This window comes from Cygnus olor, chromosome 14 (assembly GCF_009769625.2).
Source record: "Cygnus olor isolate bCygOlo1 chromosome 14, bCygOlo1.pri.v2, whole genome shotgun sequence".
NCBI classification, from domain to species: domain Eukaryota; kingdom Metazoa; phylum Chordata; class Aves; order Anseriformes; family Anatidae; genus Cygnus; species Cygnus olor.
The window spans coordinates 825,138-947,033 of NC_049182.1; the positions used below are offsets into that span (position 1 = coordinate 825,138).

The 121,896-nt window shown below is 48.2% G+C and overlaps 1 protein-coding gene and 2 long non-coding RNA genes across 6 annotated transcripts; 2 read left to right on the top strand and 1 right to left on the bottom strand.

The window, feature by feature from the left end:
* Positions 1-16,170: 16,170 nt before the first annotated feature.
* Positions 16,171-28,086, top strand: LOC121078066. 2 transcript variants are annotated; one of them, XR_005824448.1, is made up of 4 exons: positions 16,171-16,400; positions 18,305-18,523; positions 25,505-25,598; positions 26,936-28,086. It is a non-coding gene; the product is annotated as an uncharacterized LOC121078066 (long non-coding RNA). The 2 variants fall into 2 exon arrangements; XR_005824449.1 differs by having other exon boundaries at positions 26,948-28,086.
* A 30,147-nt stretch (positions 28,087-58,233) lies between these two features.
* KCTD16 (potassium channel tetramerization domain containing 16) lies at positions 58,234-121,667 on the bottom strand. Its single transcript, XM_040573571.1, has 3 exons — positions 121,290-121,667; positions 119,862-121,022; positions 58,234-61,018 (listed from the first exon to the last, which is right to left on the bottom strand). Exons 2-3 carry the CDS (start codon positions 120,691-120,693, stop codon positions 60,567-60,569), a joined length of 1,284 nt encoding a protein of 427 aa, XP_040429505.1. The 5' UTR covers positions 120,694-121,022; positions 121,290-121,667; the 3' UTR covers positions 58,234-60,566.
* On the top strand, positions 102,412-112,549 carry LOC121077920. 3 transcript variants are annotated; one of them, XR_005824367.1, is made up of 4 exons: positions 102,412-102,517; positions 107,652-107,894; positions 108,491-108,902; positions 109,208-112,549. It is a non-coding gene; the product is annotated as an uncharacterized LOC121077920 (long non-coding RNA). The 3 variants fall into 3 exon arrangements; XR_005824366.1 differs by having other exon boundaries at positions 108,176-112,549; XR_005824365.1 differs by having other exon boundaries at positions 108,491-112,549.
* Positions 121,668-121,896: the final 229 nt, after the last annotated feature.

The window sequence follows — 121,896 nt, forward strand, 5'->3', positions numbered from 1 at the left end:
CATTAACTGTTTGCAGTGTATTTTCTTAATACTTCAAATGACACTCCACCTGTGTGCCAGTCCATCACCGAGGCAGACCAGAAGCAGACTATGTAGAAAATCTGCCTTAAGGGTTGTGTATGTAAACATGCTTTAGACATTTGCAGGGTTATTGTGGAATTCAAGGAACCAGGGGGAGAGACTGCAGAAATGAGATTAGTTTTAACCATGGTGGAAAAAAGACTTGAGACAGGCTTGTGGATCAACTCATCAGGACTGCAAAACCAGGCAAGTGTTCAGGCACAAAAACGGTTCCTCAGGGATGAAACTGAAATGAACTTGAAGGTAAGTAAAGGTTTAGAATAGTTATTTATATTCCTAAGCAATACGAGAGAGAAGCAAGGCTAACACCTGAGGAAGGAGGAGGGTGTCGGCCCACTAAGAAGTGGTAGGGCCATTTCCCTGTGGGACAGACGGACGGGCAAGCAGCTGTCACAGAGGGTTTGCTGAAGGGGTTCTGCAGAAAGCAGCTGTTTTACAAAACCGCATGGTACTGACTCTTATTTTTAGTGTCCAGTGTTAAGAGCCGTTATTCTTCAAAGGCATTTTGAAGAAGGACTCTCAGGAATGAGTGAGAATCTGGCAATGGAGTGGCCGTTCCTTGGCTTGCCGTGGGTGAGCAGAGGCCTGTGTCCGTGCTGGCTCCATGAGCTCCAGGGGCGGACAGTGGGTGGTGGCCCTGGCGGAGATTTGACTGGTGCAGTGGATGATGGGCACGCTGTGCTCAGGCTGCCTGTGTGTGGGACCCAGTTTTGCTGTGAGGGGCTTGCTGTGGTGGCTGCAGGGATGTTGGCAAGCGTGTGCCATGGCGTGGTGCAGGTTGTTTCAAAGTGTGTTGGACAGCAGTGCTCTGACCTCATCTGCAGGTAGCCGGTGATCATCACTATCCCAGCTGCACAGATTTCCCTGGTACAAATGTAGGTGAAGTTATCTCCGATACACAGCTACGTCTTTAATTCCTATCCAGAAAAGTGTTTCAGGCTCTTTTACTCCATCTGTTGTCATCTATTCCATAAATTTACTGGGATTTTGCTATCCATAGGAGACAGGTATTGCAGTCAGCTGCTCAGAGCAGTAACAGTCTGTATGTGGCCAAGCTTTTCTTGACCTCAGCTGTGTCCATGTGTCTCGATGTGATGGTGTTTCTGGAACTGATGTCTAATCCTAAGGTCTTCGCTACCTTTGTTTAAATGATAGACAAATTAAATGACACAAGATTACAGAAGCACATGAAGAACTTGTGCTGCTGATAGTTAATTGTTCTCCAGTTACTGCCATATTGTGGTCATCTTTATTTTTGTTGGAGTAGTCACATATTTCTCTTTCTAGCGAACCAGTAGAACTGCTTAATTATTCCATTGCTGTACAGATAGCAAAGGGATGAAGCTAGCCAGATACCTTGTAGCTTTGGAAATCTGTGCACTAATGAGATTTTCTGCATGGGCAATTTTGGAAAAGTTCCTTTTCTGTACTCAGTTTACAAGTTAGGCAAAGCCTTCTCTTGATGTTTCACCAGAGAATTGATTAAAAACTCAATTCAAAAGATTTCCAATGAAAGTTTGTAAATATATTGAAATGTAAGCATTTATCAAAGCCATGTCTTCCAGCCCATGATGTGCAGCATATAAATATTAAAAGTCAGAGCCATTTTTTTTCTGTGACAGAAGCTCACGGGGGAGTGCTGTGGGAAGCTGGGATCCCTGGCTGCCTGCTGCTGGAGATGCCAGGGCGATGCTGAAGCCAGCACTGACCTACATGTGGTAACAGCCTGCCCTCCCTTTCTGGTGACTGAATAAACCTTTAGAATCAAAAATTGTAAGACATCTTCAACAAATACATTGAAATAATGGGGGAAGGGTCTTTCTAGTGCTGCTTCATTTTTGGCTCCAATTTGCTTGGGGTCTGTGCATTAGCAGAATTAACTGGTAAATGGTGTGAGGGTTGGCCAGAAAAAGGGCAGGAGAGGAAGCATCTCTGCACGAGGCACGTGGGCTGCAGTCTGCCTGCTCAGGGGCATGCTCACATTAAGCACCTGTGTAGTGCTGCATCCTGGTGTGCCGCTTCACCAGGGCTGGGCCCTTCTGAGCAAATACAGTCCATGGCTCCTGTCAACAGATTTTAGACTCATCTGTTGAAGCAGCAAGAGACCTCTTGCAACTTTGTAGGACAGCAAGAATATCTTCAGGTTTTGCTCTTCTTTCATCTTCTTTGCCCATTATTGGCTTTATACTTTGTTTAAACGCTTCAGTTTTTTTCCTTAACCTAGCATCTAGATTGCTCTTGTGTGATCTTCTGTCTCATGCTCTACTGAATGTTTATTCTAGCTATCACCTCTTCTTAGTATTGTTTCCTTTTTACAGAAGGATTGGGTTCCACATTTTGTCTGAAGTTCTGTATGTCACATTTTCAGTAATTTCCTCCTTTTTTCAAGACCTTTACCTGAGATTTCCAGTAGCTCCTCATGGTGTTTCATTATTGCAGACTTGACACACTGTCTCCTTTGCCTAATTATTCTATGATGGGATTGAAACGTTCATAGGGGGATTAGGGTAGGAGGAATTTCTGTTGTTTTTTATGGTTTACCTGTTCTTTGGAGAAAATAGACTTCCATCTCTAGCACCATCAGATTTTATAAACACTGTGTTAATGAGTGAGAAAAGAAATTGCATTTGTGCCAACAGTTGGGAACAAAATGCTTAATTTTTCCGTTAGTCTATCAGGTTAGCTCATGTAAACAACATGATTAAATTTGTCTGCATGCATCATGCTATATAAATAATAATGATGATTAAAAAACCATGCAAAGCCCAAAGATAACAAGATTATGTTAGAGAAGGGCTAGGAGGGGGAAGGAAATAGTGAAACAGACTGAATTCATCAGTAAAAGTGACAGCCTGGACTGGTAGTGCCACTTTGGGACTGGAAAATGAATGCAGACCAAAAGCAAGTTTCTCCCCAGCATTGCTCTCTGCAGTGCTCTCTGTGAAGTATCATAGAAAAGAGTAAAAGTTTGAACAAAGGCTTGAATACTTAAGTGATGTCTAATCCATGTAGTTAGTGTGCTTCTAGGTCAAAATCAAAATATAGGTTAATGGCTTGCAGTTTGTCTGTATGGAAGTAATGGCTTGATATAGGCTGGAATAGTGAAGATGAAAGTAACGCATATGTGGACAAATGTCAGTATTTAACTGGTATTTCTTCCTTGTTTCCTTAAGTGACTCGTACTAGCATGGCCCGAGTTTCTGCTGGGAAGTGTGAACTTGCAAACATACAGAATCATCCAGTGCTCGGCATTGCTGCAGATTAGTTGATAGCTTATTGTCTTTGTCTGAAACGTACCTCTGCAGACCCTGAAGAGGTTAGCGGTGTGTTGGCACTTACAGCTAAAAAGCCATCATGGAATGTTAGATGTTTGTATCTGAAATGAAATTCTATTAGAAAGAAGTCCTTGTTCAAAATACTTCTGATACCAGTTCTAGCCTCATGTGCCTGGTTAGCACGTCATGGGTTTTTGGGAATACAAACAATAACGAATGGAAGATGGGTACTGACCTTCATCCTGCCCAAGGTTACCTGCTCTGAAGCATCATCTGAGTGAGATTTTCAGGCTTTTTCATAGTGCATAGTTGTACTCTTCAGGCAATACTTACCTAACAGGCAACATGTTGGCAAGTTACCCTCACCAGTGTCACGGAGGTGTCAGTAAAGTACATTCCCCCTTCATACAGCTCTGTACAATAAATGAGGATGAATATTTATGGGATAAGGAAGTCTGGAATGTCAGCTTGATTCATCAGATGAATTAACTTTCCCCTTATAGATTGGGTTTACTCTGTAATGTTTGAAGAAACTTCACTTGCAAAACACTCACAGAAGGCAAATGCTGAGGCTGCATTTACCACAATTTTTAGTTACTGACTCTGAGATTTACACGCAGAGGAAAAGCACACCATGGAATTGCTTGCACTGATTTTCAATTAGGGAAGACAAATCTTGCCTTGTGAGTGATTAGAAAAAAAATAAAATAAGCAACACAATGAATTTTGAGTATGTTTGATCAGGGCAGTAAAGTAGAAATGATTTGCTTGTACATTAGCTGATAAGAAATTGATTGGAATTTGTCACCTATTGTAAGTTAGGGCGTTGTTCCCTGAGCCTCTGTTCAGTGGAAGATGCAGCAGATCCAGGGCTGCTCATCCTGAAATTCAGGGAGTCCTCATTTGGGGAAGCAGTTTTAAAGAAGTGGAAGACTAAACAAGCAGGCCTAAATTTCAACATGTGACTAAGTGCTTTTCTGAGCTAGTACCTCAAATGCTAGCTTTTAGGCAAAATAAGTGGTAACTTAATTTCATGTCTTGAACCTTTAAATGAGATTGCAGAAGGTAGTGTGCAGTTATGAGACTCCTGCATGGACCAAAGATCTGGGCTGCTGTTGAAGACTTTCCATAAGATGCCCCATATAAAGCCTGAGCATCTCAGATAATATCAGTGATGACTTACTCACCCGGAGCGGCTCCTTGATTTCTGATGAACCATGCCCTGTGTGTCGTTTCTGCAGGGCCAGCCCAGGCCTCATCAGAAGTGCCCTGCCTGACCAGTGAAGTGCTTAATGCACAGGGTCACCGCGTTCGCTGCTGAGGGCCCATAGCCAGTGCCACTCCTGCTGGCAGCTGATTGCAGCGCTGTCACCTCGGCCCAAACCGCGTTCTGAGGATGCCTGAGACCTGTGGGATGAGCCCCATGCTTTCAACCCCTGGCTTGGCTGGCACTGCTCATTCACCAGCCTGGAGCTGGGAGAGCACCAGCAGCTCTGGGGGCCTGAATAGGGGGCTCCTGGCCACCATGCGGAGTGGTCCTTGGGTGCTGGTAGTGCTGCCGAGCATGTGCACAAATTGGCAATAAATTGGAAATTCACAGAATGAAATAATTCACAGACTACACTAAATTACAGAGAGGGGCAGTGCTTTGGCACACACAGGCGAGCAGCTGGTGGATGAGTTCAGCAGAACGGCCTCAATTTTGGATTTCAAGAGAGAGCTGCTGCCTGGCATGGAGCTTGGAGGTGGGCTTTTTCACCTCCGCTCCGTTTGCTGATGTCTCCAGCATGCAGAAATGATCGTGAGCTCCAAGCTCATCTGAAAGAAACAGCATTAAATAAAAAGGAAAAAGAGGAGTGTATGAAATTATGGAAATACACCATTGAAGCATTATGGAAATTGGTGGATATTTGCAATACTATCATTTACTTAATGTTGTGTTGTTCTGATAATAGCTGTATTTCCATTACAGAAAACCAAAAAAGAAGCATAACTTGATGCTGCTTTATCCTTATCTGCTCCCATGAGACCACCTAGATTGTCAGGAAGCTTAATATGCAAATCTAAATGTATATGATTTAAGGGCACAGAGGACCATGAGAAATCTACGAGAGCCATTTGAACTGCAGTGACACCATCTGTGATTGCTCAGTGCTTTTGCCTGTGGAATAGGAATAAGGCTGTCCCCAGGCTGCAGAACATTACCTAGTCTGCATCAAGGGGAGCTACAATTTTAAACATTTACCATACACCTGCCTTGCAATGGCACTCATGTTCGCTCCTAGAGTGTCTGCAAGGTGAGCAGGAAGGAAAGGATTTTCCTGGAGGTGTGCGGTGCTGGCAGAGACCCCAGCTCCTGACTCGCAATGCTTGTCTTCCCCACTTCATGCTACTTGGCATCCTCTATTGCATAATCACGTAAACTAAATCTAGCTCTCCAAAGGTTTGTCTGGCCATTCCCCCAGTTTTAAGCTAACCTTACTGAAAAGTGAAGGAGGGGAAGACCACAAGTGGGTTTGCTGAGTGTATTGCTGTCAGATGATTTCTGGTTTTGTGCACTTTGATTCATAGGTTGGTAGGTAGCTTGGCAAATCTCCAAAACAAGCTCATGTGTACCATAAAATTTTGAATTATCTTGTTTAGAAGAGGTTCATTAGGAAGATTAATGAGGTGTTACTTTTCTCTCACTCAATGTCCTGATACAGAGGGGGCACAAGGAATTTTCCCAGCTGTGCACAGCAGTAATTGGCCCTCTCTGGGGTCCCAGCATCACTGTGTTGTGATCAGTTAAACTGCTCAGTCTTTGGAAGTGTTATTTGTCAGCTTAATTAACCTTAAAGGAAGCACTTGCTTCAAAATAGGACAACAGTTTTGTTTTTCCCCAAGAAGGAAATGAAGATATTAGTTAAAGTTACCACTGGTAAAGGAGCTCTTAAGGTGAGTTTTAAATGAACCTCTGTGGAGCACAAAAGATCCTCTACACATCCTGCCCCTGAGGGTCCCTGCTCATTTGTATCCCTCTCTCCTGGGGCCTGCCAGCTTCATCAGGGTCAGATTAGTGCAATTATAAGGTTCTGCAGTGTGTCAAATACTGCCACGCAGCACGGGAAGTCCAATGTCTTCATCAAGAAGATGGGGCAGGCTATGAAATAGCCCTGCTGTCTAGCTCTCATTCAGCTGAGATATTTGTTTCTTTGGTTTATAGCAGAAGCATTTCAGAATGTCTTACTGCACTACTCTTTTAGGGTAAAAAGGTCAGAACAAATCTTAAAAAAAAAAAAAAAAAAGCCACAATCATAACTGTAGGTGAATCTGCCATTGAGTTTGCCACAGACTGATATGGCTACAAAAATCACTTCAAGCCAAGCTAAAACTAGCCAGTGAGGTTTTAGATAGCTTTCACAAATGTTAATTCTGTGGAAGAGCTAGAAGCTGATGAGCATCAGCAACCAGTTCTGTAGCCCTGTTCCCAACCCGAGGGCTTAGGTACGTGTTGGGCAGATGTGCAGAGGCAAGAGGAAGAATTTCTAACCCCAGAGGACACAGCAAGGTCCTCAAGGTGTGATGAGTAAAAAAAAAAAACTGCTTCAGGTTGGTGACTGGAATATTTTTTGTGGGACTGTGAACATAGAAAAGCAGCACTAGGTCTTAGTGAATTATCAGCGTTTTGGTGGCTCTTTAGTTCTGCTTCATGGTGCCCCCCCCCTCCTCTTTATTAAAAAAAAAAAAAAAAAAGGAAAAAAAAAGGGGGTGTTGGAGGGAGAAGGGGTAACTACATGCTGGCTCAGCAAGGATGCCTTCCAAACATGAATGGTCAGCAGGAGGAAGGCAGCTGCCTGCATGTTGGTGCCCTGCCCGGGAGGGAGGACTGCTTGCTCTGAGCTGGGGGGGGGGAAGGAAGGGCTGGGGATGGGAGCATGGTCCTGCAGCCAGGGCTGCCAGCTGGGGCTCCTGCAGCAGGGGCCAGGATTTGGGAACAGCGTAGAACAGAAAAAGCCCCAACAACCTGAGAGTGACGGGTCTGTGGTTCCACTAAAAGGTCTGCTGCCTGCTTACGGGTGGCTGCAGCTGAGCCTGGGTGTCTGGCAGCTGTGACGGGGTCTGGAGACCTCCTGCTCTACCTGTAGGTGGCTACGGAGGACAGATTAATTGCAATTTCAGGCTGTTCTTGTTATCGCTGTGCTATTAATTACGTTAATGATGCATTCATTTAGATTGAAAATATGATACTAGTAAAGTTTAATTAAAAAAATCAATAACTCATTAGCACATTATTGCTACACCTATATGTGTCACCAGATTAATCTCCTGTGCTGGAGAAGTGATCACACTTCAGTTCTGCATCGGTATGTCTTTGTGTTGAAAGTGATTTGCTGGTAGGATAATTGCAAAAGGGGAGTTATTTAGTCACCGCTTTTCTTTAGACAGCAGGCTACAGACCGAGAGTCAGATCAATTCTTCTCTTCGGTCTAGGCAGAGCTGATGGTAGCCCCGGGTAATATTTATCTTTTCTATTTTTGCTCGTAGAGAAAATACAGCATTGGTGTTTGCATGGCTAGTTGGAATTTTGTCTTCTCACAGCATGTGGGAAGGAATAAGACACTGAACTGTTAATTAGTGGCCACAGTCCTGGCGCACAGCCCGGAGCGTTACGGGTAAAGCTGCCTGCCTTGGTGCTGGGGCTCGGCGGCACGGCCAGCTGCCGGCCCCCGCTCACCCCACAGCCTCGCGCCCTGCCAGAGCCCGGCCTGGTGGTGCACTGGTGGTGTGGCTGGAGGCTTAACACCACTTGGGTTTACGTATGGGTGTGTATGTGCACGCATATATGCCTGAGCAGAGCAATGTTTTGTATTTCTTAGTGGGACAGATGGGAGAAGGAGCAGCAGTGAACCACTGGAAACTATCCAAATGTTTAAATGAAAAGTGAACTGAAGAAAGAACATTTCTGAAAATGTCTTTGCTCCTTAGTGGGTAAAATACTCTCATTACTGTTGTGTTCGCATGCATCAGCTAGTATAGTCTTTAATTAAATTATCCCTGACTGATGTAGTGTCATAGTTTCTCAGACAGCAGCTGAAGCTCGTGCTGCAGCACAGAAATCTCGACAAGTGATGGAGACCATGACTATGCCCAGCAGACTGGTAGATCAGTCGCTGCCTGACCAGCAGCACTGGGCGCAGGTGTTTCCACTGCCATAGCAGAAAACTGGTTTTCAAATGCTGCAAAGAGCATCTCTGACCTAGGCCCATGCTGTAGCTGCCTGTGCTGGGGGGCTGGATGGGCTGCCCAGGCTGGGAGCCTACAAGGAGAAGGCAGATGCCTTTTGGGGCTGTGAGTTCCTCCCCTTCAGAGACTGCAGTATGGGCTGCAATCTCTTGCCAAACGCTGTGATGAATTTATCTTTGAGTTTCCATTAGCTACAGTGCAGAGTAGCTGCATGCCTGGTCTCGTGCTGCTTTCTGGGCACTGAGGGCACTCGTGGGCTTGCTGGCCCTGACACCAGGGCTGGGGGTCCCTGCTGCAGCAGTGCCATGGGGCACCCGTCTGTGCGTGGTGGGGAGCGGAGCGGTCACCTTGGTGGGGACCACACGCCTGCGGGCACCTCTTCCATGCCTCCCCATGAAATGTCACTTGTGATGCACGAGCAGTCAGCAATTAATACTAACACCGGAACGGTTCTTGGTCCATGGAACCCAGGGGCTGAGGCAGAACCGGGACCCAGCTGGTGCTGGGGGGGTGGCATCACTGTGCATCTTCTGGAGAGTGCTGGGGCCTTCCCTGTCCATCACTGCTGGCTGCCACGAGGTCAGAAAACGTTTGTATGAAATTGTAGGTGATGTTATCTTAACCCATATGTCATGTTTCTTTTTTCCCTACTGGTATTTGAGGATGTTTGTGCATTAGTACATACTACTTCTGGGTGTGCCCTATTGCCAGGTTTCAAATCCCACACCAAGTTTCTGGAGCTATAACGGTGCTAACAATGTTAACAGTGACTCATTATTAATAATTCTGCTTAGCCAATGTGTATTGCTTTTCATTTTCCTTGTGCTGTACGTGCATTAACTAATAAATCTCCACAATATCCCAGTGAGAGTGGTAAGTGCTGTTATTTTTGTTTCATGGACAGCAAAATGAGATACAGAGAGGTTAATAGCAAGTCTAATTGGACAATAATTACCCACTTACCACACTGGAAATTAAGAAATAATCCTCCCATTGTCATTACATCAGCAGAACAAGGAGAGAGCAGTACTCCCATCCTTCTTATCCCACTGTTTAGCCAAACAGCTCACATGCAGAGGGAATGCAAGAGTAGACAAATTGTTCTTTTTTGTTTAATGTTTGTTTTCCATCATTGAGTAACTTCAGGGTAGAAGAAAATTATACAGTTTCCTCTGAAATATATTAGATCTAAGTAAAAGTCAAGCCCTATTTGTAAAATGTATGTTTTGGAAAAAGAAATGAAGGAAACATGATTTAATTAGTACTGTGGATTATTGTCACTCCATTTTTTTTTGAAGAGGGGAAAAAGTGTAGAAAAAAACTCTGACTTGGGGAAGGGAAGGGGAAAGCCCGGCTCCTTCTGTGACCGTGCGATAGGTGTGCTCGGTGCTGTGTCCTTGCAGGGGCTGTCCTCATCCTCCACCCCAGGTGGGTGTGCAGCAGGGGTGTCGTACTGATGGTGGCATCATGTTGTCACCCTAATTCCTCAGACGGGCAGCAGTAACAGCCACAGTTGGTGCAGGACACAAACATCACGGTGAGGATCACCCAGCCCACCCAAGGGAAGGGACTGCTGGGCTGGGCATTACCGCAGCATCTCACTGCAGTGCACCCTTAGCACCTGTGCAGAACTCTGCTGGGGGTGCCAGAGGGACCAGGAGATAAATGCAGTCCCAGACACCACCCTTCTGATGTCTTTATTTATCCCATAGATAAACTGAGGGGGGGGAAAAGACTTCTGCATTAATGAAATTGATTTTCCTATTTGTTAATGTCAGAACTTAGAGATTTCCTTTCATATCAAATTTCTTCAGACATCACTACCAAGGAATAGACCCACAGCTTCCTTAAAACCTTAAAAGACAGGAAAGAAGTCCCCGATGTCAGCGCTAGCATTCCTGGGGGGGGGGGGGGGGGGGAGGCGAAGAAAGAAGAAAAAAAAAAAGCAGATTGAGTGAAGGCCCAAACTCCAGGAGCAGCCTTGCTTTCCTTCAGAAGTGGTCATGTTGCTTAAACGTTCTGCCTTGTAGGAACTGGGGTGAAGGGCTGGCGGTTTGCCTTTCTGCCATGCATGGGAGCTCTGCAAGAGACTGACAGGGCTTTGGGGAAGTGGTTTTGGTCTTGCCTCTGTGCAGAGCCACTCTGCTTTAAAAGGTTGGGGTCTGACAGCAGGCAGACCGTCCGACCCCGTGCATCTCCCTCTGCATCTGTGAAGATCAGGAAAACGGTGTGATCTGTAACTGATCTTTATCTTCCTTCGTTTAAAGGAAAGACACTAAAGCTGTTGTTATAGCCTTCAAGCAAGCTTACAGCTGACACTTTGTGCATTTTAGTTGCATCAAGACACAAAATAACTGCTCAGAGTCCAAAGGCCCTGAGTTAGGGCTCAGCAAGTAATTGCCAGGTGATAAACTCTCGGTCCTGTGCACTGGTGGAATTATAAATTTCCAAGGGTTTGTTTGCACTGAGTATTTCCAGTAGAAGTAATCTTTAAGATTTTTGTAGCAGTGAACTTTATCAATAGGACAGTGATATAATACTTCAAGTTGTGTGTGAGCAGCTCAGGGTGTTATTTTGGTTTTGTTTCTTAACTCCGTGTTCAGGCAGCAGGTTTAGGTAGCCCAGCTTTCTGAGGCATGCCTGCCTTCTTGGAAAGGGTACCGCTGCCCTGCTCATCGCTTCTGTAAGCTCAGTGTCCCTGTCAGGGACAGAAACCTGGTAGCAGGCAGGCGCTGGCCCCTGGGCAGAGCAGCTGGGGTGGGTGAGGGGTCTGGCAGCCGGGTGGTGCGGCCATGGGGAGCGGGCAGGGGGCTCCTGCCCTGGTTGGAGGCTTTAAAGAGGAGCCAGCGCTGTCCCACAGCTGCCTTGTGGCTTCATTTCATGCATGCGGCTGCTGCACTGAGGTGGTTTGTGACGAGCCACAGTGCTTGACCCGTGGCTGGATAATCTCCTGCTCGTCACCAGGAGATGTCTGGAAGACGTCTTGAAAAATTGTAAAATTGCAGCTTTGGCTTGGTATCTAGTCCTGTGATTTTGGATTATGTACAATGCCGGTTTCCCTTGTAAATCAGACACCAGCAGTGCTTTCATAGGAAAGAACAAGTGCTTGTCACAGGAAGAGAGCCCTGGGAAGGGCCCAGCTCCGCCTGCCGCAGGGCTCCCGGTTTCAGGGCGCTGCTGTAATACACATGCTATGTGTAATAGGAAAAACACCCCCTGAGACAAGGATGATTGGAATGGTATTTGACATATTATATGTAACTGTGCTTTTCATCATTCTCACTCGTGCTGTATTTTAACTTCTATTTCCCCTTCTGCCCCCATTAGAGTGCCTGCCATCAGCCCCTTTAATGGAGGGTTTATGAACTGTAAAATCCACCATGTGTAGTTGTCGTTAGTCCATTGTGAAAAGTCATAAATCATGATTTTTTGCAAAAAGCCCCTCACTGACCTCTGATTTAATATCCTGGGTATTGGGGAGGTCAGGTGAGTTTTCCACAAAGCTGAGTGCTCTGCAAAGGTCAGCACCAGGTCGAGGGGTGCGGGTCCACCTTCTGCAGCGCCGCTCAGTTTAGAAATCCCTTTCAGTGCCTATATCCAAGTGGGCCTTGGCACATTTCCTCGCATTTGCACTGTACGTAAGGAAATTGCACAGTACTCTGCCCAGCTGCCAGGTGCGCCCCGCTTATCTCCGAATTGCCGCACCACTGTGGGTGCTCACACAGCAGCCTGCTGCGCGTGAACGGGGCCGCACGGTGCCCTGTACAAACCCAAGGGACTGTGCTTCTCCGAAGGAAGGTTTTCTTTTCTGTGATTTATTGTATTCTACACACTTTGAGCTGAAGGAGAAGCTACATCTCAGTAGTTTCAGTGGGTATGAAAATAATAAATGCTCAATGAAAATATACGATAGACTTGTTTTGGAAATGGATTAGCTGACGGCCAAAGACCTGATACAGCAGGCAGTGTTGCTAGGGTTGTACTTTATTGGGCACTTCCTCATTGTGGACAGTTAGAGCATTAATTCTAAATGCTGACTTGTTTCTTAAACCACCTGTCTGTTTCATAATTGCTTTCTGCTTTATATACAGAAATTTCACTGTGATTCCATATTAAATTGATTCACAGTCCGTTTACTGCACGCTTCCATATGTCAGTCTGTGTATATGCAATAGATATGAGTCTGCCAGTTAAATGCTAATGTTTAACCAATAACTAGAACGCTATACATAATGTGGTTAATTATCTGAGATCTGAACAATGAGATTGAACATAAATTGAACTTAATTGTTTTATTCATTCTGACCATTCACAAAGAAAAAGTTTGGACAAATCATAATAGTTTGGACAATTGTATGTACACAAATATAAAAGCATACCTATCCTATGGTTAATTTCTAGTGGTAATGCTATGTTAATTCATTTTTTCTTAACATTTAACCTTTCCTCTACGAAGTAAGTAAGGCTATTATACTAATGACAGTCACTATATTAATTTAGCATTTTGAATATTAGTTCCCTAGTGACCTGATTCAAAACAAATTTTTCTTCCAAATCAGCATTCCTGAAGGTGTTTTGATACACAGTGGAACTCAACTTTCAGTGTTACAAATGAAAACAAACTGTAAGATATACTGGAAGAAATACTATATTACATCCTGATTTCATGTGATGAACTGTAACGGTTGCATACAAGTAGAAGTAAATGTCTGCCTGTGCAATTTAGCTACAATTCTTATACAGCTTCTACAGAAAAGTAGGATTTGGGTTCTACAGTCACTAAAGCACCAGGATAATGTTATTTAAGTAGCTAGTCCTCCTTGTGTAGGTGTTTCAGGATCACTGCTACATAGTTTAATGCAGAATGAAATTTCTTATATGTAATGGCATTTTCCTGATTTTATCAAAAATCTATATTGTACAATGTAAAATCATCATCTTTATCCTGAGGTGAATTGTGTAGCACTAATGTAGTTTTTGATTAAATTATTTAATGATCAATAAATCTACAAAAATCTGTTATTTGCAATTATTCTATAAAATTGCTCAGTAGGTATACAAACTGCGAGCTCAGACAGGAGATCAGCCTATTGATGCATCATATTTTGATGGGAATGCTCCTCCAGATAAAAAAAAAAAAAAAAAAATTATGACAAAAATAGATTTTCTGTCATGGGTGGTTTCATCCTTTTTTTTTAATGCACTCCAAAGATTTCCATGAGGCATCATCTGCTCTTTAAATGCATATTATAGAACATCAATGAAGCTCCCTGAAAGTCAATATCTTTTGTCGATGAATAAAATATTAAAACTAATGATCTGACCTGTTTTGTATTTAGCTATTGATTCTGCCTCTCTCTCTGGCTTTGTTTTCCTGCACCCCCCCCAAAGTCAGGGATTTGGTTCTGTTCCCTTGCTCATGCTCTGGGGTTGTGTGCCCACCGCTGGGGGCCCGGGGCTGGTCTGGGTGGGGGCACCGGGGGCTCTGCCCTGGCAGGGCAGCTGCTGCACCCCGCCCCTTGCTGCAGTCGGAGGGCTTCAGGGAGGTGGTTGTTCCCATTCTGATGAGTGAATTAAATTACTCTTAAGTTGGCTTATGTGAATCGATCTGTGCAGCGTGGTGCTGGAAAGGCAGGGGCATCCACTTATTTTATTTACAGTGATGCTGCCTGCAGTGGGAAAAGGGTATTTTTATTGTATAGATTTTAATTAAGGCTGAAAATAGCCTCTCAATTTTATAGCTAAAATTGGATGGAAAATTCATTTCTGCATGAGTCTGAGCTGCCTGTTTCAGTAATTTGGCTGATTAGAAGTTGAATTGGAGATTGAGGACACCAGTTTACGCAAACAGTATTTTAAGTATTTTAATGGCACTAAATAAGTGCCATTGTGAGTAAATTGTGGTAAGTGGCTACAGGGGAGTGAAAGGAGAAGAAATGGTGTTGTACCTTCGGTCCTGCTTTCTGAAGGCTGAACCGTGCATTTCAACACTAAATGGCAGAACCTGGTGCGCTGTGTGAAATGTTCCTGAATTGCAATCAGCGCTGCTCGGCGTGCCCCCCTCCCTCTGGGAGCACGCTGCCACCCCCCCGTTGTGCTCGGTGCTGGAGGAGGTGGTCAGCAGCGAAGGGGACAAGGGAAGCCCACAGGTGGCACAGGACGCTTGGAAGAGCACCTCAATGGGCTTGGGAAGCGCAGCTCCTGCCCTCGGTCACTGCTGCCACCCCAGGGCATGAGACATCTCTGCCCTCCGCTCACGGAGGTGCGCTTTGTGCCCCAGGGTGTGTGCATGCACCTTCTGAGGGTGCTCTAGGAAGAGCAGACTTGTCAGCACGCAGCAGGGGCGCGCCTCCCTGATACATGCTGAAATACTTCCCTTGCTTGCCAATCCTTCCAAGAGTTCTGGTGGGGGTTCAAGCCTGTCTCTGATCTACTGACTGCTTTTTTGTCTCCTGCCAGCCCCTGGAAGGTGACTGGGGTAAATCTGGAGAACCCGAAGCATGGCTGACTTACCTGGGAGGGGTCTCGGGGTACTTACAGGGAAGAGGGTCGGGATGGAGGCAGAGCAGGGCAGTGTTTCAAGCTGTGCAGTTGTGTGAGTCCTGCAGAACAAAGTGATCTTGCAAGTTTCATTTCATCTGCTTGGGTGAAAAGAAAAACAGCATTTATTGCATAGTTTCTGTGTTCCAGTTGCAGAATTTAAAATTTTAGATCACTTACAATATGACAATGGAAGGAAGTGCTAACCAGTGACAATAGGCAGCATTTTGTCTTTTCTGCCAAGAATCTAACGTGCAGGAAGCAGGTGCCACAACAGCGGCGGTGCAGAGATGATGGAGTTGCAGCTGGCAAAGCACAAGGTTTCTCAGAAGAAGAAAAGAATTGCAAGCATCCCAAATGCCACTGGGGAAAGCTGGAAAAGCACCATTTTCTTTCAGATCAAGACAATTTTACTCACGTTTTTCAAATAACTCACATGTTAGGTTTTTGTTCATCCTTGTTTCTCTCAGAAAGGACAAGTTGCCATCCAGCACTATCTGCTCTGGCGCAGGGAGCATTATCTTGTTTTGCAGCCTGTACTGCATTTTCCTAGAGCAGATAAATTAAAGAGGGTTAGTGACTCTCTGTTATTTACATATGTAATGTTTTTGTTTCCACTACACATTCTTTGTCACAAGGCCTAACCAGCTAGGTAATTGCAGATGATGGCTCTTGGCTGTTGTCAGTGTCCAGAGCCATAACCGACTGCTGGGAAGTACAAGAAATAATGAAATGGTCAGTAATTCAACCCCAAACATTTCCTCATAGATAATACGCAGATAAGTCCCAAAGTATAAAGCATTTGGAAAAACCACACTAAAGTCAGCCAAAATTATGTTTATCTCACCAAAATATTACTAGAAATCCTTGCTTATTTATCCAAAAGTTGCATTCCTTTATAAATTGGGTTTGTTTGTATACTTCAAAAGAACTATAACACTTGTTTGTTTGGTTAATTTACGTTATTTGGGTCAAGCCTTTCAGTCAAGCATAACTGCTGTGGAACACAGGATGTGATTTTTGAGTGACTGTTGTCTTTCTGGCACAGGGGGTGCTTCAGGTGGCAGCGGCCCATCAGTGCTGTCTTCAGGAGCTCTCGGCCGTCCTGGACTTTCTCCAGGAGCATGTGAACAAGTTCAGCCAGACATGACTAGAAGCAGTCCAGAAATATCCTATGGACAGAAGGGATAAGGGCAAGGTTGCTGTTTGGGGGCTTTGGACTCATTCCCATCTGCTGTCAAGGCATCTCCAGCAGGAATAGCATGTAAAGTGAAGGAGGTAAGATCCACCTTGTAGAAAACGGATGTATAGAAGGAAAAAAAACTTTTAACTGTAGTCAGTTTTAATTGGTCACTTCAGTTAATCTCTTTTGTTTGATATGGACCTGATGACCACTATAGCCTGTTTATTTTATCAGGAGTTTAGCATTGGGAAAGCTCTCTTACAAATATGATTAAAGAAACGCGCAGAATCAAGACCATAAGCTCATGCTATGCTGCTTAGCCGATAGATAGGAAGAGAGAATGAATGTTAACTGCAAATTAATACACAACGGATTTTCGGTATATCATATCCTGATACATCGAGAAATTTTGCTTTCTTATAGACAGGAAAACCACTAGTTTATCACCTGGAAAAAATAATTGCGCTAGTCATGCTTATTTATACATTTACAGCTTGCTAGAAATCAGTTCTTTCTCCACCACTCACTCACAGAGCTCTTTGAAGATGTCCTGTTATCTCAGTATATCAACAGTACTGTAGTTACTGGGAGATGTATTCCTGCAGGGTCTCATAACCATGCAGGAACAGAACCAGAACGATGTAGGACCAAAGTGCTTCTTTCCAGACGCATCCAATGGCCATTACGCAACACAAATGAGGGGAAAAAAAAGTATTAAACACACAAACACTTGAATCAAGATCCTTCCTCTTCTTTTGCTAACAAGGTTCCTGGAGAAGGGTCCCTTTGCTTTCGGGCATGGTTCCCGTGAGGCTGCAGCCTGGCTTCCCGGCCAGAGGCGAGGCTGGCGCAGTGCCCTGCGGGCCTCCCACGCCTGCCTCCATCTGCCGCCAGCCAGCCTCTTGTGGGGTGACCACACCGAGCACAGGAAATATCGAACCTTTGCTACTGTGAAAAGCACCTAAGTCAGAAGGTATAAGTCAGAATTTAGCCCTTCTGCATCCTACAGTAATTAAGGAAACCTTAAAAAAAATGAATTTGTCATCAATCCTGGATGAAAGGAGGGATAACAGCTGAAAGTTTATTTTAATCACAATTTATTCTCCCAGCAAACTGCAGAAAGAGGAGTTTTTCCTGCACAAATAGAACTATTTTTTCTTTTATTAAGAAGCATCATGAACTGGTTTGAGTGAAAATTATTATAAAGACCTTAGTTATGTCCTTCAAAAAATTTCTCAATGAAGACTTTCAAAAAAAATCAAAACCTTGCTGACTAAAGAGCACAGAGCAGAACATTTTGTTGGGTGAAAAAATTGAGTGTCATCCAAGTACTTGGGGAAGAAAGATGATACTTTGACATCCCAATACAAGTATTGGGATGTTATATCTGTAAAAATATATCAATGGCCTAATAAAAAAAAAAACACCTGTAAGGGAGGAGTAGGTATTCCCAAAGCATCCACAATATAAACAATATAATAGAGCAGACTGTATCTGGCTGCCTGCAGACTAGCAGTAAAGAGGCAGCTGTATATAGAGTTGTATGAACTTAAGCAAATTTTAAAAAGAAGAGCAGGATGAAATAGGAAGGAAAAGGGCTGCTATGATTAACGCAACTTGAGCAGATAAGAACAGCTCCGGTATCACAACAGTGCTGGAGCAGAACACAAAATGGACGGTGGGGTAAGAAAGTTCAAACATCATCTCTAGCAGATGTTAGGAGCTGAGTGGGATGTGGGAATTACCCCTTTGGTAGAAAAATCAATAGGAAGAGCCAGAAAGAATGGAATTATTGGATTGCAGCATCAGAAGTACATAAATTTTCCAGTCCCAGGTAGCTCATCTGTATTTGATAGTTTTCTAATGAGTGTATCCCTTTGGCTTTGCCAGCACCGATGCTTTTATTTACTTAATCTCCAGGGTTGCTTTCCAGGTGATCTGAAAGAAAACAGCAATGATAATTAGTACATAGTTTATCTATAACATTTCTTATGTTCAGCTCTGAGTGGTTTTAAAGTGGTGCCATTTCGGCAGAAGGAGAACTGGGATGGACGCTGAGAGGGAAGGATGGGAGCCAGGACCCACGCAGCCCACATCCCGCGGAGCTGCTGCATGCCGTGATGTCTCGCCGCACCAGCCTCCGTCCTTGTTTCACCTCTCTCCTGTAGGAATGCCCTGAAAGCTGAAGGGAAAGGCTGGGCCCGTACCTATGAAAGAGGTAACGTTCTCTTATGTTCTCCCAGCAGTTATATGCTGTCTTCCATATTCTGTTCATTTTCCCTGTGAAGCTCACAAAGCATCATGCAGAGCTGCTCGCCTATGGCCCTCGGTGTCAGGGAGAGCTCCTGGAGCCTGGGTGCAGCACAGGAAAAACAGGATCATTAGAAGGCTGACCAGCAAAGGTGCGTGCAGGGCAGCACTCATGGATTTGCAGCCATGCTTCTCGTCAGGGACCAGGTTAACTGGAGGCAGCTGCTGGGAGGAGGCAAGAGGGATGGCCTCTTGCAATAGGGAGCAGCAGCACTGTTTGGTGTGGCTCTGAGACTACAAAACAGGGACTCTCTTCCCCTTTTGCCTCTGGTAAGTTGAATGCAGCTTTCCCCATTTCACACAAGGATATTAAGAAACAAATTAGCCTAGAAACTTCAATTAGTCGTAATCCCAATGAGGCCCCCGGGAAGAGATAACCAGGCAAACAAACTTCTTAACATTTCCCCAGCCAGGCCAGCTGGCAGGACGGCACTCTCCAGAAAATTAATCAAATCAGTTGCCCAGGGAAAATTGCTCAGCCCAGGACCACTTTCTCGTTGTTTACAGGAACTTCTGCCAGGTGGTAATGTTATTCATGCAGTGCAGGTGAGTGGGAAAATACAAATCATACAAATAACAATGGGTTTATACTGCCCTGCTAAAGATCTTATGTGCCTTTTAGACTAAGTGGAGCTTTAGTAGCTGTGCAGCTATTTCAGAAAATCAGTGCTGGCAGGACTTTGGCATTCTGTGGCACAATTGATCTGAATGCTTTGGAGGTTTTGGGGTATCACCTGGAAGTTTCTAACATGAGAAGATTTAAGATCATGCGCCAACCTAATGTGCTTTGGCATATTTTATTTATCAGTTCTCCTGTTCCAAACGAGGGTAGAACTAGACAAAATTACAAATTATCTGTATTTGCCTTGTATAGCAGATCATCATGCGTACAGAGCTTAGAACCACAATAAAACCACGGGCTGCAAAATACCGTCCCCTCCCTGGGAACCCTTCTCCAGGTACGCCTCTGCAGTGCACCAGAGCCTGTGAGATGGCGATACCTGTGACTACCTTTGGCTGTGAGAGTAGTGCTCGTCTTTCAAGATGTGACCCATATGAAAGTGTAGAGGAATGCTGACTGTAACATAGCTGATAAGGTTTACTCGTGTAATTTACTGTTTGGGATTTTGCTGGCAATTACCGGAGTGAGATAAAAGCGTTCCAGGAAAAAGAGGGATGGGAGAAAAAAAGAATCCAAACTGCAAATAAGCAGAGGGGTATCGTAGTTTTACAGATGCACATAATATTGATCAAAATGCCACTTGCACAGCCTGGCTGGTACCTCCAAATTATGCAGTCTCCCTGAGCTTACAGAATGCATGAAATACATGATGGAGTCACCAGTTTGTGGATGCAGGAGGCTTAAGAACTGGAGTACAGAACATATATGCCTGATGCCTATATAGTATATACATACCTGAAGCAGGTTATGAGATCAAGAAAGGAAAAGGTATCCATTTCATCACAGAAACTATTATTAATTTTTATGACTTAGTAGGTGGAATCTCAAAATGTTCAAAATAAGTCCCGATGCTTTCTGGAGCTGGCACCAGAGCAGCCTTTGGCCCTGGGCAATCGTTATTGCTTTGTGGTCTCGTGTTCAGACCTACCATTACTTCTGTCTGAACAAAGGGCTCCGAATTTCTTGGCCTTCTCTAATGCTAACCTAATGCTCCTTTTATATGTTTTATATAACGATTATAATCCTTGAGCAGGGGCTGGTGCAGACAACTTCCAGACATCCCTTCCAACCTTAGCTGTTCCGTGCCTGTGAACCCTGGCTTCAAAGCGGAGCCGCTTTCGTCTTCTGCAAGCCATGGGGACGTTACTATGCTGTGTGTGTGGCACACATCAGCCCCCGTCCTCCTGCAGCTCTTTGTGGTGGGGATGAACCACGCATTCAGAAAGCACTTAGGTTCAATTTTAATCTATTCTCTGTAATCATTAACAATGATTTCTAATCGGAATGACATGTACTGATGGATGGTAATAGTTGCCCAGAACTGAAATGGATACTTACTGAAATCTTCAGTTCAATTCTTATTAAAACATCAGCGACTGCCAATTTTTAATACACACTTTCAATCGTGAAAATTGTTGCTATATGAATTATAATCAAGCCCTAATATGCCCAACTTAGGACAAAATATATTGGAAAATATATTTAAAGCTATTGCTTGGACTACAGCCTAATACATCTTACCTATAATAATTGCTTTCTCTGAATAGATTTGGTCACACAAGAAACATTACTGAATTTTAGCAGAGAAAAATGGAAACAAAGAACAGTCTTTTTTCACTCTATTTTTATTTCAGTGTGCATCAGATCCTGGTTTTATAACTTATTAATGATAAATTGATCTCAGGAGATATTAACTCTGTATTTACAGAGTGTTTAGACATGCTGGGGGCTGTTTTAAATGTACCAGCTGCTCGGCATTGATTTAAGCACACAGATGTTCCTATTAGCATAACATTCAAATTCGATGCCCTTCTTATCTGCATCCTCCAAGTGCACAAAAGCAACAGCAGCCGTAGCAGAGGGGATGTCTGCAGGAAGAAGCCCCTTCCCCCTCTGCAGCCTGCTCCCGGCTGGGTCTGCAGCAAGGCCTAGTGCCATGGTCCCACCGTGGCCCTCTGGTCCCCTCCTGCACCCGGCTGCCCTGGGGCACCTATGGACTCCTAGCAGGTGCCCGTGGAACCCAGGCGGGTGTCAGCGAGGGCAGGGCTGGGGGCTGGCACCCCAACTGCCCCGGGTTACACAGGAAGGACGGGCACTGGCTCGGGCCCAGCTCGGTGCAGGTGTGCTTCCTGCTGTTTGCACTGCTCTTGGGCTGTGCTGTCCTTTGAGGTGCTGCTTGCAGCTCTGTTCTGGCTTTTGCTTTGTGTTTTAGAGGCACGAGCTGTAATGGGAACTAATGTTAGTTGTCTTTGAACCAAAGGAACTGCGTATAATGACAGCAAGTCGGTGTCTGGCTCAGTGAATTGCACGTTACAGACACGTGCCTGAATCGTTGCCCAGGACTGGAGCTCCACGCTGCTCCTGAAAAGGTCAGGTCCAAGCCTGGCGCGACTCTACCCCGGCATGCCTACTGCTGCGGGAGGCAGAGCCATTTCCTCAGCAGCAAGGCAGCAGACGTTTCGCAGCGTTTCTGAATAAGCTCTGAATTCTCCCAGGTTTCACAGTAATCTTCATAGTAAAAAAAAGTTTATTTAACTTTTCTTTCCTTATTAGCTATTTTAAAATATGCTTTCTGTGGTTAATCACAATGAAAATTACAGCAATTATGACATACTTATAAAGTAAATGTTATCACAGGGCTATAAAGTCTTCATGCAGAGGGCTGCTCGCTCCAGGTAGCAGAGGTGGGAGAAGAACCCCAAGCATCTTTTTTTTTTGTTGTTTCAATTCCTACATAGTTTTCCGGAGAAAGAAATATCTTCTGATTATTTTCAGTCCAGCCATGAACAGGAATTTTATTAAATTCCACCAGAAAACCTCCCTTTGTTTCAGCTCAGCCCCCCAAACCCACCACACTACCACGCTCTAAATAAAGAGCTGGACTTTGAATATTTTAGGCCAATATCTATATTTTTTGGAGGGGAGGGGGGTTAATTTCACCTTCCACTTCTCTTTATCTGTTAAACAGCTTTGGTCTCCAGCCATTTTCTCACTGGGATGTTTTACATATACGATTCTCCACATGTATATTTTTGTTCATTTTTCCTGGCAGCAGCTTTGAGCAATACCTCGTAGCAGTTGATGCCTGCATTTTAATGCCTTATGGGCTTAGGCAGTATGCTTTCAATAACAAGAAGCTTTACTCAAGAGATCAGGACCATACGAGGAACACAGAAAGGAGAATTGTTTGCTGGCTTCTTGCAGCCCCATAAGAACCATCCAGCTACCCAGTAGAAATATGAAGTAATGCCAGCAACAGAACTGGAAATGGCTTCAAAGTCCAACTCATATCTTGTCAAAGATGAGGAAAATATTGCAAAGAAAATATCAAGGGCTCAAGAAGGATTTTCCTAGGCATTTTGTTACAGAAGCCTTTACCACCCCCTGCAGAGGCAGTCAAGACTAATGGGAACATTAGTACAGCAGAAGACTGCATATCAAAAGAGTCCCTGGAGCAAATAACACCCAGTAACTAGAGCATCACTGGCACTGTACTCCAAACCACCACCCCCTGTCACAGAAATGAGTAAAAGGGTCATAAACAGCAGAGACAAAATTTTTGCCTTGTGACTGCAAATAAGCACCCAGCAGAGCTGTTAAAAGTTGCTTGCTGAAGAGAAAAATATGATTCTTCCAGCTTTATGGGCCATGTTCAGATAGCTCTTACTCCTATACCATAAATCCAATTTTCACATAGATTAAACAGAAAGCCATCACGGGCTCTGCTGAATAATGCACTGGGTTGTCTTGCCTCTGCTGCATGGCGTGCAGCGAATCAACCCTCATCCACTCCCACGGCCGGCTCGGCCATGCCGTGGCATGCCATGGCACTCGTGGCTGCAGCAGTTGGCAGCAGCACTGCAAGGCTGGCCTCGGATGCATGCTTCACAGCAATGCCACCTGCTCTGAGGGGGAGAAATATCACAAACACCCCTATGTATATTGGCAGGGCAGACTTGATTCTTGCATAAAGACTTACTTGAATCATTTCTGGAAAAAAAAAAAAGCTTATAATAGATTTTAAGCTAAAAATATGGAGCCAGAAGTAGCTTGAGGAATGCCTGATTCCCCTGGAAGAGCCCTGAGAGATGTAGCTCTCCAAGGGACGTGGAGACGGGAGTATGTGAATGCCTCCCGTAGCATTTCTTAGCAATGTAGCCAGTGTATCTTTGTGCACTGATGGCAGTAGCTCACTTGGGTTCAGCTGTGGTCACAAAGCTGGGGATCCTCCCAGGGTCTAGCTGCTGTGCTCCTGGGGAAGGGCTGCTTTGCAAAAAGTGCTTTGTCCAGGGGTAGCATTCAACACTGGTGCCCTCCGGAAAATCCCTATGTCCTGGCTGGTCTCCCAGGTACTCTGATTTTTGCTGGTATCTCCTTAAGTGTGAATAAGAGACTCAGAGCTTACTGATTTGCAAGCATTTAGGAGTATTGTGAATATGTAGTGTGCTGTGCCACATAGAATGTGCTGTGTGCATTGATTAATGCTAAATGAAAAGAAATGCCCCTGACTGGGTGTTTTAAATAAATGACCCAAGTTAACTGATGCAGCATGAGGTACTTCGGGGTTGTTCCTCACTATAATTAGAACAAAGACAAAGATCGGATACCTCAGTCACTCAGCCGTCAGTCTCTGTGTGCTTTTCTTAATTTGGTTTTTGTCCTTTAAGACTTTATGAGTACTCCTGAAATGGGACAGGATTTTGTTCTGTACATCCATTGATGGTCAGTTTGAGAAACTACTCAGAAGGCAGAGTCCTGCTGGCATGGCAGTCAGAGTAAAATCAGCCCCCTGGTCCAACAGAAACAGGGTTGGACTAGTTTTCATTCTGCATTCCTGGTGTTATTTGCCTCTGGTCTGCATGTTTGCATTCCTGTTAGTGATGTTAATTCTGTGCCAATTTGTTCTTGCTGTGATTGCTGATGTTCTGTTGTGTTCTGTTGGGTGCAAGTATACTCACGAGCAGGCTCCCCTGTGCTTGTTGCAGCATTTAGATTATTTTAAGAGAGGGCTTAAAAAGGACATCCTTTTTTTATTTATTTATTTTTAACTCACATCTACCTGCTGAAATTAACTGTCTCATAGTAAAGTGAAGACCAAGATCCCAGGCATGTTAAAATTACCAGAATTGGGGGTTTCCTTTGACTTCACATGAATAAGGCTCCCCCCCAGGACTGTTGTAGTCTTGTTCTCAAGCCATTTCTCCTAGCTGATGTCTTTGAGGGAGTAATACCTGGTTTAAACTTCTGAAAATGCAATGAGGCTGGCTCTGGGCAAGCCACCTTCTGCTGGAAAGCTTTGCAGCGTGAGCTGTTTAGATGCCTGCTGTTCTGTGCCCTCCAGTTCAGCACTGAATGCTAAACATGTTTTGTTAAAAACAGCGAGCTTGACTGCTTTGGACTTGAATCATATGTGAAAATGGATAGCTAAAAATAAACGTGTAGAGATTCCTGGAAGCAACACTGGGATGTGGGTGGGAGAGATGGGGAGTACGTTTTTGAGATGTCAACTTTTTTCTCACTCAGAAAAATTTAAATTCTAAAAAAATTCCTGAAACAATATTCAGCATTACGTGTTTGATTTTCCAATGAGAGCATCTCATTTAGGTGTTATCGCATTGAAATTTTTATCGGGTTCGTCCTTAGAACTTTTTTAAACCAGAAGTGAGCAACAATTTCTGAAATTTTCTTTCGCTTCACACCAGAAAACATTTTTCCAGAAAAATTCATAGATGAGAGAGGCTTGTCGCAGCTAAACCTTCATCGCCGTGGTCACAGCTTACAGAGCTGACATCTCCATGGCAAAGCATTTCAGTGCCAGGCAGTGAGAGGTGAGGACAAAGTGCTGGGGCTGGCGCTGTCCCCGCACTGCCCACTCAGTGCAGGGGTGCTCGCAGGGCACCGTGCTTCATCGCAGTGCTGTAGACCAGGTGTGACACTCCATAAATGCTTTATGCTCTCTAGATTGCGACTCAGGATTGAGACTAAAGGAAATGCAGACTAATAAAAGCTTCGGTAGTGTCGCGGTTCTGTGCCCACCCATTTTTCCTTCCAGCCAGCCCCAGCGCCGTCACCAGGCCATGCCTTACCTCTGTCTCCGTCTGTCGTAATCTCACCATTAGGACCTCAGCTGCCTCCCTGCTGATGGCACCGCCTTACGTGACACAGGTATTTTCATAACTCCAGTAAAAACTGCTTATTATTTCACAGGGTGTTTCCAATCTGTTGTCAGATTGGTTCCTGGCAGCCTGAGCACAAGCCACTGGCGGCTAGATAGCTTCATGCAAGATTAATGAAGCACAAGGTACGTGGAAATACAATGCAGGGAGGAGGTCAGCAAAACTAGTTAATTCCTTAAATAGAGAGAACTTTAACTGCAGCCTGGGAGTGTTATCTTTCTGGAGGTGCACCTAAATGCCAGTTCAACTGAGAAGTGACACAGGCGCTTGCATTTAGGTGCAGCTCCGGAAAGATAAAACGATCATCTAGTGTGTGGCAGGAGGCATTTCATCTCAAACAAGCCGGGCAGTGCACGTGCCTCCGATGGCAGCTGGGTGTGAGTTACAGGCAGCTCTGCGGTCCTACAGCTCTCAGTAGCAGAGAAAGCATTGAGTAAGGGTTGAGAAAAATTAATTATGGTTAGTATTTGTAGTTTCCCTGCAATATATTTAATCCATTGTCACAAAATACACTACCAAAAAAAAAGTTAAGCTTTTTTTTTTTTTTTTTTGAGTTGGGAAACTGCAAATACTGAAAGGGGAGAGATCTGCCTGGCCGTTCCCCACCCTTCCCACTTCTGGCCCAGCAACGCTGTGCCTGGGGACTTTTCCCCGCACCAGGGCATATTCCTCGTGGCCTTTGCTACTTCGTTCCTGCAGCCTGGCTGCCCCAATGCCTCACCAACCCTGTGCCTCTCCCGCTTGGCGGAGGGGCAGCACATGTCCACAGCTGTGCAAGCCCCCTCTGCTCCCAGCTCCTGCCTTCAACCACCCCGCTGAAGTGGTTAACGCGCTTCAAAACGCTGTTGTTCTCTTGAATTATCGGCTGAATCTGCCAGCTGAGCGGAGAAGCGATTTAATTTTCCAGTTCAGGCATGGCAGATGTGTGTGTGGGAGGGCTGCGAGGGAGAAGGGAGGGTTGTTGTTGTTTTTCGGGTGACCAGAAATCTGGTCCACCCAATCTGATCTAACCTCCTTCCAGTCCTGGAGCTGCAGCAGCTGCGGGGGCTGCTCCCATGGCCCCGGCTGCGCGGGGCTGGGGCTGGGCAGGGGCTGGAGGCAGCGGTGCAGCCTGCAGCAGCTCGATGCTAACGCCTTGCACAGGGTCCCCAGGGGCAACGTCCTTGCAGTGTCCCTGCCTGGCACTGCTGCAGGGTGGCTGTGGACACCACAGGCTCACGCACAGCGTTTTGCAGAAGCCCTCGTTGTAGGGTGTTAATCCTCTTGCAGTCCCCTCTCGCCTGAGGTGCACTGGCATTGCCTCTCCCAGGCTGCAGTCCATTTGCACGTTACTTGTTCAGCCCCGCATGTGTCTTGCCTTAGCATTCAGTTCCATGTCCTGAAGGTCAGAGCCCTGCTTTGGGCTTGCACTAGAAGGTGATAAGCTGGAATCAAAACCCAAGCGCTGGTTAACTGTTTTCAGCTCCTGCTGCAGGTAGAGCGAGACTCGTGTGATGCCAGGAAGGCGATCGGGCAGGAGCCAGAAGAGAGATGAAGTTTAGTTCTTATCCTTTTCTTTCTGTTCTCCTACAAGAGGAACAACCAGAGATGTAAGCTTCAGTAGTTGAAAGGAGAACTTGGCACAGGAAATAACCAAATACAATATCTCATGTTAATCAAAAACCTGTGATAAAAGAACAGTACAGCCTGTTACTCATAATTACTCCTATCTTGAACTATGGAGGCTAACAATATCCAAAACAGCAATTTTAACTCCAGAACAGTGAGCCATCACAATATGCAGCACAGTAGGAGACAGAACTGCTCACTGCCTGCCAGCTCCGTCCCTACTTCTGCATTTCTTACATGAATATTGTACCTTCTATTGCCACACATCGGCCCCTCATCTACCAGTCCTCTGCTCTTCCCACAGCCGGTGGGGGGCCGGTGTCCATGCTGAGGCAGAACACAGACACCACTTCAAGCCAAAGCTGTGCACGAAGAACATCTTTCTCCTCGGGGAGCAGCTGGTAGTGGAAAATGCCAAAGAAAAGCAGCTCCAGATATTTCCCTTCTGGGTTTGCAGCACTCACCCAGAAACCTAAATATCAACGTTGCTGGTAACAGCTTGCTAACACAAAGAAGAAACCAGTGATCAAAGATCTTGCAGTGGAAGAAATGTGATGTACTTTGAATTATTCTGCACAGAACACAATCTTCAAAACCATCATTTTTGTCTCTACTTGAAAATTACAGTCTCTGCTTTTGAATTATTAGATGAAGAAACAAGAACCAGCATTTGTGTGATGACTGAGAGATTTCTCTACAATGTACAAAATGAAAATTCATTACAGACATAATGCAACAACAAAGAAAGCAAATGTACAGACTTGGGTAAATGGAAAACACATTCAGCAAAAAGAAACGTTGTGTATTTAGTGGAAAATGACACGGTAAGGTGTCTCTGCACACCTCAAATGAGGACTGTGTTAATTCCTTTTGGAGCTGGTTTGTTCCTCTAGTTTGGTAGCAGTGGTACTTCACCTGGTAACAGTGGCACTCGTTCTGAAACCCTGCATGGTCCTTACAGAAAATACGAGCACACGGCAGTGCAGTAGTGGTGACAGATGGCAAGCAATGGGATCCTGGTTTGGAGCTGCTGGGAAAGGTGCAGAGCACTGGTTTGGGGCTGATCACTTAATGCTGGCCTCGGGGTCACGGCGCTGCAGGTCTGCAGCCGGGCCTGGAGCCTCCCCCGCTGGGTGAGGGAAGCTGGTGTGCAGCTGCGGGCATCGTACATGGGAGAGAGAAAAGGGAGGCGGCGCTGGGTTGGACTCTGTTCATACCTGTAAAGCATTCTGAAATGTCCATAGGTAATGTAGCTCAAGGGTCAGCACCAACTCATCTGGCACCACGCACCATAAACATACGGAAGCAAACCTTGCAGCAGATCACGAGCAGGCTGTAATCTCGCCCATCAGTACCTGCTCTAGGAATGTGCTAAGCTAGACAGCACCACACAGCACCAGGAAGGCTTTGGCAGACCTTTCAGCACGTCGTAGTGAGGCAAGAGCTGAAGAGAGCTGTGTGTCTTTCTTAAATCAGTACGGGAACCACTTGTTCTATTGCTCTGTCAAAAATTATCAATCAGAGGTTTGAGGAGGTTGGTTTTTTTTTTGCCCCTTTTAACCTTTTCTGGTTTTGCAAATTAAAAGAAGTTTTCCAATCAGATTCAATTTCTCCTTCAAATAAGTAGGCTGTATGCTGGGGAGACACTCTTCAAACTGCTCCGAGATTGAGCCGTAAATCAATGGCAGCTTCAGGACAAGGTAGTGATGCTGAGAATCCGAGATGAAGTCATGGATTGATGGGAAGGCTTTCAGAATGACACACAAGTTGAAATCACACCTTTTAAGTTCAGATCTCAGCATATTTGTCTCTGGGAAGCTATTCCTTCCCTGACTGACTCAGGGAAGTGATAAACGTACAGAAAAAGGCAGCTAGCTATACATTGTACTCTCGGACTACCCAATTCAGCAGCCATTTAAGCGTGCTCCAGATATTCCAGCACCAGATAAGATGTTACGGAAAGGTTGTCTCTGTGCCTGATAAGGAACATTTGCTTACCTGCCTGGTTTTAGGCAGGAGTAAAATCCCCCTTTTGCTTATTCATGAGTAACATAATTAAGTAGAAACAGAACATGTAAAAACAGAGTACTCTGAGACCCTTCCAGCCCCCAAGAAATCTAAATATTTGGGGTTGAGGATATACATGGAGTTGCACAGTTGGTAATCACACGCAAATGAACCATTGCGGCAGAGCCAGCTGCTCAGCAGCGGAGCCGCTCCGGCTGCGCTGAGCAAGGGCATGCCTGCGGCACCAGAGGATCTGCTGCTGCTCCTCCCGTTCTTTTTCTGGCTCTAACTCGCATCTCTCGTAGGCAAATGGGAGGGAAGAAATGACAAAGGGATTTGAATCTCCGTTCTGACGACTGCAATATTATGTGTAGGTTTCCTGGTGGAGAAAATGCTGCAATGCATCTTACGCATTTTTAGCGTAACGGGACCATTGAGCAAAGATGAACCATTCTGGAGCACTAATGCTGCTTGAAAAGGCGTCGTTATATTTGGCAAGTGCTGCTTTCTGTCAACAGCAACCTGTTCTTTGACTTTAGTTATTTATTTTTGTTAAATGAGGGGTACATTTCCAAGTGATACATTTTTAAGTGTTATTCTGAGGACTGGGACATATTTCAGGGGACACCAGGAATATTACCTGGTTTGCCTGTTGCTCCAGTATGTGCTGCCCTCACCCCATCCTCTTTCCTACTGAAGCTTCTTTGGAGTGGCTGATGCCCTGTATTTGTAGGCCGGGCAGCAACAGAAACATGGTTTCCCTGAAGTACCTCACTTATGGTCGGGATAAGGAAATGACCCAATCTGCGATATCTTGCAGTCACATTAAAATGAGATCACAATGCTCGTGCAAAAGAAGTCTTTTCCACGGCCGCACTTAATTCTGTTGAATTTTGTCAGTGCTGTCACATCCTGCCTCTTCTCTTCCTTGTGGTTCAGGCTCAGGTTTTTGTTGTTCCCAGTCCTTTTATTCAATTAATTCCTCTTCCTTATGGTGGGTCTGAAATGTCATCTTCTGCACTGGCTCAACACATCTATTTGTGTTTAACCTGCCTTCTGCCTGAGCTCTGAGCCCATTTTAAAAGCCTCAGTAGTCTGGGACTTTCTACAAGGTTTTCCATTTCCTTTTCTTATTTACTGTAGAAAATTGCTGATGGAAGAAAAAAAAAAAAAAGTAGTTCCCCTCTTGTTCATGGAAAATGCATCAGAAACTGAATACAGCTTCAAGAAATAGCAGGAGTCCATTTGGCTGAAACAGGAGGGAAGAAACAAAAAGTGGGAGATCAGAATGAGAACATCTGGATGTCGGTCCCAAGATATTTGCATAACAGACTGAATTTCAGAGGTACCCAAACCACAGTGCTAATGTTTACCTTGGTGCATGTGAGCCTCGGCTAAAAAAGAGGGATAGAGAAATAGGTGAGGGAATAAGCAGGGATCATGCAGACTATTAACTAATGTCAGCTTATCATCCAGAAACCCTCACCTTAGGATAAGCCGTGTCCAAAACTGCCGTACTGTTCTCCCTGTCCTTGCTCCCTGGTCTCTCTGCAGCCATCTAGCAGCTTTCTTGCTTTGCCCACTGGGCTGTCAGACCTCCTTGCAGAGCAAAGCCACCCTGCCTCGTCGTGCCAGGGGGCCCCATCCCTCCCGCTGCATTTGCCCCTTCCCAGCAGCGCGCGGAGCTTGCTGGAGCCCAGCAGGCGCAGCGCAGAAGTGTCCGGGGCTCCTTCGCTGGCTCCCTTTAGGGCTGCGGAGGAAGGTTTGTCTTTCCCCATGCTGTGTGCATCAGAAGCGATTCTAATCTTTTAATAGCCATAGGAGGCATTATCCTTGCACACGTTTATTCCTGTGTCTCCGTTCCAGAAAATTTAATTGGCAACGCAGCCAAACAGCCAGTCTCGTGGTGTGAAGATAGAGGCAGGAGAAGTAACATCTCTGCTAGTCGGGGTTTTCCCAGTGCTTTCACTACAGGGTCAGGAGGAGATCTTTTCTGAATATCATTAGATTACCTATCAGTTTACAGGCACACACCAAAATTAATCTGTTGCTGAGGGTCAGTACGTGGTTTCCTCCGGTGTCTTCTTTCCTCCCACACAGACTGGGGTTATTCTGAAGCGCTTGCCCTGGTGCCTCCTTACAGAGCTCCAGCACCTTCAAGATGAAACAGGGTCCAGCTAGGAGCTGGGCAGTGGGAGCGAGTTTCCATTGTGCTCAGTGTGCCTCCGTCACCTTGGCAAGTGCTCCTGCTCTCCCTCTGCCAGCGGCTGCTGCCGCCCCTTGCCATGCAGCAGGAGCCAGCGAGGGGCAGGCGCTCGTGGATTACACGGCGCGGTGCTCGGGGTGATGCTCCCTGTGCAGTACAGTGACATTGTAAAAATGTTTTCTGCACTGAAGTACTTGGAGGTAACTTAAAAAGCAAAGGCATAATATTTTATGGGTGGATGTGTTAATCACTGTATCACAGCAGTACCTCATGGCATGAGTAACGGCTATAAAAGCACTTTGAGCTGATTTGATGAAAAATGTTTTGTGGCTATTCTCTGTTTCTTCCCCTGCTGTTTTACACTCCTGCGCTGTGTCACCAGCATCACCGAGCGGCTGAGCTCCATCGGGGAGCGCTGCCCTGGGCGAGAGGCAGCGGCCATGCCTCCTGGGAGCACGGGGCAGGAGGTGAGGGGGGCTCGGGGTCCACAGCCCCTTCCCCGTTCTGAGGCTGAATTCCACCTGGACGCCGTGGATGAAGGAAGGCTTCAGGAGCAGGTGAAATACAGCAGCTTGCTTTCAAGCATTGTAAATTTTTAGGTGGGCAGAACCAAATGGATTGCCCTTTACCCAATAATGCAATCTGTTACAGAAGAGCAGCGTGTATAAAGAGCTTTAAACTGGACAGCCTCTGAGTGCGGATGCTCTGACCAGCAACAAAGCCGTGTCTCATGGGGTACGGAAGGAGCAATAAATTCTATATTGGCACTAAACAAAATTTAGTATCTACTGCATTTTCTTGCAAGGCAATATGCTGAGCAATTGTGAATAATTCAGGTAGCCAAAGGCACTTCTAGATACAGGCATATGATGGGCTTCAAACCTGCACGCCTTCATGAGATCCCTTTTTTAAGCTGGGTACCTGCTGAACCCTTCTCTTTCTCTTGGTAAGGATGTGGTGCCCATCTGTGCAGCTTTACCTCCTTCAGCACAGGATTAGATTTCCTTTACTTTCACCTCAGAGTGCCAATTAAAAAAGAAGCCCCCGCAATTCTACAGAAGAGCATGAAAGTAAACATGGGAGACTTGTCATGAACTGCTTCCTTTCTGTGTCACCACGCACACCAGGCACGGCTGCTCCTGCTAGTTGCAAGTAATTGAAACAGGTGCAGGATTAATGTTTATAAGTTCTCCCTAAAGCACTATTTGATCTGCTCATGTGAAACGCTGCACGTGGAGCACTTTCTGTGACCTGGGTCTCAAGTGCCCTCCATTGTCCCATGCTTGGTGCACACGTTAAGTGCATTGCCAGTAGAATTTCGTATTATTTATAACTTGTTTTCTGTATCTCAAGATGTCTGAAGGCTGACGTCAATGCCCCTTTTCTCCCCAGAGATGGCCAGGGAGCACCATTCTCCAAGAAGGAGCCTCTGCTCAAACCAGCTGAGCACTAATAATCAAACAAGCAGCTCTGACCGGCCGGCCGGCTGCCTGGAGGATGCCCTGCACCCCCCGGGGCGGGCTGCGGCTTGCTCTGCTGGCCACGGGGTGGAAACGGCCCTGTCCCCACACCCCCCCACTTATGTGCACCCTTCCTGGGTTTTCACCAGGGACATCATTGGAGAGCATTTCGGATCAAGCGTGGCCAATGGCAACACCCTGCACCCAGAATATCAGCCCTCGCTCAGCCAGCAGCTCCCAGCTTCATCTTGGTATTCTGCTGGCGTAGCAGCCAGCGAGGACTCGCCAGTTCTTTTCAGCGTGTCATTACTGGGCTATTAGCTGCCTGTGAACTGTGTAATTGAGACAGAGCAGATTATGCGTAGACACGAGACGCTGCCTCGTGTCCTCGCCTTCCCCCGGACCCGCTGGCACGTGTCCCCGGCCCCGTGGCCGCCTCGCCCCACGACATCGCTCGTCCTCGCCGCTGTGTCGTGCAGCGTTATTTCTGCAGCTGGGTTGGGTGAGCATAAAAACAGGGGAATAACGGGAGGTGAGTATTGCCACATGTAATGACTTTTCACATGAATTCATACCAAATTTTGTGAGGAATGATGGATAACTTTATGAATAGGTAGCAATAAACCATACGCTCATTTTGCAAGAGCAGGGCCAGGTGAGCCTTAATTCCACAACTCTCTTTCACTGAAATGTCAATGATCTGGGGGGTTTTATTGCTTTTTTTTTCTGTTGGCAGACTCAGCAAGCAAAATGAAGCACTGTGATGTCTCACCTGCCCTCTCCAGACGCTTCCCAGCCAAACGTGCCACGTACAGAGTGACGTGCGGCAGAGCCATGCGGTATGACTGGGGCGTTCGGTGGCGCTGGAGCTGCAGATGATGCTGTGTAATGTAAACACCTTGCACTTTGTTAACAGCTGCAATAAAAAAAAACAGAGTAACAGAGTAAAGCATGGGGACAGATGGGCAGGAATATTAAGCATCCACTGTAGGGGCTTAAAGTGGAGCATAGATGCACGACACGTGCATGTCTTCTCTTGGGTACATTTGGCTGTGTGCCCTGTGGGTGTGTGTCCAGCAGCCGTGTGCTCCATGAGTGTGTGTCCTGCAGCTGCGTGCCCTGTGGGTGTGTGTCCTGCAGCTGTGTGCCCCATGTGTGCCTGTCCTGCAGCTGCATGCCGGCCCTGCTGCCCTCGGGCTGGGGCAGCGCACACAGAGGGCACGAGGCTCAGTTTGCTGGGCTGCTGGAGCACTTTATGTCAAGGCCATTGCCTGGAGGTTATTTTTCAGTTTGTAGAACTTAATTCCATTAATGGAAAGTCTGCGAAAGTGGAAACATTCTTTTTGTGATGCTTCTTCAAATGAATTAATTTTGGCAATAGATAGCTTTAATACTGTGGTTTATTTTTCTCAATTTGCAGAAGACTCAGAGGGATGCCTGTATAGGAGACAGACATCTAGACAAAATAGTTGAAAATATTTTTTTTTTTTTAAATAAAAGAATAATCTCAAATCTACCACCCCGTCTTTCTGAGAGTTTGCTGTGTAATACATGAAAACTGGGGTGCCAGTAGGAGTATGTTTGTATGGAACCAGGTTAAAGACAAGTCTGAAAAGAAGAGTTGCCTGGGAACGAAGGCTGTTACTGGAAAATGTTTATGAGGACGTTTTAATGCATTGAATAGGTACAACTGGAAAAGCTGAAATAAAGAAAATGAGTATTGTTATTGTTCCATCATCCAGTTTAACAACTTCTCCCCACATTTCTTGTAAAACCTGGATCATATTAAAGAATTCACTAAAACAGCAGAAAGGAGAATTGCTCACTGATAATGAGCACTCCCCAGTTACGCTTCCTGGGCAAGGCACACATTTGGACAAAGGCAACCACCTTCACGGAAATGGTCAGAGAAGTGAATAAAGGTGTGGCTTTAGCTAAACTGGCACTAAATCTTCTTTTGACACACCAAATGAAGGTAAATTGAACCAAAGTCCCTTTTATTCTGAAACCGTTTGAGAGATTTAATGACTAAGCTAATTGTTTTTCCTAACTGATGATGCATAATTCATCGTGAATTTTAATTCTGCAGTGTTCGGGTGGGTTCTGGTGCAACATTTTCCTTTACTTTGTATGGAGGCAATCATCTCTTGGATGCAGGGAGGTAGAGAGCCAGAGGGAAATCAGCCTGATGGAGGATTTGCAGCAGACCTGGAGTCAGAAGGCTTTTCAAACCTGTACTGGTGCAATACTTTCCTGTTGCCCTGAACTGTGGGGAGTATTGAAGGCAGCTGGCAGCTGGAAGGGTATCACGCTGCCAGTGGTGACTGCAGAGCTGGGATGGGTCGGGTTCATCCTGAGCCCAGCCTGTAGCACTGGGGAGAGGACGCCTGCGCTGGGTGCACCCTGGGGCCCCGACATGCAGTGTGAACCCGCTGTGCCCCGGCACGGCACGCTGGCACTGCTCGCAGCACGCTGGAGGTGCCACCGAGAAGGGAGCTGCTGCTGCTGAGCAGCCTCTGCTTAGCACCAGGACAAGGCAAGGGCTCATGCTGCTGAAGAACTCACTCTGTTATGCTCAGATCATTGTATCTTGGAAATACTAGCTCTCTGTCCACCTTAGGTTTTTACCTTGGAGCATTAATTGCTATCAGTGAGGAGCATTGTGCTTAAAGGAGCATGAATTTTGTTTCCACTTGGTTTGCTCTTCTAGGCTTTTACCTGGTTCTGGTATGTGTGGTAGTGTGTGCTGTTACTGGCTCGGATCAAATATGCAAGAACAGGCTGGGACACAAGTGCACTTTTCTCCCACAGATGCCTACTGGCAGCGACACTAAGAAAGATTTCTCCCTGAATAAAACAAAAGTGGAGGTGAGGAGATTAACTGAGCAAGAAACCAAGCTAAGCGGATCTCCACAAGCTTCACATCCGAAGCAGAGGCCGGCAGCGCTGCTGCACTATGTGGGCAGGAAGGAAACAGGGATACGTTTCCCGGCATGGAGAGAACAATTCTAGTCCTTTCTCAGGCAATTTTTTAAGTATTAGCAACCATGGTAACTGAATAGAAATGTAACCCGTGTGTTGTGCATTCAGCTTGACACAATTATCTCTGCAGAACAGTCACGTTAAAAATAAACATGGCTTGCACCAGATTCCTCAGCCACCTCGCTCCGTGCTGTGTGGGAGACCTGCCTGAAGCTGGGTTCAGGCTGGGCAAGTGCATCCCACGGCAAGGCCTGTGCAGTCGGCCTGTTGCTCTTTGAATGGCATCTGGGGCAGTGGGGGCCTTTGTGGGTCCCCCTTGCCCAGGAGCGTGGGGGCGGCAGCAGGGGCAGCGCATGGCTGGGGAGGGGGCCTCGGGGACCTGCCCTTCCCCACTCTGCGGGCAGGCGATGAGGGCAGCGGGCAGCTCCGGGTGCCCGGGGAGGTGCGGAGCTCTGCAGGCATGGGGGGGCTGCCCCTGGGGAGGCTGCCCCTGGGGTGGCTTCGTGGCACTGCAGCCTTGATCTAAGCCAGGCCCGGTGTAACAGTGGGGGCAGGCATGGTCTCTTCAGTACTGGCACCGCAGCCTGAGCTCTGTGCTCCCGCGCTGGAGCAGGGGTCCTTGCTGGTAACCTCTGTGCAGGCAGAAACACGCCACGGTCTTCCTTTTAAGGGCTGTTACTGATTTTATTTAATTCTTACGTCATTTAGAGAAATCCTTAACGTTCTCTGGATTTACTGGTACGTCAGCGCATTTGCCTGCTAAGCACAGCTATTTTTCCACTCCAGACAGCTTTTGAAGAAAGTAGCTGGTGTTTTAGCAGTACTTACTGCATCTAATGTGGCACATGTGCAGCCATGCAAAAACAGCTAGAATCAATGTTTGCTCTCGTAACCATTGGCCTAGATCAGTAATAATTCAGATTTGATTGATAACAGTGCATCATCCATTTACAGTAGAGCAAACCTTGGGTAGCAAATCTCTTGCTTCTAGCAATCCTACATAAGATCAGTCGAGGGTGCACTTAGCCCAAATACAGATTGCAAGCTGTGACTTAATATAATTGCTAGAAATATGTTTAGGAAGAAAAAGGGATATGGGTCTTTCATTTTGTCAACAAACATACCGTGATTTAAAATTCAGAATAATTTGGATCTGATGTTTCTGCCTCACATCAGTATAGTGTCTACAAGACAGAGCAGAATGTGAGGAAAAATTGTTATCGAGTTGGTCTTGTTTGAAACCAGCTGTTCTTCATTGGGCTGTGCATTTCAAACCGCATTCACACTCAGTGGTGGGCATGCAATACAAGCCTGACATGCTTTTCTCATTTGTAAACTTGTGATGAATTCTTCCACCAGCTTCAGCAGAGGAGTAGGATTGAAAAGAGACGTGTCAAACACTCCTCCGGTTTTGTTGGTGAGCAGATTGCCCAGCACCTTGGGCTCCTGTGTTTGCTTAGGAATAGGTCACCGATAAATACACAGAGGCAAATATTTCAGAACACAGACTAATGCAGCCTAAATCACTGCTAAGCTGTGTGGACTTATTTCTAAGCCTGTGGGAGAGGTTCCCTGCACTTGCACCAGAGTGGGTGAGGGCATGCAGATTCACTGCAGAGGGGTGGAGGGAAGTGTACCTTGTGCACCACATGGCTCTGGATCAGAGCAGCAGCTAAATCATCAAGAAAAAGCATGTTGAAGTGGAGAAGAGAGTTTGAGCATAAGAAAGCATGAAAATGATCTTTTTTTTTCTTTTTCTTTTTCTTTTCCTTTTTTTTTTTTTTTTTTTTTAATAGTAAATGCTGTGGAAATCAAGGGAAAGGCATAGATTGCAAGCTCTTAACCACTAAAGATTTTTGCAAGAGTCATTTCCGCAAATGTCTTACATTCCATATATAGATCTTGAGTCTATGCTGTTAATGGACTGACAAATGTACAATAACCCCAGATGACTGTTGCTTCATTGCTTGGCTATACAGATAAGAGGAATGCTTCCTTTTGATTGAGATCTTAAATCAATTGTTCCCTTACCAAATGTCTAGTGGTTATTATCCAAGGAGAAGATAAAGTTCAGATGGTAAATTGTTAATATTGTAAGAAAAATGTCTGTTGTGTCCTACTTAAAGTTTCCTGTCTAGATGAAATACATTCTCCTATAATATTTAAGATTGCTTGTAATCCATCAGAGTGAATGTTTGATCAGTGGCCATACTCGCTCTGCCACTGCTGCCCGGTTTAAAGCACGGCTCTGCAGAGTCTGCAGGGGCAGCGAACGCAGCCGCGCCCCCCGGCTGCCCGGTGCTCCTGCTCCTGGGCGAGGAGCAAACGGCTGGAGAGCTGCCTGGGAAGGGCGCAATGCATGCCACCACGCAACTCCACACCCGCACCGAGCTGCTGGGACAGAGCTGCTGCCAGCATGGGGCCCGGGCAGAGCCCAGAAGGGACAGCAGCACAGAGCCGCTGCCCCATCCGCTTCCCCTCAGCGGGGTGCAGGAGGGCAGGAGCTGTCGGTGAGCCCTCAGGCAAGGCCACGGGATGGGGCAGTGGGTGTTGGGCCGAGGCCGTGCCTAACCAGCACTTGTGAGGACGGCGCTTGTTGTCAGACCCTGTCATTGCCTCTTCAAGTTCTGGGACTATCGTAATAAATGGCAACCATTCGGATGATCTTCCTTTATATCTCTATATCTGTGTTACCAAAGATATCAAATTTCCTCTCAAGCACTCAAAATACATCGTCTCACATTTGCTTCCCAAATGAGCAACTACTGTAATTCTTCATCTACTCATCTCTGATTTAGCAGAGGTCATTATATTTCCTACCAATTTGTTACTGGATTTTCACCCTGTGTCACCGAGAGAAATAGTTCTGTTATTTTCTAATGGTGACTCATGTTGCACCTTATGAACTTTAACTAGTCCCAGGGTCATTTTCATTGAGAAATTGCTGTAGGCTGCTCAAGTAATTATTTGTCCTTGGGAAGATGTATGTCCTTTATTGAAGTTATCCTAAGAGTAAAACAATCTTAACTATTAAAATGTCTGGTCTATCATTGGAAGATTAAATGCTTATCCTTTTGACCAGCTCAGGCTAGTCCTTGAGAAGCAGAAATCTTGCAAGAAGTGCTAAAATCTACCGCATGAAAGGCTAGCTGTTAGAGAAGGCATATAACTAATCCGAAAGCATAGAACTAATTCTGATACATTTCTGCTTTCACTTCATTGTGATGTTTTAGGTCTGATGGTGATCACCAAGGATCACACAACGCCGGTGGCTCCCCGTGTCTCCAGCGGCCGGGCTGGTGGCAGTGTGCTGTGCCGGGCCCAGGCCAAGAGGCGCCCAGCGCTGCCAGGCCACGGCTCTCCCTCCGCTTTCTCTCTGGGGTTCGAAGGCAAGAAGAGGCCTCTCCGTGGCCAGCTGGGCTCTGCAGGAGGCAGAGCAGCTCCCATGAGCTGCCCCCGGCCTGGGGCACTGGTGGAGACGCAAGCCCTTTCACCGCTGTGCTCTCACGTTTGTGTAGCTTCTTCAGCAACGTGCTCTGAATGATCCTTTCCAAGATGCCACTGAATAATCCAGGAGATAGGCACAGGTACAGAGTGCGTACAGAATTAGGGGCGCACCTTGAATCTGAAAGGTGTCAGCTAAGAGTCTGGTAAATCAAAGCAAACCCTAGTTCCATTGAAACCAAAGGGAAAGCTGCAGGAAAGTTGGCACAATGGGCTTTGCTCCCGAATTTGGTAAGGAAGAAGCAGAGGGTGAAGAAGCTCTGCCCCTGCAGAGCCCGGTTACCACAGCCCCAGAGCCTAATGCTGCAGCAAGCTCTGAGACCTGTGTACATGGGCTGGATCCTTCCCCGCCTCCCTGCTGGGTCTGCGTGATGTTCAAGGACCTGACATAAAAGAGGAACCCAGTTCCCACATTGCCCTCTCAGACACTTTTATATTGCTTGTCTCCTTAACTCAGAATTTGTGGTAGTGGTGGCGGCTGCTGCTGTGACAGATGCTGGAAGAGGCTGGCAATATTTTTGGTGCTAAAAACAGCACTTCTTTGTTGACAAACTGTTAAAAAAAAAGATTTACTGTTATGGGGCTGTTTCCCCTCAGGGTCATTTTCTGCAGGGAATGACTTTGGCTCTGTCAGCTAAGGACATGGGAGCACAGCACCGGGGACATGCAGATAGCAGCCTCTGGGGAAGGGACACTGATGTCCCGCGTTGTTGCACAAGCCATTCGGAGCAGCGGTTTGCCCAGCGGTCGATGTTCATGCCAAGTTCCCTTGCAGTTGCTTTGGGGTCAGGTGAGAGGCGAGCTGGCTGGGCTGTGGGGTTGCTGCTGCTGCCATGGGCTCGGTGCCCAGCCCAAGCAAGGGGGCAGCCCCACACGGCCCCCGCACAGCCAGGATGGGAAGGGACCGGCCACCGGAGCCCTCCTTGGAGCTGTGGTCCTCCTTTGGGCGAGGCCTCTGCTCCGGAGAGGGTTTGAACGCACACCAGGAACACTTCACATCTTCAAAGGCTCTGGAGCACATCGATGAGCCCAAAGGTGTTTTCTGCATGGGTTCTGGCATGGTTTCACACCTCTGCTCCAGCTGCACGACGCCAGCACCGCCCCCATGCCATGCCTGCCCACCAAGGTGCGAAGGCTCCGCATTGGGCTTCCCAGAAGCAAGCGGTGACTTCTGCCACCGGTCTGCCTGATGTGCTCGTGATGACCTGCAGATGGTTCATGTGCAGCCAGTGTAAACTTCAAAGTTAATGCAACTTTATGGGCATCAATCTGTGGTATCCTATCCCCTGCACCCTCCCCCAGATAGTCTCTCTCTTTTTTTTTTTGGTCTTTTTTTTCCTTTTTTTTTTCCCAGTTCATTGCTTGGAGAGCTTGCACTGAGCAGTTTGTGCTTTTCTTGCCGTGGGAATAAACAGAAGACAGTTGCCAATCTAGGACATTTCACCAATATTGAATGCAATGCTTTTTTTTTCTTCAAAGACACTTCGGGGATTTTAAATGATCTTTTTGACTGTTAACAGCAACCATGTAGCTGTGCATCTCCATTAACGTCTTTGCAAATATTCATCTACAGTAAGTGCCTCCTGGCTCTATTGCATTCCTGATTTTTTTCTATTGACAGGAATCAATAGCAGCATATATGAGGAAACAGATAAATATATATCTAGCTAATGAGGGGTAAATGGCTCTTCAGAGCATGTTGGTCTCACAGATTTCCATTTGTCTCTGCCTTTTTCTATTTTTTGGCTAAATACTCTGCTATGCATGTTATCTCACTCACCTTGAATGTGTCTGAAATCTCCAGTCTCTCTCCAACATGTTTTCAGCATTTTGCAATGTCAGATGTTGCTTCCAGCTGTAAGAGAATTTATCTTTTATATTTCTTTAAAGTAAAAGCAATTTAGAGCATTTACATCTGCAGAAACAGTAGCTCCTTGTGGAGTCCAACACCCAAGAGGTGCTTGTTTTTTATATGCTATCGGACTATATCAAAGGCAGCATTGTAGAGTAGTTAATGATTGCCTTTTCATGTCAGTTTTTAAATTCTTGTGTAGTGTCTTTATTATTCACACCAATCTGTCTTTTAGATCATCTTCCATAGACACTCCAGATTAAATTTTCTTCATTATCATTATAGAACAAGATGAATAAGTGGCACATCTGTTCATGAAGTACTTTATTATCTGTTCTGATGAGGTTTTGGATGAATAACGGAATGACTTAAATATGGAACAGACAAATGCGTACAGGTTTATGCATAATCTTAAATTTGTAACCAGTAATGCTAACTTGAGGAATCTGATTTTATACTGAAGAGTTAATTATTAACTAATGATCTGGGTCAACTTATTATGAGGGCTAGCTTAATGAGGGGACAAGATGAGGCAGAAAACAAACCTGCATGTGAAATAGCACTAATGAAGACCCACACATTGTTTAATTGGTTCTCATTCCATCACTGCAGAGGAAAACTCTATAAATATTTTATAAACACACCATTCTAGCCATGTAAAACCAAATTGCACCAATAAATCTATTTATCCAGAAGTTATTTCCTAATTTCTTACAGCTGCATCATTTACAAAGGCGGACACTGATTGTTTGTCTTTCACGGAGACAAAAAGGCTACGTTTTTAGCACCCGCTTGGCAGTGGTGGTTTCCACAAGCACCCCCAGACCGCCACATGCACCCCGTCCCACTTGCCCGGGCTGTGGTGGTCCTGTGGGGACACGAGCCCAGGAGCTGGCTCAGGATGGATGTGGGCAGCTGAGGTTTCCCAGCTGCGGGTCAGGCTCCTTTTTGAAGGGCCCATTCTTCTCTTCTGTGCCTCAAGTTTCTCCTGACTTCCCCAGGATGCCTCAGTCCCAGCCGCGTGCCAGGGTGGGGAAAGAGCAGAGGGAACAGTGGGGAGCAGGGTGACAGCCTCCTGCTGCATGTGCGGCAGGGGCACTGCTCGGTGCCTTTATTGACCCGCCGCAGATGTGGTAAAATGAAGCGTCAGAGTTCTGTGTGATCTTTACATTTTTATTTTGGGGAAGGGAAATGTCAGCGGTTTGTATGTAAAATATGAGCCCGCGTAAGACGTAAGAGTTGAATCTTGAGATCCAAGTGACAAATCACTTGAGCTACAGGAGCTGTCACAGTATACAAGGTTGCCAGGAACAATCAATGAAATTATAGCCTTGTACTACATGGTTGTTTATCTGCTATTATGGAAATAAGGTACCATCAAAACTGTTGAAAAAACTTGAAGATTACAGTAGGCACAATTTTGGGATATGACAGAAGCATTTAATCATGTTATTCTGACAGGTCCTGTTAAAAAAAATTGCAAACTTCTACTGTCATTGGCTGCATATAGCTGAAAGGATAACAATTAAGGTTATTTGTCAGCTGTTGTGCAATAACAAATTTGGAATACTGTACGGTGTCTCAGGAGGCTGAAATCCCTTGAGTAGAACAGGTAATACAACAAGCAGAAGGGTGTGCATTGCTAGTAGTGCTTTTCTTCTACCAAGCCAAAGCAACAGTGCCCTGCATGCCTCAACTCCTGGCATGTGCTGATGTATTTCTCAACCATAAACTGTATTTACATATACATGAACCAGCACAGGATCTTCTGAAATAACCAAGAGAACTTTTAGTACTCAAAACAGAAAATGATAAAATTATGAATCTACACCTCATTTTGTCATATGTTTGGAGCTGCAGCTAATGGAGTTATTTCAGGAGCTAAACACGAAATGGGTATTGACAATATCTTCAGAGTAAAATTTCATGCTTCTTCTGTAATGGAAAAGAGCTCCTTCAGGAGGACATTGGGATCTCAGCTTTGCCACTACTCTGAAGTGCTTTCTAAAAGATCCTCGCGCTCCTGGTGCCATAGGGAGAACCAGCTGCACCAAGGCTGGCGGAACAGGGCCAAATGCTGGCCCCTTCCTGCCTTCCCCTGCCACGAGCCACATTTGCCAGGAGGGAAGGAAGAGCCCAAACCAGGTCCGGCCCTGCAGTGCCCCTTTGTCCACACGTCAGGCTGCACCTGCTCCCCTGCCAAGTTCTAGTTTCCCTGGCTCATCTCTGGCTCAGAGGACCCCACGTGCCCATCGGATGAGCAGTTCTCCCGGGTGCCAATGGACCTGCGAGGTGGAAGCGAAGGGCAGTGGACGAGGAGTGCAGAGCCCAGCGCGGGGCAGCACCGGAGCCTGGAGTGCTGCTGCGAGGCTCCGGCACCACTTGCGCTCTGGGCTTCTTCAGTAGATGAAGAAAAGGTTGTTCAGCTAATCCTACCAGATTGTCATCGGCTGTCTAGAGTTATGCAGAAATATTTAACTTCCACATGAAACTACAGAAGGAAAGTTAATTTAATATATCATTTGAAGACCAGAGCGTTTTGCACTCAACTGTCCGTTGGTAATAAGGCATTATGAGCTTAACTTCAGGCTTGAGCTTGGCTGTGGGAGGGAAGAGGCATCCCCAGTCTCCAGGCTCAGGACAGAGAGATCTCTCAATTAAAACGTTAGCATTTTCAGTAAATAGCAGTAACTGTATATTGACATTTTCAAAAGCAATGCAGATAAGTTGTTTGCCCCAAGACTGTATTCACACCATACTTTTGCCTACATACTTTGAGATACTTTTTGCTTGTTTTCTTTATTTTCCAGATTTTATGAGTTAAAAGTCTTTACTATGGCTTTCATGAAGAGTTATGATTTACACCTGAATTGCTGCTGTAGGAATTTTAAATATATAAAAAAAAAGTTTAGTCTAGATTAGCTTTACGCCATTATTCATACTTGGAGATGCTGTACTGAACATTTTTGTCTACTTCTGAGCACAGTATCAATCACCTCTGTTCTTGACAAGCCCTAAGGAAAAGAACATTTATCAGTCTCTATTAGAATGGTCAAAAAAAATAATAATTCTAGAAATGACATTTTATAAGAGAACATGCTCTGGTTGGAAAATACCAGTAGCTCAATGTTTTTCCTCAAAAGTTCCTCCTTTCATATATATATATAAATATATATATATATATATATATATATATATCCTCCTTATATACTTGCTGTCATCACAGCATCCATACCCCTCACTATTCTTATTTTAGTAGATGCTTTTTATATATTTTCCTGTCAGCCCCATGGGGGAAGATTCCAAAAGAGGACAGCAGGAAGCCAGAGCATATTCGGCTAGCACGAAACCCACCCAGAACCCTGAACCCACAATTTTCTATTGGCTCTGCTCCACACCCATGTTCCCCAGAGCCAAGCGTTAAGCAGCACCGGCCGCAGGGAGGGGGGATCGCAGTACTGGGGCAGGCCACCCCCACCCCGGGACAAAACAGGCTCGCTTTCTTTCCAGCAGGCACAGTATTTGTCCAAGAACTGTCCAGAACTTTAGATGCTTAAATTTGACACCACATACATTTAGCTATAATAGTAAAATCAGTGGGACTATTAAAGTAGATTATGCACTAATAATTATGCAAATATTCCTTCAGTGAAACTATAAAAATCTCATGAAGATTTAGCACATGGCTATTATAAGGAGAGAAACGTGGAAAATGAAAATGAAGATCATTACCTTTAAGGAGTTAGGGGAATTTTTTTGCTGTCATTTAAATACATGGTTTGGGATGCCTTTGAAGGTTTAACCTGGAGGAGGATATTTGTTATAATACTGCTAAGTACAGCTGCAGGATGAAAATCTGGTCTGCCTGGAGAAATGATCACTGGAAAACAGCTCACCTGTTCCGTCATTTCGGGAAGGGCTTAACTGCAGCATTACAGCATTATAAAAAACAGAATAACATTTGTATCCCTAGCAGTTAGGTCTAAAGTGAATATCCATTTTCCTGTTTCAGGGCATAGATGAGTAACTGGAAGAAATTAGAAGGTGCTTTGGCTGCCCCCTGCCCAATTTGCTTGTTTGCAGCCGCAGCTCTGGGTGCAGAGCAAAGCCAGGAACTTGTTTCCCCACAAGCTGTAACAGCTTGATATTTCACTGTGTTTGATGTTATGAAATGATTTAATATTTGATAAAAAGGCCACTCAAAGGAGCAAATTCAGTTTAATTTATTGAAACTGGGTTCAGCATCCAGGTCCTGATGTAGCATTTAATACTTAATTAACTTTAAAAATACAGGAACCTCTGGAAGTGGAGATACCAAACTGATAGGTGATGCTTCAAGGCTGATGGCACTATACTGTTAAAAAAAATAAAAAATAAAAAAGCTTTTTTAATGCTTAAATGTCAGCTTGTGCACGTTGAAGTCAGAAACCTGAAGTGCATTCTACTGTTTGGCCCTGGCGTGGTGTCCAGCACAGATCCAGCTCCTGCCAGCCGTGCTGGTCGAAGTGGTTTGCTTCTCCAGGGTGCTTGGGGTGTCTGCTTAGTCAGAGATCAGCAGGAAAGGCAACAACAGCTGCTGTTCAGTTGTTTAATTCTGAGAGCGTCAGGGACTTTGGCACCACGAGCGCTCAGTGTGGGAGGCTCAGGAAGGGCGAGCCTTAGCTCTGCAGGACCCCCCCAACCCAGAGCAGCCAGCGAGCTGTGCCTGAGCACAAAGAGCCTGGTCCAGAGCTGGGGACATCCTCGCTCCTGCTGCTGACATGAGGATACGCTGTAGTAAACCTAGGCCAGAGTTACTGATGAAGGGAAAGTAATGCTGTTTATAAGCTTTATTCATTCATTAATAACTAGAAAATGTACAGACAGTTCCTGAGGCGGAATCAGAGACCAGAAATAATGCTTCTAGTTGCTCACTTAGTTGGACTCTTTTTGAATATTTAAACTTTCTGGCCCAGTGAGTCTCATTTCCCTGCAGAGCTCCAGTGCATAACGAAACCTCCCCGTTCCTGCTGTAACATCCCAGGGAGTCTGCGCCCGCAGCGAGCTGGGCGCTGGGGTTGAGCCCTGGAGGCTGCTGAGCTTCCCCTTTCTAACTGCACGTGCCTCTACTTCAGATGTGGATTTTTAGCTGAATACAGCCCATTGCAGGGATTTCAGCACACTTGGTCTGTGCTTTAGGATCTGGGCCTTGCCATGGACTTCAACATTAGGATAGCCACTACCAGTGCTAGCAAAGCGGTGGGCTCCTGCCCGTCTGCTCGGCCAAGAACATCTTTGCCATATCCAGGCTCTGCACAGGCTTACAGAAAACCATATTCTCCAAAACAGATTCAGTTGGGGTTTTTTAAAGCATCTCTGGTACTCGAGAGCTGTCCTCTGAGACTTAGACATCCAAATGCCAGCTTATATTGTCTTTAGGAAAAAATGAAAGCAAAACTCCAACTCTGCTGGAGCTCTTCCAGATAGCACTGAAAATGGCTTATGAAGAAAGCATGCAAACTGCAGCTCTCACCAGAAAAAAAAAAAAAAAAAAAAAAAAGAGGGCTGGGGGAAGCCTTGAAAAATCTCTGAATAATTGAAATTAGTAACAAGCTGCATGGTAAAATTGTCCTTAGCGCTCAGTGTAGGTATTAGCTCTATATTCCAGCACAGTAGACTGATGTTAGACAGCAGGGATGTTCTCCTGGTGAGGTGTTAGCCCAGTGATATTGGTTTACTAAACTGCTAAATATCCCTCTCTGGAAATACCTAAAACCAGGCTATTCAGACCTCAGCAGGGCTGGGTGCAGCTGTACGGTGGCAAGAGGCCAGACCAGGTACCTTTCAAGATCACTTCCAACACTGTTCTATTCTTCCCTTTGATATACTCAGTCAGTTATCTCCAGCTGGTGACCAAGCTACCTGTTCTTCATTGTAAGTAAGTAAAGTAAGTAAGAGCTTGGAGCAGGCGGGGAGCTGGCAGCAGCCTGTGCTTCGGGTCTCTGCGGCACAGGGGAAGCAGTCACAGTGACAAGTACCTGCTGCACCAGGGAGGTGGAGAAAGAAATGTTCTCACTCGTATTTTCCTTACTGGGGAGGCATGCTGAACAACTGCAATTAAACTGCCAGGTTTTAGTTCTGCATTGTTAGCTGGATTTACTTCTCATCCCTACTGCTGAAAAAATAAACCTGCTTGTGACTGAGAGATAAGTATGAATACTGCAACGCAACATCGGGCATGACAAGCAGCTTGAAGCAGTAGCAGAGGTAAAGAGGTGAAGAATTTTCTGTGTTCAGGGAAGCTTGCCCTAGACAAAAAGAAAGGTATTATATATGACAAGAAGGTGTGAGTGATTAAAAATATATGACATTATGAGGGAAAATCTTCAGTCTTCTGTTTTGGCTAAAAGCTGCACAAGTGCATGAAGAGGCTGGCACAGGATGGAATGATTTCTGTAGATAATTAGGTCAATATATTAGATTCGTGGACAGCTTGAAAAGCTAAATTGTCATGTAGTGACAAATGTGGCAGTAACTGCATGTGGGATAAGTCAGGTAAGAAGACCAGTCCTAAGCAGGTTACAAAGCTGCAGGGCAAAGTGGAGACCTCAGGGCAGAGGGAGAAGTGTGGCTGAAGGCATCCAGACTTCTGGAGTGTAGGCTGCTAAGTCTTGCTGCCACTGCAGTCAGGGACAATTTTTCAAACAATGCCTTTACCAGGAAAGAAGGGAGGGATTTTTTTTTTTTTTTTTTTTTTTTTTTCCTTCCTGCAACCACAGACAATGACAACTCGAGGAGAATCCTGCAGGGGCCGGGGGACCTGCTGGATGGTGTCGGGCTGCCCATGGTGATGGCTGGGGACTGCCGTGGCTCTCTTGCAGGAGCTGCAAGCACCCAGGAGACGCAGGACCCAGCTCTGGCCTCTGCTGTCCGAGCCAGGGGCTGCGCGGCCTCGGGGGCTCCTCCTGGGGGCAACCCCCAGCTGCCTTTCCCCTTCAGCTGGAGAGTAAAATTCTGTGGGTGTTGACGGCACTCACAATAGGACAGAGTGTCTAATAGAAGAGGTAAGAAGGGCTCAGATGTAATGTCCTAATGAATAACTATAAACAGATCAAGACCAGTTATTTCAGCTAATGGTGAAAATTAAAGTGCACATCTACATGAGTAGCACCATTTATTTTAGCACTGCTAATATCACTAAACTACATACTATTCCCAATACTTTATATTAACATTGCACATGTTAGATGTCTTTATTGGATTTTTAAAAATAATTAGAGTAGCTTAATAATGACTTCAACTAACATGGACAGGATCACAGAGAAAGCAGAAATTACATTTCAGATAATACACGTCTTTCAGCCAGCCTGGGAAGGGATGGTGCCAGAGCAGGCTGCTGGTGTGCCTGGGGCCAACGTGGCAGCCTTCCTCCTCTGGAAGAAACCTCCCGGGGATGCTGCCTTGTAGCACAGGGCAGTGGGTACCTGATGCGCTAATATCTGGGTTCCAGGATTTTAGAAGAGGTCTAAGACGACAGAGCAAACATGGAAATAATCTCGTCATTTGATGCTCAGCAGGTCAACAAATTGATATGCAAAAATATGTTTACGTTAAAATATGCTAAATAATTTTTGACACTGCAACAGTGTCTACAGAGAGAAGACCTCTGTAAATGCTCCCCAGGTGCTTAAAGGAGTTAAATCTGAAACAGGATTTCTTGCTGCACTCTTTCTATGTGCCCAGCTCTATTTCATGGGTAAGTGGACATTCGCAGGATCCCAGGTATTGGCTTCCTGGCACCGTGTTGTGGTTTAGCCCGGCTGGCAGTCAAACACCACACAGCCGTTCGCTCACCCTCCCACCTCCCTCTCCGGGATGGGGGAGAGAAACGGGAAAGTGAAGCCTGTGAGTTGAGATAAAGACAGTTTATTAAGACAGGGAAAAGAATAACAACAATAATAATAATAATAGTATTAATAGTAATAATGTGTACGAAATAAGTGATGCACAATGCAATTGCTCACCACCCGTTGACCGATGCCCAGCCTATCCCCGAGCAGCCGGCCCCCCCTCCACCCCGGCTAGCCACCCCTATATATTGTTCAGCATGACGTCAGATGGTATGGAATACCCCTTTGGCCAGTTTGGGTCAGCTGTCCTGGGTCTGTCCCCTCCCAGCTTCTGCTGCATCCCTAGCCTGCTCGCTAGCAGGACAGAGAGAGGCTGAAAAGTCCTTGGCTTGGTGTAAGCACTGCTCTACAACAATTAAAACATCAGCATGTTATCAGCGCTCTTCTCATCCTAATCCAAAACATAGCACCCTGCCAGCTACTAGGAGGAAAATTAACTCTGTCCTAACTGAAACCAGGACACACCGTCAGCACTAAATCTTGAAGTTGGTGAATGTTTTTGCTTCAGTAAAGACTAAATAAAATCTGATAAAGGGTTTAGATTTGGCAGCCTGGTGCGGCACAGGCACACCTGACTGGGAGTTAGACAAGATGAGATGCTTTTAGTACCTCTGGCTAGTGCTTGCTGTGATCTCTAAGGCAAAATAATTTTAACAGCTGTGCCTCAGTTTCCCCTCACAAAATATGGGCATAATAATAAAACTACATCTGCAAAGGTGCAAAGTTTATGTCACATGAAGCATCTTTGTATTGCTAATATTTTTAGTGATTTTAATGAGTCTCTGATGAAACCATTACTCTCAAGCTTTTCTTTGGGATGCAGCTAATTTACATGCGGTTACATTGCTTCAAATTTTGTGTGTCTTGATGTGCCTTACAATCCTCAACATTTGGGGATAATTTGTCAGCCATTAGCGATATTTTTGTCGTCACAGTCCTGCTCCGTGACTCAGTATTGCACCAACAATCCTGCACCATCTTGCTGTGGTGGCATTGATGTCCATCCACAATGTGCTCAGCCTGCCCGCCAGGCTGCGGGACAGGTGCTGGTTACACATCGTGTGCCAGCAAAGACCCGTGCAGAGTTACCGGTTTGCTCAGAGTGTGTCCCTCCTACTGAGAAGAACCCACGTGTTGGAAGCCACGCAGCAAGGGTCTCATGGCCCCACACCCCTCGAGCAGTTTTGCCAGAGCCGGGGCAGCCCTCAGCCCGCAGACAAACTGCCCTCCGGCTGAGCAAGCTTTGTCCTTCCCCTTGGAGGACCTTCCATGGGGCTTCCATGTCCAACGACACGGAGTAAATAACACACGATTCCAAGGTTAAAAAGCCTGTGCCAAGGCGTTCGCAGAACCTGGCCACGAGGCTGATAGTTCCAGTGTCGTTCACAATGGGGCTCGCTCCCATGACACCTCTCGGGCCCCAGGGAGCCCCCCCTGCTCCCCTGCCACCACCCCGCACCCCGGCTCACCCCATTGCAGGGCCGCTCTTGTCGCCCCCTTCCCCGTGTTCCTGCTCCGGTTCCCTCCCACCTCGTAGCGACTGACCGGCTCTGCCTTCCTCTGCTCCCCGTCCCACGCAGCACGTCAGGTTGGAAGATGCCTCTGGAGGTCATCAGCTCCAGCCTGCCGCCCGCAGCATCTGATCCCCCTGCTTCACACCCACCTCCACAAGCATCTGAGCTGCCGCTTTGTCATTCTCCCGTCAGGCACGCAAATGTTGCTCTGCGGAGACGAGGCAGCAGCAGCAGGGCTATTTTTCAGTACAAACGATGCAGTGCTCCTCTCAGGTTGGGGATGGATGTGATCAAAATTGCACTTTGATTCTTCCTCTCCAAATTTTGAGGGACTAAACTGCTAATTCCAGGTATTTTCTTCCCTTCTCAAAATTCTGCTAAGCAGCAGGCCCGTGTCCTGCTTTTCTCTCGTTTTTGCATGGGAAGCTGTGTGGGGCTGACCATGCTGGCTCCGCGTCAGGCCCATGAGGAGCAGCAGCCGCACCGCCTGGTTGCAGTGCTCTCAGCAACACCCTTGGGAACACCGCCGCTCCCCGGGGTGCCGCCAGCAGCCGAGGAGGGGCCCCCATGGCCACCCCTGCCCCGGTCCCGCAGCAGGGGCTGGCGCTGCGCAGCTGCTCGGGCGGCACCGGGCGGCCCCTCGCCACGAGCGGATCCAGGCGAGCAGCTTGGCCCACGTCACACACACAATGCCAAATGCCTTTTTGTCTTTGGTCGATTTTTATTTATCAATAAAACGATACTACAAAACATGGGAAACATCTGCTTTAAATACAGATCCGCAGTTACTTTGCCAGTTTTTAACCTGCTGTATTTACAGATTTCTCCCCTACACTCTTTCTGACTGGAGGAGCCTAAGGGGCGGCTGCTGCCAGCACCAGTCCCTCAGCTCTCTGGAGCAGGAGAAGCAGTGCTAGCAGCGAGGATCTGCTGCTCCCTGCTCGGCCTCGCGGCAGCCCCGCCGCCCCAGCTCCCTGCAGGAGGGCTCGTCTTTGCCCTGCAGCCCCCCAGGCTCTGCCTGCCTGTGGGGAGGCTCTTCCTCCTCCACCAGGCACGCTGCTGAGCTCAATTCACACTGGTTTTGGGGCGCAGCCATAATTCATCCCCATTTCTGCCAAGCCCGTGGCCTGCTCGGTTACTGCCTGCCCAGCCTGCCCGTTGGTCTGGTGGAACTGCTGAGGTCAGCAGGCAGAAAGGAAGTAGACGGGCAGCAGAGCCCTCCCCGAGACCTTCCTCCCCGTATGAGAACTGCTCGGATGGCATGTCATGTTGGGGGATGGTCCATCCAGGAGAGGTGTCGTCCCCTCCAAAGTGTGTGCACAAGGGGGCTGGTGCCGGTCTCCCCACGGCGCCCAGAGCAGCGCAGCTGCACCGCGCAGAGCCAGCCGCGCCTGGCCTGCTGCTGCCGGCCCTGCTGGCTCTCACAGGCCCGAACCGCTCTGAATCAATCGGCAAGAAACAGAAATATATATGTGTGTGTGTGTGTATATATATATATTTCTCTATATAAGATCCTTTAATTATATAGTTGTAAGGCAGATTAAAATTATTTTCTGGTATCAAAACGCATCACTCCTACTTTCCATGCACGTTGCGCAGTGTGCAGGGGAGGTAATTAAACCTGCAGTAATTATCATACAGGTACTCTAATTTGAATAGCCACTGCTCTTTCACACCCTCTCTTACAGAAGAAGAAGACAAGACAGTACTCAGAAGTGCTAGGAATAGCAAAAATTCAGCTTCCTGCCCGAGAAACCTGTGGGCACCTGTGGAACTGAGCGCCCTACTGCCCGGGTGTGGGGCAGCACAGAGCTCCTGCGGGCAGGAGGCCTCCACCAGCTGTGGTGGCTGCATCGGTGCCTTCTCCTCGTTTGAAGATGGAAAGGGCTGTGCAAGATGAAAAGGGAGATGGGACACCACAGCGCTCCTTCTGCGTGCTGGAGTGGGGCAAGCAGGGGAAGCCTGGGCTGAGCTGTGACAGACGCCTCTGAACAGGGCCTTTTCCTCGTGACTGCTGGAATTTGGCTTCACCTCAGCTATCAGTAAAGAGCAAGCTTTTTGATTTCTTTGCACATGAAAAGAAATGAAGACAATAATATATTCCAGAACAGTTCGGCTTCTCTTAAGATTTATTACCAGGGAGATGGAGCCTTGCTAATTGGCTTTTGTTATGCAGCACGGAGCATGCTGGTGCTGAAGAGCTGTCTGCTGGCACCTGGTACCTGAGGCCCTGCAGCCACGACAGCGCCATACTGAGGCATGCTCTTAGAGCTCAGCTTCCCCGTGGCTACCCCCAGCACTGCCTCGACATAATAAGGTATTAGCATAATTAAATGAAGTTGAAAGAAGTGAAAGAACAGGTAGAGTGCTACTGCTCTGCTTGTGATCTCTTGAGCCGGCAAAGGAAAGCAAATAATTTTTACAAAACAAACTTTGATCTTGAATTGATTTCTTTCTTCTTTTCTTTGTGTCTTTCTGGGCAATGGAAACAGTCCAGAACACCTCACCATGGCTCCCAGAAGCTTGGGCAGTTTTACAGGACTGTTTCCTGGGACAAATGAGTATGCTCCGCCTGCGGCATCGCAGGCAAGATGTCTGTGTGCATCCCTGATACGCAAAACCTCAGAGCATGGCTTACATTGGCACAGGCAAACAAGTAGAGCTGCTTAAAATATTTTCAGAAAAATGTGCTGTTTTGAAAAAGCCACAGTGCATTATGAAGAGACACGGTTGTTGGAAGGTGCAGAGTTGTCATGGTTGCTGGTGAGGGGCGTCTAGCAGAAGTGGCTGTGGGTGCAGGGGAGCCAGCCCCCAGGAGCGCTGCTCTGCTCTGGGAGCAGCAGTGGTGCTTGCTAGGGGCTCGCAGCCAGCGGGCACGAGGCGGTGGCCAGGCCGGGGGGCAGAGGCCAACCCCTTCAGGGAATGCACGGTGGGTCTGGGAGGAAGCTCTGTCTGGAGAAAAGGGCCCAAGGGGACGTGGTGAAATGTGCAAAAAATGAGTAACTTGTCATTTTAGAAGTGAAAGTTTTCAACTTCTGTACTCAGAAGACCAACAGTTCAAAACTGGTCTAACTAAAACAAAACAAAACAAAACAAAAAACAAAGAGGGGTGTAACAAATTGTTATTAATTTTTTTGTCATTTGAAGTGAAACACTGCTGTCATTTCAGGTCAGCCAAAATGAGATTTGTAGTTTCACACAAAAAAAAGGAACAAAAAAATACTTTTTTGTTTATTCCAAACTGTCTGTAAAAAAAAAAAAAGTGTTCTGCAAAGTCAAAGTCCATTAGTCACAAAGATCTCATCCATACCATACGCTGCTGCAGCATCTCCACAGATACTTGGAGCCTAGTTATTTGCTGTTACTGGTTGCTGTTACCAGCTCTGAACACTTGCAATAATTTGGATATATGTCAGTAGGACAGAAAAGCCTACCTGGAAAAGTAATGTGCATCTGCAGGCTGCCGGTGGCTGTGGCTGCTCACACACGCCTTGCCATCCGAGGAGATGAGCTTCCAGAAGGGCTTTGCCTCCCATATGCTTGTGCAGACACTGCAGCACCCAAATCCCTGCTCAGCAAGGCACCAGATGGGACGAGCTCCGCAAATCCAGGGTCTGCTCGCCTGCTCCCAGGAAGAGGCCGATAGAAAGGGTTCCACTGGAGATCAGCCAAGTACCAAAGATTAAAAATAATTAAAAAAAAAATAAAAAAAAATCATCCGAGGATATTCAGCCACACAAGTGAGCAACTGCCTGCTTTTCTGGCTCTTCCAGCCCCAGCTTGCCTACAGCTATGCTTCCCTATTCGAGTCGTGTTAACGTGGAGGAGCGATGAGAGTGCAGAGACCAGCGGCGCCATGCCACAACTACCCCAAGAAGGGTGGAAGGAAACGTGACAGTGAACCCAAGTTACAAGTCTGTCATTCCGAGAATGCAGAATTGCATTCCTTCCCTTCATGGGGCATCCTTAAAAGCACAATAAAGTATTTCAAAGTATTCTTGGAAATACTCCGGTAGGTAACCCCTGATGCAACGATGGCTCTTCCAGAGGTATTGCTGCTGGTGACAGTACTTTCCAATCACGGCATCAGAAAATCCCTGTTCAAGGTGGGGAGGAAGAAGGATGCCAGCCTGCGATCACTGAACTGGTGCTTTCAGCCTCTCACAGACATAAATGAGGAAAATAAAAACCCCAAAATTTCATCGGAGAATTATCCCCAATCTGTAAGGAACTGGTTAACATGAAGCAATGCTAAATCACAGTGGGCAAGAAATATGTAAGAAATATGTATCTCTATATATATCTGTGTGTGTGTATATACATGACAGGCAAAGAATACCAGCTTATTTATTCTTGTCTGTGCCCTTGCAGTGTATACTCACAGATCTGGATGGCAGACACAAATCAGCTGCGGATTTCAGCCACCCAGCACCACAATGCTGATGGCTGTACATTTCTGCAGCATATCGTGTAACACCTGACCTACTTATGAGAGCCATGAATATATAATTCCTCTCTTCCTTTACCGGGATCCTAAACAAAAGGTCGGCTCTTCTGCCAGCAGTGATGCTGGAACAGAAGGGCAACAGCAACACGTGGTTTACCACCTCAGAGCCTCTGCATGCAGGCTTTTTTGGCAGCAGGACCAAAGCCACCTGGCAGGAGCCACGGGGCAAGTGACTCTGCCCAGGTCACGGATGTGACTGCTTTGGTTTTTCCCAACTTGTCTCTTTCTGTCTCGGTGTTACTTCTACCAGGGAAATACAGCAGGCTAAAAGCTACAGGTTGATTTTTTTTTTTTTTTTCCACATACCACAGTAGAAACAGTTACTGAGTTATATTTGTCAGAGTCACAGTAGTTTATGCATATTTGCTATTCACAGACTGCAGAATATTGCCAATAACCTCACTGGTGGGGACTGACAACACGGAGATACATGCATTCATGTGAGACCATAATCAATGATGTCTATACTGTATTAAGCACATTCATTTTTTTTAACACCTTCCAGTAAAATCAATTCCTTTAAATTTGTAGTTAAAATTTTTGTTTCCACGATTACGCACAAAATAACCTGTAAACAATTTGACATTACAGTTATGTACAAGTGAACCACGTCGGAAAGTAGAAGAGGTAATTCAGTGGGTGCCACTTAATCTACATCAATGTGCAACAGACCGACTCAGCCTCGGCAAAGTCATTAAGTGCTTGTATGAGGTCCGAAAATGTAACATGAGCAAGGCCCCGTAGAGATCACAAAGTCACAAGTCACCAAACCCCCGTCTACATCCTGTGTTGGCTGTGAGAATATTGCACTGGCGGCATTTGCTCCCCGAGTGCACGTGTGGCTGCGTGACCTGGGCGGGAGGGGAGCCCCCGGCGGGCCCCGTGCTCCCGCTGCCTCGCGCCTGGAGGTTTGGCCTCTGCTCAGTTCTGAACTCCGCTTTTTCGTGTTTGCTTTATCATTGCTATAGTTTAAAATCTGTAATAGCATTCTTATAAACTGATTTTTAGCTAAGTGATATCGATGCCAAGAAAAATAAAGAATGTCTTTTTATAATATAAATAATTTAAAAGTGCTTTTTTGTTCTTTTACTATTAATCTACAAAACCCCGTTGGGGCATAAACTATCCATAAGACTGGACAATTATTTTGTACCATGATATACATGGGGCCTTATGCATAAAGTACTCTGAATGTCAAGTCCATGTGCATACTTGCAACAATGGAAAGGGCTTCACGGCAGGGTAGGAAGTTGGAAAGGTTTCTTCAGCCTTCCTAGGGCTAGGAGAGCAATGGGAGATGGCTGAAGCTCTCGCTTACATTGAGGTCTCTGCCAATAGAGATCAACCTAGTTTTCTCCTTCAGCCCACAGCTTTGCAGAGAGAAGAAACAAAACTAGAATTAACCCAAAACATTTCCATCAGAGTACTGTGAAGCATCTATATGGGGCATGCGTGACCTAGGGGAAAGAAATAATTTGGTCCACATGGGTCTATGTAAACTCACACGTTCTGCCTCTGTCTCCCTCTGATGTCTGAGTCCTCGAGGTGGCTGGGTTTGCAGCAGCGGCCCTGCAAACACCGCTAATTGTGGCGGAGAGGGGCCCGACCTGCTGCGCCTGGCGGGGCTGCGTGGGGCTGCACCAGGAGCAGCCCAAGCCGGGGGTGCCGCCACGCACCGGCCCCATGCCCCCCCCGGCCACACGCAGCTGCCCCCTGCCAGCGTCCTCAGCAGGCCCCCTGGGCACACCGAGGCAGCCAAAAATTGGCTCCACAACCCCTCCGCTGAACGGCAAGACCCGCTTGCTGCACGTAGATGTAGTGAACGGTGTGAGTGGATGTGAATGTTATTACAGTTTAATGGCTTTCTCTCATCTTCACCGATACAATTGCCTGTTTTTTGTGAGAAAAGGCATTTTAGGAGTCTCAGTCCCACTGAAGTCAATGTATGTTTTCAAATTAATTTCAACAGAATTCGTATTTGGTCTTAGTTATGCATGGGAAGTAGCTCAAAGACCAGTTTGCTCCCCAGATGTTTGAGAAGGAATAAAGTCTTCTGTTAACTGAGTGTCATTTTGGCTTGCTACCAGTAAGTGACCAAAAATGTCCTACGGATCAGCAGAGGTTCTTTGACTGAAACAAATTAGAATTGAGCTGAATATTTTTAGAGTCAAAAGCCAGCTATGTTTTAGACAATTTTGTTATTCCAGCCCCATTTCCCCACTGCATCACCTCGGTCTCCCCTCTCGCCCTCGTCGCCTTGGCTCAGCCACAAGCGGGAGCAGGGCCGCATCCTGCCCGCTGCCACCCGCCTGCGCAGACCCCAGGAGGAGCCCAGCGGGAGGACGGTGCCCCGGGGGCTGAGCAGTGACCCCATCTCACTGCTGCATCCTGGTGGGGGGCTCAACAAGCCGCTCGGTACCCCTGCTGCAGGTACCTCCCGCCCCCACGATCGGTGAGCAGTGCCAGCTCCTGCAGGCGGAGAACGAACCTTGCCACCGAGGCAGGAATTCACGCCTTGCACCCCAAGGTGCATGTACAAATCTCTCCAGCTTTATATATGTGTATATGTTTGTATATATGTGTATATGCATGTGTACGTATGTATGACGTTATTTTAGGGAAGAGGTCTTCCCAAGTAACGCTCCATGCCTGGGGGGACCCTGCAGCTGGTGACAGTGCAGAGGGACGTGCCCAAAGCCTGGCTCCGGAAAAGCAGCTGTGGCAGGGGGACAGGGAAGGGGACATCTGGGACAAAGGCGGGCAGCAGGAGCGGATGCTCTGCAGCATCCCACGTGTCGCCTAACTCCCATCCAGGGCAGGCGGACGGCTCCTGCCATCTGCACAAGGGCTCGGGTGAGCTTGCCAGTCAGCCTGAAACAAAAAGCCTCGAAGCACAACCCCCAGTGCTAAACTACCCTGTACTACTACTGCAGCCTAAGTTACAGTGGGGTTAGAGCCCTGCAGAAACGCAGACGTGTGTAGGGACACACACAGCACACGCACACGTGTGCACCCGCGTGTGCCCGGGCACCCCCGCTCCTCGCACACCCATCCAACCGGTGGTGACACAGCTCTGTGCTTCCTTGCGGGCTGGGCCTGCCCATGGTTACTGAGGTTTAAGACCTTTATTTCTGTAGTGCTGGAGAGTAATAACCATTTCATCTAAAACTGAAGACATGAAGGTCACATAAATCAAGCCCATTTGGGTGTATTTCATTGGGTCTAATTTTGCCACAGTTATTAATCATCCTGCAGCCCTGTGCACCCCCAGCGTCTCTCTGGGAAGGCACACACGTTCACACCCAGCACCATTCTTTCACCCTGTCACTTGTATTTTATAGCCCAAATACTTATGATGTGAAAAGGAGCCAGGGAATGCCCTGAAGTGAGAGAAGCTGCAAGGTTTCAGCTGCATGATCCACCCTGAACTGCGCACATGGCTGGAAATCCTGTGGGAGAGCCCCATTTGCTCCCCAGTCCTGTTAAAACTGTGCCTTGGTGCCAGGGCAGGGGGGAAATGTTATAAACCAACAAACTGCTAAGAGGAGGCAGATACGAACATCTCACATGTAAAATCTTGGTAAAAACCACAGCAGAGATGATGCCAAGCTGCCACTTCCAAACTGTGCTCTCCAATGACGTGGAGAGGTATCGCTGGGAGGTTTTGTTCCCCTCCTTGCAGCCAGCTTGTGCTTAAGGATCGCTCTGGACACGTATTGCTTCCTTTATTTGCTGGTAGAATTTGCATCCTCACCAATAAACTCCTGCTTGACATCTGCAGCCAAGCGATGAGTATGAAGCTCTGCTCATGTGGACCTTAGGACCTTCTGGCAAAACAAAAACTCCCTTGCCCGTTGGGTGGCAACAACAGAGCCTTACGAGCACAAAAGAACCACCTTACTGAAACTGCATTAAGATCAGCAGAAATAATTTGTGCACACTTGACATCATCTCCCATAGCAGTCTGAAATTCAAGAGCTCTGGAACCTGGAGGATGCTAAATAAGTCAGAACCAAAGTGGTTTGTTACCAGCACTATCTGTTCCCATATATATGTATCCTTCCTTTTCTGCCTTTAGAAAATGAATAATTTCTCTCAAGTACTCTAACGGCTCGTTCCAACCAAAGCCAGCTGTCTGGAGCAGTTCACTCTTCCGCAGCCCCCCGGCCAGCCCCAGCACCCTGGGCTCCCCACGGAGCTCAGACCCTAGTCGCAGGGCTCTCTGCTCCCCAGCCCCTGCTGCTGGCTCCTTGCACGTGCACCCGCTGCCCTTCCTTGGGCTCCCACGTCCCTGTGGGCCCCGGGGCATGCTCAGCGCAGTTGCTGGCTCATGCCACGGGCCATGAACAGGACCTGAATGCAGACAGCACCTCTGTCACGGAATATGGCTACGTCCTTCTTGATTTTCAATTTTCTCTTGAAATGCATGTAGCTGCAACAGCGCTGCTCCTGTCCTCTAGCAATTGATTCCCTGCCAGTTAAAGCATTAAACGTATCTTGTTAGGCTGATAATTTCTTGTATTTGCTTCTGTGCTGGATGGGACTGAGCGTCTGCTCGCCCTGCCGGCTCGAGCCAAGCACTGCTGGCAAACGTGCCTGGGAGGCGGGCAGAGACCCGCCATCCTCACCGCGCTGCTGCTTCACCTGCCCTCGCTCCGCCTGGAAACGTTCCTCTGTCTTTCCAGTGGAATCATTACAGGTTCAGCCCGCTGTCACCAGAAAGCCTTGAGGAACACAACAAGAGGCGTGGGGAGGACACAGATGGAATGAGCTCACCAGAAACAAATGGAATATTTTGCTGATGGCAACAAAGACCCACACACTTGTCCCTGGTCTCCACTGAAATGCATTTACAGTGTCTCAGAGAAGGGGAAAAAGAGAAAGAGAGTGAGAGGCAGCGTGATGGGGTTTCTCCTGGGGTTTCTTTACTATTCAACCCTCAAAGACCTGAAGAAGAACTGGAACATCTACAGCTGCTAAAAAAATGCTCTTTTCTGAGAAAGTGCAGTTACAAGGAGAGAGCCAGAAAATCTTTAAGCAATATATATCGATATATATATATACATATATATATACACAGAGATATATATACACACATATATATATATGCACATATATATATATACACGTGCTTAAGGTAAACTGCCATGGCATAACTTGCTTCTTTGAGCAGTGCACATCCCTCTAAACCACCGAGCTAGCAGGAGGATGCAGAAGGCACGCAGCCACGCGCCGCCCGGCCGCTGCCTGCTAGGTTCCCACTGGCACCAGCAGCATCTGCACACGAGCATCTTGTGTTGTCGGTATTGTTGTGCCCTTAAGGTATTCAGCTTGTGTAAGACTCAGAGTTTGCAAATAAAAGCGTTTGTCATTGTGCTTCCACGACTGGAAAAATTGTTACCCTATGACTATAAATGTTAAGGTGAAATAGGCAAATTAGGCAGTACTAGAGATGGATTTCTTTTTTTTGTGACCTAACAAATAATTATTGTTGGGAATTATTTTTGTATCACTTAGTATCTCGCTCTAATGGCAATAAGGCTCCACGCCTTCCTGCCCAGAGCCTATAGGTGGTACTTCCGCAGCAGTTCCGATTGCCAGGGATGCTTTCTTTCCGGAAACCTGTCTGGGATTTTGATTTTGAGGAAATCCTGGATGCATTTCTCTAGCTCCTCCTCGATGGAGAGCTTCTCCTTCACCGCCTTCTTCTTGCTGGAGTTGGACTCCCTGGAGCCCGAGGTGAGAGTCCGCAGCAGGTCGCTCTTCCGCCGGCTCTCGGACTGCTGCAGCAGCTGCACCGGGCCCTTCTTGGCCGGCCGGTCCAGAGTCTGTATGTTGGGCTGGCGCGTGACAGGGCCGCAGATGACGGTCTCCTGCGGGGAGCTGGCCTCCGACTGGCTGTCACAGCTGGATGTCGACAGCTCGTTGCAGGATGTGCCGCTCTCGCCCTCCTTGTCGCCTTTGCCGTTCTTGCAGCAGCAGTCGCAGTGGGATGAGGACCAGCGGGATGGCTCACCTGCAAGATGGAGAGAGAGCGGAGTTAGACTGCTGCGAGCCCTGCCAGCTGCCAGCCTCTTCCCCACGCTCCCCACGGCCACGTTCACCCACAGTGGGCTGCTCGACTGGACCAGAGCAAAGCCCTCAGGGCCCCACCGTCACCAGGGCTCGAGCTCCTGCAGCCGTCCCAGCCTCCTGGCAGTAACATTCAGGAAATTTACTCTTCAATTACTGCCAATAAAAAAAATTAGCAGCGCTAATTTCTCCAGACATCTTTTCTTCACTGGGGCTCAATAATACCTTTGCCCACAGGACTGTGCAACTGGAGCAGCCCCTGTCCTGTAGGCACCGGGCCAGCGGAGCCCCCCGGCCCCTGCCCTCGCTGCTGCTGCTGCCGCCCGCGCGGGAGGGCTCGTCCCGCTCAGAAGGGAGGCTTCTGGGAAACTCGCTCCTTCGTTTGCATAATCCATCAGTGATGGGAAACCCTGAACAGAATTTAATTTATTTCCTGATTCATATAGCACATGGCTTGATTTTTTTTTTCAGCTGGAGACTTGCCTGAATGCAATAATCCAGGGTAAAGGGGAAGAGCTGGCATTGATAAAAACAGTTCCCTGACCAAACTGCTGTGATAATGATGGATTTAAACGTCATTTGGAAGCATCCATCTTCCCACTAAAATGTAATTATCATTTCCAGCTCGTGCAGATTGGTAATATTATCCAGATCAAGAAAAGCATAATGTAGCCGAGCAACTTCCCACGAGCCACACAGGCCCTGCTCTCTCCATAAAGTGGAAATGTGGGTGCTGCGGCCCGTCCTGCACACCTAGAACTCCACTGCTTTCATGAGCCCCGGCAGCTCTCTGTCAGCCACAGCACTGTGACCAGGCCGGGGGGATGCACAGCACCGGGACCACGAGGCGGCTCCCTGAGACCCCAGGAACAGGGGGAAGTGTCGCTGCCACCCCCAAAACCCCGTGCCTTGGGAGAGCAGACCCTGGGGAGAGGGGTTCTGCAAGCCCATGGAGGCACGTAGTTACAAAGCTGCCCTGCTCTCCCGTTTCTCCAACTTTTTTGTAGCCGTGAATGCAATGCACATAATTTACAGAAACAGAGGGGAAAGCCCCTCCCCAACTGTTCCTTGCTCTTCTTCCACAACGATGAAGGAGTCTTTCAGTCTGCGAGTTGTGTGGCTAAATTAAATTTAAGAGCTGTTCTGTATGTTGTCTGAAAAAAAAAAGTCAATAATGGCTAAATTGAAATTACTTATAATTTGCTTTGCCTTGACAAAGGCATTATGCACCGAGCCTTCGTAAAAACCTGAGGCGTGTGCTTCGGACACGCGCCTGCCAGCTGTGCTGCATGGCAGCTTGGCCGGGGTTTCCCGCAAAACCCGCTCGAGGGCCTGACCCCACCGGGTGCTGCCGCTTCTGCTCCTGCACAGAGCTGACTCCCTCCGGCCAGGCTCTGCCGGCATCCCCGCTGCTGTCTCCTGCTCTCCCGAAAAGCCAGACGTTTTCCCCTGATGCTTGCGTGTGCTTAAGGACAGCAGCAGATCCCGGAGGAGGCGCATCTGGTGAGCACCACCGCTGCCACCGCCCAGCCGAGGAGCACATCTCCTGCGTGCACCTGGAGCGTCAACACTTCCCAGACAGCAAACACCAGACACCAACCACCAGGCTGCTGCCGTGGCACAGGACGTCGCTACAGCCACCTAATGAAATTGTCTAGTTAATTAGTAGCTATTGTACCCAATGCTGAGGCTCAAGAAAAGAGAGGAAACATGGGCAATAGTTGAGTGTGAACAAGAGGCAGACCTCACCAACAAGCTGGGTTACAACAGCCCAGGTGCTTTGCCACCGCTTCCACTGCGGGCTGATCCCGAGGTTCCCCTCAGGCCGAAGGCGCAGGACGGGCGCTCGCCCACACCAGCCGCCTGGGCAGCGCGGCCGGGGCAGCCTCTGCCGACCAGAAGCAGCTGGGCTGGCCCCACGTGGGCCCAAGGCACGCTCCTTGCAGCTCTTCAGCATGAAACCTGAAGAGCTCCCGGCCACGCTGTCCACGTCTCCCCAGGAAGCGCTTTTCACACCCACAAATAGCGGGGATTTCTGCACGACGTGCTTCACTCTTCTGGTTGTGGTCCTGTGGGGACCCTCGGGCCTGCAGCGCGCTCGGCAGCCCCGCCAGGCTCGGCCCCCAGCCACCTCCCCCCACAGCAGTGGGGAGGATATGGGGCACAGGCAGGGACCCACCTGCTGCCATTCGGCACCTCTGGAGTGCACGCTTCATTACCACAGAATAAACCTTTTATAACTTAATTAAGGCCTAATAAATGCTAATTTCACTTAATGAATATTCAGCAACTGTGGGCATACTGCATGCGAGCTGGGAGGCAGAAAAGCATCTCTTCATGAGGCAAACCAGCAAAAACTAGGCCAGACCCAGGTGCTGGAAACAGATTTCTTCTCCATATATACATTTTGACACCTTTTGAAGGGTGCGGAAGTCTGCAGCCACACATAAAGGACCTCCAAAACCATCCGGCCACTCCTGGGCACAGCCGCACCGGCAGCCTTCACACCAGCACCACCGCAGCCAGCACTGCTGCCCAGCCCATGCTGCTCCTGGCCTTTAGTTACCAAAGGGGCAAAGCTTATGTTGTGTGCAGAAAAGGCCTTCATATTTTCATCACCAGAACAACATATCAGGCTAGCCAGAGCAGTCCATCAGGAAATCCTAAAGACAGTGTGAATGCTATGGAGAAAGTCGAATTGCCTTTTAGCTCTTACAAAGTAGGGAGAAAAAAAAATCATTAGGCTATCTTCAGATTAAAGGGGAAGAAAAAAAATAAATGTTCCAGTATTAAGCAACAATACATGAAAAATGCCTCTGTGCCAACCCGGATCAAAGTAATTGCTATGCCAGTAAGTTGTTTCTGTTAGTTAAAACTCAAATTATCTGATCACAAGTCAAGCAAGCTGGGCTCCGCCATGCTGCAGGTGTACAATGCAAATCACAGGCATAGCTGTCAAGTTTCCTGCTTGGCCAACTCCCTTTGCCTAATTTTGCCTTAGCCAGACCCAGGCTGTGAAAGCCTTTGCTCTCGCCACGCTCTGACAAAACAACTGCAGGCACAGGCTCAGCGAAGCAGCGGTTTCCCCTCCTCAGGAGCCAGGGGACGCGGGGCGTTCCAGAGGCAGTCTTGCCAAAACAAATTTGAGAGCCTAAATCCGAAGCCAGCTATCAGTCAAACGAATTCACCAGCTAAATGAACTCACTGAAGGATGCATTTGTTCTGCCAAAAGAGTTTCAGAGACTATGAAGCGAGGAAATAAAACAGAGAAATTCTGACAATGAAAGGAAGTTTGAGATTTTAGATATATCACACAAGACACAGTTTTATAATTTTAAATAACTAAATTACCCTCTGTGTTACATCAAGTAGTTGACATCAAAGCTAGGGAGAACGATCGGTCAGCCTGACAGAGATGCGGACCAGAGCTGTGGATAACCGCGTGCATGGTCGTAACACAGTCTGCTAGGAACAGACCCTCAACATGATCATTAGCAAGGGTCTGGGGACTTGGGGTGGTGAGCAGGTTCCAGATCAGCAGCACAGCACGCTCAGTCCCACTCACTGGCTTCTGCTGAGGGACTTGGTGCTCCCCGAGAATCAGTACAAAATGAAACAGAAGACATTTCTGCTGAACCCAAATGGAGAGGCAAAAAGGGGGGAGAAAAAGAGAAGAAATGGACTTCAGCAGGGAACAAGAGATAAATTATAAGGATTTTGTATAGAGGGCATCAGTCAAGAAAATAATCTTGTTCCAAGAATTACCTCCTAGAAATGAGTCAAAGGAACGAAAAACTGCACTATTTGTATGCTCAAAGGTAAGGAGAAGCTGATGTGCATCAGTGAGTAAGCCAGGTCAGCCACTGCACGGGCAGGTCACATGGCAAAGGGGAATGCAAAAGATCTCAGGATTTAAGAAAATAAAAAATCAGTGCTGTTGGCCTCCCCCTGGAAATCTTCTATCGAAAGAGTTCAGCCATCCCTCTACCAAAGGGGAAAAAAAAAAAAGAGTTGTTTCACCAGTAAAAAAAAAAAAGTCACTTTTTAGGACATATTGGAGCATGGCCAGGGGAATGGGAGGCAAAGGGCTCCTGACTCTAGGCTGTGCCCTGTCACCACCAGGTAGCCCCCCGCACCTGCGCACACCCAAAGCTGGACAAACCTCGGCTGGCTCATTGCACCGCGGTGCGCTGAGTGGAGCAGTGCACTGCACGCCCTCCACGTGCCTCTGCATGTGCTGGAGCAGCCAGGAGAAAGGAAATGTGTACCTGTGTACAGCCCCGCAACGCAGACTGATGCTAGAGCACCGACCTGAAATCAGCTAAAAAGTGAGAGGCACCACAGGCACGGACAAGAACTAAGACAAGTGATTGTCCCCTGTGCCAGGACAGCACGGGTGGTTTTCAGGTGCTTTGCCAAACATTTTCCAGATTACTCTTACAGGATGTTGCACCCACCTATTCGCTTCTTGGAGTGGGATTTTGGGTCCCAGCGGTGTGAACCTGCCCAGCCACAATGCTGTGGGGGGGACAGGTCTCCTCATCCTGGCTTTGGGAGTTGTCAGGATGACAGGGATAGAAGAGAGGAAAAAAAATATTTCACTGCATTTTGCAGCAGCACCATTCTGCACAGGACTCACAGCCAAGCAGGGCAGTCACTGAGCCCCCAGACCGTGCATTGCACTGATGTAACCAGAGGCTTCATTAATTAATGTCTAAATGCTTTGAGATTCTTGGATAAAAGGGGCTAATTAATTCTGGCCCGGCTCTCCTGCCTTTCTCCCTGATCTCAGCACATTTCTCTTCCACTACCCTAGTTGTAATTATTATTATTAGAAGCTTCTGAAGAAGCAGTAAAGCCTCTGATGTATAATTGACACAGACACCATCAACCAGTGGTTTTCTCTTCTCCACTCCAGCTTTTACAACAAATACACTGCAAGCAGGGAATGGGAAATCATGTGAAGTGGGACAGCAAGTGTGCAAAAACCCCATGAGGAGAGAGAGGTTATGGCATAAAATAAGCTTAGCACGGGACCTTCAGACCAAAAGCGCTGGTTTGTTTGTTTTTTCTGGTTGGAAATGGTGCATAGACCCTAACACTAGCTGTCATTAAGTCCACCTCAGACGCAAAGGTGCACCAAAGTGCTGACCATGGGGAAAGTGACCTCAGGTGCTGCAGGGCAGCGCTGCCCTTCCTCCCTTTCCCTCAGCAAGCCCCAACGCCAGCCGTGATGCTCCAACAGTGGAGATTTCGCAGAAACACTCTGAAGTGCCTAAAACTGCCCCAAAACCCACTGTTGCAGCAGGTCAGACATCCCCCGCTCCCCTACTTCCAGCGACGTTGCGAAGTAGGTTTCGGCATTAGCTCACCCAGTAACTTCGAACAAGAGCTTTCTCCATGCAGAGGCATCCCCTGCTGGGGCTGGCGTGGGGCATTTCAGCCCAGGGCTTGGGCAGCCGGCCACGGATGTAATTCCTGCACCAGTACCCAGCTGCTGCTCCGGGAGCCAACCTTCACCCCCGGCTCTCCGAGCCCACCTGGGAGAGGCAGAGGGAGCAGAATCAGATGTGTGGAAGCCTCTGACAGATCCCTGGAGAACCAGATGAACACTTTTCAGGTAATTATTCACAGATAAATGCTGTTTTCTTGAAATTGAAATATTCTAAAAGAAGCTGGTGAGTTTGATGACATTTGCACTGGGAAGTCACTTCAACACCTCCTTTCATTTTGACATCCATATTATAATGATTTTAATATCACACTACATACAGCTAATTTTCTTTTATAATGTATCAGATTTATAAAAAACACAATGTTGTGATATTTCAGAACAAGACTCTTACAAATTACTGTTCTACAAGAAATTTCAATATATTTTTTTTTCCTTCCAAAATAGCGAAGGCACTCTCTCTGCTCTCACTTTCTGCTGCCTTCTCCCCACTCTCTCTTCAGCTGGGGATCACCGCAGCAGCCAGCCCCCGCTCGAGCAGAAATCAGCAGCGCAGCCCCGGAGCCACTGCACGCCCAGCTCCCACCACCTCCGTCACCTCCGTCCCACCAGGGTCCCATCGCCTGAGCATCCGAGGGGCCCGTGCCCTCTCCTCCACCCTCACTTTCGTTCCAACCTCATGAAGCAAGTGTTCTCCTTTCAACACCACAAAAACAAAGTGTTGAGGCATTTAAATATATCACACATTATTCATTGGGTAAATAAAAAATTGATTGCCTCTAGGTCTGCAGATAAGGTAATGCCGGTGAAGTGACAATTTGATTTAGATCACTCATTCATGCGTGCACGCCTCGAACAGTTTTTTCATCCATGCATGAATTAAAGGTGTTGTGATTGATGAGAAACTAAGGTCTAATTGGTGTTTTAATAAATACACTCTGACTTGGTAATCTAGCCAGATTTATCAGCAGAAAATGCCCCTGTCTAAATAAAATTACCAAGGTAAAGCTTAGGAACAATGACAAATGCCATGCAAGTAATTGGCTCTGGTACCAGCGCTGGCAGCAGGATGGACATGCAATAGGTTTATTTGCTTTTAGGATCAAGGATCTCGAGTAAAATTTCAGCAGGCCAACAAACCCAGGGAAGGACTTGACAGTAACGTTATTGGTTTGAACTCTCCCATGTGTGCAAAGACAGCAGTGACGGGGGAGGACGGGACTCAGCCGAGGGCATGGCTGCTGCCAGGCACTGCCCAAAGGCAATACCATTTTTTTACCCTTCTGGGTGCAGCTGCAGACACCTGGTGCTGCCGTGGCTGTGCCAGCAGCCCAGGAGCCCCTCCATTTTCTCCTCTCTGCATCTTGCTCTGGGCTGAGCTCACTGCCAGGATTTGAGCTGCTCTCTGCAGACACCTGGTTCCTTCCCAATCCTTTTTTTTTTTTTTTTTTTTAACCACCTAAAATTTCTGAACCAGTGTAAAAACCAGCAATGTCTGTCCGAGGAAGTCTACCATTTGTGCAAGACAATTTCAGCCAGTCCCTAGCCAGCATGTACAATTTATCAGGAGTCTCCCAGCATTTTGTCATTTTATCAGTACTGCTGTGATCTTTCCTAAAACACTAAGTTCTTGAAATGGACTTCTGTAAGAATATAAGGTTTGTTTGGAAAAAAAAAATTCCCCAAATGGTGGAGAAAATATATGAGAGCTGATGTTAAAATTGCAGAGGGCCTATAAAGGAGACAAAATATTTTTCTGTGGATCTTTTTCAAATTCATATGTGATGAAGTTAAAATTCTGAGTGGAAAGTTGTGCAAAATATGAGCAACAATATGGTGAGAAGCAGAAAAAGCATTTGGAGGACTTGGTCCCATGTGGTCACTGATGTTGTTAAGCTGTTTCTGAAAGTTGTGACATACCTCAAGACTCCTTGCACTTCACAACCAAAGCCTTTTTATCAGAGGAAAACTGCCTCCATGGTTAATTTATTCTTTGGTGCACCCCTGGGCCGTGCGATGAACATTTCGGCCTCCTCCTGGAGCCCCCACACTGGCTTCCCGGAGACCCAGCACAGCTGCTCTCATCTCAGCCAGCAAGCACAGTCAGGTCAGCTGGCTACCTTTAGCTGTTTCTCTTCAAATCAACCCCTTTTTAAAACCTCCTTATCAGCCTAACCGTACTGCCTGCTTAACTCACCCCTTCTCTGGCAGCACTGGAGAAATCATTCAGGCTGGTGCAACTCAGATTTATCTGCTTCTACATTTTATTTCTCATCCACAACATAAAGTCTTTGGCCAGAACACAGCAAGAGCACACCTAAGCAATACTCTTTCAAGACTCGCCTGTATTTTTCATCGACAGTTTAGCAAGCAGTCGGCTTGAAAAAGAAAAGTACAACGAACTGTCTGGGGGGAAGAGCTGCAGAGGCCTGACTGTTCAGCATTTCCAGTACAGCAAGGAGTAGGTTAGTGCTGCTGGCTTCTATGCTCTGTATTTTCCTTTCCAAATACTGGGATTGAAAACAATATTTGGCCATCAGGACTATGGCATTTATCTTTCTCTGGGAAAATTACATTGAAATGAAAAAAATGATGCAAAAGTCTTCTGCCAATAGTATTTGCTCTTTCTGTCCTTTGTCAAACATCTCCAGCTTGTTTAAGTTTGGTGCACCTAGAATTAATAGCTGCCACTACCAACATCATCTTCCTTCATCGAGTCCAGCCTTAACTCCTCAAATTTAAGACTGTTCTGTGTCTTTATTACTGCTGTTTTAATACTTTATCTTAATATAACCTTTCCTTTTACCTTCTGTGACTTTAAATTCATACTCAAGTTCTTGAAAATGAAGTTAGATTGCATGGCGGCTCAGAAGATGTGAAATCCCCTGGCAGCACATGAACTGACCAGGCCGGACACCAGCGAAGTAATGCAGACGGGTCACGGGTTCAACCCTCACAGGCATTTGGCACCGACGTACTCGAGATATTAATGAAGAAAGAAGTTCAAATCCTCCTTTAATTAAAACACAGGTACAACAGGACTAGGCTGAGTAATTGGAAAGCACATCCCCTTCCAGCACCCTAATTTTGGAGTTACCCACCTGAAGGTGACTGCTGACTCCTCAGATGCCAATGCAAAGACTTCAAGATTAGACCGGCATCGCCAAGCCTTAACACCAGCGGCAGGGCCCCAGGTCAGCACTGGGTGCCCTCTGCTTGCCTCGCAGCCATGGCAGCGCCCGGCTCAGAGCCAGCACAAAACACCTCGGGGTACATGCATATAAAACCACGTCTTTACATACATATAGGTAAAACCCACCACTATTAGGTTTTACTTTGTTAAACCCTTCACAGTTTACATTCAAACCTGAGCTGCCTTTTGGAAACCCGTTTTAATTAGCAAAGACAAAGTGTGCAGTACTCCTGCTTCTTCAAGATATACATTATAAATTGCCGACAGATGGTTATGATAATATGGGAGCCACAGTTTTTGAGTTTTTAAAAATTAGGACTCGTGAACTGATGAATGCTCTAGAGATATGAAAACATCATGTCAGTCTGTTGTTCCAATTAATTGCAATCAATTGCTAATTGAGAGCTATTTTAAGACTTGCCATTACTCTGAACATAATGTGGAATAATTTGCGTGGTCCTCTTTACCCCCACCACAAATGACATGGGTGCAAAGAACTCCCGGGAAACAGAATCAAAAAGAGCCACAAGAGCCTGCTTTTCAGTTTCCTCCTGCTTTTTTTTTTTGGCAGATAGGGCAAAAATTTGGAGCTCAGGATTTAAAAACCTAGGAGACAAGGGATCTCAGGCACTTGCTGGACCTCTCCCTTCAAAACTTCCCAAAATGTCGGCTCTGATATTACTGAATAAACACATTCACCCACTCTTTGGATTTCCAGACAGCACAAGTATCTTGGACGGAGCTCGGACGGAGACCAGACCCGCGGCGGCACCGCGCAGGGAGGAGGACGCTGGGCGGTCATTTGGCAGCGGGAATGCAGGCACAGGCTTCCTCCTGCTGCTCGTGCTGGCAACAAGAAAGGCACATTTCTGGGCAACCAACGTATTCAACAAATGCGTTATTAACCATTTCGTGATTTCCCAGCGCAAAGGTGAAGCAGAGCGTGGGAGCTGTGAGTGGTGCTGCCGTAGGGCCGGCAGCGGAGGAGAAGCGGCGGCCCCGTGGTGCTCCCCAAAAGCAGGTGCATGGAGGAAGGGGCCCCACAGCCCTGCCCTGGGCCTGCCCGAGCTGCACACAGGCTCTGCGTTGCTTTCACAGCCAAGTGCACGTACCCAGAAAAGGAAGGAAAGGAAGTACCGCTTGGAGTCGGGTCCTGGGCAACACAGTGGTTTGGTTTATGTCTTTAACTTGCCTGGCTTTGTACCAAAGGCAGGAAAATCCTGACAGAGTTATTTTGACATAAAAATGAAGTGACCTAAGTAACTGTACAGCGCTGAGCAACAGGCTGGATGCTTCCTGCAGCAGCTGGCGGCACAGGCAGGTCCAGCAGGACATAACTCCTGGAGGCAAGAGGCAGCTACAGCAGGAGCAGCATGCTGCAGTCCAGCGTGCCGGCCACTTGCTCGGGCTGGACAGGCCGAGCACTGCCAGGCCAGGCACGGGGTCGGCTGCAGCAGCAGCATGCAGTTATCACCCCAGAGCGAGTGCATGAACGGCATTTCTTTCCTGCCCAGTTCAGCCCCATTTGCTGGAGTTGCGCGGGACGCACCGCGGCTCCTGCACCCGCGCCAGGTGGCAGGGCGAGGGCAGGGGACCAGCTCCATGGCCAGAAATGGTTCTCCTCCAGGGAGATACCGCTGAAAAAGTTGCTTATTGAAAACAACTATTTTGGAAAACACTTTCTTCTTCCCTGCTCAAAGTCATGGCTAATCTCCTAATTGCCATGAGACGGTTTTCTCATCCTAGACTTATTTTAAGCAATCCAGCATCCTTTACTCATTGTTTAGCGCTGCGCAAAGGAAGGAGCTGGCCCCGCGGGACACCGGCTGCATGGGCAGGGGCTGCCCAGTGGCTATGGCACCTCCTGACCAAGCAGGCTGCACCCGGGCTGGTGGCACCGGCTGATGCCAGCACTGTTCTTGCCCTGTATGGATGCATCCCTGATTGAAGTCACGAATTACGTTTCTAGTTACCAGGAATCAACGTTACAAGAGGAGCAGAATGTGACCAGGGGTGTTTGCAATGCACTCCCTGCTTATTTATTGCTTAGAATCACAGAAAACTCTTTGTGGTATTTCACTCTGACAACGGGCGCTAATAAATAACTCATGTTCTTTGCTGTAGCAGTGCATTTTCGATAGCATTGAACCAAGCCTCATTTTTCATAAATGGCTTCTCAAGAACAACATCGTGTGGCTCTGGCACATCTGCCCATTGATCGCCGGGGCGGGCAGGGGCTGTCACCCCCGAGCTGGCCCCGCAGCTCAGCCCTTGCTTCAAGGCAAGCGTTGCGGCTACAGGGAAAATCAGAGTGTGAGAGGATGCTAGGCAAGGAAGTAGCCCTGCAGGGCTGTTGTTTATTAATTATTTGGAGCAAGACTCTGACAAATGCATTCAAAGGCCAGCAGAACAAAGGAGAAAAGCCTGAATCCACAGCCAGGGGATGGTGGTACCCAGCGCCTGGCTGCTGTGTTTGTAGGAGAATCAGAGAGCCCTTTCCAGAGGGGCAGATGCTAGGTTTTTATGAGCTATTTAAGACACTCTCTCTGGAAGCTTTTTTTTTTTTTTCTTGTCTGAACCTCATAAAATAGCCTTCTGCTCTATAGAGATAAATTTGGTTTATGTGAGAGAAACATTCCCAGCCACAGTGGGCTTTGCCTTAAATCCCATATCTCGCAGTTTAATCTTGCTGTGGGTTAGCTTGGTTTATTTTCTATCCTGTAAGTGGTGAATTGAACTTTAAGAAATGAATGGTTTGGTTTATCAGTTTTAGCATCTAGACCAAAGCACTTTTGCATCAAATAAATGCATGCAGTGGGAGATCCTCCAGATACTGCTTTAAAAAATCCAGCAGTTTACTCAAAACATTTTAAGCACCAGCTTCAAGACCAATTAAATTACCCACGTCTGGGCAATCCTACCTGCTCTGAAATCCAGAGCTCTTCTCTTGCATGAGGCAGGGGCCCGAGGGGCGAGGAGATGCTGAGCCCCGGCAGCAGCCCAGCAGGGGCTCGCCTCGCCCCGCATGCCAGGTCTCTGTGTAGGTCACTGACACTCCCCAGCGCGCAGCACGGACACGACTGAAACACCTGGCTGGCTCTATGTCTCCAGCGTGTGAAAAATAAAGGTAGAACCCAGCCAAAGCCTAAACTGACCCATTGCTTCTGACTTAAAGGAAGGCACGGCACGGAAGAGAAGGGGGCCTTCAGACTGGTATTTCCATAAAATGAATCAGTACCATTTGGGAACCTGCTCCGTGGGAGTAAATCCACGTGAAATCTGGAGTAAGAGACATTTAGAGATGGAAAACAACACAAAACAGAGCACCCGTGCCCAGGTGACGGAGGTGCTGGAACAAAGTGAACCAGAGAAATTTCTTACCGGGAACGGAGGCAGAGACAGGCACAGAGAGAAGGTGCGGGGGTACAGCATCCTCTGGAGCTGCCCCACCGATCCTGTAGCAGTGATTCCACTTTGGGTGCACATGGGCAGCCACGTACGCATCCAAGGGAGAGGTTTTTCTAATGGATGCTGTAGGGTTTTTCTTTAATTTGTGCAGAGGAAGTTTTTATTGTTTTGAGGTGGCACACTGGGCTGGATCAGTTTTGGGATACTAAACTAGTTTGGTTAACTAATATACCACCTCTGCTCTGCATTTGTAGAAGAAAATAATATATATATATATATATTTTTTTTCTCCTGCAGAATCTAACAGATTCTTTCTTCCATATATTTCTACAGGAGTATGCAAGAACTCTTTAGGGATGCTATTGGTTCCTATTAAACTCTGTAGGGTTTTTAGTGCCATTTACAGATAGTCTACCGCCATCAGCATTATTAAATTCCATATAAATTCTCCATAAGAAAACAGAAAATCTCAATGATTATGAGTCCAGTATCTCTGTGGATGAAAAATGTATTCACAGGAAATCTCAGAGCATTACAAATGTATTCAAAATAATTATACTGGAAGGATTTTTCTACAAGCTGTAATGTGGAAATGCATCAAACATGGGAAAATTGGACTAACTGTCCTTTGACCTAGAAGAAATGTTGAAAATTTAAGTAAGTTCTCAGCTATGTAAAGGCCTGATCCTAATCCCTCTGGAAATAATGTGAGCATTTCTACTGACTGAAAGACTTCAAAAGAGCACAGCAGCTGCACTTGCAGCATCGCGATGTACTTCTGTGCCTCATAGCCACTATTTCTTTAGGAAGCACTACGCCTCGCAGCTATTCTGAAGCTAGTAAGGGAGATCGTGAAGGCAGGCAAAGTCTAAAAAAATCTTCAGAGGAAATCAAAAATACATACAGAGTGAAGGTCAGGGCCGCTATGCCAGGCCTCCCAGGCTTAGTACCAACACCTCAGGGCGGCACCAAGTAGGTTGGCCGTGGAGCAGGAGCAGGTCCCGGGGAGCAGCAACCTGGCTACAGCCAGGGGGACACTGCTCTGCTTGCACAAGGAGACCTGCAGATGTTGCAAAGGAAACTTCCCCGGGCAGGAAGCAAGACCTAGACATCAATATACACCAGCCAGGTTTGCTGTCGTCATGTTAAAGGACGGAGGTGTTGAAGAAGCCCTGAAATCAGCCAGCGTCACCTCCATCTGCTCCCAGTGGTGGAGCTGAGGGGCGACTGAAGATACAGCTTGTGTTTTCTTCATTTCCATCATTCATTTTAGGTTTGGTCAGAAGTGCCTGTGAGGCATTTCTGGAGCGACTGCACGCTGCACTTCCAGCAGGCTGGATGGGCAAACAGCAAGGCCAAGAACCCTTCCCATGCCAGGAGCACAGCCCTGTGGGGCACGGCATGGCACAGCCCCAGTACAGCCTAACCCCGGTACAGCCCGACCCCGGTACGGTCCCAGACTGGCCGCACCTGCCCGCACCCAGCACCATTCATGGAGGGGACTGCGTGTGCTGCAGCACTCAGACACCTCATGCGGGTTGAGGGGAGCAGCCCTCCCTGCTGCCAGCACCCAAAGCCACATCCTCCCAATGTGATGCCAAGGCAGGGATGCACGGGTGACCCCCCTGTCCCCAAGGACCACGGCTCAGAGGAGCCCCAGCTCCCCCCTGTCCCCGCACTGCCACCCCGTCCGTGCTGCCCGCAGGATGCGGCCTTGCAGCCGGTGTGACGACGGCACGGACCAGGTCGCTGTCAGCCTGCAGGAGCCATCGGAAACAGGATGGCCGGCAGCGCTCACCCCCGGGGCTGGCTGCACTTACCTGTGCCACAGCTGTCACCGCCCTGGTGGAAAGCTGCACGGGACGTGGAGTTTGCAGGTCAGTCTGTAACCTACGTGCTGGCATCCAGAGCTGCTGCCTGAGCAGCAGGGAGTGGAGTGTCTGTGGAATACATAACTGAAAACTGAATACGGAATGCGGCTTTACTTAGCGTTTACACAGGAGTCACTTGCTCAGCATTGCTGACACCCCCCAGAGCCTGCCCAGAGAGGTGCCCTGCCGCGGTCGCGGGGGCTGTCACCCCTCTGCCCAGCACCCTGCTGGGCCCTGGGCACGGGGAAGTCCCGCTCCCCCCGGCACGGGCTGTGCCACCGGCCACGGCACGCCTGTGACCTGCATCAGTCACTGGTGCCAGCACACAAAACCAGACGCTGCGGTCTACAGGCTTTCTTCAGGAAAGATAAATTATATTCTAAAGGCATCCATGACCCGCTGTTCAAGATACTTGTTTGGGCATTTTATGGTCTTTACTGATTGATCGGCTGGGAGACTCAGATCTGGTTCTCCGAGCGATCCGACCCGGGTTCAGACCTGACGGGAGCTGCGGCAGTGCCCTGCGTGGCCGGGGACGTGCCGCTCTGCTCCCCAGGGCATGGCTCCAGCCTCACCCTGTGCTGCTCGGCCAAAATCAGGATGAGGCAAGCAGTGAGCCCAGTTTTTAAGTGCTGCAGAGGAGTAGAAATATCACGGTTATGTTGGAAAAAAAAAAAGCCTAAACTGCAGTTTAAAGAGTCTAAATGTTTCAGCTTGATCTCAGCATGTCAGTGTAAGGAAAGCTGCTTCTCACACCGTTCTCATCTTCCCTGCGAGCTGCTGGGGCCTGACTCAGCCGAGCTCCACTCTTACCCATCTCTGGAAGCCGGTGGCCTTGCCCCCTCGTAAAGCTGCTGTCAGCCAGATGTGAATCCAGCCAAAAGCACCTCCTGCTTCCAGGGGACTCTGTTTCTGACAGCTCTGCAGCAATCACAAGAAGCTGCAAACCCAGCGAGTAACCTCTAAATGGAGGTGTTGGACCCACGTAACGCGGCACAGGGCACACGCATCGCGGTGCACCGCTCGTACAGCTCCTCCCAGCCCTCAGCCACAGGCCAGAAATAGAGCAAGCTAGTATTTACCACGGGAGATTAATGCCTAATGCAAAATATTTAATTAATACAGTGAAGTTTTATTTCATGGGTACTTGCGTTTGTGCTATGACAAGCACTGGAGATATACGGGTCCGCAACTAAATGCTGCCCAAGATAAAGCAATTGTTCATCTGTGCTACAGTCAAGCATAACAAATAGCCAACTTGTATTTTGGCGTAGCTCCGTAATGTTTTCTGTGTTAGCCCTTTGCATGAATAATTTACTGCCAAAGGTCTGCTCCATCGCTGGGACCAGATCCCAAGCCATTCGCGCTAGTTACAATGTCCCAGTGACACCGCGGGTGAAAGAGTTCTCACTTCGCCCACCCAGCAAATCTTGCTGGATTTCTCTCACACATTAAATGAAAATAAGATTAGAACACACCCCACCTGCATTTGGGAAAGACGCACACGTTTCGTTACAGTTATTTAGCCTTACAAAGGATGGGCTGTAGTGCGAAGGGAAGGAGCCTCCCGGCGTACACCATGAGGCAGAGGGGCAGGGGCAGCAGGACCCAGCCCCGCAGCAGGGGCCTGGGTGAGATGGAGCACGGCATCTTTGGGATGAAGAGCGGCCCTGGGGCAGCGTTTGGCTTGTTTGAGCCTGTTCTATACAGCAGATGCTTGGTCCTCAAGAAGTGGGTGAAAAGGGCTCTAAGGAGCACAGGCTAACGACTTGCCAAGCCTAAAAAATACTCCAGGTTTGACACACATCGAAGACAAGGCCTGAGGACTGCAGATGAGCTGCCCTGAGCCATCACAGCCCTGCGAGAGCAGCCCCAGCCCCAGCCTGGCCCCTGGAGCGGGGTCACCCTGTGCTGCTGGGACCCGCGGGGAGCCAGAGCCACGGGGCAGGCGCTGAGCCACCCCGCTGCCGCACGTGCACGGCACAGCCCCGTGTTACCGCGGGGAGCCTGCCATTTGGGAAGCTCCACCGAGCCCAAAACAGCCCAGTCAGGTTCTCGCGCACGCGTTATGCCTTTTTATGCTTCTCTTACTGCGTATGAGGGCCATAAAATAAGCACCAAAGTAATTTACTTCTGCTTCAAGGCCCCTTTTATAGAGTCAAAATGATTTATGGGGCCTCAGTGCACATGACCGACAGGCCCTTAATATTTAACAGCCGTAAAAGAAATATTGAACAAACAGTATGTATTACTGAGTCGCTTTTGGTCTACAAACATATTAAGATAACTCTGCATACATTGCAACTGGTCAAATATTAATCACTGAATAATTTAGCCTGTGAATTTACTTTGTTTAAAAAAATAATTCAGCAGATGTATTTGTCCACTCCGGAGCAAATACATATTTATGATATGGTTATTGGTCTAATATATGTTTTCTGGTATCCTCATTTCAGGATATACATAAAAAAAGTCAAATCCAGCCCTGGAAAAAGAAAGGGAGGAGGGCCCAGCACAAGTTTTATGTGCAGGGCGGCAGCATATGCTTGGCAAAATGCTGCTGCCTGCGTACAGGGAGCTCTGGAAATGAGCAGTTGCAGCCTCCTTAAATATTGATGCTGGAGCAGTTATGAAAGCACTGGAGACAGCGCCGGCGCTGAGGCAAGGAACTCAGTGCGTGAAGCAGCACACACAGGACTGCCCCGCGCTCCCATCCTGTCCCTAGGCGCAGCCCGGCGCTCAGGGTGGCAGCGGGTGGCCCCCCTGCCCCTCACCTCCGCCCCAGCACGGGCCCAGAGCAGTGGAGCGGGACCACACCGGGGAGGAGGTGCACGCAGAAGCAGCAGCAGGCGTTTCTCTCCCAGCGCCTTCCGGTCTCCAAAGCGCGCGCCTCTGCACAGGACGTGCCCCTGTGGGCACCGGGTGCTCCTGGGGTGGACAGCACGTCCCAGACTGCGGCCGAACCAGCCTTGGGATCGTCCCCAGCCTCTGCTCGGGGACAACTGCTCCGACATGCTATCAGGCACTTCTCCTCCGGGCACCGTGTAGGGCTTGAGCGTGCCTTCGGCCAGCACAGCCAGCACAAGCTTAGCGCCCGGCGAGCTCCAGCCCCAGAGCGATTTTCAGCCCGCACATTTGCACCGCACAGCTCAGCGCTCCCGGGGGCTGCAGGGAGCACAGCTCGCAGCAGGAGCCCACCACCAGCCGTTAGCCCACGCCCGGCAGCCCCCTGCCTGAAACATTCTGATTGAGGGCGAAAGGAAAAGCCGCGTGCTGTAGGCAGCCGTTAACGCCCAGGGAAGAGCCAGCAGAGCTGAGCCGCTGTCCTGGTGATGCTCTCAGAGCCTGCGTGGCGCTAGCAGAACTCGTGGCACGACTGGTCTGTCACGTAGACGGGACCAAAGGGACCAGCGTCCAACCCTGTGCTGGTGACAGGTTGTGCAAGCAGCTGAACGCAGGCAGTGTCCCCGTGCCTACCATTACACGTGTGTATCTCCATACCAGAAAGCACACAGTGGGTACCCCCTAGGGAAACAAAGCTCCTATGGGAAGCAAGCCCTCAGCTCAGGCTGGGCACCCTCCTCCTCCCGTCCCAGCACCACCGCGCACCCTGCAATCAGCAGCTGCGGAGTCACGCTTGGCAGCTTCGCGAGAGGCAGAAAAGAGGATTCGAAGGCAGCCACACCGCTGACATTGCCCAATTAACCTGAGCCTGGAGTTGAATCCAGGTCATCAGAAGCACCGTGCTAACGGGCAGGCGGGCTGCATTACCGGCCCTCCCTCTGAAGCCCACCCCTAACGGCTTAACTGAAGGCTCCGGCACGCGAAGGCAGGGCGGGCGCTGGGCGGGCAGGGCAGCCCTGCTGTGTGCTGTCTGCCATGCTCAGAAATCCTGTAGTTTACCCCTCACGCGTTGGGTCTAACGCCATCAGTAATGAACCTCGGAGCAGGATGGCTGAGCGCCGCCTGCTCCCCTGGAGCAGAACTGAAGGGCGACCCGAGCAGCCCTCCGGGCGCGCACCTTGGCTACATGCCCGCTCGAAGCCGGCTGGCACGGCCACGCTGCACCCATCTCCCGAAAATCTGTCCAAATTCTGACATCTTGTCTATGCGCTATCATGTTTTGAGGCGATCACAGTGTCCTGGTTTCAGTTAGGACAGAGTTAATTTTCCTCCTAGTAGCTGGTAGGGTGCTATGTTTTGGATTAGGATGAGAAGAGCGCTGATAACATGCTGATGTTTTAATTGTTGTAGAGCAGTGCTTACACCAAGCCAAGGACTTTTCAGCCTCTCTCTGTCCTGCTAGCGAGCAGGCTAGGGATGCAGCAGAAGCTGGGAGGGGACAGACCCAGGACAGCTGACCCAAACTGGCCAAAGGGGTATTCCATACCATCTGACGTCATGCTGAACAATATATAGGGGTGGCTAGCCGGGGTGGAGGGGTGGCCGGCTGCTCGGGGATAGGCTGGGCATCGGTCAACGGGTGGTGAGCAATTGCATTGTGCATCACTTATTTCGTACACATTATTACTATTAATACTATTATTATTATTGTTGTTATTCTTTTCCCTGTCTTAATAAACTGTCTTTATCTCAACTCACAGGCTTCACTTTCCCGTTTCTCTCCCCCATCCCGGAGAGGGAGGTGGGAGGGTGAGCGAACGGCTGTGTGGTGTTTGACTGCCAGCCGGGCTAAACCACAACACACAGCCAACAGGCAACTTCTAAATAAATCAAAGCAATGTGATTATTGAATTGAAAGCCACCAGGCCCGGTTGTTGTGGCTGACCCGCTCTCTTGCGGTAAGCGGCAGCCTGCAGCACGACGCACCAGCCTCCTGGGGCCGACACTCCGCTCCGTCCCCGCTGTGCCAGGCCCTGGCACTGCTGCCAGGCAGCATCTGGGTGCTGCCTTCACCTGCACCGCTCTGCACACCACGAAGCTGTGTTCAACAAAATGAAAACCAGCAAGAACTGCCTCCCCGCGGTCCCACGGCACCAAAACGCTCACAGGAGTATTTATTTCATTTATTTTTGTTTCTTCATTATGAATCTGCTAAGAGCATTGAGATTTTCACTTGGAGTGAGATTTTTATCTCTCAGGTTCGCACTTTAATGATCGAACATGTTTCTAAAACCACCCCAAAGACTCTTCAGAAGACAATCGAAGTACTGCTGACATTCTGCACATCGCTGCTCTGTGGGAACAGGAGATGTCAGCCATGTTCCAACTCGACGGGTCAAAGGAGAGATCTCTCACCAGAGCAAAAACTACCCTGCAAGTGGGTCCTAACTCTGCACTAGCACTCTGTGCTGCTTTGAAATGTAAATCAGGGACGATCTGAGTGGGGAGCATCATGAGCTGGCCACAGGCACCGGCCACCAGCACCGCGCACAGCTTGGCAAGACCTGGCCCGGCCCCACACCAAAATGCTCAGCAGGAGGTGGGCTGGGGGCTGCAGGGAGGAGCCTGAACTTCTGGGAAAGCGTGAGAGGTCCTCGAGCCCCCTCCAGCAGCGAGACTGGCAATCTTTTAGGAAAATATAAACTTAATTTTAAGCCATCTGGGAAATTCTGCTAAATGATTTATCATGCAACTGATGAAACTGCAATTTAACTTCAAAGCCCTAAACAGCATTAAAGAAAGCCTTGTGCTCAAATTAACAGTAAAATATTTGACACTGAAAATTATTGTAACAGCAAATAGCATTGTTCTCCAATTAGCCTAATGCAATAGATCACTGTATGGGCAAGCATCCCAGCAGGCGCTCACTGGGATGTGCATATTCAAGTTAGTTTATATTGCCTTTATGCAGACAGCAGAGCACTACACGTGCGGCTGGGGGCCCAGGTGACCCAGCCCTGCCAGGCTGCATTCAGCCCGCTCTCACCTCTCCGCAGCTGTCCACAGGCAAGGATCTAAATGCAGCACCTGGCAGGCTGCAGCCCGGCCACCTCCCGCATCTCACCGCTGCAGCACCGCAGGCAGCACGAGCATTTCGCAGGAATTGAGCTTGCAGAAAGCAACCACCCTCCTGCAGGAAGTGGCCTGTGCTGCCAGCCAAGCTTGCAGCAACCCAGGGCAACTCTTGCACGCAGGAGATGGAGGGGCCCGAGAGGAAGCACGTCTGCTCAGCGAGTGCATCCTAATTAGTTTACAACTGTCTCTCTCAATAACTGGTGAATAAGATCCCTATTGATCTAATTAGCAGTAAGAGAAGAAAATTCTGTGTTTTTTTTTTTCTTTTTCCTGTGGCTGTTGGCAGCTTCCTGGTTACGGACAGAGAGCCCTGCTAGCCCCACGCCGCCGTGCACAGGCAGTGGGAGAGCCGGCCCCGGGGGCTGAGCGTCGGCACCCTGCGGACCAGGCGACTTGGGGAGCGCAGGGTCTCACTCTGCCGGGGCCCTGGAAGAGCACACGCTGGTGTGCCCGGGGAGGGCAGCTTTAAGCCAGGTTCACAGGAGTCTGCAAGCTGGCTCCTCTGGGGTCTGCCCTTTTTAATGACCTTGACCCTGATTTCAGGCTGTAACTGAGCTGAGCGCAGCCAGCAGTGGAGCCAGAAGTGTTTATGCCCACAGCCGTGTTTCTTCACAGAGCACATCCTCTGATAACATCTCGGTGCTGTGGTTCAGCCGCTAGGAGCAATGCCCCACAGAGCCCAGCAGCAGCCCCGAGGAAGGCGAGTCCCAGCCCTGCGCCCTCCGGAGCTGCCGGGCCCCCAGCGCCCCCAGTCCCTGTGCCACCGACCCACGGCCACCGAGCACGGCCAGCAGGGAGCGTGGAACAGCTGCCTGCGTGCCCTGAGCTTTGTAGGGATGAAGGGAAGGAGAGTGGTGGTAGTGGGGATTTATCTTCTGAAAAGGAAAAGATGACGTCCCAGAACTGCATAGCTCAATTAAGCATTTGCTGGAAAGCCAACACTTGTTGCTCGCTCAACAACTACCTTTCAAACCAGAAGTAAATCTAGAAGGAGGGAATTGACTGGGAGATAAGGAGAGCATCAGATAACGCAGGCGAGAACCCACCAGGCCAGCCTGGTCTTCTCAGTGCTCTCCGTCCCTCGGGGCAGGAACTGCCCCAAGTCGGGGCTGCCCCAGTCCCTGTCCCACTGGGCGGCCACGAGGTTTGCTCTGCCGAATTAACAGCTTGGCTCTGTCTCCAGCTGCTCTTGTCGAGACAGCTGTTTCCACAAATCATTACGGAGCAGTTACCTGCTGGTTTTCTTTTCCTGGTGGCTGCTGTTACTTGAGGCATGCAGCGCACGGTGCCGCGGGCACCCCGACCTGCTGCGCCCAACGCCCCGTGCCCGCCGGCGGCACTCCCGCTGCGTGCCGGGCACAACACAACCCCGCTGCAGCTCCTGCCTGTGCACTGATAAACACCCCGGCATTTACTGAAACCACAAAAATTAGGCGCAAGTCCTTCAATTTAATCCTGTCCCCGCTGGGGTCACAGGGAGTGCTGCGTTACGTGCCTCTCCGGCAGCAGCAAGAAGTGTACTTTTTGTTACGCGTACTCTGCTGAATAACAATTTCCAGCTCCATTGAAGAGATTTTTGATTAAAGCAGACAGAGGATAGCCTAAATTAGTTAAGGTAAAACTGTTTACAGCCAAGCTATCTGGCAAGCATTTTTTATTTTAGCAAACCAGCAGCGATGGCAGGAATTCAAGATTTGCAGGTGCCCAGATAGAAGCTCAAATCCTCCTATTACTAAACCTCCATGCAATTATGGCATACAAATTGCTATCCTTTCCTCATTGCTCAGATTTAGAAAGGATTCATGTTTTTTCCATTTCGGGCAGATTTTGAAAGACACAAAAGACTGTTGTGTGTAAAACTCCCAGTGATAATCAATGACATTTGGGTTCTTGTGAATCATTATGTCCTTCAGAATCTTCACCTTTATGATTAATATGTTGTTTCTTTGGCTCTTCTCTTGATTAACAAGAATCAGAGGAACAATTATGCATCCTATCATTACTTTCTAAGGAAGCTACACAATTACATATTTTAATTAATATTCTTGTTCGTTTCAGAGAAACTATGGTTTTAAAACTGCTTTTTTGGCAATCAAATGGCATCCGTACCACAGTTTGAGAGCTTTCCTGCTACAGCTTGCAAAGAAGTACAAATGACAAAGACCATCATTTATGAATTATTTTTTCCCCCACGTTAAAATTTTGAATTTAAGCCAAGACAAGCAGCAATCTATTTTTCACACCCGTGTTTGTGAAAGGCTCCCTCTTTGCAGCCTAAGACCAGGCCCCCGTTGTGCCACCAAGCTCCCGCATCTGCAAGGGGCTTCAGTTGTCACCAATTCCCTCCGTTTGTACGGCACGAACAGCACGGCTGCACAGCACCCCTGCGAGTCAGACACACTCCGGAGGGAGCCCTGCGTGTGCTACGGGCTCTGAGCGGGGGCAACGCTCACTGAGTGGCCCGGGGGCAGCTCAGCACCTGGGCTCCGACTGGGCAGGAACCAGGGACACGAGCTGAGCCCTCTCGCCCCCGCGACCCCTGTTCAGACCACGCCGTTTCCTTCTTACCCTTTCTTTCCATCTCTCCTCCCGCAGCTCGTGGTCCTCCTTGCCTCGCGAGGGGCAGGCAGGGACACGCAGCCGGGAGCTCTGCCCGCCCGCCAGGCAGCCCCAGGCGGCTCGGCCCCGCGGGATGGATCCCCTGGCACCCCGCCTCGGCTCCCCCGGCACCCCGAGGGCATCGGCAGTGCCAGGAAGGAGCAGTGGCACCAAGTCTGTCAAATACCATCACATGAGTCGGAAATAGGAACTTTCCCTAAAATTAGAAACAAGGTGGTGCTCTAACTTGCCTTGAGAAAGGGCCACACATTGAGGAGCAAGGCAAGAAGGGAACAAATTTATTTTTAGAATACGGGAACATTTCAGTGGGGAAATATAAAACGCTTTCAATTCTGAAATGACTTTTTTTTTTTTTGCATGAGGTCTTCCTATGTGAAGGGTTACGGTCAGTCTTATCTCTGCTCAGCCTCCTTTTCCTAGTAAAAGTGACCCAGTGCCCATTGCCAAATTCCAACCTGAGGGTCCCTAATGCTTGGATTTAGCATCCAGTTTGCCCTACTGGAAAGCAGGAGCCATGGAAGTTGCATTTCAGACACCCCAAGATTCAGAGGCTTTGTGCTAAATGAGAAGAGAGCCAAGCAGCTGAGCTGCAAGAGACTTCCCGCAGGAGCATCCCCTTACCTGCAGCCCTCAGGCGTTTTCCCCTAGCTCTATGCTTCCATCTCTGAACACACGGCCTGCTGCAGAGGGCAGCCCCGTATGCCCTCGGACTCCTGTGTGCCCAGCGAGCCCATCCCAGGCCCTGGGGAGCTGCTCGGCGTGACGGCCGCGTCCCCGGCAGTGGTGTGAGCACTGCGTGCTGCCACTCAGAGCCCCAGCCAAAATGCCAAGAGCAATTACTTAATTGCTTTGATCTGTGCTCTTGTGAGATCTGCAGAGCATAATTATATTCTTGCTTTAAGAAGAGTGAAGGAGAAAAAAGCTTTATTTTGATGTTTTAGTGTTTGCTTCTCAGCAATATGTGCTGAAAGGGAACTACAGTGATTTATCTTTCCAATGCCTGCTCCCTACATCTGAAAAAAACAGGAATAGCTGCTATACATTTGCATCTCAATTTTAGCTCAAGCAACTTGACAAGGATTCAGCTAAATGAATCGGCACAGTTTGCAAAGAAAGCAGCTGAAGTAAATAAAACCTCCAGGGATGCTGATAAAAAAAGGCATTAAAATCAGGATCTGTTCTTCCATAGTGAAAGAAAGCCGGCACCTGGGGCAGGATCCCACGTTCACTGAAGTCCTTCACCAGCACCTGCAGGCTTTGCACTGCACCCTGAGGTCTGGTGATCACAGCCCGTGGGGCTGACGCCTGCTCGGGCTGAGCTCAAGAGACCCAAGACCTGCTCTGACTCCTCCCTGCCATGGCGAGGAGAGGAGGGGAGCACGAGGCCCTGCCCGACAGTTTGGGGTAAATGGTTCAAAGAACAGGAAAAGCTGAGGGAATCCCACAACCAGCACCAGTGCAGCCAAGCTTGCGCAGAGCCCCAAGGTTTTATTTCAAGATGTTCTCTTTCAAAGTTTCATATGAGAGCGAGAAAAATGCCCTCATCTGCAATTCATGCAAGTAAAAAATATTGTCCATCTGCAATTTTTATGGGAAAGCTATGAGCACTGATCTTTGAGAGCTGAAAAATATTGGACCACTTCTGCATGACAATTAACATTTATGTTTTTCAGAAGGGCTGTTCCCTTTACTGCCTCCTCACCCCGGGCCAGGTTCTCTCCTGGTCTGAACTGCCATAGCTCTGCTGCTACTGCAATTCGCCCAAACCGGGGCTTTCACCCTTTGTTTTAACCCTGCCATTGTGTGATGCTCCGGACTGCTCAGAGGGAGACTTTTCTAAGGCACCAAGGACTTGGCTCGCTCTAATCCCTGCCTTCAAGGGAAGCAGCGCAAGTTAATGCAGCATGCTTTCAAAAACCCTTCCCGGAGCCTGTGTTATCTTGCGGTGCAGCCTGGCAGAGAGGCTAAAGGCAGAGGCTGGGCTGATCCAGCTGCCGCTCTGGGAGCTGCAGACCAGTTTAATTAGTAAGACTGAACGGAGATAGGAGGCTTTCATCTTTTGATGCAGCAGAGGACACAGAAGAGACACGATTTAAGAGGTGCCCACAGCCTCCGGCTGCCTTTCGCTGGGTACCGCTCCCCTTTGTTGTGCCGTTCCTTTTGCTCCACTGAATTCAGTCACTTGCAATGGTTTGCTTATTTTAGTTGAAAGAGTGGGAGGAAAAACTACTCTGCGTACACATCTGTGGTTCGGTTACATCAGAGTGAGCAGCAGCTCCCAGCTTCCCAGTACTTTAATCAAGGCAGCCCGAAATTGCCATCTCGGGACCAACGTGGCCAGCAATGCTGTAAGTTACAGCCAGGGCAGCTTGAGGCTCGGTGGGAAGAGTCATCACCACAGATTTTATTCCAGGGCAGAACGGCAATGGGCATCATTTTTAAAGTCCCCAGTTGCCATCCTCGTATCTAGGTCACGTACAGTATCGCTCCAGCACAGACCGCCTATAAAACCCGCTACAACAGCACTCGCCGTCCCAGCTACTATTTACAGGTTCAGACACCCATTGTCATTTTCCAAAGTACAGACACTTACATATAAACTCAGGTTTTGCCCTCTTGGGAGCACAGTCTGAGCATGCTTTACAGGGCTGTCGTCATCACAGCATTTTGAGGTGCCCACAAGGAAAAGAGCACGCTGCTGGCACACCACTACCGCGCGGTGCTTCCCGGCCGCTGGGAGCGTTGTGTGTGTCCGAACGCCGCCCGGGCTCATGGCACTACTGGCCCACGAGCCCCAGCAGTGTACAGGCGGGTGTCCGCAGGGCAATTGCAGTGTAATTTCTCCTGCAGACCATCGTAGATGTACTTAAAGCTTTCAGTGCAAACCTGCTCAGAACAGCTTATTTTTCACAGAATCATTTAGGTCAGAAAAGGCCTCTGAGATCATCCAGTCCAGCCTTTAACCTAGTACGAAAGTCCACCACTAAACCATGCTGCTAAGTTCTAAATCTACATGTTTCTTGAAAACCTCCAGGGATGGTGACCCAACCACTTCCTGGGCAGCCTGTTCCAATGCAGCACAACGCTTTCAGTAAGAAATTTCTCCTAATACCTAACCTAAACTTCCCCTGCTGCAACTTGAGGCCATTTCCCCTCGTCTCATCACTTGGATTATCACAACTTTTATATTGCCACACAACGAAATCTAGACCACGTTCAGGGAAGGTGCTTGAGGATGCTCACAACGTGAAGAGCTAATCCAGGCCACGTAGGGGCTGCACCTCAGCATCACCCCAAGTTCCCTTTCCTGCAATACGAAGTGAGAGGTGACCCCAGTTTGCAGCAGGCTGGGAATTCAGTTCAGTCCTAAGGAACTTCGAACTTTCCTCATGTCCCCCCAGCACAGACTGAAACAAACAGCCAGGAGAATGGCCCCAGGCCAAACTGCCCACCGTCATCATCCTCTCAGTCACAATAAAAACCTTAGCACGGATCTGATCTTATTGCACCGCGGGGTATATTATACCTGTCAGAAAGAAACTAAGAAAAATTTTGCCCTTTTCTTAACAGAAAGATAAAGCAATCCAAGCATTTAGTTTTAAAAAGAAAAGCTTCATACAAAAATCTGGTTTTCCCCAGAACCATCTCAGAACAGATGTTTCTCCAGAGCAAGAATGGGAAGTGACACAAGAAGCTATAAATTGCTCTTTTCAGAGTGCACCTGTATGGTCATTTTTATCTGAGGCATAAGGAAGGAAAGGCCTTAGACACACTGGATTTTCAGTGAAATATCTCAGGAGCACATTGAGCTAGAAATGAATACACAAGCTTCCCTCTAGCAACAGATTGCTTTCTAATTCACAGAACGCAAATGCAGATGCTGTTCTTGGCTCTCGACCAAATTATTGCACAACACATTTGTTTCTACAGTAGCAGCATTTAATACAATAACAATAAAATGGAAAATAATACCCAACATCCACCTGTATGTGTCTAGTTTTGTCATTTCTGCCTATGATGCTCCCAAGATCCCAAACTCAAGGGAAAAGCCAGCCCTGCAGAGATCTCAGGCTGCCCAACCTAGCAAAGGGCAAACAATTTAACAAGCACTGCTGCAGTGTGCACGCCTCCCAGCACCGCAGGAGGCCATTCTTGGGAGTCATTTTGCCTAAGGAGTTACCTAGAATAAAGGCCGCCTGCCTCCCACATCTCTTTCCTGTACCAACATTCAGAAAAACAGACCCCCACCAACATGGGGAGCGAGTGCTGGACGTACAGCACGAAGGCACGATAGGTCGATGGGATTTCGGTACGGCAGCTTGGCAGCAGGGCGTTCGCAGCCCTTTGCTCTGCTGCAAGCCACGAGCCCAGGGGCAGTGGCAGGGAGCCCTCCATACGTTTGCTAAGAACCAGGAGTGTCTAAAAATAAAAATAACCAAATAAAAAAATTTAGAAGGAGAAAAGACTAATAAAAAGCACGTTTCCTTTTCCAGAATGACTCTGACAGTTTTCTGAGGCTAAAACCCACTTGGAAACAAGAAATAGTAAGTGAGGTTCAGCATCTCGCCTTTCAATAACAAGCAAGGGGAGTTGCCTTCATTTTCCACAACACTTCCTACTTCTGTCCCTGCCCATTTCCTGAAAGTTTATATACAACATGCAACGCACGGGACATCCTCGCAACCGCACTGGCAGAAACACCACGGGTCTTTCAATTTACACCATATAACATTTCCTTTATGCACATTTTATCACATATGATTTAAAAATAAAGTCCATTTGGTGCTTGTGTTCCAAACCAACCCAGTATCTTGAATCTTTGAGGTCCATCTCACGAGCACTCTCGGAGCTGAACCCGGAGCCTTCCAGGTGAAGCACGGTGCTGCCTCCCTGGCCTGCAGGCAGCCGGCCGCGGCTCAGCACCATCGCAGCTCTTCTTGCAGCCGCACCTTCCACAATGCACCTTTGGCTAAATACAAAGGTCACGTCTACATTTGTGTCCGCTTTCCCAGATTTATATACACACAATAACCGGCTTTACCTAGAAAGACTGTCGTGCAGACTAGTAAGCAAACATTTGATGGGTACTGTCTGAACCCTACAAATAATTACCAATAAATATATCGGCTCAAAAAGAAATTAAGTCCCATATAACCAGTCTCTCGGAAGAGATGAATCGGCTTATTTCTGCTGAAGTCAATGAAGATACACTAATTTACACAGCTGCTAATGGCATTCAGATTTCTGAATAGCAATAAATAGTCTAGTCTTTCCTTTATTTAAACAAAAATGCATTACTTGTTGAAATAGAAAAAGACCTTGCTGCATTAGCTACTGAGTTTTTTGCCTGCATGAGAGGCTGCCTTACTTCTAAGCCAATCAGCCAGAACTGTTTTCTGAATTCTTTGCCTTACATAATACCAGCTCCACTTGATACAGCCTTAGCAAAATCAATATCAAAAAGGCAAAACACGTCCTATTTTGGTCTCTGATCAATTCCCCTTTGTTCTCAAACTCCCTCTCACACCTTGTTGTTCAGATCCTACCACAACCCTTCGGCACTCGCTCCCTCCTCGCAGGACCATGTTCCAGCAGGACGAAGGGAGTGCCGCGCTGCCAGCGCTCGGCCCCATCCCGCGGGGCCCTCCTGCTTCGCCGGGACCAGGCTAAGATCCGCTTTTGCCAAGCATCCCCTTCCCCAGCGCATTCGCACACCCTGAGCCAGCCTCAGCAAAAGCAGCCTCTGCTCCGAGGACGGCATCGCCTCGGCAAGCGTGGCAAGGGAGGCAGCTGGTGAACTGCGAGGAAGGAGTCCGACGGGGACCATTGCATGTTATTAATTAAATCTAACGAAACCTCCCACATTTTATGGCCCTGTGAGGTCTACCACAGAAGATTTCACATCTATTTTACTAGCTTGAATTACAAACACTGACAACGTGATTTAGGAGGACAAATGCTAAATGCTCCGCCGCTCGTGATAAACTAGCGCATATCCCAAGAGAAGACATTAACTAAAAACAAAAACCAGCATAGCGCAGGCGGACACGCTTGCTGCTGTGTCAAACAGCCCTGGCTTGCCCTTCCTTGTGGCTGTATTTTGTGTTTTTAGCTCTCCTGACCGGTTGGTCCTGGCCTGGTCACAAGCGCTGGATGCAGCAGCACCCGCGGTGCTCACCATCGGCACCCGCTGGGCCCTGCGGGGCACAGCCAGCCCAGGGCTGCACCGAGCTCTGCACCTCTTCCCTGACTGCTTCCTGAGGACCGATCTCCTCTCCATATTCAAGTTTTACAGAAATGGGAACATACTATACCACATGATTATTCAATTACAGGTAGTTAATGAAAACTGAAATGAATACAAATCTCAAGGTAGCATGCACAAATATAACAAGGAACATTTCCACATAGAAGAAATAAGACAGCATATACTCTGAGTAAAACGTTTAATGTCTGCTTAACTAAATTTATCCAGATTAATTAATCCCTTCCCAATTATTAACAGCCTTTTCTTTTGTTTCCTATTTCTGGTGCTACATATTCAGTAATTATACATACATTTTGGTAATTGTTTTCTGTCTTATTCATCATATTTTTAGTCTTTCTAAACTTGTGAAATTCAGGAGAAAGAATTTAAGTGCATTTGCATCTTTCAGAAGCTGAGATACTGATCTTGCTTTAAAAGAAAGAGTGCAAATATGTTGTAAGTTCAGGGAGAGACCAAAGCAGCTTCCTGAGCAGGTCCGTGCTCTCCTGGGCAGTCACGATTTAAGAAGAAACTAACCTTAAATAGTGACACTGCCTTTTTTTATTTTTTTAACCCAAACTTAGAGAAATTCAGAAGTTTAGCTATGAGAATTAAATGTGGAAAGTAAATGGGATTGTGCAATTTTCCTCTGCTCCATTTTTGACAGTCAAAGAAGCCATCTGAAAATTTTTGGCAAGGTCTTCTCACCGATTGCTGTGATGACATTTGTAAGGACACGTTTCATTCTCTCGTAGCAGGGACCCACTTCTGCAGACCACCGAGGCTGTGCTGCAGTGAAAGCACAAGCTGCGAGGCCCCAGCAGGTGCCCACGGCTCCCGGGGCGAGGCGGGGAAGCCGAGCACCCCCGGGCACAGCGTCAGGACGGGGGCAGCAGCAGCATCCCCGGCCCCGCCACGCTCCTCCCACGCCTGGCCCCAGCACCCCGGGATGGATCGGTGCCGTCCTTTTTAAAACAACGTAATAGACTGGCTTTTTATTTCAGAGCGAGCAAGATCAGAGTGGGTCTAGTTGTGGAGAGGAATAATTAGGCATTTGCAGAGAAATCTGAAGGGGCATGGAGATGAGGATTTTATCGCATTTATCACAGCTACAACATTATCTCTACGCAGGCAATGGGAGCTTTAAACTGAGTTTAAAGTCTTCAGTGGGCTACAGAACAAGTTAATAACGGCTCGTAAGATGAGGTGCTATGTGTAATTTGTGATCTTTAACCTATTATCATAATACGAAGCAATTATCAACACAGAGGCAGAGTAATTAGTGCACCATAACTAATAAAACAGGGTCATCAAATGAAAATACAAGATAATTACATTATGTAACTATACAGTTGAAAAAGCACAGAAAGTAAGGAAAATGAGTTTTGACCACGGACTCGTTAGGCTGACTGGAACCACGGTGACACGCTTGCAGTAAAACGAAGCAAGTTCTTCCCCAGAAGCAGCAGGAAGGTCGCTATTTGTGGCTGACCGGGCGTTACGAGGGGGCCTGGGGGCTGCACCGCCCGCTGCCCAGCCCAGCCTGCTCCAAGCTGAGCCCACCCTACAGAGCCCGTAATTACCAGCTGGGAGACCCAGAGCAATGGGCACTGACAGAGAGGTGCTAACGGAGTTGTGCTGTATAAATAACATTGCTATCTTTTGCTAGCCATGCTAGCTTTGTGGGTTTTCCACCAGGCACCCAAATTTGCACAGCTGTGAAATAAAGAGTGCCTTGGCTCTGCGTGCCAGATTGGCACCATGCAGGCTGGGTGTACGAACCCCACGTGTGGGGCTATGGACCAGCTACGAGACATCTATACAAGCTGCACACAGCCACACTGCTGTCAGGATCACCCAAAAAGCAGGAGGCACGGACACACAGACAGGCAGTGCCCTGCCCCGGGAGCTGCTCCCAGCTCCCACGGCTCCAATGCCCAGCCCAGCTCCCTCTACAGTCAGCACCTCCCCACTGGCGGCAGCAGATCTTGAAATTATAACCTAAAACTGCGATCCAAACAAATTGACTTGGAGCATCTATTCAAAAGGAAAATTATTTACTGATGTGTATCCAAACGCAAACAGAAACTAAACCTACAAATCCCCGCTTGCAGCTCCGCAGGCAGAGGCAGCACAGCCCGGGCACGCCGCTGTCACTGAAATGGAAACCGGGTGAAAAACTCTCCCGTAACGTGCCAGGACTGCACAGGTCTGCGCCTACCCAGTGCTGCTTCTCCCACGCCCTGCACCAGTCCCTGTGCTGGTTATTTCCTGCCATCTCATTGAGAAAGGGCTTGCATGTACACAAACATACCATTTTGGAGCAGTTCCATAGGAACTGGACTGTCTTGCTTTCCCCCAAAAGCAGCAGGAGCAAAAGCAGGCGGGGATGGCAGCGCTGCTGGGGAGCTCCCCCCTCCGCCAGCAGCACTCACCTCAGGGCCCGACCCCCTCGGCGTACCCCGAGTGCAGCTGTTAAAGTGCTTCAGGCCTTCTGCTTCAAGCCTAAATCCGTGCCAACACTTCTCTACAAGCAAAAGCAAGCACCTCACTGCTATAAAGCAGGTGGGTGGATGAAATCAATAAATGAGCGCAGGGCACAAACAACGTACCCAGCTCTTCCTACAAGGCCCCTTTTACCTGCTGTTGCCTGCGGAGCCACTTGTACATCTCTGCCCTCACCCATGGCCTCCTGCTGCAACACGCGCAGGAGAGCTGCCCTCCTGCTCACCGAACGCCTCCAGCAGCACGCTGCAGCCCCTCGCGCGTGGTCTGCTCTCTGTGCTTAGAGGGGAGACAAAGCTGAACCAGAAGGCACGGGCAGGGTGCCCTCCGCTCCGCAGTACAGACCCGTGTGCTTGTCGAGGTCACTCGTGGAGATTCAAGGCCTGGTGCTGCTAACTGCCCCGGCAGGAGGCATTCTGAGAACTACAAAGCCACTCTTGTACTCGGCAAGTTATAGATGAAGAACGCTGGCTTATGGAGGGATCTTTTGCCTCCAAACAACAGCGCTGTAGAAAAGGAGCAATCACATCCCTCCCGGAGTGCAAGCCTGCTGCCCCAAAGTCCTCCACCCACCTTTCCCCAGAAGCCACCTTTTCCCTGTGAGCAGGAAGGTATCAGCGTTCATAAAAATGGAAACACTAAAAGGCTGGTGGGAACCAGGAGATATACAGAGATGTACAGATATACTGCAGACTGGCTTGAAACATCTGCCCGTGCAGAGCCGCAGCACCCAAAGCCCCCAGTCCCCGCGCCAGGTGCCACAGGCTGAGAGATGATCTCAGGGCAGGGACTTTATGGAGGAGAGGCAGCCCAAAGAGCTGGCACGGCCCTGGTGCAGCAGGCGTAATGAGTGAGGAAACAGCAGCAAGATAACGCAACCATCGTCCAACAGAGAATCCCATTAGGCGCACATACCCACCTCATCCTGGGATGAATTACACTTGATGGAGCACATTTTTACATCTCTGCAGCTTCTTTCAGCTCTCACACATACATCCTAGCATCACCATTCCCTACAATGTTTCCCATGGGCAATATACTGCATATATTGTTCATGCTCATCATGTATATAGTACCAATTTCTGCAAGCAGGGACAAGAATTAAATCAACTCTTTTAAACAGAAAAGAGGTTTAAGAAAACCTGCTCTCATTTTAGGGCTTGATGATCAATGCTATGGGAACAGATAGCTTGTGCATGTAATTATGGCAGTCATAAACATAACTGCACTGACCGCAGATGGAAATAAGCTCATCAGCCTAATTGGGCATCCCCGCAGACCGCCAGGGGCTGGCCGGGGCGTGCGAGCTGCTGGAGCACTCGGGGCCTTGCAGCAGCCCCGCAGAGCTGCCGGATGCTCGTGTACACCCCGCACACCCCGCGGGGCGCAGCGCCCCGGCCTGGCTCAGGTTCAGCTTTCAGTTACACAGGTACAGACACAAAGTGACCCCACCTGAAGCCATTGGTGTGATTCGTGCAGGAGCTGCTTCCAGACCTTGGAACAAACCTACAGTCTGCTGCCAGCACAACCTAGGCATTCAGCCCTGCTAAAGGCAAGGACTTGCCCCAGGGCCAAGCACAACGTCCAACACCAGAACTGTTGCCCCAGTGCTGACTCAGGGCCGAGGAATCTTCCCTCTGTTCCACTATTTTCCCCGGCTTGTACATTACACCCACACTCGTACAGCTTTTCACTGGCAACATCAGTTTTCCTGACTAGTTTGCTCTGAACTCTATGTCCAAGCGAGTGATAAAATAATTTTACACTATCACTACTACCCTGTAAGAGAAGAATTTATGTACGCAGATATGAATTATAGGTCATTTATATTATTTGATTTAAAATCTCACCAGTAAACCAAGTCTAGAGAGTGTTGGGGATGGGCAAGCAGGGGGCATACACGGCTCCCCCCTGCCAGGGGGAAGCCTGGAGGTGCTGCAGCAGCAGTTTGGTGGGATGAAGGCAGGGGCAGCGCCCACCCGGGGTGCTGGGCTTTGCTGCTCCCACGGGTGTCTGCAGCAGCACCGCGGCACCAGGTCTGCGCTTCCCAAAACCCGACCTCGGTGCTCACCTGGCACAGCGTTTGCAGGGCACGGGGACCCCAGAGGTCAGTGCAGGCTGCGCATCCTGGCCTCGCTCCTGGCTGAGAGCTGGGATGTTGGATAGCGGGAGCCAAGGAGGGAACTGAAGGGCTGAACGGCATGGTATGCATGCAGAAAACATGTAAGAAATTTAAGAGACCTTATCACAAGTCTGCTGAGATCCTCAAAGACTTTATAAGCATAAGGTCTACTACGATGCCTGTGGCCTTTCTACAATAACAGCTTACAGGCATTGATTTTTTTTTAGATCCATTTGTCCTGAACACTTGCTAGGGTTTATAAATGCAAATAAAAACAGAAAGAAATGGAAAAACATTTCCCCGGCTGTTAACCAGAGGACACGTTCACCTTGATGGTATCGACCTGGACTGCCCGGCACGCCATCTGTGGAGCGAGAGAACCGCGCGTCCCAGCCTCTCCCTGCTGGCCCAGGGCAGCCCCAGCCCCGCAGCACCCACACAGCCACCCCCAGCCCCACCACGGGGCCTGAGTGCCCCAAAAGTGCCCTGCCCCAGCCAGCACGTTTGAAACGTGGGTGGCAAAGCGACCTGCACCAGGAGCACACGGGTCCCCAGGCAGTGCTGCAGAAGGAAGCTTCGCTTCCACCCCAGACCATCGCCAGCCTCAGTCCCAGCCCCCAGGCTCCCCCCAGGAGCCTCCTGACCCGCCGCAGGAGTGGACGCCAGGCTGGCAGCCCTGCTGACACAGGGATGCAGGCGGCTTCTCACCGCTCCCCTGAACTCCACACATTTACACGAGATCTCTCCTGCAGCCTGGCATTTGAAGAATCCTCTTCAACACCTTCATTAATTTTCTGTGCAGTTCTCAGCAAACTGCCTGGTTTGTCTTTGCTTCTCGTTTGCCTCTGCATAATTTCCTCCACCAACACATCTTTAATTAAGAATTCTGTGTTGATGATTCACAGATGCACCTTCCAGCTCCAGACACTTTCCCTTCAGTTCAAACGAAAACCTCACCTCCCTCCATCCCTGCGGAGGTCAGTGCCTCAGGGCCAGCTGAGAACTGAACTTGTCCTCTTGCTGCGTTCACCATGCACTTTTCCTCATCATCGTAGTCACCATCACGATCATACTTGGGTTCTTGCTCTGGGATCTTCCTCTTCTTGGGTATCCCTGCAGCCCCCCACCCTGGCTATATCTATGCCTTGCCAGTCCTTTATCCCGGTAATGAAAGAGGAAATCTCATGTTTCCACGCAAGCAAAATTCTCCTTTCCATAACTGCAGGACTTTCTGGCTATTTTACCATCCTACTGTTCTGACAGGGTCCTGGGGGAGGTGACACCCCCAGGTGTCACTTCAGCTGTGCCACCCTGCAAGCCCTTTCTCCAGGAACATACGCTGCTGCCTGAGCTCGCTCCTCCTGCCTGTAACAGAGTTTGTGGCTCAGAGCCACAGCACATGGAGGGGTGACCCCATGGAGAGCTGGGGAGCAGCCTCTCGTCCTGACACCTGCGGGCAGGGACCGATTTGGGAAGCCAGCTCCGCAGCACACATTTATCCCTATGAACACCCAGCCTGCCAGCCTTCAGTAGTTTTGCTCTAGGGACCATCAGCCAAGTTATCTGCTAATTCTGGCTGTCACTATTCATAGGAAGCAACAAAGAGAATGGCAGGCTGTAAGATAACTCACTTAGGACTCATCAAAAATTGTGGGGGGTTCTCTTCGCATTTATCCCATGCAAGTAAAAGGAAAACTAAGCTTTGGCACCTTTAGCATTCAGAGGCCAGCATCCAAAGAAAAGGATGTTCTTCGTGCAGCACAGAAATCTGACGCAGAATGAAAGGAGACGTCAAAAAACAAAGAAGAGATCATACGCTGCACTGGGTGGCCAAGGAGAGGGGGAAGGAGAAGGAAAGCGAAATGAGAATTGCAAAAGGGATTCACAAATGGCATCGGTTTCTGTTTCTTAAAAAAAAAAAAAAAAAAAAAAAAGGAAAGAAAATCATTTTTAAGACTGAATGTTTTGGGGCTTTGTGCTGTAAACATGCTCACAGATGTGCCAGGTGCCTTTTCTCTGCTGTTCCCACTCATTAGGAAGGCTGCAGCTCCCTGGGACCAGCAGTGCCGCAAGCAAGTGACGGGAGAACACACTGCCTGGTGCACTGTGTTCACCTTTTCCAAGATGGAAACAATCATGGAAATTTTGATTGTTAGGGTGAGAAAATTGTTAATGATGTGTTGATGAACATGAAGTTAATTTTCCAATACATTTCCTACAAACTGTTTCTTTAGGACTTTTCCCCAGAGCCCAGAAAGCAGCTTTAAAGAGCTCCTGTTAAATATTGACTCCTGCTCTGGGACCAGTAAAGAAGGTTTGGGCCGTGTTTCCGGGGCAGTTGGAGTGGGCTGGGTGATCTCTGTCTGAGAGATGCCTTCCCTGTCCCGGGACGAAGGTGGGGTGGAGGCTGGGGGTCAGATCCAGGGCCCGTAGCAGAGCAGAGGGGCTGTGAGCAACCCTGCTCCCTGGGATGAGCTCCGAAAACAAGACCCACCCCGAGAGGCGACCGCTCCCGGGACCTGTCTGTGACCTCCCAACACCAACAAAACGCATCTCCAGTACTGAAACAGAACATGGGGATCTGAGCAGGGAGAAGAACAAGGTTAAGGGATGGGCTCAGGATAAAGCAGATGCTTTCCACGCAGATGTGAGCACAGCAGAGGACAGGCACTTCCACATTCCTGATTTTTTCTGAATGGGAAAGCACCAACTTAGCCATGAAACCCATGGATAAACAGCTCAAAAATAATATCGTTTTTCCAACATAATTTGTACTGCGTGCTGCAGCTCACATGTATTATGCTGAGGGATTGCTGATTCCCCGATTTTCAAGGCTCCTTAAGCCCACAACAAAGAGCACACGTCAGGGATTTCACCGCCCGCAGTCAGCAGCAGAAGCTCTTCCCCCTCGGCTCAGAAGAACCCCGCTCTGCCCTTTTGCCATCCGTCACCAGGCTCCCCACCATGCAGCCAGCGCCACGAGGCACCGGGGATGGGCGCGCGGCCCCCGGTGGCACCGAGCCCCAAAGGTGGGCAGGAGGGTGCCGGGGCCAGGGCACGAGGAGGACACCGTGCACAATGATGACGGTGACGCCTGCAGTGCCCGTGCCCCTCTGTGTGGAGATGCGGGGCTGCGGGCCCCTGTGAAGCCCACCCAGCCCCGCTGCCCGTCCTCCCCCAGCCCCACACCCAAATGGGGCATCCCAGTGTGGTTTCACACGAGAGAAACAAGGATTTCTCTCTGAACACTGATTTCACCCCCCTCCGCTGAGGCACCCACCCACCTGCACACGAACAGTGACAGAAGAAGGTTTTGATCCGATTTTCAGTTTTTCCCAACAAAAATAACCCCAATGCAGGACGGGGCAGAGATGAGTAACAGAGGAATAGCACGACCCGAAGGGCTTCCCGTTCTTTCCTTTCAAACACAAACAGATACCAGCTACAGCACATTTTGTCCTCGTGTGTCACTCAGAATTATTTGGGCATGACGTTTATTCCCACGCAACACAAACAGTGCATGGAGGAGCTGGGGAACAGCGACATTTGTTTTTCTACTTTGGATTCAATTTTGCTTATAAGACTGTCCAATATCACAATCCTGTTGTTTTTTTTTTCTTTTAAATAATCATAGTTAAGACATGAAAAAAACACTTTTTCCCTTAAAATTAAAATTCACTGATGATCCACACTCAGCAGTTAAACTGCTTGGTTTTGCTCATCATCATCAAGAAGTATTTGACTGATAGAGCTGAGTTTAAAAGCCCTGATTAGCACATGAAATAACATAAAAGAGCCAAAGAAAAGCAGAGCTTCAGATCTCTCAAATACAAACACCCCAAATAAATAAAACCTTGGTGTTGGCAAAGCTTGTTTGTGGGGTATTCAACTCAAGAGAAGAATCCCCCCCAAAAAATGGGGGGTGCAGGGATAAGCTTCCAAGCGCCAGCAGTACACCAGCCACTAATGAAAACGGACCTGACAAATTCAGGTGGGAGCAATCCCGTGCTGACTTCTCTCCCAGTGAAAGCTCAGCCCAAGGGGAAGCAGCTAAATAAATTCAGGGGGCAGCGATGGAAAAGCACCTTTTGCTCCTCTCAAGTCTTTCTGAAGGATCTTAATAAGCACAGCAGAGCAAAAGAAAAAAAGACCTCATTCAGTTTTAAAGATATTTAAAGCATGTTGTTCCTAATGGATTATCATACTTTAAAATAAAACCAGCTCCGACATATTCAGCTGAGCTGCATCCCATAACACCAGGCGCTTTTAGAGCTGGCCTTAGAGCACTCCCATTAAAACTCCATCAAATCATTACCATCAATTTGGCTGGGGGTAGGGTTTTAACCTCAGAGTGCATAATTTGGGGGAGAATTCAGAAATCTAGATATAGCTTCTTACTTACTAAGGGTAAGTTATTCATGCGTTCTGCTGTCTCCCGCTCCCAGATCTATTTCTGGGATATTCAAGAGTCTGAGTGTCCGTGGGCTGGGTTCAAGAGCCCTGCCCTTGCTCCCCATGTGCACATTTGTGTTGGTGACATCTGGGTCCAAACTGGACGTGAAGAGGACTTGATGCCCTCTGGGACACCATTATAGCTTCCAGCCAGGCTTTGTCATTCCACCAGTCCCGATCTGTACCAGGTGCCCGCACCAAGTGAGCCTGGCCCTGTGCATCCCTGTGGGCCCCTCACAGGGACAGGGTGGCGGGCACGCGGCTGCAGTGGCGATGACATGCCCAGCCCCTCCGGCACGCCCAAACACCACACTGCCCCATCCAGAGCTGCCTCCGCAGCCCTGGTTCTGCAGAGATAGACAACAGGGTCCCATTTTAGTTTCATCCTGTGGATCAAATAATTGTTTGGATTTTAATATTGAGTCTACGTTTCAGTGATTTGCATTTAAATGTGTTGTCAGAGAACTTCCAGAAATCTTTAATAAGAAGAGCGATTTGCATTTTAATGTGCACTTAAAGAATTTCAAGAAATCTTCATGTGAATTGTGTTATCTGAGCGATGCTTACATTTGAGGGGAATGAGAGCTGCCAGTTTGCTAAGTCAAAGTCAAAACTACTTTTTGGAGCTAGATGAGATTTGCTGGACTTTCCTTGAAAGAGCCTCACTGAAGACGAGGCTAGCAGGGAAAGCCGGGAGCTGGGCGGGCAGTGGTGAGACGTGGGATGGCGCAGGGGAGGCTGCGGAGCCCAGCCTGTGCTGCTCGCACCTCCCATCCCATCCCGTTCCATCCCATCCCATTCCATCCCACGCCATCCCATCCCGTGCCATCCCACCCCGTCCAGTCCCGTCCGGTCCCTTCCCATCCCATCCCATCCCATCCCATCCCATCCCATCCCATCCCATCCCGTCCCGTCCCGTCCCATCCCATCCCGTGCCATCCCACCCCGTCCGGTCCCGTCCGGTCCCTTCCCATCCCATCCCGTCCCGTCCCATCCCATCCCATCCCATCCCATCCCATCCCATCCCATCCCGTCCCATCCCATCCCGTCCCATCCCATCCCATCCCATCCCATCCCATCCCATCCCATCCCATCCCATCCCGTCCCGTCCCATCCCATCCCGTCCCATCCCATCCCATCCCATCCCATCCCATCCCATCCTCTGCACCCTGGGCCGGGGGAGCAGGACAGCAGCACATCTTCAGGCATCCATCAGTACCAGCAGCACGGCTTGAAAAGCCAGGGAAAGAGTTTGCTTTTCTGATCATCAGTCTGAGCTCACTCTTAAGTATAAAAACCCCTCCAAGCTGATGTTGAAACAAGCTCTTTCTTCTTCTTGCAATAGCAGCAAAGAAACCACAGCTTTGATTAGATTTTCTTATTAAAAAAAAAAATTGTACATGGCTCTGGACTACCTTAACAGAAAGTCAAATTTCTACTCTATTCAGACTCATTATGTTCTTACTTAAGCACTGTCGCTCATTTCCTCCATTGAAATTTCATCCACTGAAATTTAAGAGTTACAAGAAGTTAACTCGCATTTCTAGGTTATGAGAACACAGACAGCAGATCTAGTCCCTACCACAACACTGCAATTGAGCTTATATTTAGAACAGACGAGCCCCAAACGCACATACAACACGTGAAGCCCTGGGGCAGCCCGGCCTTGCCTCCCAGCTCGCCTGCCCCCTGCATGTCCCCACCAAGCCGCGGGGCTGCCCCACGCAGCGGCCGGCCGGGCTCCCCGGGCCGCAGCCACGGCACAGAGAACACACGGAGCTACCAGTGGCAATAGAGCCTGATTTCAATAAAAAGATGAAAACAGACTCATTACTAGCAGCAGGTGGAGGGCCTCAAACACTTTTGGATGACTGTGTCCAGAGAAGGGCTCCGAAGCTGGTGAAGGGCCTGGAGCACAAGTCCTGTGAGGAGCGGCTGAGGGAGCTGGGGGGGTTTGGGCTGGGGAAGAGGAGGCTCAGGGCAGACCTCATTGCTCTCTGCAACTGCCTGAAAGGAAGGGGTGTGGGGCTGGGGGTCAGCCTCTTCTCACAGGTAACCAGTGATAGGACCAGAGGGAATGGCCTCAAGTTGTGCCAGGGGAGGTTCAGGTTGGAATGAGGAGACATTTCTCCTCAGCAAGAGCGGTCAGGCGGTGGGACGGGTTGCCCAGGGAGGTGGTGGAGTCACGGTCCCTGGGGGTGTTCACGGAAAGGTTGGATGTGGTGCTTGGGGACAGTGTTTAGTGGGTGATATAGGTGGTAGGGGGACGGTGGGACCAGATGATCTTGGAGGGCTTTTCCAACCTCAATGATTCTGTGGTTAAAGTCAGCTCTTTCTAGGTACCAGGAGTAACTTGCAACTAAGACAACACTGGTGGAATGCAGGAACGCTGTCCCGGTACTAAACAAATGCAAGGCTGAGGCATTTATCAAAAATAAATGACTTTAGGAAAACAAGATGCTTATTTTTAGAAGACGACTCGCTGCTGACAATGTTCCAATCAGTTCACACAACTTCACCGGCTCCCAGTGACTCACGCCGCTTTTACCCTCTCCAGGGGATGCCAGCACACACCAGTGACAGCTGCTCACTGCGCACCGCTGCTGGCCCCCTGCACTGCAACCGCTGCAAATGCAAACTTTTGAGCTGAAAGACAAACTAAAGAGCTCAGATTCAGCCCCTTGGCTGTCCTCTCCCAGCCTGAGGTTTGCTAAAATGTGGAACATTCTTATCCTATGCACGACAGAGAGATTTGTAAGCCAAATATATACACGTGTGTATGTACTGCTTTCGAACAAGTGTGCTTTCCCAGCAGAGCTTGCAGCCCGCAGCCCTGCAAACCTGCAGATATTTTACAGTGCAGTCAAAAGTTTAAAAAAACTTCAATTAGCCAAGTGCAGACATATGCAAGGAGACAGCACATAATTAGTGAAAAGCAAACTAGATACTTTGGAACTTAAATGATCTAACACATAATTGGTACATCAGTAAGAATATTTGTTTGTTTATTCTACATGGGGTCACCTACTGCTTCCACTGAACAAAGCTGTCAGTGGTTTTAAAAGGAGTAGGCTTCTGTTTCTTCAGCCAATTATTTTCTCACCAGAGATCAGAGCATCAATAAAAATGAACAAATAAACCAGTTTTTGATCAGCTGAAATATTGGTTATGTGGGATTTTTATCATCTTCTTTATTGCAATAAACATAAACAAAGAATCGCATATGTACCAACACTGCCAACTCTTGTAATTTTTCTTAGCACTTTGTGACAGCTGATGTTTATGCTCATCCACCTGTCTAGAGATAGGGTAGTTGTCGGTTTGGAGGATTCAGGATTTATTTTTAAGAACAAGTGTTGACCCTGGGGTTGCAGGAAACACCTGTGAGCTTCCATCTTGGGGCTAGGTTACTAGTAAGAGCTTTTTAATCATGGCAAAGACAATACAGCTGCTTCATGAGGTACCTGTTTTATAAGCACAGGCTCCTAGGGCTCTGGCTTTTTGGAGCAGGTCAGCTAGCAGGAGGAAGTGTTGTCCGCTCAGCTAGCAGGAGAAAGCTGTTGTCCCTGGTGATGGAGGTCCTCTGCTTGCTCTTGTAAGTAAATCCCATGGGGTATCAAATGAAAGCTGCTGTTCTGTGTCCTTTCAAAGATCTATCTAACTTGTTTCTGTATTTCCTATTATCAGTAATCACTGATGCACCAGAGAAAGTGCATGGGGTGGTCTTTAATGCTTGATGGTAACTTGTTAAGGAGAAAGCAGGGAGCCAATGCAGGGTCTGTGTTATTCTGCACTGAAGTAATGGCTCTAAGCACAGAGAAACCTTTCTTCTCTTCTCTGTTGTAGAAGCTAGTTCTGTATTTCTGGTAAGCTTGTAAGATATAAGTGAGTACAGACCTTGTTTGGCGCTTCTGGGACTGTCACGAGCACAGATAGTGTAGTGCTGCCCTGGGCCTGAGCCCAAAGCCTCCTGGGGAGTGAGTAGCACCACAGTCGCTGCCCTGGGCACCCTCCTGCCTGTTCCTGTGGCCGTCTCAGCCCTTGCCTGTGTAGCTGTGGCAGCAAGCGCTGGGCTCTGGGTCAGGAGTGCAAGAAAAACTCTGAGTGCTCCCAGGGTCTGCAATGCGCACAAAATAAAGCTTCAGGTATTCAGGCTAAAAATAATTGAAGGACTCACTGAAATGCAGTTAAACTCTCAATTTCCCAATACTAGTGAATGGACACAGCAACCTCTCTGATTCTAAAACTATTAAGAGATTTCTATGCTCTTACTGAGGGCCTTGAGATTAGTAGATGCCAGCAGCTGCTGAGCAAGGATCAGTCAGGTGGAAGTGGCTTCCTTCGGGAACATACGGGATGTCTTCCTGCCCTACAGAAGGGCGTTGTTTTGTGCAAGGCTAGATCCAGGTGGACGTGGTCAGGACAGTTCAGTAAGGATGTGAATGCTGTACATCCAAACAGCTCTTGGCAAGCTGTGTCTTTGTGCATTTGTCAAAGCTGATGTGTCCTTCAGAAGTGGCTGTGTCACTGTATGCCAAGTCAGTGCTGAACATGATGGAGCGTATGATGACAGGCAAAAATATGGATGAGTACTCTGACATACATACAGGCACCTCCTGGTTTGCATTTTCAGCTAGGAGTACAGGAAAATGCTTCAGATTAAAAATGCGATGTCTGGAAAGGTCTATAGCCTCCAGGCTACCTCCTCTCAGCCCTGGAGGTGATGAACTGGCTTCCCCAGAACCCCACAGGGAAAGGGAGGAGATGGGCAGGACTGAGCGGCAGAGCTCAGGCACCTGCCCTTCCAGCACAGTCTCCTGCCTCAGTCCCACAGCTCCCCAGGAGGAAAGGACACAGAAGGGAACAGCCTTTCTGGAAAGGCTGTTGAAATATCCCTGACTTCAGTCATGCATATTTATGAATTTGGACTTAGGGTATCGCAGCCGGAAAATTGATAACAATGTTCTAGAAATGAACACTGTGTACATAAACAGGAAACACAAATGATCAAATATCCAATAACCTTATGCAAAGCAGTTTTAAAGGAAATATTTTTTCCTAACAAAACATTTTTTAAGGTTTAACTTAATCTGTTCTCTTCAGTTACTTCATCTCTTGGGAATAAGCACATTAAAACAATGACAATCTGGACAAGCAAAAAAAGGCATTATAGTGTCATTATCAATACAAACCAATTTAAAATGCTTCCCATATTTAGAGGAGAGCTACAGTGTGATTGCAAACAAAATCTCTGATCACTTTTTCAAACAATGCTTAATCTGTTCTACAGCCATGGCTCTGTAGAAGCTGCATCTGCAAATAAAAATTACAGTATGTAACTAAACTTGTCACCACAGCTGAACAAATACATTCTAGCTAATATTTTACTTATTTCACTGTTTTGGAATATATTCAAAGCCAGGACACACAGCTTTCAAATGTCTTAATCACTAGTTCTTTTTCTGGGTTCCTCCATGCAGCATTTCCCTGTGCCAATTGCTCATGAGCAGCACAGGATGGAAACACAGCCCTGGAAGACCATACTTCAGACTGATGAAATCCAGGTGCAGGAAAATCATTCTCCCCGAGGTGATGGTTTGTTATAAAAAACAGTATAGTGGACACCCAGAATATGATACCTGAATTCAGTTGTTGGATGTCTCCTGTTTTTTTTTTTAATTTATGGCTATGTAGTGTAAGCAGTTGCACTGACACGGATCTCAGGGAGCAGTTTGATTTTTGAGCCCTCGAGATGTAGGTGGAGTGGAGCATGGGAAGATCTGCATGTGGATTGCTCACTGCTTGTCCTAGGCTTGAAGAATAAATGTGCCAGGAGTATCTGTATTAGGGGTGGACTGTTGGACATGCTCAGTTTTGTAGCCTGAGCACTCTGCCATTGCCTATAAGGCCCCTGCCCAGCAGTAGTCAGGGTCAAGTGATGGCTTTTCCCCCAGACAGAAGGACCCTAAATACAGAGGCAGGAGCCTCAGTGGCCCAAGGGGAAGCAAGGAGATGGCTCCTGCCTGTGAAATCAATGCTGCAAGGAGCACATGATGCTGCCAGGCAGCTCCACACAGCAGATCTCTGTAGTGTGAAAAAAGAGTGTGAGGAGGCTCCTGGGGGTCTGGGGCTGTGGCTGCCAGCACCAGCTGGGACCATGCAGCTCCCGCAGGGCCGCATCCTGCTGCAAGACCTGAGCCGAAGCCAGGCTTGGTGGGAAGGGGGGGACATCCTTCACATCCCTCAGCAGTTTGGTCTCTGAAGGCAATGTTTCAAATGTGATGTGAAGAGGAAGATGTTAACAGTCCAGAGCTCCTTAATCTCCCCATTCAGAAGCAGCAATGCAAACTTTCAAACATTCCCCCTTCTGGGGGAGAAGGTGGCCAGGTGTGTCACTGCACGGTGTCCTTACTCTGGTGCTGGCCCTCTCCAGAACCAGTAACAAGGGGAAAAACATGTTGGCTACAGTAAGGAGGCAGCTGTGAGGCTGCAGTGATGTCAAGTTGCTCTCATATACAGTCTTGTAATGGTTCTTCATGAAATATTCATAACTCATCCCATCCCCATTAGTACTTCAGCACCTGCCGGAGCTGTGGAGCAGGAGTGGTGCTGTGTGCCCTTGCCTGCTCTAATGGTGCTGCACAGCCGCTCCTCCCCAGTGCTCCCAGAAAACACAAATTAGCTTAAACACCCCTGGCTACTGCGCAGGCTCCTCAGTCAATGTCATCTTAACCGGGATAATTATGGAAAATACTAATTATCAGTAATGGGTGGGAGGTTATGATTTTTTTTGTGCTCTGGGAGATCCTGAGAGCCCTCTGCATGTCACCTGGGCACTCCCCCCTGCAGCACCCCTGGGAGCAGGATGAAGGGGAAGGGACCCCACACCCTGGGCAGTGCCACTGCCTTTTGGGATGGGAACAGCATCTTCTGAACACTGTGGGCTCTAACAAGTGCCTGGGGCTCGTTTGCATGCAAGAGGAATGAGCAATGGCAGCAGGCATGAGGGAGGATAAATGAACCTGATTATACCTACACCTGCAACTGTTGTCTTTGCCCTTATGCCATATGTTTGCACTGTCTTTTGTGGAAACCTTCTCTGCAGCTGTTATTGCCAGGATGTAAATGTGAAATGTATCAAGGACAGGTAATAGACCAAGATTTATTTTTGCTGGTCCAGTCACTTGGCCACAGCCAGACCTCAGAAATGCATTCCCTTGTTAGCAGTAAGCCTGCAGATGTTTGCTCACTGAGTTAACCCTTGGGATGTGTTGCTTTCCTCAGCTGAGAGATCTCACCTGCCTGCAGCTCATTTCAAAACCAGGAGGTGCTGGGACTCTCCTGCTTTCTTGACTGGGCTCTACATGAAACTCCCAACACCCCAGACCAGTGCCAACTTCCCAGTGACCAGTCTGAGGACAGGGCATGGGTTAGATGGGGCAGTTGAAGCTGTCCCCAGCTCAAAAATCACCCAGAGCAACAGGTTTGTTTCATGCTGGGGATGAGAATACTGCACAAATGATCCCGAGGAGGGAAGAGGCTGAGGAATAATAAGTTGGTGTGGGAAGAGGAATGTAAACATGGACTCTGTCAGGAGAGCATTTGGGGGCTGAGAAGACCCTGTGCAGCAGAGCCTCTGCCCTGTTCCTCGTTGCCATCCCACAGCCGGCACCCGTGTCCGTCTGTGGGGACCAGGCGGCAGCACGATGCCCTGAGCCCGACAGGGAAGGGTCAGGCAGGAGGAAGCTGTCAGCAGCACACAACAAACCCCTGCCGAGCAGGGAAATCAGGGAGCTGTGTCAAACCTCGCCCTGCTGAGAATGCACTGCCAGCCTTGGTCCCCAGCAGATGTGAAGCCAAAGCAGAATAAAGGCTGGCACACCGGGGGCTGGCCTTCAACATGTGCAGAAGCCCTTCCCCGGATTATGGGATGTGAGGCCAGAGAAATGGTATGGAAAATGCACACAGGTGCTTCATGCAAAGCACTGGTATCTTTGCATGAAAATCAGTGCTGCGTGGTAGGTGTAAGGTGGTTTACTGAGGGGCAGAGGCTGAGTGGAGCCGGGGCACTGGCTGTGCTCTGAGCCGTGCTCCTTCCCGCGGGTCGCAGGGAGCGCAGCACCAGGCGTAGGGGGAATCAGAAGGGCCACTGGGAAGGAAACTGCCAGTACACAGGAAGAGGAGCTTCAGGCAGAAGTAGATGTTTTCGATCTAAAGTTACAAGGAAAAGAGATGAGAACATGGGCACGTGTGCATGCACACACAGAAAAGAAAAAAATGACAAGGAGAGCAATAATAATAGCCAAAAGTAATTTGTTCTTAACCTGTTAAAAATAAAAATAGCTAGTGAACAAGTTCACTACGTGGACCATCTGCATTTCATAAGCATAAGTTAAAATCCTGACACCATCTGTTCAATTGGAATTTTAATACTGTACCAATATGCCAAACCACAATTACGTTAGCAAGGACAGCAGCCTCCTCGTTTACCAACAACTTGCTGCCATGCTTTAATGAGATGGGACCTACAAGCAGCCAACTGGGAGCAAAACGAAATGGGTTGCTTGCTGCTGCTCCTGGCATGGGGTGGGCAGGCATGGGTGGGCGGTGGAACCCGGGGAGCCGCCCTCACAGCCGCAGCGTAACCGGGTGACTTGGGCAGGAATTGAAGGCTAAAGAGCGAACAGAAAAAAGCCTCTGGATTCTCACGGAATGTAATTTGTTTGCAGTGCCAGCAGTGCATTTGCCATCCTGCAGAGCTCGCTGCCTCGGTGAAGCCCTTCCAGGGGAGAGATCCATCATCGCCCTGAGAGGGCCCAAGCCAGCCGGCGCCGCGCAGCGCTGCTTGTCGTGGCTCGGAGCTTGCTACCTGCCAGGCATCCGCTGCAGCCACCTCTCGTACCTGTGTCTGTCTCTGTGATGCACCAAAGAGATCCCAGCAAGACCCAGATCGGCTTGCACTGCAAATGCAGGTTGAGTTTGAATTTGATGGCAAATGTAAATTTTGTGAAGTGTCTAAAAAAAACCTTCTTTTGACAAATGAGCCAAGCAAGATTTACACCATCTTTTAACTAATTAGTCCTAGGGAGGCCGGTGAAAGCCTTTGCATAATTTTTATTGGTTCTAGTGGGGAAAAAATCCATTGAAAAGTGGAAATTAATATAGTATCTGTCAAGCCTTCTTCAGTGATTTTTTTTTTTGCTTAGCAGTATTCTATAGTTACAAGCCATACATCATGTTCTGTATGTCTTAGGATCAATTTCTTCAAGCAAGAAAACTAGAAATGTGTTCCTTTTCCACTGTAAATGATGTAAAATGAAAGAAACTGAGGCAGGAGAGGGGAGGAAGGTAAAATACTGACAAGTGAATAAATCTTAGACATAACATGCAAACATTTTTTTCCTGATCAATGGAACTATATAAGCATGTTCATGAAATTTAATTAAGTTCTGTGCCTCAAAGAAATCCATGTACAATAGTTCAGTGTAATTATTTATTTACTGTCTGCCATGTAGCTTTTAGCTTTCATCCAGAAAATGATCTGTTTCCGCTGCATTTTCGTGAGCAGGTGCGCAGCAAGGAGGCAGCAACTCAAATGGTTTGTGGGAAGGCTTCCTCTCCTCTCCTCTCCTCTCCCAGCCTGCATGTCAACGGCCTGCTCACAAAGAAAACCTACGGCTGTGTTTAGGTGTGCTTCGAGTACGATGTGGTTTGTATTGAAGCTACCAGCACAGGTTTCTACATGTGGACTCCTGCAGCTTTAGGCCCCGGGCTGTGCCAGCATGAAGCACCATGCACAGCCCCTGCTCCCTTCCCTGTGGTGCTCAGCCCGCAGGGGGACGCTTCCCTGCTCGCAGAGGACCAGGACGCATCTTGCACCACATCCTACAGCAGGAGCCCCTGGGGATGTGCAGGCGCTGCCACCAGCCGCATGCAGCAGCCCAGGAGGCAGCCGACCTCTTGGCACATCACGCAGACAGGTGGGTGAGCCGATCGCATCCAGCCACTGCTTCGTGCCCTTCTTGCCTGGGGGAAGGGGGCAGTTTCACTGTTTTCCTTGAAGGCTGAGATTTTCAGAATCTAAAGGGAGATGGATGTCACGTTCCTCGAGACAAAGCAGATGACTTTATCTTCTGTTTTTATCTTTCTGTTTTTGAATTGCCATGTTTTCGTGCAGTAATTTTTCCCAAAGGAGAAGATATTTAGATCCAGGATTTGGTTTCAAAACCCACAGGGGTTTGAATCCGTCAGCTTGGATTGAGTTTCCACAAACTCATCTCTGCAGGATGCGGATCTGTAGCATTGCATCCATTCAGCTTGTTTCATCTGTAATGCTAAGCCCAAAAGAAGAAATAGCTGAAGAGTATGGGGTCCTGGTTGGAAAGGAAATGAACAAAATCCAGTTCTGCTGCCAGCAGATGTGGATGCTATGGGAGCAGTGGCTTCTGCCTGTTTACATCCAGACCTTAATGACTCCATGATCTTTGTCTGGGCTGGCAGAGGTGCCATGGCCTTGGCAGAAGCCCCCTGGGGGAGTCAGCAAGGAGCACAGTGAGCAGGAGCCTGGCCTCTTCCCGGTGGTGGGGATCTCACCAAGGTGTGGCAATTCTGCCCACAGACCCAATGGGCACTGACCTTGCAAACCCTTTGCAACAGACTGTGGCTTCTGCCTCCACCTGGGGGACTCTTCAAAGCAACTGACTCTTTAATCAAATCTTTACTTGTGGAAGCATTTTCATCAGCCTCCTTATTTAAATATTCTTTGTCTACTTAAAATAAGGGAGACCAGCTTTCTATCTGCAGACTCTGCCTTGGAAGAAAATGAATTATGCCTCAGGTAATATAAGTGCATTGACTTGAGAGAATAGAGGATTTGTTCTCCTGAATGCTCACAAATGAATGAAATCAAGCACACCCAGGAACAACTCCCTCCCAGCTAGGAAACACATGCCTTTACATCTTGATAACTGTGGCTTCACCTGGGAAAGTAACAGCACCTGGGACCTGCACATGGTTTAGGTTAAACATCTAAAAGAATGAAAAAGTTTAATCAAGCTATGGGTGCAGAACCTCTAACCTTTCAAGGGTTTAGGAGACAATGGCAGGATCGAGAGAAGGTCATTCTATCCCAAAATGCCAGGAATGGCAGAGAGGTAAATCAGACAAAAAAAATTCAGGCTACAGTATGTCCTGATAAAATTAATGAGACTAAAGCAACCCACCTTCAAGAAGTTGTCAGTGATATCTTTCAGATACTGACCTATCAAGAAAGCACAGCTGTACTTAAATAAGTACACTGAATAAATTTACAATGTGAAACAATGAGATCTCCCATAACAAGCCTCTCAAATTAGCCAAGCTGCATGGGAGCAACCACTTCTGTCAGTGGAAAGGAGCCAGACAGGGATAATGCCCTGCAGAAATGCTTGGTCCTTCAGCTGTTGCACCTGCTGCATCCTTACTGAGCTCATCAAAGCTTTTGCAATTAACCTGAGGTCTTTGTATTTACTCTATCAATATATCAAATAACACTACATATTATTAAAAATAATGGAAAAAATCTTATAAAATATAGTACTACTCATGCATAAAAATATTACAACTGATCTGTATTGGGCCATTAATTCAGAAATACAATTCCCCCCCTTAATTCTACAAGAAGGTACTCATTTTTAAGGAAGACTTGCTTATAAACTAGGGGTAAACCTTTTTTCCACATTTATACTGCAATATTGTGCTAAACAACAACAACAAGCAGGTACCCACTTGAGGACCAGTTCCCTGCCTGGGCTTTGATGATGACCTAATAACTAAGAGAGAAACCCAAAGAAAGCTATTCATCAAATTCCTCCTTACTGATATCTGCATGTTAGAAGCACGGAGACTTTAGGTTTTCAATGAAGCATCTCAATTTTTTCAGCAGCCCCTGCCTCCTGCTTTGATGCCCAGCCTACACTTGGTTGCCATATGACACCACACTAAGGCAAAGACTGCAAGAGAAAATTCTCATTTGATATGAAAGCATCCATTACCAACACAGGTGTTACATTTAGTTTAACTGAAGATCAGTAGTCAAATTCTCATATGAGTATGCAAACAGTAAATTTGTAAAAAGCCTTCTCCTTTCTCCAGGCTTGAGCTTAGCCTCTGTAATCCTTCTGTTCCTATATGGAACAAAATGTTCAACTTCCCCACACTACAAGTGAAAAACCTGAGCTGAGAAAAAATCAGCTCTTTGTAGGAGCATAAATAAACATATTTTCAAGCTCTCTGATGGCATGCTCCCTCAAGCTTTGCTCTGAGTTTTTGGCCTTGAGAATATTTAAAGTGCAAAATTCAGCCAAAATCAGCATGTTCCACCGGGTTCTATTTCAGCCTGATTTAATTCTGGTGTAAAAATATATTCTGATTCAGTTTGATGGAAATTCAGTCTGAAGTTCTTAAAATAAGACTCCTCCAAAATATGCAGAGAGAGAGAACTTTTTCTTTTGGTTTGGCTCTCAGGCCCTGGATGAAGACAGGCGCAGGAGCAGAAGCGCTGCAGCCCCATCCCCACGTGCAGTCGGAGCTCAAGCCGGAGGCAGCGCCTTCGTGCTGCTCTTCCCTCTGGAGTACTTCTGGGCTGGGAACGCAGACCAAAACTCGGATTCACGCTCGTGTTTGAAATGAAAGATTTGGGGCTGCTGTACCTTTTTTTTTTCCCAACCAACTCCAGACCCCCGTGTCTGGAGCAGGCCTGGAGGGGTTTTCAGATGCGGGCTTAAAGCTGGCGGTGTTCTGCAGGCTGGCAGCGGCTGCGACTCTCCACCGTGAGGCCAGGCAGGTGCCAGGGGGCAGTCAGGGGGGTGCATGAGGCTGACGTGCCTGAGAATGGCTTCACATCATAAAGGGAACAAGGGTCCTAAGGAAGGGGAGGATTCAAACAGCAATTTTCCAGGCGCCCCAAATGCTCTCTGGAGAAACACGCGCTCACTGCAGGGGAATTGCCTCCGTGAGGGCTCAGCGCTGCGGTGAGCTCAGGGCTTTCCGTAGGGGCCCCGAGGAGGCAGCGGGGATGTCGAGGTGCCAGGACACCCAGCCCCTCGAGGCACAGGCCAGTGATCACAACTCCCGCTAGCCGGCCAGACCCAGCACTCGTTCAACCAAGTCATTTGTACGCGAGGTTTTCACAGTGGATTACAAACCAAGGCAGCCAGGGGTTTCTTCACTGCATTTTGGGTAAGGGAATATTTTAGCTGCCTTAGCAGCTAATCAATGAGCTCCTATAAATTGCTAATCACTGTTAGTAGATTCAGAACAAGTACTAAAAAAATTTTAACGCCAGTAATTTATGAACCAGCTTCCTAAGCCCATCCAGTTATTACAGCTGTAGAGTGCTCACACCAACACTTGGCTTATGGACGGGAAGGTATTTTACATGACTGGTAGTCAATACAAAGCAGTCAATGGGATCACACTCTAATCGAACAGTTTATATTTATGGCTATTTCAACAATGCTCATAACCAGCTATCGAAATGTAAAAAGTATTATCACAATTCCAGGCTTCTCACTTAAAAAAAAAATATATTATTAGAAAACTAATGTAACAAGATAATTTGAGAAAATTAAGGAAAACAGCCTACACAGTACTCTGATGTCCAGTATGCTGCTCACTCCCTATTTTATTTGCCACTACTAGCAGAGATAAAACCAAAGGCCATTCACTCCAAAAGAAAAGTCCAAAGTTCTTAGGAAGGCTTTAGTAAGGGCCAATAGCACCAAAATAAAAAACAGCCTCCCACATGACCAGTACAGGGAGATGTTATCTTCCGTACTGAGCTTTGATATCACATATTGGTCATCATACCTGAATTTTTACCAACTTCAGAGGCATTGTAGATGTTCAGCACTCCTCAAATCATCAAAATTATAAGCTCAATTACATCATCAAGTTTAAAGCTCGACGTCCATTGTTCCTTAAGATTTACCCTAACCTAGTGCACCTGAAGCATTGGGTTAACATCAGGCTGCATAACAGTGGCAGAAATGTTTTATGTTGTTCCAGCATTAACTTGAGCGTGCCTTCTGAAAGTAGTGGGCTGAAATCGCTCACGGAAAATTCATTGGAATGTCCAGTTCATTCACCGTTACATTTTGGACACAACTTAAGAAATTCCATCAAGTCTAACTCCTGTCTATTTTCTTCCTTTATAAAAAAATGGTTTTGAGTTAGATTCATAAAAGGTTACTGTTACTCTTTTCAAAGATGTAATTTAGATTTTGCTTCTTGTCTCTATATTTACTGTATGTTAGACTTGAACTTGAAAAGCCGAAAAAAAGGAGAAGAAACTGAGAAAATGTTGTGGTTACAAATTTAAACAAATCCAGGATGACTTGAAAAAAAAACCTGCTGCAAGGAAGTGTTTGTCTGTATATACAATATGTTGCTGATATTCATTGAATGGCAAATATCTGTGTTATGTTTTCTTATTTACACTCCCTGCTCTTTCTGATTTCTTTTTTCCTTAGAACCACCACTACATTTCAGCAAGTTTTAAAAAAGGCCTGAGCCCATCAGATGGAGCAAAGCTCTGGAAGACTGGCTGCTGGGAGCGATTCCTCCCTGCTCCGCAGAGACCAGCCCAGCGAGACCGGAATATTTTCACCTCTAAGTCGCAACGTGCCCAGCTGTCCTCCCTCCGAACCCGGCGGGCGCAGGCTGGCGGTGCCCTTTCCTCATCTGCCCTGACGGCAGCTCAGGGACGTCTCACAGGGACATCTCTATGTGCGTTACAGTAAGGGGACCGGCCGGTCCGTGGAAACGTACTGTGGGATCTCATGCACACCATTCCTGGAAAACATCCAGCTCCAGAAGGGTTGGGCTGCAGTTTAAAATACAGTGATAGTTTTCCTAAATGCCAGCCCTGCTTCGTTAATCCTTTAGTCGTCACAGTCGCTCTCTGGATTATGGAGCAGCAGCAGCAGGACAGCCTTCGCAGCGGAGGCTCTGCCTCCAGGTGACCGCCAGCCCTGCAGCAGCGGGCCATGAGGGCCTGCCCGCAGCCCGCCATGGGCCTCCCAATGCAGAGCCAGTACTCCCAGCATCTCCCCATACCGCACTAGGCCTGCACAGCCCTTCTGGTGGTTTGAAACGACAGGGGAGTCCCAAACGTCAGGCAGCTGAGCAGACCAAAGGCCAGGCCCCCGCCACTTCCAGCAGGGCTCGCCCTGCCGCGGGAGCTGCCCGGCCTGCTCCCAGCACAGAGGCCCTCTGAGCACGGGCAGGCAGGTTTGTGTTTTCCTGGCAGGAATCCTGCCTTCCTGCCGAGCAGGGCTTGCAGCAGAGGGAGGATTTGCACCATTAAGTTGTATGTTAGAGCGGCAAGGTAACAGATCTATATATTCATGCTAAACATCTGTATTGAACATTCGGGTCGATGAAGATCCTACCAAAGGGATACGGAACGCCAGCCGGGCCGTGAACGCTGGGCAGCGACAAGGGCCGGTACGCAACGGCCACCCGAGCTGGTTCCCAAACGTCACTATTCATACATCACTACAATGAAGCCTGAGTCCTGTACCCACCCAGTACACTTTTTCACCAAGCTTTGCTTCAGTTATCCACTGAGCTGAAGATTTTTAGACTAATCTAACAACCAGATTTGATATTATTGGTTTCCAATAAATAATAGCATTTTTCATCTATGGAACAACTCTAATCAAACTGACAGCCTCTGCAGGCTTTTCAGTCTGCCATGACAAAGCGGGAAAACATCACCCATCACTCAAGTATGACCAGAAAGCTGGGAGCAAGGTCCTTGTGACTCCCATGAATACGCTAACAGACTTGGCTGACTGCGCTACACCCCTACCACATGCAGACGAGCATCCTTGTGAGCGCTCAGGGAGTTTTGGTCAGCAAGATGGACCAGGCTCGCTGACGACAATAATCACCTGGAAACAAACATCTCCTGTCTACAGGAAAGGAAGACTGCATTATTCATCGGATTAGATTTTATTTTGTTATCTTTTAGGTCATTTTTATCTTCACTGATTTAAAACCAGACAAAACAAACTACTAGACCATACAGGTCTACCAGCTTAAAGGTATAGGAAAATAGGTGGTTTATCTTCTACATCTAAGCCTTTGACAGCAGAGCTGTAGGTGTCACTGCACAAGAGGGTTCATCTTGTTAGGCAAATTTCTACCACACAGTTCATTTATGAGTCAGTGATACGCACATCAGCGTGCGATCTTTTAGCTCTGCTCACACGTACAAAGGGGCTGGCCGTGGGCGGCTGCGTTATTCCCAGGGGATCGTGTTGTACGGACGACACCGGGATCGCCCCAAGGATGCGTGTCCAGTGAACAGCCATCAGAGTGCCCTTGCAGAGTGTATCACAGAATCACGGAATCACAGAATATCCGAGTTGGAAGGGACCCACAAGGCTCATCGAGTCCAACTCCTGGGTCCCCAAAGGACCGCCCAAAAAAATCAGACCATGTGTCTGCTCAGCTTTCCTTCTGCACAGCCCCAGCCAAGAGGTCTCACCTGTTTAACCCAGAATCTGAAATCTACTTCAGAAATACCTCAGCCTCCTACCAGCAAGTGACAACGACACCCAGCCAGCATCCTTGTGAAAGAGGGAGGTGAGGAGGCCAGAATTGAGAACTGCCGCTAGAGCCAGTGGAGGCAGCGCCCATCCTTCAGCAGCGAGAGCCTTGTCAGCTAACGGCTGGCTATCGGAGCTGCAGGGCCAGGAGTGCCCCACGGCTTCCTTGGAGCATTTGCAGATGCTTGAGCTGCAACCTGCGCACAGATGTGAAGTGCCCGGTGCAAGGCGAGGCTTAAGCCAACCAGGCCGGTTGTTCTGATTGCCTCACATTTGCTCAGATTTTGCAAATGGCCTCAGGAAGGGCAGGGACAGGCATCTATCTCAACCTCCATATTCTTTTCTGCCAGTGAACTTGAAGGAGCTTTTCCCAAGCCCTCTCCACCTGCCTGTTGTGGGGAAACATTTGGGATAAATTGAAGGCTTGACGTCTCTAACAAATTATCTTGGTGTAGCTGTCAGTACCCCCATCTTTTCCCTAGTTCTTTCCCTCCAGATTGTGTGTGAATTTTCTCACCCTTTCCTCCATCTGTACTTCTATATTTGCTCCTTTTTGCCTAGTGTCCCTCCTCTCCCCCTCTTTTGCTGCTCCAGCTGAGCAGAGGGCACCCAGCGCCTCGTGCTGTGGGCCGTGCCCCTGGCCGGGGAGCCACACAAGCAGAAGCAGGGGCTGCCATGATGCACTGCAGTCAAGACCTCCCCTCTGCACCAGGGACTGTTCTGAGAGCCTGTTACAATCCCTGCCGCTGAAAAGCAGAGAGAAGAGATGTGTCACGGGGTCCTGGGGGGCACAGCAATACCCCGAGGGGCTGAGATGCATCTTCTCCCCATCCTAGCCCGCCCCACAGCCACGTCACGCTGCTCCCAGCTGCTCTTCAGACACATACACGCGGTGCTGTGCCGCTGACCCGCTGCCCAAAGCTAAGGCCTCCTCCTCCTCCTCCATCTCCAACCTGTCATGTTGCACTTCTGGCACTCACAGTGTGCACGTGCAGGACGGTCACCCACAGTCCTGGCAGCTCTGCACGCCTGGATCCAAGCAAAAAGGGCTGGTGTGTAGGTTACGGGACGTGGTGAGAAAGAGCCTGCTTCTGGCACTGCGAATCCAGGAATGGGGCCAGGCTACAGAAGGCTGAGCCAGCCCATATGCTTTAACACCACCACCACCGCCACCCCCCAGCACGCACCAGATGTTCCCGTGTGTATCTGTGATTCATCCCATTGTAGAGGTTGGAAACAGTTTAAAATGAAGATCTAAGCAGAGGCTATCACGCTCTTCAAAAATTTGAGTGTTTGGAGATGGGGTTTTACTTCAAGATCATTGACAAAACAGGAGAGAAAACCACCAAAGTATTCAATTCAGAAATCCAACTGTAGGTAGTATTTTTTTTTTTTAATTTCATTGACATAACAGAAACTGGAGGGAAAGAAGATGCATGAGCGGAACCCCCATCCCTTCCTCCACTCGTGCTCCACCTGTGAGCAGGAACACAGGCTGCAGCTCCTGCCCACCCACCACACAGCGACTGCGTTTCAAAGAACTGCTTAATTATGGGCCTAATGGATCAGCACAGCCTGTCTCCAAGCCCTGCTTCGCCTTGGCCTACTTGAAGCTGGAGTGGAGCCCAGCTGCGCTCCCAGGATTGCACTGTCATCCTGTGTGCGGGCTTTGCAGCCCATCTCACCACCCACTCAGCAAAACAGCTGCAGGTTTGCTGTTCTGGACGCTTTCTGCGTGCCCTGCATTTCGGGAAAAGCTCCTCCGCAGAGAACACGAATCTCCCATTAGCCTTAATAGCACCTAAACTTGAACGAGGGGATAAACTATCATACAATATTAATCATGCAATGCTGTTAACAGCACACACTGTACCCATGTGAATAGCTGCACGGTTTACACCCCCATCAGCCCATCTGATCTACTTCCAGAAGGATTTGTATATGAAGAATGTTCTTTATCTTCATGCCAACCACAGCTATTTACCTTTTGAGGAGTATTCGGTGCACGCTGTGTATTTGGTGCATCAAAACACTGTTTTCCCCTCTATTCTTCCTCCTTTGGAAACAGTCATCCCTTCTCAGCTCTGGACCCCCTCAGCTGTGCATTTCACAGGAGCTACTGAGCTGCTCTGCGACGACCACCTTTGCATCTGTCTAACCAGTTGTTTTAGACACCGCCCATGTTTAGGACCATTAACCTGACTGCAACAGCTTGATGAATTAATGCTAATATAGACACAGTTGGCAGCTTCTAATTAAATAATTATGGCTAAACAGCTGCAGAGAAGTTGTAATATTCCACTAGAACGCCAGATGTCAATTTTATTGGTCCTCAAAGTTTAAAATGAAAGCCTTTGGGAGGTTTGGAAAGGGGCTCCTTTTGCTCCAGGTGAATTCTGCAGGCACCGTGCTGCTCCCTGCGCCCGGCTGCGGCCAGAGCCCACGCACACCGCCGGGAACCTCTGCAGCCCCCAGCAGCTCTAGCACAGCGAGCAGCAACCAGCACGAAGCGTAACAGAGAGATTTGGATTGAGATAAAAGAGTGGTTGGGCATCACAGTCATTGCTTTGCCTAGGGAAGGACCCTTGGAAAAATCTATCTCTGAAACTGTACCAGTGTCAAAAATAGACAAAACTGGTATGAACCAAATGCAAAACCTGTTGACTGGATACGTCTTTCCAAGAACTTTAATTGAATTGGGCATTCTGTGTATTGGTGGGAGAAGATTTTGTGATGCCTGCTATAAAATTTCACTCTCCAAAATTCGTAAGGTACCTCTCATCTTGGTACCCTAACTGTAACAATGTGGAAGCAAAAGGCAACCTTTGAAGGTAAAAATTCAAGTAATATGGAAGTCAGTAGTCTGTGTTTGTTAATTTGTGTAGAACCTACTTTCATCCTCTCTTCAATTAGCAAAACATTGAGCCTATAGAGAACTTTTTTCCCGATTCTAGATTTAAATACAATTTATTCTAATCCATTCCTTTAGCTACATGAATTGTTCTCCTTTAACTTGTACAAGACACTATAATTTTCAAACACGAGAAGCCTAATAATAGAAATCATCTATCCTTGTTAGCATATGAGCCGATCCAAGACCTTTGAACCATTTTGCTAAGAAATCCAGATAGAAAACTAATTTTACGTAAATCTATGCATGTCAGAAATACAGATGGCTCTTCAGGATGCTAACTTAAGCATCATTACATAAGCAGACTAGGGTTGCCTGTTGAGCTGAGACACAAGAGTAGATGGCGCTGAACCCAGTATTACACACCAACTATTCACTTCCTGATACATCTTTCATCTAAAACTTTTGTCAGCTCCCCACATTACGAAGCCTGCCAACTGTAAGCATTGCACACAGCGTGGCAGGTCTGCAGGCAAAGCAATTTTTATCCTTTTTTAAATCCCTCTGCCCAAAGCAGCAGCTGGCTAAAGCCCATTTGTACAAATGGACTGGGTAAATGTTCCATCCTTCACCCTCTTTAGATGAAAATGGAAGAAAACATCCTCACGAACCTCTTGCACACTTAAGCACAGCAGTTGGGGAACGATTTTCTGATACAGAATTATAGAATCAAAATCACCCTCGTGTTACCATTGGTAACAGTACCTCTACCTGAATATCAACTTAGAAAGTTAATGAGCCTGCTAGAGCTATCAGCTAAAATTACCACAACAGTATGTGATCTGATGTGATTGCAGTAAGCAGGGCAGATACTTCTCATTATGAGGACTGTTTTTCATAGGCATGTTGCATAACAAGGCACAGCAACTCGCCTCTCTCTGCTCTGAGCCCTCATTTCAGAGCACATCAGTTGGCTCTGAGAAGGCTCCCCATTGAAAAGCAGCCAGGGGGACGGGATTTTGTTTTCCCTTCCCTGCATGTAAGTGTGTCGGGTTTGCTGACAGATGGTTTGGCTGACTACGCTTGACTATTATCAAGCAGCTTTTACCTTTGCAAATTGAATCCCATTTGAAGATTTTCTGTAACTAAATCTGCAGCGCGTTTGCAAGGCTCACATCGCATCGCGCTCGCACGCAGAAGTGTGCAAGGCCATCGGGTGGCTGAGCCGCACAGCCAGGGGCACGGAGCCTTCGCCGCGGGGATGGGCGCTTTCGGCAGTCTGTGCTGCCACCTAGCCAAGACCAAGGCACCGAGTTCAGCCTTGCTTTACCTTCTGCAAGCTTAAACTGAAGCGTATCACCCCAGATCAAAATAAAGCTTCGGTCCGCAGCAGACCCAAGGAAATTTGCACTTTCTGGGCTTTGAGAACCGTACGGTCAGGGACAGGCTTCGAACAGGCAGTTACGCTTCCCTTAGAAATGCCTCGTACTTACGGTAGAAGACGTATTCAGTGTAGCTGGACCAGACCTTGTCGTCAGTGTACTGACTGACAAAGGAAGCCGTCACAGAGGAGTTGCAGGCCACCATGTGGAATCCACACTCAGATAACATGTCGAAAGCCCTCTCCAGATGCTTGAACTTGAGATAAAACCTGGAGGTGTACCTTTCTGGAGCTCTGTCTGGGTCTCTGCTTTCATTCAAACTTTCTCCAAAGACCTCTTTGACCAGAGCAATCCTTCCACAAACCAAAATCCTTGGGACCCTCCTGAATTTGGCATCTGCTTGGCTCTCCCTGCCAATAGTGCACGACCCCCGGTACCCAATGGTAATGAATCCCCACTTCCGATCCGACGGTAAGAGCGACGAGGGTGGGCATATTCTCGTGTCACTGCCTTGGGAGACCTCTTCATAGTCACTGTGGCAATAATCGTCGGGGCTTTGCTTGCTGTCATCGGGAGTCAGCAGTTTGACCAGGTCCGGGAGCTGGAAGTACTCAGCCTCCCTCTTGAGCCTTCCCTTCTCCGGGAAGTGGTCGGGCAGAACCACTTGCTTGTCCCTGAGATAGTCCAGAATATAGCGGAAAAGAAAGCCATCTCTGTCGATGAAGAATCTTCCCTTGGAGTCCTTAGCCAGATCGTTGGCTGTGTCTCTTTTTGGGGTGAACATTTTCCACAGCAGGGAGTGAGGGGTGCCAACCAAGGTGGAGTGGCGAGTGAAGTAAACCTGGCCACCCACGTTTAGCTCCACGACCTCCGGGAAGGAGTGCAGCCCGGTCCCTTGCTCCCGAGCAGGAAGGTAAGTCCTGCAGTTGCCACTAAGAGCCATTGTATTTTAAAAAAGAAACCAACAGCAAGGAGCAGCAGGACGGTCGATCACGGCAAAGTGTAGAATAAGGCTCCCAACATTAAGGAGAAATGGGGTGAAAGGAAAGTGAGGAAACGAAAAAAAAAAAAAAAAAAGAAAAGAAAAGAAAAAAAAAGGTTTGTCTAAAAAAATTAGGAATTGTCCATGAGTAACTGTGTGGCAGAAGTGGCTTGTATCCTAAGCCATAGGGGCTGGAGAGCAATCACTTCACGAAATGCAATCACATCATCAGATCTTCCGACAAAGCCATCAAAATCAAGGTCAAGCCAAGCCTACGATCCTTCACGGGTCTGTTAAAAGGGAAAACAAAATAAGACACAAATTATTCTCTTAAGCAACCCAGAAATTGCAACAGAGAGAAGCCGATGGTTTTTGAAAGCAGTGAGCTCTCCTGCTAAACAGATCTATTTTTGCCAAGTTCTACGTTCCTTTTCGCAGGTACTAACCAAGGGAAGGACTCCGTGTGACCCCACGGTTTAAAGACAACACACGGTTCATCTTTAAACGAGCATCTGATTTAGACACGCAGCCGAGGCAAGGGGAACGGCAGCTCTTACCTTGGTTACAAGTAACGCACAGCTCTGTACAGGAAAGCAACACCTCAGGACACTCAGAACACGCACACAGGCACACGGAGCCCGGTTAGCACCAGATCCGGTCCCGGCAAGGGGCAGCAAAGGCAAGGAAAGTGCTCTTAGCGACATCCACGGAGATCTCAAGAGTTAAACCGAGTCACAGGAAAGTTAACCACGGCAGGTGACGAGAGGAGCCGCTACACACAGCACGGCGGGGAGGGAAGGAAGAAGCAAAGAGCAAAAAGCACAAAACCCCAACAAATCCGACCGGGGTCCTCGGAGCGGGGCCGGGGCAGGGCGGCGGTGGGCGGATGACTTGCAGAAACCCCGCGCTACGGGCGGCCGGGCTCCGGCGGCTCCCGCGGCGGCAGCGGCCCCGGGCCGGGGGGCGGCGGGGACATGGCCGGGGCGCCGCGGGGCTGCCCGGTACGCTCCGGTGCGGTGCGGTGCGGTGCGGTGCGGTGCGGTGCGGTGCGGTCCGGTCCGGTCCGGTCCGGTCCGGTCCGCTGCGCTGCGCCGGGCTGGCCGCCGCTCCCGCTGCTCGGCTCGGCTCGGCTCGGCTCAGCCCGGTTCGGCGCGGCTCTGCCCG

Coding starts and splice junctions, on each gene's coding strand:
- KCTD16 (XM_040573571.1), bottom strand. CDS start 120,693: ATGGCTCTTAGTGGCAACTGCAGGACTTACCTTCCTGCTCGGGAGCAA. Junction 61,019..119,861: donor CACTGAATACGTCTTCTACC/GTAAGTACGAGG, acceptor TCCATCTTGCAG/GTGAGCCATCCCGCTGGTCC.